This window comes from Hypomesus nipponensis, chromosome 10 (genome assembly GCF_054491055.1).
Source record: "Hypomesus nipponensis isolate SF chromosome 10, ASM5449105v1, whole genome shotgun sequence".
Classification (NCBI taxonomy): Eukaryota; Metazoa; Chordata; class Actinopteri; order Osmeriformes; family Osmeridae; genus Hypomesus; species Hypomesus nipponensis.
The window spans coordinates 10,263,950-10,408,128 of record NC_140370.1 but is presented as its reverse complement, the minus strand read 5'-3'; the positions used below and the strand labels follow the sequence as shown (position 1 = coordinate 10,408,128).

General features: G+C 42.6%; 4 protein-coding genes across 4 annotated transcripts in view; 2 read left to right on the top strand and 2 right to left on the bottom strand.

Annotated features, from left to right (window-relative positions):
- Window positions 1–22,995, bottom strand: part of LOC146271626 (netrin-G1-like) — a 26,211-nt gene extending 3,216 nt beyond the window's left edge. The window contains exons 1-5 of the mRNA XM_084708056.1: window positions 22,750–22,995; window positions 11,630–12,273; window positions 3,341–3,513; window positions 891–917; window positions 148–192 (exon numbers count right to left, since the gene is read on the bottom strand). Coding sequence (XP_084564182.1) covers window positions 148–192; window positions 891–917; window positions 3,341–3,513; window positions 11,630–12,273; window positions 22,750–22,995 — 1,135 coding nt within the window. The remainder of the gene's footprint in view (window positions 1–147; window positions 193–890; window positions 918–3,340; window positions 3,514–11,629; window positions 12,274–22,749) is intronic.
- Window positions 22,996–66,439: 43,444 nt separating this feature from the next.
- Window positions 66,440–69,489, bottom strand: LOC146271625 (alpha-amylase-like). Its single transcript, XM_084706650.1, has 10 exons — window positions 69,309–69,489; window positions 69,002–69,148; window positions 68,669–68,866; window positions 67,885–68,115; window positions 67,619–67,752; window positions 67,414–67,536; window positions 67,233–67,332; window positions 66,998–67,119; window positions 66,797–66,922; window positions 66,440–66,677 (listed from the first exon to the last, which is right to left on the bottom strand). Exons 1-10 carry the CDS (start codon window positions 69,474–69,476, stop codon window positions 66,488–66,490), a joined length of 1,539 nt encoding a protein of 512 aa, XP_084562776.1. The 5' UTR covers window positions 69,477–69,489; the 3' UTR covers window positions 66,440–66,487.
- A 10,099-nt stretch (window positions 69,490–79,588) lies between these two features.
- On the top strand, window positions 79,589–133,267 carry col11a1b (collagen, type XI, alpha 1b). Its single transcript, XM_084706749.1, has 66 exons — window positions 79,589–79,933; window positions 85,803–85,967; window positions 87,083–87,296; window positions 88,197–88,359; window positions 95,774–95,899; window positions 98,271–98,372; window positions 98,749–98,850; window positions 100,076–100,375; window positions 101,499–101,564; window positions 102,134–102,175; window positions 102,461–102,523; window positions 104,341–104,415; window positions 104,948–105,031; window positions 105,539–105,595; window positions 106,104–106,157; window positions 106,259–106,312; window positions 106,650–106,703; window positions 106,824–106,877; window positions 107,547–107,600; window positions 107,716–107,760; window positions 108,507–108,560; window positions 108,646–108,690; window positions 109,468–109,521; window positions 110,167–110,211; window positions 110,570–110,623; window positions 110,858–110,902; window positions 111,012–111,065; window positions 111,154–111,198; window positions 112,455–112,508; window positions 112,619–112,726; window positions 113,064–113,117; window positions 115,003–115,056; window positions 115,631–115,675; window positions 115,799–115,852; window positions 115,981–116,025; window positions 116,186–116,239; window positions 116,356–116,409; window positions 116,566–116,727; window positions 117,404–117,493; window positions 118,890–118,943; window positions 120,494–120,601; window positions 120,760–120,867; window positions 121,365–121,418; window positions 121,670–121,723; window positions 122,752–122,859; window positions 124,974–125,027; window positions 125,209–125,262; window positions 125,346–125,399; window positions 125,514–125,567; window positions 126,424–126,531; window positions 126,654–126,707; window positions 126,999–127,052; window positions 127,381–127,434; window positions 128,706–128,759; window positions 129,196–129,303; window positions 129,430–129,483; window positions 129,590–129,643; window positions 130,175–130,282; window positions 130,393–130,446; window positions 130,540–130,575; window positions 130,685–130,738; window positions 130,865–131,120; window positions 131,269–131,381; window positions 131,495–131,563; window positions 131,769–132,002; window positions 132,755–133,267. Exons 1-66 carry the CDS (start codon window positions 79,819–79,821, stop codon window positions 132,899–132,901), a joined length of 5,472 nt encoding a protein of 1,823 aa, XP_084562875.1. The 5' UTR covers window positions 79,589–79,818; the 3' UTR covers window positions 132,902–133,267.
- A 3,266-nt stretch (window positions 133,268–136,533) lies between these two features.
- On the top strand, window positions 136,534–142,523 carry LOC146271623 (noelin-3-like). Its single transcript, XM_084707595.1, has 6 exons — window positions 136,534–136,602; window positions 139,100–139,243; window positions 140,391–140,546; window positions 140,675–140,894; window positions 141,200–141,306; window positions 141,426–142,523. Exons 1-6 carry the CDS (start codon window positions 136,534–136,536, stop codon window positions 142,101–142,103), a joined length of 1,374 nt encoding a protein of 457 aa, XP_084563721.1. The 3' UTR covers window positions 142,104–142,523.
- The last annotated feature ends 1,656 nt before the right edge of the window (window positions 142,524–144,179 follow it).

Below are 144,179 nucleotides of genomic sequence, written 5' to 3'. Positions count from 1 at the left end.
TTAGTGTGTGTGTGTACGTGTGTCTTTTCTATGGATAAAAGACACTGTGTATCAGGTGCAGTCCTAGAACAATGACATTTCCTGCTCTGTTTTATTTTATAATTTCTTGGTGGTGACGTTTGATGTGGCAAACCTTCCACAGCCTACCTTGATTACGATTTGCAACACCAAGAGATGAAGCATTTGCTCGATCTGTGTAAAGATGGGAGAGGTCATAAGTTACAGTGAGTTGTTTAATAAAGCTGTGATGGATTGAATGCACACAGACAGCATGCACACATGATCACTATGACCCCCTGTTTTAGATACTATTGAGACGGAGCACATGTCTTTAAGGGCACAATCAGAAAAAAGTAGATGCACTATATTTTGCATGCAACACACATGTTTACTGTTTTGAAAACTAGACATGGCTCAGAGATGTGCCATGGGAGTACCATATATGGCATGTTTTTGCTGAAACAACGAAGCAACTTGTTCTCATGCTGCACACAGGGACCACCGGCATGCTGTCCTGTCTCTGGCTGTGTGCTCATAGTAATGGGATATGAATGCTGTGAGGAAGTGAACAGTTCGTGTTGTGCAGCGGCCTATCCAAGCCGCTGAATGACAGCTGGATTACGCAACCCAATCAAAAATCCCCACTCGGTTGTCAATTGTCCCACGATGCATGGTGGGAAATGTCTTCACGGAAACAAATGAGATTTGTGTCCGTTTGGCAGGACAACACATGTTAGGAGTCGAGTTTTCTGCTGACTCGTAGAAGGAAGACACTGCTGTTGTTTCTGACATCCTGAGACTCCACAACCAAATGTGTGTAAAAAATAAATAAAGATGCTCGTCATCTGTTCACTGCTAGCATGCCAGTTTCTGAAATTGTATGTACTTACGCACTGGTCCATGACTGCTAGGTATACCTGTGAGGAGAAAGGGAAAATTAATCAAGGAAGTGTGGATAAAGCTCAACCTAACCAAGAAAAGACAATAACAACTCAATCCATTAACAGCATTACATGAAACCATTGAAGAATCAAACACCATTCCAAAATTGCACACAATGTTTTTCGTTGTGATCATTAGAATTGAGCTTATATAATGGACATGTCATTGCCAAGACATTATTCATTGACTGGGTGTTTGAGAGGCCTCTCTAGCCACATAACGTCCCACCCATGAACAGCCTGGTGAATTGTGGACACCGAGAAAGACACCAAAAACTCTTACCAATGATAATCATGGTCTTGTAATTGCAAAATGTACGCAGAATAAATTTAAACAAGGCAATGCTCTTGAATAAAATAACAAGTTTACTCTACAGACAAGTTTGCCCTTTTATCAATGGACCAGAACAGAAATCCCTGTACCTTTAAGCCTGTATGGTTAACTACTTGATATACTGCAGATCTCTCTCTAAAGATCTTGGAAGACAACAATTAAGTGAAAATTACTCTAAAATTGGATGTCGTAATTACAAAGTTCTGTGTCTGGGGAGGTCTCCGTGGGGTCCACCAAGGAGCCATGATTGGAGGTGGTTCTTACAGTACACATATCAGGATCGGGCTGCTCACCCTTCAGTTATTGTTCTGGGTTATTTTCATCAGGAGATAGGCTCCTCTTCTCCTACAATCAAAAGCATCTCCACGCCTGTTCAATAAGTCTCCATTGTTTTGGCTGCCTTTGAGTGAAAGTCTGCTACTGATTATATTTCATTAAGGCTTTCACCATCCTTGTGGTTCCATTCATCATCTAATCACTGGTTGATGCAGTCACAACAACCACTCATAATTACACACCATGGCAGATTAACTGTATTTGTATTTTCCACATGCTTCAATCTCTCCTATCCCAAAACGAAACACATCACTGTAAATCTACAAATACTGTTTGAGGAGTTAGGGAGATGAACAGTGGGCAGAAATAGTATCTGGTGCCCAAACCCATTCCAGTGGTTCCACCAAGCTCCAACACCAGGCTTCCTCAGCCTCTGGATCTGTTTCGCAACACAAGGTGACTAGATGTTCCCTCCAAAGTAGACTGTTAACTTAATTCCAAAACTGATCCCTCTTCCTCGCTCCAGCCAACTTCCAGCCATTCTTTAAGCATACGGAAAGGAAGCTTGGCTTTGACACGGAACAGCTCTCTCATCCCTGCTCCCACTGTCAGCTTTGGCCCATAGCAACAGGGGGACTCGATTTCCCACTGCTAGATTAGATGGAGGGTCACGTAGCTCCATAGATCTCCATGTGCAGAGTCCTGAATATGTAATGTCCCCTGTCTCTATCTCAGAGATAAATTACCATCGTGATTAAAGAGGACGATCTGATGACAGATGAAAGCTATTAAACCATAATTAAATTTTGCACTTTCAGCAAATTTGTCTTCATATGACTGCCTTATGTTTAATATCCTCCAAGGAAATATGTTGAGAGTTGAGCAAAAAAACATGTTGGGAGGCTGGGTTCTAGTTATGTGAAAAAAAATGGGATTCAAGACAAAAGGGTATTAACTTTATCCCTTAGGGATTAATACTATTACGTCAGTGTAATATGCAACAGTATTGCATTTTTATGTTTCTGCCAACAAGTCTTAATATTGCTTTTGATATGGCTAGACCTCAGTTTCATCAGTTCAGTGCAGATGCGTCCTAGTGTTGGACTTTTTAATAATGGTCTGTCAATCTGAGAACCAGCTTCACTGCAGGGAGACTCATAACACAGGAGATGTACAGAGGGAAATCAAGCCATATGTCCTTAGAGTGTGCTCACACACGCAGTAGCGCACACACACACACATTCAATCACACTCAGTAGCGCACACACACACACATACACACTCAATCTGATCACACGACCAATAGGTCAATACATTGCCAACTCCATCCTTGTCCCACCAGTCAGGCTCCATCATGATCTGTATAGGGGGGAATGTGGGCTGTGTTTCCCAGTCATAGTGGCTCTCTCCTGGGGTAGAGCTCAGACTGGAGATCACAGTGCCTGTTTCTCACCATCTGGTCAGGGCTGGGCCGGATAGGCACCTTGTCCCTGGTGTGGTAGTAGTGCCTGTATTAGATTAATTAGAGCAATGAGCCCCCTGCCAAAGGGAACATGGAAAGAACACCTCCTGCTTTTAACAGGCCATGTGAACTGGGAAAGACATTTCCAGACAATATTCCCTAACCCGTGCTTATTGCCCTGGCATTTAAAAAAGGCTTATATTTGTGGACCACTGCATAGTGATGTCATTTCAATGCCCTTTGATGTACCGCAGACTACTAGATTAGAACATCAATGAGTAGTTATGATGCAAACACTTGGACAGCGAAGTGGCAGATTGTACTTACATATGTTTGCTGTTCCTTTGGGAATGGGCAGGTAGGAACCTACACTCCAGGCCCGGCCGTGGTAGTGTCTCTTACAGCGGCCGCAGTCTGGTCCTGTTGTGTTGTGCTCACACTCACAGCCCAGCTTCCCCTTGTCAAACACACAGCTGTTGGCATGGAGATTGCATTTACACCTAAGAGGGAAAAAGACCATATCAAATAAATACATCAACGGAATCCTGTAATACCTAGGGACACGACTGTAATGCCATTCTCCTTTCTTTTGTGGATAATTGCACCTTTCTTATTTTTTTTAAGAGGTTACATAGAATTCCTGCTGGGCACATTCTACTTTGATTGTACCACATTTGAGGGAGAACAAGCTTCATTATCCTCCTTTTAAGGCGAGGGCTCATTTGCAACCTCCCCTGTGGAGAGAAGCAGGCGGCAAATAAGGTCACATCAACTCTACAGCTAAATGGAAAGGCACCCTGTAACTGCTCGCAAAGTTGAGTTGACATAGAATGAAAGTTTGGATAGATGCCAGAGAAATGACAGAGAAACGTTTCTCTGATGTATGAGGGAAAACCTAGAGACGGGAAGCTTGGTCGTTGGTGTTTGTTAAGTTCTCTGCATACACTGAGGAAAGGAGACACATTCGCTCAGATGATTGTATTTACTGTCACATGAGACAAAGTGGTTTCATATTCCACATACCTACATCCAAATATAACCCTCATTATCTGATTTTGGCTCCCGAGGAGGTAAAAGGTTACAACTGGCGACCGACCTCTGTGTCTCGTGGCAATCCTGATAGTTAATTGTGAGACTATCGAGTGAATCTGACATCGTAGCCCTCTCATGGGGGTTGGTCGGCTCACGATTTCATATCATGGCTTATGTTTGTTGTTACAGAGTGCTTCCGAGGAAAGATTTCTCCCGTTTGAGGTCTAAGTGGTACGGATATGCTGCCAACCTCGACGGTGAACATGAGACAGAGAAATTACTGAAACAGTCAGAAATACATCCATTCTAATTGACTTCCTGCCCTCTGTGACATCTCTCTCATGAATGATAAATAATGGCGGGAAAGAGGGAAAACTACACCGTGATTCTCTCCGAGGCTGTATGAGTGGGAAGTCACTGTGTATTAAGGAGATGATGCTAAGCTAATGTTGTGTAGCATACAGTACGCATTTCAGTAGCTTAACAAGCAATAAAGTTTCATTTCACAGACCCTCCTCTGGGGCCTCTGTGTGTTTCCGTACTGTACTCACTGTCATAGCATGTGATGGGGCTGAGATTTTGTAAATGTTCATCAAAATCTCGGCAAGCTTTCCCTATAGCCCTAAACTTTTAATCAATTAAATGATCACCATAATGAATGCCTGGGTGGACCTCCTCTGCTGTGCAGAAAGCACCAGCTCCCTGAAGTAAAGAGCAGTGAGGTTTGACCTTCTGCTTAATAATTAAAAACCAGCAAAATCTGGATCATCAGGCCCAGGCCATGCAGCTAGATAGCAGAAGATAGCCAGGGACACAGGGGAACTTCTCATGGAGGACACTATGCTTTTGCCGTGGGCATTGTCATATTGAAATCAAAGAGCAAGCCACTCTCATTTTGTGCCGGTCACAAGAGGAAAATCTCCATGCAGCCAGCCCTTGAACTGGCACCATTACAAAACACATTTCATAAAGTTTTAATGACCTTTTATCCTCCTAGATGGCCCCACTGCAACTGGTATTATCCATTATCTAAACAAGTGAGTATCCCTGAAGAGTCCTCTAGCTTTCCTCTCCTCCCCTTCCTTCTTTTTATCTCCACAAAAAAAAAATTGTAACAAACATTCATTTGTAAGCCTACAGTGTAACCAAGATCAAGAGGTAAGGAGTTGTCATACACTGTGATCAAACTAGCACAAAAACACAGAAAGACATTCATGTGCCATATGATTCCTAAAGTTGCCCACCAGAATAACCATCTCACTAAATAAAGCCCTTTCATTAGCACAAAGATTCATCCATGTTAAGAAAGAAGTCATACCGTACATCAAGATTCCTGTGTGCAATGTGGATTTCTACGTGAGTTGTTGAGTTGTTATGGAATAAGGTCACACTATGTTGTAGCGTACTTTATGTATAATCAGATGTTGATGCTTTTAAATACAGTCAGAGTTTTGATGCATCCCGTACTGTATATAATACACAACATATGGAGCTGTTTGTAAGGAGTTCATAAAAGCTCAGTGTTTACCCACTCACACATCCGTTTATATCTCTCTCAGCATATTATGCAGTGAGAAACGTTCACAAAGAAAAAGGGCTGTATTACGCGTTGGGAGCCTCTAATTGGCAGCCATGCCTGTTCCTCACACTGTCTTCTGCATATTTCCGTGGGCTGCCTCACAGCTGACAGCCTCCACACACCCTAGATCTGACTGTGGAGATTCTTCATTCCTGTGACAGCTCCGAAAACCCATGATTCCAGACATCATACACTGCTGTCTCCAAAAGGGAGTATAGACATTGTTAAACAAGGACCTACAATAATGATTACAAATGTAAGAACAAAAAAATTGAACTTGGCAAAATGGCATCAGAACTTCAGATGCCCTTGTGATGAGACAAGATGATAATTGAGGAGGTTTCAGAGCAGCGGTTCATTGAAATAGAAAGATCCTTCACCAAAGTGATACTGTTGTTTCATATGTACAGCAGCTTAGCGTAAACATAACAGAATGTACAGTGCATTAGTTAAATAATAGCGACATTAGGCCAGCCTATGAACATCCCTGGGGAATTGCATGTCCTCTATGTATGGACCTCTGAGACAACAGATGGAGCTATGTATGGGCCCATTACATCAGATTTGACTCAGTGAATACACACCACTAAAGACGTAACAGTGAGTATTGGGATCCATGTTAACAACTCTTCTTGTCTTTTGAACCTCCAGCCAAGACCACTCTAAGATCCAGAAGTCCCCCTTAAGGCCTTACAGTTCCTCATAGGGAGCCAGCCTACAGTACCCTCGTCTAGGTTCTGGAGCTGGAACACAGATCCATCCTGCATAAATGAACTCAGACAGCTCTTCAGAAACGTTCTGACAGACAGACAGACAGTTGTCACAGACAGACAGTTGTGGAGTGACAAAGCAGCTAAGTGTAAACTTTTGCCCGACTGAAGTTTCAGATCACTGTCTGTGTGCTTTCGGGTTGACCTGAACGACCCCCTGCAGTACCTTACAGGAAAGAGGGCTTCCTTTGATGTCTTGCACATGAGAGGAAGAGGCACAGGGATGCATGTAAACTGCAGGTGCAGAGAGAGTACAGAGTCCTATCAAAAGCCGAGGAACTCTGTCCTGCTGTCATGCTGTTTACTGGGGGCAAGATCCGTGTGGAGCAAACAATATTGCCGGTTTATATTCACCACTGAGTGAAATGTGGTAGGAGATAGATTTTGTGAGTGGAGGTTATTCCTCCATTGTTATGTGTATTATTGTGTCTCTAATGGTTCAACGACTAGCTACCAAACCACCCAACAGTGCTCTGAATAGTGATGAATGAATATTTGTATCGTACAAGATTGACAGGGGCATTCTTTTCAGCCATGAAACAAAGCTATTCCAGATGCTTTGTACTGTACGTATAAGATATTTTTCATTCAAAATATAGAACAAAGTACAACCCCATCATTCCTTCAACCCCCATCTGAAACTATTTTGATAAGCTAATTTCACAAGGTGACATTATGAAAATCGATGTGTAAATCGAGAGTCTGTAAAAAATATAAAATTCCCATCTAGTCAGAATGAGAAAATTAGACATAGCACAGTTATAATATAACCATGTCAGTCAAGGCCAGAGGAGTCACAGGCAGACGGAAAGAGCTGGATCAGAGACATGGAGAAAAAAGGGCCATGTAACGTGCAATAATGTACCTCACATCACAAAAAGCATTGATGTTGGCAGGTCTGAAATGCTGTGTCTTGGGGATCTTTCTCGACACGTCTGTGTTGTGAGATGTTCTGACCATAATGGGGGTGAAAGCATATGATATTCTAATTTTTATGCATGGGTTAGGATGCACTGTGAGACTGTGGTAGCATGTACATCCTACTGTTCACTTGGTGGCCAAATATAGTATGAAGAGGCTAAGGTCACTCAAATCAAACAAAGCTAAAAGGCAGTCCCAGGTTTCAGTCAGATGCCAACACATGATAGCATGAAGGCAGCCATGGAAGAACATCACCTGTACCTCTAAAGGGCTACGCTTTAGTGGTGGCAATAGCCAATAGTAAGACTAGATATTGACTCTTTTTTTACATCTTGGCTGTAATGAAACTTTCTATAAGGACACTTGTCAGACTTCACCTCATTATGGTATGTTGTGTCACCGTGAAATTGAAGAGTCCGATTAGGTTCTGTGTTCTTGCTTTATTTTGTCATTCCTCTGGGTGTAATGTGTTACATCTCTGGCAAATTGTTTGTGTCTCACCCTGCCATATAAAGTAGGCCCGCCAGGGCTTCCCAAATTGTCCGAGAAATATTAGGAATGCATCACAAGTTAATTCCCCCTGCTCCAATTTTCTGGTGAAGCAAATCAAATTTGAATTTATGTGGCCTGGGCAGGCACCACTGGAAGCCATGCCTGTGATTTGTTTCAATGACAGGGCCTATTATGAAGGTGGTGCTTGATGTAGGCATACAGTATGGTAATGTGTGGAGGGCCTCCTCAGCCTCACACTCAAAGGCTCAAAGACAAGCAGGAAGCAGTGAAGGGAGCAATTCTGGGAAGATGCATTAATATGGAAATAAGAGGGCGGGTGCCAGATTTTGCAATTGTGTGTGCGTGTGTTTATGTGTGTGCTTATGTGTGATATCAACCTCCTCCCGTCCCATGTTGGGGTGAGATGAAACTTTAAAATGTGACATGGGGAGAAAAAGCATAATTAGCTGTGTTTACAGATTTACCAACACCATCCCACTAACTACAATAGGGAAACACCACAGTGAGATAAGACATGAGGCCTATAGCTTGTACAGCCTGGGTAAAGCCTGATTGTCCGTGTATTCATGTCTATAACTGTGCCTTTGGGAAAAGTTTATGTTGATGTGCTTTTTCTGGCTCTCATTTATAATTGAAAAAAAGAAAGGAAAGCCTCTAATGAGGGCTGATTAAAAATTGTAACGAGGGAAATGATTGGCAGAGAACATTGCAACATGTGACACACATCTGGTCGGTGACAAAGGAACGCTGAGAGAGCCAGACCTGGACTGACAGTGGCACCACAGAGTATTACCGTCAGGAATTAGGAACAGTTGCAAAGGTTTGTTAAAAGTTGATATTTTTAAAATCACATTCTTGGTGTCATGTTTGAATAACTAAACTACAGAACAATTTATACTGTAGATATTACACTTTTTATAGATAATAAAATATAAAAACATGGTTTGTAAATGTATTCATTATTAGTGTTGGTTATTATTTAGTAAATTAGAATATGTAATTACACAGAAGACATTTATTAACAGTGCATCATACACACATGCTTTATAAATGGCTTCTAAATGATAGTAATTAAACAGTGACTCTCATCAATCTTTTGGTATGCTGGAAAACAATGAAACCATTAAATGAATCCCTCTTAAAGAATTAATGGTTCATGAAATGATAACACAAATTATGAACATGGTCTAAAATCTACCAGCTAGGGGAAGGTGAGAATGTAAAGGTTGGTGAGCATTTGGCTTTGCACAAGAAGGCTAAACACAGCACACAACAGCAATAATTCAAACCTTTTAAACTAAGAGCCACAGAGAAGCCATGATGGCCTATGCAGTTTCATCCTGTCCCCAGGGTAAAAGAGAAGGGTACATCCACATCCACAAGGTAGTGATCTAGGATGGGCCCTCTGGAGAGTTATGTTTGATGTCACTGAGGAGCAATTATAACCTCAAATCTCTTAATGCAACCTTTGAAGTGTGAGATCCATCATTCAACAGGCACTCATGAGGAGGTCATGCAGGGTTTGCCTACAGCCAAGAAGAACTGGCAGTGTGTTTTATGTCCCATACCAAAAACAACCAAGATTTATGCGCAAACTAGCATTTAAATAATTCACCTTAATGTCTTAATTGACTATAGGCTTGAGAGTAATGTTGTAAGAACAGAGATAATCGAGAGAGAAAGAGAGAGAGAGAGAGAGAGAGAGAGAGAGAGAGAGGGAAAGAGAGAGAAAGAGAGACAAGAAAGAAGTAACACATTAGCACATATGGATTAGCTGCCTCTCATTCCCAGGCTCCAGCCCTGTAGATGGCTAGCCCTGACCGTGCAGTCAGACAGTAATGGCCGCTGTCTCTTAATTAACCACAAGGCATTGATCAATAAGTTAAGAAGAATGTAGAGCGAGACGTGAAAGGTGGGACAGCTGGAATGGTTCAAGGTTTTTGTTGCCAGTATTACATTAGAAATCAATACAACCTCTTATTGAATCTGATAATGTTTTATGACTAGGATATTGTGTTGGCACCCACATTGTAGCTTCCTCTTCACTGTGAATGGATGTTATTTATGGCTTGCATTAGTGAAATGGACAAGCAGACTGGTGTCACGAAGGCCTTGAAAAGACTTACATCTGGTGTAACAATATTGGTCAAAACATTACAGTAAGCTTACATTCCCTACCATGTAACCACATAGTAATGCCTATAGTAAAAACATTGTAGGTACATAGAAATGGCTCAGTAATTAAATTGTATGTTAGGGCAATAGGTTATTACAAAAACGTAAAAAGGCACATTATGGTAAAGGAATGTAAGGGGTAAGTGGAAGTTGGAAAGGAACAGGTAAAGTTTCTGTTACCAAAACAGATCAGTGTTCCCATCCACTTACCTCTGGAAAGCCCAATCTCCCCCATACCAGGTTTCACTGGTCTTATAAAGTTGTACAGCTAAACATTTCCTATATGACTACAATGTTGTTACTAAAAGTACTATGATGAACTATGATGGCAGTCAAGTGATGTAAAGTGTTGCCCAACATCGTTGACAGTGTTATACTGTATCAACCTTGACCTCAACAGGATATCTTTCAAAACACTTGACACAGCTGGTCAGAGGCAGGGGATGTATACAAGTTTCTGTATGTGGTAGAGGCCAGCACAGTCAACATTCTTTGACAGGACAGCCATTCTGTGGAAAGGCATTTCATGTCTGTATGTCGCCAGAAGGCTGCTGAGGCCAGAGAAACTCTAATCAGCCTCTCCGCCTACCTCCCTACTCTTTCAAGTGTGTTACTAAAACACCCCTGGTCAGAAATTGTATATTTATTTTCTTTTCTTTTTCACCACAAACTTTGGTGGAAAATTGAATTTGATACCTAAAGGCACGATGGAAAATTGGGGAAAATAACTTATTTCCCCATTCCCCCTCTGCTGCTCTATCTAATGAATGGTAAAATAAGATATCTGCAGGAGATTGTGCTGACATACTGGATAGGCCATCCTGCTATCTAGGGTCCATCAATTCATTTTACCTGCACTGTAAGTGTGACTGTGAAAAGACACATTGGCGGAGGAAAATTATTGTTGGTATTATAGTTATGTACAGTAGGAAGGAAATAGAGCAGGTGTAATGAATGCTGCTCAGAGCTGATTTACTGGTTTAACATTGAGATGTTAACACTTTTGACACTTAACCAATATTAAACCTATTCATTGAAAGACACAACATGTATGAAAGAATTAGAAAGTATACTGGAAAAACAGAATTCTCCTCATTATCACACATGCAGAGCCACAGTTGAAGGCAAGGCCTTGCTGTGTGACGTCTTCTGGTTTCTCTCCTTCAGTGATATGTCCCCAGTGGTTACTATTTAATCAGCTACAAATGCTCTTAATTACAAGATTAGTCTTCCACCAATCAGCCAGCACTCTACATTGTTCTAATCCTCCATTGAAGTGAACAGAATTCTAATTTGGAACTAACTGTTTAAATTCACCTGGGAACAATCAAAAGGGTTATTACAAACCTAGTTATCTTTACATAAACCAACTGTAGCAAGCCACGCTGGACCCATTTGGAGAACAGCTGTAGGCTATGGTAAGTTTGTATTATTATTTTAGATACTTGGATTGTTTTCATTCCTTCCAAACAGTTGAGACCATGAACTATCCAGTGAATTATCATACAAGCTGAGGTAACTATGATAAAACTTCTGTTTAGATCCCAACTACAACGTATGGAATGGATATGCACGTGAAAACACAACATACGGTTTGTACATTTTGTATAAAACTGAGTGTCCTACCTGCCCTGGACTTTGATGTCAGAGATGGCATAAAAGTATCTGGACAAGTTGTTTTCGTCCACCATGGTGGAACCCGTGGCGGGTTTTAGTAGCCGTATCCTCAGGTCGGTGATGGTGAAGAAGTCCCGCAGGTTCTTGGTGGTGTCCAGCTGGCCGTACAACGATGCTAGGTTGTGGAGGCGTGGCCCGGCAAAGAGGGCGAAGCGGTCTTTAATCTCGAAGCGCACTGTTTTGTCGTTTTTCCACACGTAGCCCCTGGAGTAGTCTTCAGTACAGATGATGTCTAGTAGGGTGCGCTGTGTCAGCTCGTTGACTGTCTTGGGCTCCATGGTAAAGGCATCCAGGCAGTCCGTAGCGTAGAACTGGTATGGTGTCCAGGTGCGGCCGTAGTCTAGCGATTTCTCCAGAAGCATTTGCTCCGGGCGTCCGGACTCAAAAGTTAGAACTATGTCGTCAGTCAGCTCAATGGTTTTGTTCCAGGACAAGGTGATGTTGACCTGGAGGGGCTTGGGGTATTTCTTCCAGGAACTGGACTGCCAGAAGGTTGTGGGGTTGCGACCCTCAAAGTCAAACATCAACTCCGTGGGATGGGCCAACTCCTCTGTGGTGGCGTCACATTCGTTGTTGCACATGTAAGGATTTTCCTATGGAACACAAAAACAAGAGGCTTGGTTTAATTCTTTTTTAGTCTCAGTCTTTTCTCCCTGTCAAGCTTTTTGACACCTTCAAATCGTCTCTGGGATCGTATTATATTTGTCAAAGGGAAAACGTTGAGTGAAATGAGAAAAAATGCTACGGAAATCTTTCACCCGTTTAAATTCTTCTGAATGTGAGACCATTCTATAACCCTTCAGCTAACAACACTCAGTATTGCAGGGTCACCAGGGGTCACTACTGGTGGAGCGAGGCAGTGTCAGAAGGCATCCACCTGCCATCCCCATTACACAGTGCTCTCCTACTACCACCACTCTGGTCCTCACTGACACCCAAATAGCAGATGTGATTGATATTCCTGCTGGTATTCCACTGGAGATGGGAGAGGCATCCTGATGAGCAGCTCTTATGAAACACACTGAGGGACATGCATTTTTCATGGCTTTGCGTCTGCCCTGCACCACCCAAGTCCCCACTAGGACTGTGTGTCTATAACACATTGTGTGTGTGCGTGCATCTCTCTGTGTGTGTGTGTGTGTGTGAGAGAGAGAGAGTTCCACAGTTCCATTGACATTCCTCTCACCTCTGTCCAATGGAACAATGAGGCTCACGGCCAATTATATTTTGATAAACTATAAAACTGATTTGATTATCTGTAATCATCAAATGTGAAATCATCTAAAAGGGAAAACCAGGAGTTATCACGGCGTGTCATGTCAATGTGGGGGTTGAGATACATTAAAGCCAAAAGTTCTCTTTGTTTTTTCCCCCCTCTCCTTCATTTGATCCTTTCATGGTCATCAGAGAGCAGAATACTGATATATCTACACCGTTGTTCTGCTACAGAGATACAGACACTGGGGCGCCTGCTGCTTTTCTTTCCTTGAGAGAGAATTGCTAAGTAATAATACGATGAATCTTTTATTTCACAATGATTCTTTATCCTTCGTTTTGTCCAAGGTACAATCACACCTGCTCAGAGATTCTCATCTAGTCAGTATGTTGTACTCCAGGGACTATGATTGTGATTCTGTGTGGAGATGGGGGGGATAGGGTATCTGAGAGGGTGCACCATGTCTGAGTGATGGTGGGTCACGAGGTATGGTTGATGCTGGGAACTTCTCCATTATCCAATTAGAAGAAAAAGAGCAATGTGGACAGATAGACAGACAGAGAGAGAGAGAGAGAGAGAGAGAGAGAGAGAGAGAGAGAGAGAGAGAGAGAGAGAGAGAGAGAGAGAGAGAGGGAGGGAGAGAGAGAGAGAGAGAGAGAGAGAGAGAGAGAGAGAGAGAGAGAAAGAGAGAGATAGGGGTTAAGGTAAAGAGGGAGAGAGAGAGAGAGAGGAAGAGAGTGCAAAGTAAGCCTTAATAGGTAGGACGTTGTCTCCTTGTGGCTCTGGGACTACGAATCGTAGTGGTGTCAGCCATTTACCTCATGGAGTGTGTTGATCTCTCATTATATTCCCTTCTTTCTTTTTACAACAGCCTTAGAGGTCTGCTCAAAGGGCGGCATTACACACAGAAAGACAGAGAGGGAAAGAATGATTGTGAAAAAGAAGGTGAGACAGAAGAGAGATTTCGTATCTGCCATTTGAGAGTGTGACGTTTCACTTATATTTCTGTTTCATCTGATGTCACGGTGACAACGTGGTTTTGTTGTGTTGGAAGGCAAAGTACTGTAGCTTGATTCCCTTAGAGTCGACTTATTCATTCATACACACAATGAAATACTTAAATGACTGTGTCCCTGGTTAGTAAAAAAAAACGATACCCCACTTAAGCACCAAGACAGAGAGGGAGAGCGAGAGAGAGAGAGAGGGAGAGAGAGCAAGAGGTAGAAAAAAAGAGACAGCACGAAGAGATCCTATCTAGTATAAGAGCCAGTCTAGCTGAAATTGGAGTAGAACATAAATTCTATCTATTATCCTTCTTGTGCTGCCAGCGGAAATTTCAGCCCTTCAGGACAGTAATTATTCAAGCCATGGAATATACTAGCTGAATGGACTGCCCTTCTCATAACTCACCAACTCATCATCTTCAATAACAGCGGAATTTAATGATATGAAAGCTCACTTCCAATCATACATATAGCATATATCTGTATTGATTTCCCTCTCGGTGGACCCACCACAGTGAAGCATCTCAATATTGCACGGTGGCAGAAGGATTGATGGTGACGAACATAAAGGTCAAGACCTTTCATTGGATTCCCGCAGCGGTTATTTAACAACAAAGCATTGCCTTATGAAGATCAATACACTCCGTGGTCAGTCAACAGCCAGGCCCCGCCGGTGCACTGTGGGCTGTTATTGAAAAACGATGAAGACTCTCTGTTTTAGCCTTTAGTGGTGATCATGGACTGGAGGAAGGAGGGTGACGGGGGGCGGGGGGGGGGAGGAAGAAGAGGGTTGAGGGGAGGAGGAGGGGGGTAATGGTTGCCCTCTGATTAGAAATGCTGACATCTCCATTGCCACCAGTGCCACTGTGTAATTGAGCCCAGCTGTTTTCTATCAATGCTATCTGATCCAGGGCAGTAGCTTAGTGCGGGTTACTTGAACAGAAAGGTTGTGGCAGATCCCAGTTAATGATGTCCTGATCTCTGAAAGCCATTGGGGTCAATCCAATATCAAGAGGTCACAGTGGGAGTGAGACAGGGATACGATGGAAGGAAGGAGTCACTATTGCTAGACTGGGATTGCACATCATAAAATCTGTCATCTAATGCCAGATGCTGCTGATGCTATGAAAGCTATTAGGCCATGATAATTAACTACCAAAGCTCAGTAGCTGGTACTAAAGTGAATCCGTGGAAATCAAAATAACCCCACCCACATATAAAATGATATTATAATAATGATTTGGTAGTACTGACTTAAACGCTAACACAGTCATGCATATACCCTGCCACATAGCCATACAAAATCAAATAAACACACACACACACACACACACACAAACTCATTCATACAAACCCACACACTTAGACAGGCACATCCCCACACCTGAGTGGGGTGTGAGATAAACAGATGTTAAAGTGAGTGACATATGACCTTTGAGACTGACAGGTGTAAGCTTAAGATGATGTGCTTCCTGACACAGTATGAGGCTGCGTGAGATAAATTCACTGGCCAATGACAGACCGGGTTGATGGATGGGAAAAGGCAATCCAACCAATCAGTTTGGTTGACAGATTCTCTGGACTTCTACCCCACATCCCAGTGAACAAGCATTTTACTGCATCCTTCAGTCCTCCTCTCCAACCATCCCTCCTTCGCCCTCCTTGTCCTTCTCATCACCTCATCTATCAGAACAGTTGTCTAATGCAATTCCAACAATTCCATCTATGTTAGCCAAATACCTTTCAAGAGACTCATTTTCTAGGTCACATACTTTCAGCTACATATTACGCTTGCACAATTTTAATGGACATTGGAAAGGATGCCCCAGGCTGGATTGTAATTCAAGGCAAAACACTACTGTTCCAGAGGTACCGTAGGCTTTAAGAAATTGCTGTGAATTTTGGCTAATCTGTTATATCTGCTTCTCTCTCTTCTATAGAAGAGGAGCACACCCTATTAAAATGCATCATCACGCACACCTCCCATTTCTCAACACTTTTCTACTGCAAGTCCTTACTCAATAAGACACGCAAATCTTTACTTCTCCTAATCCACACATGATGTTGGCTTGCATTCCTCCTGTGGAATAACACCAAGGGGAGAGGTGATTGAATACGCATTTACATGTGTCGCAAACACTGCACTCTCACTGACTGGGATGGTATGGCACTTCAAGTAAACTGTACCAGTACACATAGTTAACATAGTTAAAACAAACATACTTATTATTACATAAGTCGATTTAAATCAAAGTGTCTGCCAACTGACTAAAAGGTCAAATGTGAGAGAAAAGGCACATGGATGCTTGTTAGAGCACATGGCCTTTCTTGGTCACTGACAGTCTCAGCTCTGCTCCCACGGCCACCTACAGGGGGAGAGAGACATCTCTCCTCCTGGATTTGAGGTGTTGCTACTTTCATTAGTCCATCCTCCTGGTTGCTCTTACACCTCCTTGCCCACCGCCCGCCCGCCCTCCCCCCCACCCCCATTTCAGACCTTCACTTTCCCACACTTGCAAAGGAGTGGAGGTGCTTAACCCGGGATCAATGTGAATTGCCGACTCTGTGTACCACAATCACAGACACCTCCACATCTCCTGGTGAAGATTACACCCAGATCCTCTTAGAAGAGAGGTGCTTCGCCCGAGCGGCTCATCCTGTACCCTCGGCCTTAAGGTGCCGGGAGCCGAGAGAAGGCTCAGCTCTGGAGGAAGGAAGGTGTTGAGTCAGTAAGGGGAGCTGCCGTCTGTACCTGACAGTAGAGACAGCTCTCATGAGGCAGGGTGAGATATTGGGAGAGCGAGGGCTTTGGCAGAAACTCAATAGAGCTTTAATGACCTAGAGGGTCTAGAGGTGCCTTACAGCAGAGCTGGGGTTTATCGTGCTGACCTTCAGAGAAATAACAAAGGACAGCAGGCCAAAATCTTGTAAGTTCCCGGTTCCATCTCATATGGATCTGTGGGCTTCTATATAATCTACAGGTGCTGCGATTTGCTTAATAAATGCTGTTTTGTACCAATGTAAGTGTACATTAGTAAGCTCAAATATGACAGCCCACGAGGAGCTACGCTTGAGCAGGAAAAAAAAGATTTCATTTACTTTACATGATCAAAGTGGAGGACTCAGACCATTGTAATGGTACATCAAATTGTGCGATAGGACAAATGTGCATCATACAACAACATTTGAAATCAAACGTTGTCAGAAATGTCATTACATGTGCGTATCTCCACAGAGATAAATAATACAAACCTGATCAAAGTCCTGACGTGTCTAACCCTGTTAAGTATCAATGTTCAACTTACTCTTCCCATGAAACATAAAAGCCTACATAGTAGAAGACAAGATGTGACCACACAGCTGACAGTCCCAATGCCTACAGCAGGCTATTAAAACCAATTAAAACACAAACCAAACCGAAGCACAACTTCCTGTGTGTTTGTACGCTCTGTGCCAATGCCCGTTTTGAATAAGGACCACCCCAGCAGTCTCTTTGAGGATGGCTGCCTAGCCAGTCTGGCCTTTTGAAGTGCACTGCTTGGCAAATCAACTGCTGCATGTTCTATTGGTCAGGCTTAATTTGGATTCACAGAGTGCTTGCAGACGCATCGAGAACTCTGCATTCATTAACACCTGCCCTCATTATCTGTCCCATGTGGCCCCCGCCCCCATCTAGGGTACTCTTAACAGCACTTTATTATTAAGGGTGGAGGTGGTAGGGGTGAGGGGGGATGGGAGTGGAGGGGCTTGCTTAGGGTGGGAGTAGTGTGGCCTGAAATACTGTCCTGGGGAGGATCAGCTTCTCTCAAAAGACGTATATGAGACTCTGTCATGTGTGTTAATATGGGGCACACAGAAATCTGTTTCTCTGGTACAATGTTACATGGATGCATTGTCTGATCTAACCTGATCTGCCTGTCTTCATGTTTGTTTTTCGGGTGCAAATGACTTCTTATCTGGTGAATAAGGTATTCATGAAGTAACTGACAAAAGCCATGACAGAAAACCCATAGTACACTGTGTGAACTACTTTGAACCAGCCTTAGTCACAGAGACAGTCCTTGAGACTTCTTTCTGCTGTGCAGAGACATCTTCTAGGATTTAAGTGCCACTCATCAGCGACAGTACAGAAGTTTGTCATTTGCGTCTGAGGATCAGGTTGTTGGAATATTAATAATATAAAACATGAATGTGAATACCTTTACAGCCATAGAGGAAACTTATGACAAATCAAAAGGATTTGAAATGAAGCACCGCTTATTCATATCACATCTCATGCTAATCTTGTCATGATGGACAGGCCAGCCAGCCAGCCAAGGCCAGTGAACTCAGGACATGGCCAGGGGTGGTGGGAGACTCTCCTCTTGTGTATTGACAGAACTTACTGGCAGGAAGTATTGGCAGCCATGCAGGCATCTTCTGCCAAAAAAGCTGTTATTGATTTATATTTTGGGTTATGGAGAATATTCTGTCAAACAACATTATTGTCAAACAAAGTGAAATTCACTTTCAATTCTCTCAGTGTTCAAAGACACATACATTTTTTGGATCATGGTCTATTATTGATGAACAATGACTCTGCTTCACAACAAACACACAGAACACAGGAAGCTTGTAATGTCTGCCACTTGCTGTGACAGGACTTTAAATAACTACCTTATTGAGGTAAGACTACAGTAACAGCAGCCCTTTTGGGACATCACTGCCAGTGATGAGGCGCAAAAGAAAATACCACTGCAACATTCATTTTACCGCGCCTGAAAGAAACATACGAAAATCAGTTGACATAACAATCAGTTGACACAACCGTCTGAAGTGTAAGCTAGCCTTGGCTCAGCTGTGTAAACTGTCATGTAATGAGCTAAAAGTGTTTCCTTCAGACTTTGCTAATTCACATGTGAAGAGCTTTCATGATTCAATATGTGAACATAGTCAGCCATCATCGTCATCTAACTTTCCAGCCAGTCTGGACATAATTCACTTTGCATATATGCTTACATATACAGCTAGGAAGAGTTGGATGGTTCTCTCTCAGCAGTGATCTGTGCTTACTACAACACTAAGGTTGTACTAAGGTTACAGTGTGTTAAACACAGAATATGATGAGGATTATCAGCAGTATACTAGGAATATTCTATTTTAGATCATCTATATACAACAAACATCTCCTGACCTGCTGCTCTGTATAAAGAAGCTATAATCAATGCATGTTCACATCCTTATGCTTACGGCTCCATTGGAGGTATATTATAGTCAACATTCATGCATTCATTCTCAACATGGCTGTTCATACTAGACTGTTCCACCACAAAGCCATCAATTTATCTGTATGAATTATTCATCCCTCTGTGTATTTACATCCGCCAATGAATTAACCTGCATCAGATCCCAAGGAGTAATGTCAGCATATACATTTATCTGTCAACCACAACACGCCAACACGGACATTAGTGAAGCCGGCAATGTTCAAAGACTGCATGAATATTACACAGCAGTGGGTGACAGAAAACAAGGGACATGGAAATTAAAAAGGGAGGATACAAAAGGAGGTGGCAGGGAGAATAAATGATGAATTCTTCTGTTCTGTGGAGAGTCTAGGGACATGTTCCGTGTCATCTCAGTGTCTGAGAGAGCACTGGTGCACTGCTGACGTGCTGGGCAGGCCAGGTTAGTACAAAGTCAAGGGCACAGGGTGGCAGAGGAGCTAAATGTCCTCACCACTGCCTGTCTCCAAACAAATGTATGGATGAGTGAGTTTGGAGGAGGGAGGGAGGGAGGGAGGGAGGGAGGGAGGGAGGGAGGGAGGGAGGGAGGGAGGGAGGGAGGGAGGGAGGGAGGGAGGGAGGGAGGGAGGGAGGGAGGGAGGGAGGGAGGGAGGGAGGGAGGGAGGGAGGGAGGGAGGGAGGGAGGGAGGAATCAAAGCAACTGTGACAATCTCTCTATATGGCTTTAGAAGCTGCCTCCTAATCTTAGAATTTATAGCCTACGGTATCAGCGGAAAACAATTGCATGTTACATCCTGAACAATCAAGACTTTGTGTTGTGTTTTCAGAATGAAGGATGATGTGCTTAGGGTCGTTGTTTCAGACAAGGTTTAAATGAGATAGGGCTCCTGCGGACTAACCCTAACCCTGGATACTGAACAGACATGCATGCCACTGTGCTGGAACATACTTGCTGGGCCTTGGACTACACTGACTCATAATAATAATAATAATATTAATAATAATAATAATAATAATGACTCTCGTCATTTCGTACAAAAACAAGTCTGCTGCAGTGATGGTCAGTGGCAGACTGGTCTCAAAGCAGCTTAGCCAGAGCGCTCATCTTCTCTTCCTCTTGTAAGCTCCCCCAGACACCACATGGTGCACTGGCAACCCAAGTCCCTTTCATCCACACAGAGAGAGCAGAACAAAGTTCTGGAGAATCACAATAATCTTCAGTTAAGGTCCACTGTCTGACAAATGAAGTGCCATTTGTGCATTGGGTTTGTGTTGCTGTTAAGGAACTTGAAAATGTGTAAAATAATTATTAATAGTTTTAATACCAAAAAGTTTGTACTGTGTGACAATGTCAAAAGTAATGAAGGTCAATCAGTGGTGCTACATAACTCAAAATAGCTATTCAACTTTCGAACTGAGCAGTGCTCAGTATCAAAAACCTTTGTGTTAAATAATAATTTGAGCTAAGTTGTGTGCCTTCAAATAGGCCATTCAATTTCAGTAATTTGCGAAAACTTTTTCTCATTAATGCACAAAAAAGGTCCCATCATTGTTAAAAACCCTAATTAAATCGACAACAACTGAACCCATTCAAACAAGAGGAGGAAGAAGTGAGTAATTAAAAACATATTTAGGCTTCTTGTTCACGTCTGGACTGATAGTGTCCAAATTAACGTTGTTCACACTAGTAAGCATTACCAGTCATGGTTCTTTAGGTCCATGCGGTGGAACACTCTGATAATGGGTTCTCCTCTACACCGTTTCCATGGTTTTGATTGGATAATTTGTATCAATTAACAGGACAAATGTAACACTTATAGCATTAAAAATATATATATATATATATATATATATATATAATTACATTTAGTTAATTGCATACGCTGGTATGAAAAGTATGACACAATCAAGAAGTTTGACTTTTCAACCTGACAAAAGTAAACCTGAAATCAATTGGCCCTGAACCTTTTTGCTCAATAAATATATTTTATGACCGCCATAAGCAAGTATTTCAAATTGAGAGCAAGTCTCCAGTATCCTGCCAGACAATGCAACATTATACTCAGTAAATAATCCACATTGTTATGTGTTTACTCAATGTAAAGGTCACAAGAAAAGTAGAAGCAGTAACTACTATGTTTCCAGACCCTGAAGCTCCAGATCTAAAAATAAAAACAGGGCTAACTCCCTGATGCAGAACACCTGTCTCAGCCTCTGCCTGTCCTCCCACCAAAGAACAATACCGACTGAATAATAGTGTACAATAGTGTACAAGCAACAAATAAATATTCCTCCTGTGAGACTCTTCAGGTGCTCTATTGTGCCAAATCCTTCAATCTCATAGTTTAGCTAATTCCCTTGTGTATAGAGATTGTTTCAATAAGGGATAATCGTAACCTGAAACAGATGAAAACCCAATCTAAAAAAGAGAGGCAGGCCTGAGGGAACAAGAGGAGCAGAGAAATGGAAAAATAACCCCTTGAAATCTGAAAACCGTCCCTCCACAGATGAAATTCAAAAACTCGGGGGGGAAACGGATTAGCCAGCTTGGTTCAGACCAGCAGGGTGCATTGTGATTGGCTGGAAAGAGCTCATTTGCATGCACCCTGCATCTTTCAAGTAACTTTCGCAAGGCTTCAGTGGCTAAGGTCACAAGTGTCAGTCTGCCTGAGTGCCGGCAGAGAATGTAAACAGATGAAATAGAAAATAGGCTCAGAGTGTGGCCAGGATTTGCCCCTGTATTAACAGAGGTAATGATAACCGAGGAGCAAAATGTTCAGGCAAGGTTGAGGCAAGGTTGAGCCATGATGGGAGGATACGTTGTGGATGAGGTACAGTTTGAGGCTCATGACTAAACACAGTATCCTGTTTGGCCACTGAAAAGTCCTTGTTGCTCCTGTGGTCCTGTAACTAAACTAACCAAACTGTAATCAGGCTGATCCTGCCTAGGAATTATACAGTCAACCTGTCATTGTACAAATGGGAATTTTCACTTTCTTTTTCTTTCTCTATCTCTTCCTGCATCCCCACATCTCTTTTTCCTCTTTTTCCTCTTCCTCCCTCTTCACCATTTTTATTTCCCATACTGCTGTGTTCTACGTGCTTATACTGGGATTTATCTACAGGGCTGTTGAATCTTTTAAGAGTTTGTTTTGATAGAATACTGAACAGAACAGTGCACACGACCGGAGACGTGCTCCTGTTTCATCCTGCAGTGCCACTAAATGTCTCCCTGCCATCTGGAGTTTTAGAGTAAAACTCATCTCAGGAGGCCCTTTTTAATTGGTAAATATTTACTTCGCATTCTGCAGGCACATGCAACGGCTAATACTTTAGGTGTGTCAAAGAATTGCTTCTATAACTTGAGAACTTTACAGTCAAACTAAAGGTACTAAGGGTTTAAGTAGAGGCCACCACTGTTCCGTACTGTATGTATATTGATGAGATATTCTCTTCTTTTTATCACTCCGTGTGCCTGTGCTGTATGTATGTTCCCTATGGTATGCAGCACAGCATCCATTCATCTTAGTGTGTGCTCGACTACAGTGGTTCTCAACAGTGCTGAAGGCCAGCTCAGTCCCACCCCATCCGTCATCCAGAGAGACAGCCCAGGCAGAGACTCACCAAAGCGCAGTAGGTCTCCGGTGGATCCCCACACGTGATGTTGGGCGGGTCAAGGGTCACCCTCAGGTACTTGGTCATGTCGGTGGCCTCTGGCTGACAGGCCATGTAGTCCCAGGCCAGGCCCTCCTCTGTGTAGATCTGAGACTTACACACATCGTAGTGTCCCCACGCTGCTGGGTAGTGCTGCATGCCGTGACACACAGCCACATACACAGCTGGCAACGCAAACAAGACAAGCCAGTGCATCGCAGCTCTGCTTTTGTGTATCCTGTGTGATAAAGTTCCTGGTTTTTTTTTGTTTTTTTTTACTGTCGATGTACACCCGAACAAAGACAATGTGTCACTGAATCTTCTTGAGTAGCCTTAACTTCAAAAGGCTGGAGTTTCTGGCAGCGCTGGCAGCATGCTAGCTTTGTGTTAGCCTCTTCAGGCTACTGGTACAGCCTTCAATCAGTGGTTTTCATGTGAGTGGACTCCAGTCTGGAAGGTCCTAAATGGGTCAGGAACAGCTTTTAGGGGTGGGGCCAGTGTGTAGGTTCTCGCTCTTCATTGGCCAATGGGTGTTGCATGTCTCAGGTTGATTTTGATCGTCATTCTCACCAGAAGCAGGGCTCTGTATGGAGGGAGGAGAAAAGGTCAAAGACAGAATCGAAGGTCATCATCGTTACACACACACACAGACACACAATTATAGACTTTTACATTTCCAGCAGGTTTCCTTGTTCTCATGCGGGGTGCAATCTTCATGTGACTTTCATACAAATTATTCCACAGGTATAATTGAGTTCCATTCAGTCTTTGTGTGTTTGTGTGTGTGTGTCTTGGGGTGGTGGGTGGCAGTCATTTGGAGTGGTATTTGTAGAGTCCAACAACAAACAAAAAATGCATTTCTACTGTAGCAGATGACAATATTGAAGGACAATTGGTCTGTTTGATGGTTAGGTAACTCTCTCAGCTATCACATGCCATCAGTCAGATAGTGCCCCTGGTCCTATAATAGTGTGTGGACCCCCACAATCTCTATCAGATACAGCTGTCCTGAAAAACTGAGAAACTGATGGCTGCTGTTACCTGCCGACCTCACACAGAGTAAATAAGATAAGTCTGAATGATAGCTGAATGAAACATTTGTAACATGTCCTACAGTACCTCACTCATGGCCGTAAAACACACCTCTAAACCATGTTGTTCTGAACATTCTATAAAATGGCTCCATGTGTGTACTATACCGATGAGTATTACTAATTCAACATGTTCATCAGTGGCTTTGACTGAGACAAGTCGCTTTGATTCATGTGATTTAAATGTCTTATACACTTGCATTCAGTACCAACTCTAATGGCAAAGGCCTCGGCACGATTGTGATATAGCTATCAGCACAAACACTTTGTATAAGAATATCAGGCAATTACTTCACCCATTATAACAAAATAATGCAACGTTTAAAATGACTTGGGGGCCAGAATTTCATAAACACATTTAAGAGAAGTTTATTGCACTAAGGATGTTGTATTTTATCCTGTCATGTCCTTCAAATGGAGCCCTGTGATGAAGTGATGAACGACAGCCTTGGTTAGTTATTGGCCTACCTCCCTGAGAGGGAAAGGAGGCGAGTTGCTGGATGGAGGTAAACGTTCGAGGGGTGACTATGACATGCTAAATCTGCGGATGTCAATCAGGGAGACTTCTAACAAGAAGCTAATTTCAAGTTTGACAGAAATGGGATATTTGATGTGATGAATAAGGCTTTTTCTTAATGGAAATATAGTATGCACCATGTTTAATAGATATAGACATCATTCCCTAGCCACAGAAGCATTTAACCAAAGCCTGTCGATCGTAAAGAGAGATAGAGACTGAAAAAAGGAAAAAGGTGAATCGGTGAGAGGTTTCAGGAGCTGATAAGAAACATGGCCAAGATCACATATAGACCACAGTGCTATCATACGCACATTTGAGATAAAAGTGCTCTCTCATTATCTAGTGCTTGAGTTTCATTACTGGAGTGGTCAGATTACATTTCACATTTGCCTCTGATCATTTCAGCGGCACTTTCTTATCTGTCTGCACAAAAAGGGAAATTCAAAGCTTTGTGATCATAAGTGTGACTGACCATATGCAGATTGCTTTGCATTCATGACAAAAGTGAAAAGTCAAAATGTCGTCCAACAAGATGGTGAACTGGTAAATTTTGAGATAACTGTAATCATGTGGGGGCTCCCATTCCCCATTCATCTATTCACCGCCTACACGCTTATGCAGTCCACCATACCGTCACTCATTGCACATGTAGGTGAAGGAGTTTATTTAAATAAAATACCCGTTTTTCTCTCAGTGGCCTACTGAACGTTCCAAACACGACCGGGATTCTTTTTTACGGGGTCAGGATTCCAACCACAGAAGAAGATGTGGGATGCGCATTCTATATTAAAAATCATAAATATTTAACTTGGTTCTGTATGGACAGGGAAAGAGAAAGAGACGGTCGTGCAAAGCTTCTAACCCCCCCCCCCCCCGCTCCCCTTCCTCTACCTCTCCTGTTGTTTTTGAAACCTCTGAAACACCCCCTTGTGTCCGCTTGTGTTCCATCCCCTGGGCCGCTCAAGCATGGCAGAGTGTTTTAGAAGTCAGTAGGCAGCCTGCCCTGTGGCTTATATTGGTTACAACCTCCTGAGTAGACTCTTAAAAGTGTGTGGGTTTATTCCATTCATTTTATAGTCACCCTTTCTAACCATCAGACTCTCTCTCTCTCTCTCTCTCTCTCTCCCTCTTACTTTCTCTCTTTCTTTCTTTCTTTCTTTCTTTCTCTCTCTAACAGTTCTCATTCTCTCCTTTCCCCTTTTCAGCCTTGAGTCAAGCAGTGAAGGGAGCTGTCCAGGTGCTGAAATACAGCCCGACAGATCCTTGCCTCCTTGCCACTCAGCTTTCTCCCTCTTTCCCTCTCTCTCTCTCTCTCTCTCTCTCTCTCTCTCTCTCTCTCTCTCTCTTTGTCTACCAAGCCTTGGAGCGGCTAATCAATACATAGCTTAGGATTACTTTAGTAACTTGTTATGCATTTGATGGAAATTCTTTGTAGCTGGCCAAACAGATAGTAGTTTGGTGCCTAAATTCAATCCATGTTTAATTGGCCATTCACCAAGTCCTTTTATATACGCTACAGTGAAATTGACTCTCAAAGCACATTGAGCTGACACCACTAACAGCATGACACCCTCTTGTTCAAAACACTGTCTGGCTATGGCCACATTAAATTAATGTCGGAGAAGGTAACTTTTAATCCTGGCCTGGGTTGAGTGGCAGAGACATTGTCTAGTTTTACCACATGAGCTGGTTTTTTCCTCATCGCTTGTGTCTGGTCCTTGGGAGGAAGTGTCTGGGAGAGGCTCTACAGTACTGCCAGGCAGCTGTCACAGCCACAGCCACATGTGAGAGTCTTCATACATTATTGATAGCTATTTTTCTTGAAAGGCTAACATATGCTAAAACACTGGACCAGCAACATGGTCCTGAGAGAGTTCTTCGTGCAGGCACAACCATGAGAGGAAAGGCACATTTGCCTGTAATTCCTTTAAGCTTTCACCATGCTTACAGTACAGCAGTTGCCCATACAATCCACAAAAACATGATCTCGTCGTCAATTTCGAAAATAAATTAATTATGTTTTAAGATACCATTTAGCGCTACGCTGGTTGTAATCAAATACATTTTTACCAACCTGCGCAACAGGTCAAAACTACAATCATTCATTTTATATTAAATATACTTTCATAAATATTACAAGACATTTGCACTGACTAAAAAGTATGGACGCAACCCAACAATTTCACGAGGAGCCAATGGGCCACTGAACCAATTACAATAACATTATAACAAACTGTAATTATCTATAATTATAAATGGTCTTTACAAGTGAGGTGGTGCACCTGGGCACCTCGGTTTATCCGATTATGCAGAAACATTGCATCATTGGACAGCGATAAATACATTCTTTACAACAACAAAAAACCCGTGCTCATTATGCCGGGAACAATAACATTATTCCCTTAGTATTATTCCCTTAGTACTCACTGTTTTAGAGACGCTGAGGCAATGAGAGGCCATTCAACAAGTTCAGTATGGTCTCACGAACTGCGGGCTCGTGTCGTTCCCCAGCTCCGTGCCATAACAAACAGCAGACACTTCTATAGTGTAATGCGCGCGTTGAAAAGGCATCAAACAGGGATATATTATTTTCCCTGCAACAATGGCATGTCAGCAACTTTTCCTTATAACTTCGGGTTTGGTTTTCGCTCCGCTTGCACGCAGGCATGCAATCTTTATTGGGTCGCCACCTAGTACTTATAATCTAAAAGCTCCACTAAATGGAGTGCAAAGTCAAACAACCAAGAGTAGGCTACCTTTAGACGTCTACAACTAAAATTACAGTGGATCAAGGAATTAGCCTACCCCGTGAGGACAGGAAACAAGTTATCCTCTATCATCTGCGTCCTTTACGCAGCGCAGTCCTCCACGCAGTGTTCGAGGGAACGCGCCTGCCTGTTCTTCTATACCCGTTCACCACCGACACTTACTGGAGCTCGAAAGATAAACCGATCTCATAGGCTATATCTTTACTCACCTTATATGGAGTTTATTTGGGGCATCCACACCGTATAGCATTTTGGATAGCTGTTGCAACGTTATGGTTTAAGCTTGTTGTAGCCAAACAGAAAGACTCAAAAAGGGCATTATATCCCCAAAACAGCTGAACATAACAAAATCTAGTGTATTCTAGTTCGACATTTCGTTGCTCCGCTGGGTCCTAGAGATAGGATAACCTTGATATGAGATGAGAACGATATCAAATCAGCCAAACATTTCGATTGGAGGAAATGTTCTTCAAATGCAAGTGCTAGGCATAACTCTAAAGGCCAAGGCTTACAACAACTTGAGTATTGTAACCAATATACAGGGTAAATGCCAAAAGTTTTGGTTAAATATAGTTTCGAATTCATTTAGATATTAAAAAGAGATATCTCACTGATAATAACCTTACACCAATGGGTGTAATGTGTGTAGGCTAGAAACATTTAGACTTCCCTATTTGTAGCCCTTTTTTGCAAGTATTTTTATATTCCTTAACTTCGAAAGAGATAACCAAAAACGTACTTACCTTCCGTTCGTATGGTTCGTCGTTTAAGTACATGCAAACATTTTTCTTTATATTGTCAGTAAAACTTTTGTGCCAGGTGAATGGAAAGATGAGCTACAATAGATGCACGGCTCGATCCCGCGGCAAGGAGTCATCGATGTCACACTCGGCACTACAGGGCGCCGAACATCGTTGCAAACAAGTGTCGTGACAGGTCGATTTGAACAAGCAGCCTAATTTTGGTCTATGGCCAATGTTGGGCGATGGCAGGATAAACGCATCACCGTGTCTATACATTCCTCTGATAGGTTTAAACTACATTCCAGTAGCCATATATCGCACGATTAGGCCTATTGGTAAAAGCACTCCAGTCAACTGCCCTTTTGAAATCACAATCTGGGCGTGAAAGAGTTAGTGTGAAATGTGTGAGATAGAGGGTTGGCACAACATAGCCTATACGTCGGTCGACTAGTTCCAAGATGGGTTTAGAAAAAAATCGTAATTCGTGGTTGGCCCTGCAATACGCGATGCATGATTGTGAAGTAGCCTAGATACTAATATCTAGTTATCAAAGTGGTCTAGGCGGCAACAGAACCATTATCTCATCTCAGATTTGTATTACGTAGCTACAAGCAGTTGTCCAGATCATATGGACTAAGGCTATAGAACGAGTGGAAATTTGAGTGACTTTACCGCAGGTTAAAAGTTACGTAAACATCAACCGACTCAAATCAAACCCTCAGTACTGAATACCGACCCATTGGGGAATTGATCGGTTACATCTGAATGTGAACATTTTATGGCGTACAAGAGGAATTTTCGTCGGCAGTACTGAGCAGGCCTAGATATAAATGATTTTCATGCATGGCGTGTTTGCACCTTGAGGCCATGTAGCTGCTTTATCCAGAGCCAAAAGGCAGAATTTAGAAGATACTGCACTACACAAACTGTTCAACATTTTTTTCATCTGATGGTGCATTTGAGGACTTTGAAGAGTAAACTTTCACCGTTATTGTACACCTTGCTTGAATGGTAAGCTGTAGGCTATTGTATGGGAGTATCAATATTCAGCATGTTTATATGCAATGACAGACTTGTAATCTCATAAAAAATGTGCATGCTATTTCCATTCTGATAAAGGAGGATTTTGGAGCAGTCCAGCCCTGAATGACAAGCAGCTTCTCATTTGACTGAGGTAAATGATTCCAAATGTGTCTGAAGGTTCAGCCCTTGCTTGGAGCTACTACTGCTCTTGACATTTCCAAAGAATCTTAGGTCTTGGAATGTACATTCCTGCTTTTCCAGATACTGTTGGCTACGCAACATGGTGAATTAGATCCAACCCACACCTGATGATATTAAAATAATATTCACATTTAATATTAATTATATAATATTTACTGCTGTGGCACAACAAATGGTAATTTGTTATGGCTGTCGTGTGTAACTAGAAAGGACATTCAGTGGGTAATAATATTTGTAATGATGTCCCAGGTGAAGTAGCTACATTATGTCATGCCTCCTATTTCAGTAGCATTTTGGGCTGCATGAATAAGACTTGTGGCAGATCCTCTTTCTTGATCATTAGAGCATAAGGTATCTCGCATGAACAAACAAAGACCTCATGAAATCACATCAGAGAGCATTGTTTCACTGCTCCAGATTTCTCCCTGATTCATCAGAGGTGGACAGAGGTGAACCTGTACCTCTAACCCCTCGCACATCCTCTCTGAAGGTTTCACACACACTCGCCTGACCAAGATAAAGTGCCTGTTGTTTGATTCCGGTATCAGGGGATCTACTCATAACTTCAAAGGGGAAGTCCACCTGCCAATGCTTTAATCATCTGTGACCCTACGCCAAATAAAGACAGCAGGGACAGGGGCAAGGGGTAGAGTGTGTAGAAAGTGCATGTGTCTGTGTGTTTGTGTATGTGTACAGTATGTGTGTGCGAGTAGGTACTGTTAGTTCTCAACATTCTATCATTGAGATCTTGTGTGGGCTGAAATACCCTCAATGGGTGTGTTGGTTTCTGGAATTAAACAGTTTTGATTCCATCAGGCTTGAGGCTTTTACTTTCATGAAACATTTCTATCTGTTTAATCTAGATTCTAAATGTATTTAATCAGGTTTGCCTCCTAGGGAGAAAGGGAATGAATCAGCTTACTTTGCATCAACACAACTTGTGCTTACAACATTAAATTAATGTATTCCAAAATCTCTTTTTAAAGCAAATGTTGTAATTATGGCATGCAATTAGGAGGGGTATTAATATTAGATCATTCCAAAAATCCCAGTGAAGTTTGATGTTATTTTCAAGCGTTGATCATTTACATAAAATTGAAATCTCATAATTGTGAGGTTTTAACGACTGAAAATGGGGTTGATTGAGGCGGATGGGTGGCACGTCAACCAACTTTACAACAATGTCCTGTTTAACTTAGCCATCGCCCCTGGAGGCACACGGTCATGTCCACAGGATGTGCAGTGTGAGAAGCACAGTTTGAAGCCTGCACACAGGGCTTTTATGGGCAGCAGCCAGACACGTGAATAAGATATCAGGAGGCTGTGAGCAGAGGCAGCATTCCTGTAAACAAACAGGACATAACGGGGAGGAAGACACTTGGAGAGTCAGGAAACAAGGAAGAGCTCATGGGCATTTTGTGGGCATGTGTGTTAACGATGTCCGTGTGTGTAGCTTTGTTAAGTATGTGTGCATTTTGGCGTGTGTTGCACAAAAGCAAGTGTGTCTCATTTGAGTGGGTGGCACTCTTTTTTTGCCAGCAACAGTAGCAAGCTGAGTGTCTTCAGCAGTGCTGAAATCAGGGCATATAAGCAGCTGGAGCTCAGAGTCTCCAAGTAGACAGAAGTGGGCCTCATGCCAACCTCTCAGGGAGTCGTGCTACATTTCACCACATGATGGATGACGTGAGTCATTTTTAACCTTAACAACACATCAGTTCATCAACAGCTCTCATTGCTCTTTGAGAAGATATTGTGCCGATGGAAGGATTTTTATTAGACTAAGTGTTCTCTGTCTAATTCCTTTTGATGACAGAAGTGATAAACGGTATACTTGGCTCATCAAGTACAGTCAGCCGAAGACACATCAATCAAACTTCCAATAACAAGAAGAGATCATACTTTCATTTCCTTGTGTTGCCTTTATTCTGACTTGTTCAAATGATCAGGAGTGTCTGATCATGGATGTACATGTTGTACATGAAGGCATGTGAAAATGGAGTCAGAACACTCAGATGGGAAGAAGAATTGAAGATTGACAAGGGTAGAAAGGAGCAATCAGTATGTCATGAGATGAAAGGTATCCCTTTGGCCCTGAAAGGTATTCCTTCAACTATTTACTGAAACAGCTTCTGTTCGGTCAGCCATTGATGTGGTACAATAAATGCATATTACAATTTATATATTAGTTGTACTTAGCCTGGCTGCCAGCCCAACTTATCCCCGCCCACAAAAAAATTTGGTCCGGAAGTTGGGTCTGGTTACTAAGTTTTACTATTTGTTATTTAAAAATTTACTTATTTTAAAGGCAATACAAACCTGCAAGGTTGTGTCGCTGCTTTAACACTTGTCCGCCTGGTATTTAGTGAGAGTAGAAGGTTGATTACTGGTAGTCATTCTGAGAACAATATTGTTAGAAAAAATAACATTTATTAAATCAAATCTCTTTACCGCAGGATTGCATGTAACAATTAGGCCCCACATTGGGGCCTAATTGTACTTGTATGTGTGGAACTGCAGTCTGGCTGTGAGGCTGTGTCCTGGCTCAATCAACCAGTCATCAAACTGTTCAATAATTACGGTCACTTCCCAGAAGCTCACATGCCAACTATGGAATTCATTCCAGAATCAATTATGTTGCAGGAGGATTGTATTGTATTACTGTGATACACCCTGTGAATATATGACAACCAGACACACTGGAGAATATCAAGCAACAGAGAAGCCCATAGACCTACACCGTCAGCATGTTAACATAGTTTATCAGACACAAACGGTCCTCCCCTCATTAATTACAATTCTTGTTGGCTTTCCATTATTCATTGTTCATCAAGACTGTATTCCATGTGATGGAAAATGCCTGGGTTGTCTACCAAAACGTAGGACTGTTAATTGATTGGACTCTCTCACTGTTCAGATTTATTAATCACGACCAATACCAATTATATCTTTGGAATCTGTGCTAATCGTGTCAGCCTAATACATCATTCTATTTATGCCTGCTGAAAACTGGGAGGTTCATTATTTCCTATTCGAACAAGTCTTGGACTTAGGCATCACCCTTATGTCATTGACCTCTGCCTAATGTTCCTTGGAATGAGAGCAACATCTTATCAGATAGAAATCACTTGGAGTCTTGTTGCAAATGTTGCAAATAATACAAATGAGCAATGACTATTTACAATATGTTTACAATATTATTTACAGCTCATTCACATTACAGACATTTATATTATATACATTATTATTACATAGATGAGAAGTGCACTTGTGCATTTATATATTTGTAGTTATGAATTCAGTCCAAAATATATGCTTTCACACATTTTTCTTATACTTGGTAACTTTTTGGTAACTATCAAACACTGTATTTCATTTGGAGCAAATGCTTGGAGCAGCCACTGTGTTGTTAATAGTGAAACATCTCTGACTAGGGAATTACATCAGAAATACAGTACAGCAAAAAATGATTTTGGTTTGTTCCATGTGAGACATAAGAGTCGGGAACCTTTTGTGGATAACTGACATCTAGCTTTTGTCTGCCAATCTCTATCTCTTATTCCTGAAGAATACATCATGCTCTTTGAAGAAAAGAGATCTATACAGTTTCACATACACATAGGCAAACACACACACAGGCAAAGGCACACACACAGGTAAATGCACGGACACAGATAAACGCACAGGCAAACACACACGCACACACATACAGACACAAACCAATGTACTCTTCTCCTACGTCTCCTGCTGTTTTCTCATTCATTCTCCTTTTCTGAGCTCCTTGAAGTAACCTTTCTCATTTGAGAATCTGCAGTGCAGGCTTTCTTCATTTAGGTGAGTGTTGGGTGGGCAGGGTGGGGACTGCATTATTTATTATGAGGCAAACCAGCCCCTAGTGACAGGCAGAGATAGACACGAGACAGCCCATCATGCCAGAATGAAGCAATCAGCTGTGGTCTTGTTGCATTTAGCACTGCCTCAAGATACCTCCGTTCACCTCTGTTTACAAAGCTGTGCATGTTTCCATAGTGAGACTGGGAAGTCAACAAGGATCTGGGGCTTCTGAACTGGAGGTCGTCAAGAGACTGAGCGTTACCAATACTGTTCAGGACAGTGAAACTCTAGTGGGTTGTTTGTCTGTTGGGAAGCAAGGTAGAATCATGATAGACAGACAAACAGGGACAGCTCCATCTTCATTCCCTATTGGAAAAACAATCCTTGGACAAACAATTATTTTCTCTAAAGAATGCTTTAGTAGTATACGTTTACGTAATGTTTCATATACAGACCTCAACCACACTGATTGTACTTCTTTTGGCAAATATCTCAAAAATCATCACTATCAAATCAGGCCATACAAGGATTTCAGCTTAGAATCTCTGAAGAATTAACTAATGGACAGAGAGACATCTGTGATGTCATGTTGTAAGTAAAACATGTGTGACCCCGGGAGTCATATAAATGTATATGTGTCAGTAGTAAATCATTTGAATAATTGAAGAGACATATAGAATAATATACAGTGTCCATAGGCTCTATAAAATCCAAATCCTTTTCATATTTGGGCCCTGGTAAGGTGTAGCCAGCTTTGTGAAGTGGGAGCAGGGGAAGATGCCAGGGTGAGAAGGAAGCTGAACGATTCACAGGCCAGATCCTCTGAGGACTCTCATTTTCATAGGTATGCCAGACAGACTCCAGGATCCAGCCAAACCTCTCAAATATTAAAGGCCTACCACCTGCAGTTTCTTCACACCCTTTTCAATAATGGATGGACACTCGTGGAATGCCTGATGTTTTTGTGTGCGTATGAGGATGTTGCGACGACATCTATCTGAAATTCACTGTCATAAAACCCAAACTCATTTTGTTTACAGATTCACAGATCAGATGTTTTGGATCCTTGGGTCTTACATATTGAGATCATTCTGTGGGTTTGCTTCATCATCATCTTCTCCTTTCTCGGATAGATTTTAATCCTGGAAATGGGTTCCTGCAGCGAATTGGATGAGACTAAATGTCGGCTTCATTTTCCAGATCAAAAAAGTTCCCTCCTCCTGGCTGGGATGGATCTGGGATTAAACCGGTATCTTTGATGATTCACTTAACCAAATTACAATTCTGTCCTTGAAGATTACCCAGGCCAATGTTTTATAAGGACAGTCAATCAGAGAATTTAAGTCTATCTTTAGATGTTCCGAACAAAAGGGAAAGTTTTGATCTTGGCATGCAGCCTAATCTGATTTCATGAGTGAAGTGAGGATTACAATTAGCTATCAGCAGACAGATACAGTACTGTGTGGAGAGAAAATATCTGTATTTTGTAATTTTTTTGGGTCATGCCAAATGTATTTCATACTGTAAAATGTATGCCACGTCATTTTATGTGTTAAATAGTCATGTGCTGCAAGTTTAAAAAAACAGGACACATTAAGATTGAGAATATGCAACTATCCCTGACAAGGGAGGGATATTTTCATTCCCCTTTAAGATTTTGTACAAGATTGTGAATCACAGTGGGGATTCTCACACATTCCGAATTGACAAGACAATGCATTTTCTCTCAGATTGGCAAGACCTTTCAATTATTTCAGTTTCTAAGGATGGAATAATTCAGGTATTCCTTATGGGTCTATGTCTTTGTCTTCCCCAAGAGTTTAAGAGAGATGTGAGAAAAGATAGGTCCTGGTGGATTTGACAAGGTTAGAATAGTCTGAATGTCAAATACCTCAGCGGGTACGTCCATACCCCTAGCGGAACTTTAGACAATGAATCATGGCTCTAAACACAGCCGACTGAATGCAAGCACAGGGAGGGAACACCTAACAAATGGAAATGAAGTCTCTTCAAGCTTTATCCCTTTCACTGCATCAATGTGGGTAGTCTGGAATCAGTAAGTGGTCTGGGAGCCATTGGGAATATCATTCTTAACAAAGAAGCAATGCCTCTAAGCACAGTGCGTCCAAAGGTTTCTGTAAACCTTTTTCAATTAAGCTGAATTGAAAGATGGTCCCAAAACCTCACAGGTCAAGGCAAAGCATTCCCCCCTAACAATGTGTTTGCTGTATTCAGAAGGTCTGCTTTTTAGCTGTAGCACTGATGTGTTAACATAAAAATTATGTTTTGCCCTCACATTTGAATACAATCTACAACAAGTGAGGTTTCCAGCCTCTCATTCACACAGTTTTTTGTTGTTGATATAAAATAGAATAGCTGTCTGTACAGCGTCACTATTTGAGAGCATGAATTCACTTGGGGAAAATATAAAACAATTCATCGTGTTTGTATAGTGCAAAAGAAAGCAGCTGATATTCACAGCAAAATCCACTTTTATTAAGCTATGTATAAATCTAGATAGAGATGGAGAAATTACTGAGCCCAAGTTATTGTCAAAATAGAAGAATGTCAGTATGAAGCTGAACCAACCAAACATGGCATGTAAACTCTTTTGTGTATTCCTGAAGAAGCTGTTTGGTGTAAAGTACTCCGTTTAAATCCACAAGACTTTGACAATAAATTGGATCCCCATTTAGGCCCAATCGCCATTGAAAACCCCATTACCTGTTCCACCAGCACATATCCTTAGTGAAAGAAGACCCAACAATATACCCTCTAATGGATAAGTCTATCTATTTGCCTGCTCAACTGTATCAACTCAGATCTGTCCTTTAAAACGAATCCCTTTCAAAAAAGACCAATTCCAAATGCGCCACCACACAACCGATGGGCCAGAAACCCTCTTGTGGGTTTGACTTGATAGTGGTAACAGGTCTGAACAGGCGCTATTAGGCTGTGTTTCGTATGCCGCCTCTATGTCACCATGTTGGCTGACAGCTGTGACTGGCAGAGACAGAGAGGTCATAACATCCAGATCTCATCCCCTGGCTGATGGGGAACAACTCAGACTCCGTCTGTCTCTGTCTGTCAAGGCAATCCAGAGCTGCACTGACAGATTACTGATACCTGGGCTTTAAAAGAAATGAGAAAGAGAGCAGAGGAGGGCATCATAATCCCTCTGGAAAGGTTTTCTATCTGTCACAAACGCTGGTGACCAGCCCGGGTAATTTCCCCATAGGATTTACAGAGAACATTAAAAAAGGGAGCTGTGTTATATCCCCCCATCCAAGACAGAGAAGCAGACAGGTAAAGAAGGATATGAAGATCCACCCTTTTCATTACACTTGGAAAGAAAGCCCACACACAGTGTGTTTGTGTGTTTGTGTGTGTGTGTGTGTGTGTGTGTGTGTGCGGACAGATATGGGTCACAACAAATAGCAACATGTTTGTGACATGTAGGGATTTATCACATTCATTTAACCACACATAGAGTATGAGCATTGGTGTTTTTATGGACTTTTTGTGTTTAATGCTTTTTTGGGTGTCTTTCATGGGTGTCTGTTTTATGCAGTTTGTGAGTCCTTAAGAAAACGTTCTATCATTATGTGATAGACAATGACGTTTTCAAATTGAATTTTCTTTGAGACCGGTCTTAAAGGTTGTGTGACAGATAGAAACTTTGTATTAAACTTTATCATTAGCATCCTTTATGTAATTACATACCATGATTTCTTCTTATTTGTTTCACAATGTCATACTCTCTACTACCAAATAGTATGATGACTGAGCCTTGTTTCAGTAGGAAACTTGAATCATAGAACCAGAGCAACACCATGACATTTGACTTTGACTCACTAAATAAACCCACAGAATGGCTCCATGCATTTACCAATCTTGTTGATATTTTATACCTGTTAACAAACTTTGTAGTAGGCATTCAATTGTTTTATAAATGGTTTACAAAACAGTTAAAACATGTAAGAATAAAACATCCTTGGTGCTACCCAGAATTATAATGAGGATAACAGTGCAAGGCCTTGGAATTAGGCTTGTGATGTTTGCCCTTGATCTGTTCAGTGCTGAATTAAAGCAGCATAAAAACATCTACACTCTGACTTGGTGAATAGATACAACACAATAAAGCCCTCAGCTGGAAATCTCCTGCTGCTGAAGGCTTGACTCAAAGTATCATCAAAACCTTGTCGTGCATCATGCACTGTTTGAGTTTATACTCCATAATCAGATGAGAAGACTTGAAACAGACGGAAATTTATGTTTAACCGAGCCTGTGAAATATGAGTACATCTGGTTGCTGTTCAGTGTGCCTTGATGTTTGTTGATAATTGAGTTATATTTTGCTTGTTATAATATCTTCATGGCCATCTTTCCTGAGACATTAGGAGGAATTGCGAAGAGGGGTAAGAGGGGGAATCATTCATGAAATTATGCAGAAAAATCTGGATACATAGGATTTACTTTATGGTGCAAGCAATTCCTGTGAGGCCTCTGCGCCACGTCAGTGGTCCATCTGAATCTGCCTGTCCTCCATATTTAGTGACCACAGCGTGTGCAATGTAGTGAATCATTAACTTTGAAAATGATACCGCATGGTTATTTTATGTAATGTTTTTCTCAATAGTGCAAGATGCAGTAGGATCACTTCAAGCTTTGGGGAAAGGTTTTAATTGCACTGTTATGACCACAGGGTTCAATCCCCTGGAACATACAACTCTTTGAGATACTAGTGCCTGTTATTGGAGGGTTGACCTGGTTAACTGGTTAACTCTAATCCCATGTCATACACTAATACTGAACTACAATTAAAACCTAATTGTTTAATCCCACACCAGTCTATGTTGAAATAGTGAGTCATGCACGCTAGGGAATGATACAGGACTGTCTATGCAGTCATGTCCCTCCATTTCACAGAAACGGTGCATGGAGTGGGTCGTGGACTTACTGAACCACTGGGCTGTCACAATGAACATGGAGGCAGTGGAGTGAGAGTACCACAGAAGAGATGTGGAGAAGGGGTGGAGGATCCGGGCTAAGTGTTCTATGGAGGGAGATGGTGACCTCGAGGAAAGGTACACACCATCCCAGTTCATGAATTGGTTCCAGATGGGAACTGGCAAGTGGGAAACGCGGAAGAAAATTGTATTGACAAGCTGTGCTGGGCCGGGCCCCTGAGCAAGGCCATTAGCCATGCTGCAGAGTCACCAGGGAAGGCTCTGTCACTCCTAGATTTCACCTCACCTCTCTGTTGATTTGAGCTCTCAAGCCAGCCTGAGAGACACAGCAATAGGAATTCTAAACAAGGCACTGAAGAGAAAGCTCCCAGATTGTAAAGTAATGAATATATTTACCCTGAAGAGTCGTTGAAGATCACAATTCTCACCATCCATTTCTAATGTGCTTTTTAATGACATTATTACCAAGTTCCATTACCCAAATAGGCAGTCCTGACCCATGTTCACTTTGAATAGTAAACGCTATCTTTCGTTATCTCAAAGTTTAACTAGGAGCAAATCCGGAAAGTTCCCAACATTACTGATATAATGTTATCACTACCAGATGTGACTGAATACATTCCAGGGCAAAAACAGTAGCACATCATCATCTCTTACCATAGAATTTAGACCTACCTAATCATGTAACATTATATAATGATTTTCAATGGAAAAATTTAAATCGGATCCCAGTTTCCTAAATTGTGGCGCAAGAAAGCTTTGTATAAATAGTACAGTATAAATATGTTTACATCATATATGTTTATGTACAGTATTTCATGCATTACATAGCTCTAACTTCAAGCAGAAATGATTTCAACATCAACTGATTTGATTTTCTATTCTTTTGTTTGGAAGAATTTGAACACTTTTCAAGTGCTTACCAGGTGCTTACCCAAAAAAGTTTTTCGTTGGCAAAAAGCCCCATCTGGGGAAAGCCACAGACATTCTCTTGAGAGTTTAACATGATGCCACAGACCATCGCCATGTTGCAAATTGAGCATTGAACTGCAGTCTCCACTTTCTGACAATGGTGACAGACTGTGATGTGTTCCCCAGCAGCGCTGAGAGAACTGTCTATTCTGATCTCCTCTGCTTGGAGCAGGATATAAGCAGTGAACACTGTCAAAACCCTCCATGGTCCACATCTCAGCAGGAGACAGTCTGTGTACATGAGACAAGAGCAGTCCCTTCCAGCACATGGACTGGGGTGGGGGCATATGCAGAAGCATGTGAATGGGAATAGACTTTACAGTATGAGGACTGTTCTGGTTTTACTACAGTCTGTGGTAGAGTAGGTAAAAATGAATCATACTTTTGTAAAATGAAATATGTGAAATATCAAGCTAAAATGTTATTTTCAGAAGTCAAAAAGGGCTTTAGCATAGTAATGGACTTGACTGATAGAAGTAGCATGAATGTCCTCTGCTGTTGGGGTACCTGACTATTATACAGTCATCCATCTATGTCATCAAATCACATTCTGTATTTTTATACACTATTGTACAGTGTATAGGTAATGGATGACATATAATGTGAGGTGTGACAGAATGCATGAAACACAATCGTCTGACTGGAATATATTTCTGTCTGATTATTCATTGTAGTTTATTTATCTTACTGTGGATGTTTGTCTTTGTTAAGTTGTATGTGTGTGTGTGTGTGTGTGTGTGTGTGTGTGTGTGTGTGTGTGTGTTTGCGAGTGAGTGAGAATGTCTGGGAAATTCTTCACCAAGGATGGCAAGGGAGTTGGCTGAGAGTGGTCGCCTTGGTTTCTAGCTGAACATCCAGCATACCATCTGTACAATGCAAAACAGGAAGACGGTCTGTCCTTACTTATCTAACAAGTATTCAGTTTGCAGCTCACCTCCTGTCCAAAAAATGTAACATATCGTACCCCGGTTCATCTGATATTACTGTCACATACTCTTGGGAAAATGTTGTTTGGTGTTCTTCCCATGCTTCTACGGTATGTCTTTAAACAGTAATCCAGCCTAAAAGTGTGACTCTGTGTCATGTTAGTCAGCAGCCATGGTGACAGAACATTACAATGTTCTTGTTTATGTGGAAAACAGTGGCCCAGTCCCAGTTCAGACTTTCTTCTTGGCTGATGGATTGGGGCACATATAGGCACATGGTCCTTGGGAACTTCTAAATGAATTACAGAAGCCTGTGCTGGTCCATTTTTAGCCCTGTGCTCTGAAAGCACACCACACCATTCAGCTGAAAGCCCCCAGTATGATGCTGTGCTTTCTTATGATTGGTTAGCAGCTATCACATGTCCAAGGAGATGGTGTAAAAAAGAGGGAGGAGGACCTAAGTAATTCTATTGATTGAATTAGTGGGCAACTCTTGTTCGGATCCAGTTGCACTTGTGTAATAAAACAAAGTGCATATTATGTTGGAAAATTAGTAAAAAATGAGTTAAGAGCTTTGGATCCTAGAAACATGAGCTACTGCGTTCCCTCTTTACATTGTGGCACCTCAATGAAAGCTCTCTCTCCCCCAAAGCTCTGGCACAGACACAGAGGCACCAGTAGACATATTTATTCCCCAGAGATTCATGTCTTCCATTAATATTTGAGTTTGTTTATGTTTTGTGTTGTTACCTTGTACTGTACTGCACTATTCATCAATGCACATACTATACATCAATAATCAGGAGGCTTGAGGCTCCAGGGAAGGTATTTCTAGTAATCTCTGATCGTGTTTCTCCATTCATAATGCATCCTTAGGCCAATCCATGTCATTCATACAGGTTATGCTTTATATCTACTGCTCTACATTGTGAATGATTGTTATGTGTGCAATAACTTAAGCAGAACAGCCATACCTATCTTGGCCATGAATATGATATCAACTTGGTATTAAGTTAACTAAGCCTAAACTTACCCACTGTCTAAGCAGGTGAAAGTATGCAAAAGTATCTTACCTATATTACAGTTACCTATATTACAGTTCATACCTTAAAGCTGGCTATTACAGCTTTTTCCCAATGAAGTCTCTCATGTTCAATGTAACATTATAGATTATTTGCATTATGAGTGCAGTTCGGTTCACCCATCTCTCCAGGTGTTGCAAAAGATGAGCAGTTCTTTGAAGTCATAGGAGTGGAGGAGGCAGTGGATATAGGTCATGGAAACAGATAAGGTCAGATGTGTTTCCGGAGATGTCTCAGATAGCAGTCCAGTAGTCTCCTGGGGACAAACTACAGAACAGAACATTAGCATTGGTGTACAGGTGCGTTTTCCAAAGACATGGAAATCAAGTACATTCCGGTGTTTCCCAAGTCAGATGAATTTGAACTCAGCAAAAAAAAAATAGCCTTGTTTTCATTTGAACTCATTTAATACTGTCTATTAACTGAGGGCTCCACCTCGCACGCTAAAAACTGGACTTGCTTTTGCTTGAAGGTCCTCACACCTCATTGTGTGTCTTACTGTTACATTGGTAGTCATGTCATGTCGATGAGTAGGGAGTCAAGATGTGGTCTGATCCAAGGGGCAAAGTTTTGGTTATTTGGCCAATATTAAACTACATTTTATGGAAAGAGATTCACTCAGGACAGATGGTTTAAATCAAATCAAATCAAATGTATTTGTATAGCCCTTTTTTACACGCAAGCATGTCACAGAGGGCTTCACATACGCCCATAGAACTCCCCTCAACCAACCTAAACCCTCAAGGAAGACAAGGAAAACCCCCCAGAAAAACTCCCAACGGGAGAAAAATGGAAGAAACCTCGGGAGGAGCAATTCAGAGAGGGATCCCCTCCTCCAGAGACGGTTGGTTAGAGAGAGGAGCAGAACACAAGCTTAACACAGTCATACATAGTCATAGGTTTAAAAGGATGGTTGTAACCATTTTTGGTCATAAAGACACCTTTATGCATTTAGTTATATTGATATTTTTCCTGGAATTTTACTTGATTGAAAAAAGCCCTAAGGTGCCTCAATAAAACACATTTTGAAGTGCTGTTTTGTGCTGTCCGAATGTTCTGGAATGACAATACGTATTACAGTAACTGTCTGCTGATTCTGAGTTGGGGTATAGAGACATAACTCAATTAACATTGGATCTGCATTTTGGTGCTTCCTTTGAGATTACATTTATGAAATTATTTTTCTTCTCCAATGGGATGTAATACGGAAATCTCATGCTCATACCATCGGCAGCTTTCCTATCATCCAACCTTCCATCCAATTGACTTCCACATGATCGGGCCATTACTCTATCTCAGGTAGCGTCTATCTCACCATCACTTCTTCCCTTTTAGGCACAGATACAGCATGTGAATATCCCTCTTCTCCATCTTCTCACAGTTTCCTCAAGTACCACTTAGGCACTGGAGGAAACGTTCAAGAGCAGTTTTAAGAGCACATTAAAGTCTTATAAAGTCTTGTCAGTAGCCTGATAAGGGGGCTGCAGAGAGAGGATAACAATCTGGATTTATTGAGCACTCCTTTGTGCAGGAACTGATACTGCAGCAGTTTGTGGAAAGGGACAGGAGCGGACAGTTGAGAAAGGGAGAGAAATATTTCCTGTTTGGATCTAGTCAGAAAGCATTGTACTTCATGCTGTGTGAAAATTTTACTGACAGGTTGCTCTGTTTTCTTATGACAAAGAATTCATAGACTTTATGTCATATTGGAAAGAGATTTTGACCTAGAAAATTATTTAGCATTTGACACTCTTTTACTTTTTATGTTGATGATAGGAACATTAAATGACAGGGAAGGAGTTTGAAGTTAAGCCTTGCCAAATGACCACTGCTTCTTCGAAGGTAATCCTTAATGTGGGAGTTAAAATTGTCTTAGAAATACACAAATATCAGTGAGTCTTTTTTCTTGGTTAAAAAAAGGTTTGAAAATAAATAAAGTTTCACAAAAACGAATTGCATGAAATTCACCCACACCCCTACTATGTACTGGGCATGCTGTTTAATTTTAAAGTACTAATCATGTACTTACACCATAACAATGTACTTGACTGGTGTACAGCTAATAGGACAACTCCCCTCATTACTTGAATCATCACAGGAGATGGTCTAATGGCTGCATAATTGTTTATGTGGCCGATTAGTTTCTGTGTTAGAGATCCTAATACACAGACTTGGCTGTCAAACAATTAATTACATGTTTGGCTAAATGGATAGTCTGTTCTGCTTGATTGTGGATAGATTAGAAGGGAGTGAGTATGGGTGAAAGTGAAGCACGCTGTTATGTAATGTGTTGTCAGGGTCAATTGATAGCAATCCAGAAGTTATGTCATCAACATACAGTACTCTGTCATATATTCAAATACAAATGAGGACAAATTAATATGACATCTAACTCCCTTCCCTAATAAATGTGTGCTCTTACAATATGTATACTGTATATATACTGTATACTGTATATATGCACAATATTGTGTATTGATATACTGATCAGTTGATTGCCAAGTAAGTTGAAACTGAAGCGAAACCTGTGAAACGTGTTTTTGATTGAGAATTCTGATTGTTCTGTGGTAGTTTCTTGACAAAGCACATTACTTAAATAAGTAGGTTTTTTTGTAACTAATTTTGTAATTATTCATTTAATACACAAACATCATCACACAAAGAATCCACATTGAAGTATATGAATGTATCATTGCATATAATTCATTAAATTGCTGATTCAGTTTTGGCTGGTACATGGTACCACATTTCTGCGGGAGTGATGTGAACCTTCCATTCGGTTCTACAAGTGAAGTCTTCATCAGTGAAGCATCAGACAGCCGAAGACTGTGTCAAACTCAAATCTCCAAGCAACAGAGCTTGAATGATTTATGCATTTGTCACCTCTTATTTGTTGAAACAAGGTGTCTACGTTTTTGTTCTGTTACACTAGTCAAACCTGCAGAGACAGTGAGAGCCTTCAGCAATTGCCCTTGGACACAATAGCAAAGTCAACCAGGCAGTGGTCTGTTAGTCCATAACAATGCCTGCAACCACACCTCCCTGTTGTGCAGTGCAGTGCTTTTAGTCAGCACTGAATATAGGTCTTAATAAACCTGAGAATAAAGCCCCTCAAAGTAGGATAATTCAACAATTAATCTAGCAGAGTTATTATAAAATATTGACTGAGAAATGCATGTCAACAAAAAGGAGTAATAAAATGTTGTTTGATTAGTAGACACGACTCCAGATGTCTCAGCTGTTGACTCCAGCTCAATGAAGATGCATATTGTTTTGTGATCCCTTTGATGAATCAGCTAGGCATAACTCCCTCTCTGTCTGAACTGTAAGGATACTGTAACAAATTATTTTACTAGAATGTTGAGGAAAGACTTATTGAATAATTGCAGTTGGAGTCATTTGTAATATATTAAAGAATGCAGTTTCCGCTCAATCTTTCATTGCTCCCAGTCTAGTGTTACTACACATTGACTTAGAGAGGACCTGAGTCAATGTTTGAAACACTTTGAACATACACACATATGCACTCTATGCACCCTTCATAGTCAAACTCAAAGTTCCTGTTTGTATTGTACATATGAACGTGAGCACACACATACTCCCAGAGCAGTAAAAAGAGACAGTTTGGGTGAGCTTGGCCTCATCCTGTCAGTGCAGTAGCTGAGAGACAAGCAGGGTGTCTCTGCTGTGCGTGTCAAAGGAAGTGGTCCAGGAGAGACCCAGGGGATTCACCAACTGAACTGGGAAAGGAGATAGAGAGGGTGTGTGTGTGTGTATGTGTGTGAGAGAGAGAGAGAGAGAGAGAGAGAGAGAGAGAGAGAGAGAGAGAGAGAGAGAGAGAGATAGAGAGGGTGTGTGTGTGTGTATGTGTGTGAGAGAGAGAGAGAGAGAGAGAGAGAGAGAGAGAGAGAGAGAGAGAGAGTGTGTGTGTGAGAGGGGGGGTGGGGGAGAGGCGCCTCAGGCTAAGCAACCTGTAAGGGTGGCAGGGGGAGAAAGCTCCCTGCTGCCGGGAAACGAGACAAAAACAACAAACTCAAACGTACACACTTCAACACTCCATCCTGTAAGTACAGAAACACTAGGCCCTTCCCCTTAAACACTCTGTCACCTGTTTACTCACTTGCATGCAGGGCCGGCCCAAGCCTTTATGGGACCTTAAGCAAAATTGATTTGGGGGCCCCTCGGCGTCGCTTATTTATGCCGGGAAAAAAAAGAATGTATATATTTTTACATAATACATTAAACTGTAATTTCATTTTCTCTTGATGGCCCTCTGGTAGCCACAGGGGCCGTAGGCAGACGCTTAGTTTGCTTATGCCTTGGGCCGGCCCTGCTTGCATGTTTCTAATGTTCGAGGTGACATTTTGCGGAATAAACACGTTAAATCTGATTACTATTACAGGTTGTTACATGTACACATGTTGGTATATGAATATTGAATTCACAGTCAGGAAGTAGATGCATCAAATCTGTCACATAGATTCATCACATGGAGAAAAAATGACAAAAACACCTGAAATCAGTGCAGTTTAGGTAGGACAGAAGGACTCCAGCAGGTTCACCTCTCCAGGTTCAATTACTGCTGATGAAACGGACGTTTAATCTGTCTGACATCAGACAGGGATTAGGGAGAGAGATTTAACCAATACTCTTGGGACGAAGGAACAAAGTCTGCTGTAATCTTCTAAGGTTTTGGATGGACCCACTATTTCCTCCACCAATGAATTTAGCATAAAACAAAGAACCATATAATCTTAAATGTGAGAAAATGACTTGGGTGGTTACTTGTATGCTGTCAAGAGGAACTACTGTACTGTTTGAACAACAGTAACAACATCCAAAATGTTAATTCTATTTCACTGTATTTTTAGTCATTTAAAAATGTGTGTGGTGGGGATTATTGAAGAATAATTAAACAGTTTCAAGCATGACTAATAATAAGCAACAATTCAAACAGGCCTTTGTGCAGATAGTTGTAAGAAGCTGACAGAAAGCCTCTTTAGATTAATTAACTAATTACACAGGAAAGCTATGCTAAAATAACACTGTGATTATTCAATTCATTTGTGTAGCTTGAGCAAGGGTAGTTGTGTTGCATAAAACACAGCCATGCAATTAAAAAACTGTTTACATTTCTAATTTGTGTTTTTTTTAATGTACTAATAGATACAAGAAGATTCATATCTGAATGTTTAGGATTATGTAACAGCACAGGCATCTGGTATTTGTCCAATACACCAACTAATGTATTTGATCCATTTTTGAGCCAGGTTTCCATGAGACTGTTTAAAAGCTTTACTATAAGAAAGGACAATGTGTTTTAAATATAAAAACATACTTGAGTCATGTGGTGAGGAAGATATGTAATACTGGTCCTAATAAAAATAATGTTGTCATACAGTTAATGGAGACTAGATATATTTTTTTACAAGAAGATGTGTGTTTTGGACCTGCAGATTAAGACATAGCTTGAATATGAAAAGGTTATAGACATCTGTGGAAGCCTGCTGATATCAGGGGAATTGTGGCTGCCTGAGGGTTGCACCAAGTAAAATGTCTTTCAAAGCACTCTTGTGACAGGGCTTCACCAAAAAAAGAAAACAAATACATTATTTCATTCTCACAGGAGTCTAAGCAGGGATATTTCCCTTCAGTGAAGGTGGTAAACCAGAGATGTTCTGTGGGTTTTGAGATCTTGATCTGTGTATTAATCTCCAGCTGATTACCATCTGCAGTGTATGGTTCAGCCTGTCAGCCTGGACTGGCACTGGTCTGGAAGGTATATTTTGGTCAGGGCAGGGCACTGCTGCCTGCCAGGCACACCACACCAGGGTGGCTGTGTCTGCCCTTTAACACAGGAATGCCTTGATCTTTCATGTAATATCACGGATATCTGAGGTAAAACTTGAATGGTGACCTTAAATGACTCTTGGCCAGGGTCGGACTGGCCGTAAGGAGAGTCGGAGATTGCCCAAATGGTTGGTCAAACGGCCGCGGCATAATGCAAAAAAAAAAAAATATATATAATAATAATCTACAGTTGTGGGCTGGTCTGCGTTTTAAAGTACCGGGCCGTTTTTCCGTCCCAGTCCAGAACTGCTCTTGGCGCATGATAAAACATTTTTTTATGAAAACACTTTAGATTCAGGTACTTGCAATTAGCGTCAGTAAAAAGGTAATAATTACTTAAGTAGTATTTGGTATTAATACTAATATTAGTGTATATGTACAACAAATTAATAAGTTGGTAAATGTTGTGAACATGTTAATGATAAGGGCATTAGTACCTATTAGACTATAACCTATCTCTAAACTTAGCCCCAACCCTAACTCATATTTATTATAAGATAATAATGTTAATAAGCATCCAAAAAGGGCCTGATTACCCATTGACTAACGCTTATTACATGCACCTAAATCTAAAGTGCGACCAAAGCAACATTTGAATAAGTAAATAAGATTAAATAAATAACAACCAAAAAGTATACAAGGCCGTATAACAAGGCCCAAATACTGTATGAAAGACGGCAGCACAATTTATTGGTACAGTCGCATACTCTATGCTTGAATTACTTGATTAGTGGCATCATGAGAAATAATTTAAATCTAAGGTTTGAAAGTACGATTCCAACACCCAGATCACCATAACAAAAATGGTTAAAGTGTTTAAATGATCATAAAACACAAAGATCAATCATGTTTAGAGCGGACATACAGTATGTTGTGAGTAAAAGTAAAGTGGATTACACTTTAATCTCCTCACTGGATTAAGATGCCAGAGGCAGAGTTTGGACAAATCCATGCTCCTCTATTCACATAGCTGTGCTGGCCTCTGAAGACGCTTCATCTGTTTTGTATTCCCGGGCAGGTCCTGCGCTTTTCGTTTAGATGCTCATGGCTTTTTTGCCCATCTGATGAATTCTAATGGGAGATTTGAATTTAAAGACTGATGTCTCAGATCGTGAGGTGGGGAACAATGGGTTGTGTTGGCTGAGGCTTCACACACTGATGAGAGTATATCCTGCTGAGGCATACCGCAAAACAGCCTCATTTACAGGGAAATGTGGCTCAATTCTTTTAGTTTTCATGCATTCACTTTTTTTTTTTACATGGCGTTTGTTACAATAAAGACTCAAGGCTGGAAGTTTAAAATGTAACATTCAACCTCCTTGATGGCTTTGGTTCAAATGAAATGAAAATAAAATGCGTTTGTGTAGATGTATTATTCACTTTCATCATTCTGACTCCATCATTTGCACAAACAACCCTATTCACATGCATGCTTACACTTAACAAAATAAGAACATTCTATACAGGAAAAATCAATCTCATGATGCATTCCGTAGTCAATCATAATTACTTTCCTCAATATATGTATACTAACACACTGTAGAGTTAATTTATACAAAACAGAATCATTATTTTGGTGGAAACCAGACTCACGATAGCCTAAATGTCAAGGACCAAACTCTTTCTTTCCAGGGCACCATGGGCAAGCTTTGATTGACGGAGTTATATTACAATGGCTTATCCTGAACCTCTTCACAATAATCCACTCTCAGTGTCAGCCACAATTTGATTTGTATGAGGATTTACCAAGCTTGTAATGTATGCAAGAGAGCAATGGAAGGTCGCTAATGCATTCATCAGGTGTTTCATTAGTGAAGACGTCCTATTGTGGTCTGTCTTTTCTAACTCACCGGAGGACATAGAGGAAAGAGGAGGAGTTCAACACAAGCCACTAAACACTGATCAAACAAACACTGATGAGTTATTCAGCAATAACTAATTATTTAAACTTTGTGTAGGAACAGATAACTGCCTCATACTGCAAGTGGAAGGGTGATCTGTGTTTCATAAGCTGTGTGTCAACTGAGTGCTTTGTATTTCAAATGAGATGGGTTGTACACTGGTACTCCTGTAATTGTACTGTGTAGTGAGTCTATAGGGGCTGACTGTTGTGGCACGGTGCAATTTGTCATAGTTCAAATCATGGTAATCAGCAGCAGAGTAGTATTGTCAAATATCAGTTCTGATACAGTATGACTGATGAATCCAGCTGAATGATTGATGATGTTTAATTGTATTCCACACCAAATTATTCAGTAACCAGCAGTGGCATTTCCAAATCTTCAAGCTTAGCTTCAGACAGAATTATTGAAGTTCTAGCACTCAAGTGGGTTTTTTGGCTGTAGCAAGCAGTTAGAGGACAACAGCTTAACTATCATTACAGGTAAGGTGGTGGAAGGCCAGCAGGCCCCCTGATGCTGGGAGAAGGGCTGGCTAGGCTCACAGCAGGGTGGCTCTCTCGGTTCTTGGCCTATCAGCATCACAATCCAATGCTCTTCGCTTTCTTTCAGTCCTGCTGATTTGCTATTATGTTGTCTCTTTTCTCCCAGTTGACCATCACCCTCACCCTAATATTGCCCAGCTTTCTACACCACACTACATGCTCTCTATTATCTGAGACAGCTCTACTGCATATTCCACATGTCTTGTTAGAACATCTTACACTCTGTCCGCCAACTAGGACTGAACACTAAACCCCCCAAAGGATTTCACCAAACTGTGGTAAATTGCATAAATAGTGAGATACATTATGTATGTGAATGTTTGTAAGAGGAACCAAGACAAAACAGAACAGAAAAAAGAACAGGGCAGTATTAATACTTGTTAAAAGAACCTAACCACATCAATGCTGTTAAGATTCATAAGATGACTAGGCATTATGGAAAATTACGACTGGGCACTAGGGTGCCACTTGGAGTATAACAAAAGCTTTTATTTCCCTTAAATCGTTTGGTTTTCTCAGGTCAAAGGAAGTATTAATCAGGTGAATTCAAATGTTATTCATCAGGCAGGGAAGAGATGCTGATCACTCTGTCTTATTCAGACAGGCATGCCCAAGTGTCAGAGGACCTGTGTATGTTCATGTCAGACTTGAATCTGGATAAATAAAACAGAGATCCAACTCACAGAGGACAGTGCTTTTAACTGCCATTCTTCTTGGTATTGTCCTCTGTCTGGGACACATCGGTTGGTAGAACACAATCGGGGGTGTTTTCCAAGAAAAAGCAAACCCTTTCTGAATCAGATGCTTTAAACAGTATACTGTTTATTACATGTAAGTACTTGTAATTCTAATACATTACCATTTTGTATGAAATACCGTCATAAGTCATCGACACTGACAATAATTTCATAATCATAATAATTTCAGTGTATTTTAAATTTGTAATTCATCTATATTAGTTATTCATCTTCGTATACTAGCTCACGGCTGGATTTTCATGATTGATTCAACCTTGCCTGAAAAACATTTACACTGATGATTGATATCAGAATCATCCTGTATGTTTACTGCTTAATTCTCTCTCTCTCTCTCTCTCTCTCTCTCTCTCTCTCTCTCTCTCTCTCTCTCTCTCTCTCTCTCTCTCTCTCTCTCTCTCTCTCTCTCTCTCTCTCTCTCTCTGTCTCTCTCTCTCTTTCTCTATCTCTCTATCTCTCTCTCTCTCTCTGTCCCTGTCCCTCTCCCTTTAGAAAACCATACGGTCCATACACTCTTTGAAAAGACTGTCGATTGAACTCCTCTTATGTTTTGAAAAGTTAGGGTTAGGGTTACCCTAGGGTTACCCTATTTAACCTTATTTCCAACAGACTTTACTGAAGTTCCGAATCTGGAGAACCACTTTTGTGGAGAGCATATTTCTGCTTCAATGCTGAGAATATTCTTTCTGCTTGCTTCTGTGACCTATATCATGTGAATTTGTGACCGTGTAAACTGAAGGGGGCCTTACTCCCACCGGTGAGTCATCGGAACTTGTAGGGAATCTGTTTAAGCCTTGTTAAAGTAGATAAGGTTTCTTTGTGTGAGAACACACATTCAACTGTTTTGTTGTGATGTTGCATGTGGCTACAGGATGGGCAGAGATGGGATTGAAGGTTGCATCAGTGTTACTCAGTTGAGTTAGAAACCTCAATAATTAATTTAAAACTGCTTTTAGTGCCATGGTTCAGGAAAGCTGCCATGGAATGAATGAACTTAAACTACATCACACATCAAGCAAATCAAATGCTGCAAAGTTGGATAAGAGTGTGTTGAGGTACTTGCTGCACTTGTTGGTTAGTTGTAACTTCTTGTGCTTGCTGTGAATTAGATTACTGATGCTTGCTTTCCTCCAGGTACACTCTAACACTTTTTAGGTTAATGTTGTTTGATTGCAATTTGTTTAACTACATGCTCTTCTGATTCTTCCCATTCTTCCCATTTGCTTTTCACAATGTATGCTTCATGTTTTGAATACCCACAATGTTTTGGGGGCTATCTTGTTGTTTAGGATCATTGACCTGTGCACTCTTTGTAAAGCTCTGTCTTGGAAGTCGCTTTGGATAAAAGCTTCTGCTAAATGAATACATGTAAATGTCAGTGTGAGGATTTGGGCTCCCTTTGGTGTGAACGCTGTGTGCTGTATGATACGGAAGTACTGTCTAGTAAGCTGAACCCTACTATATCCATAACCATCTGAGTGAAATGCCAAAGTCGTATCACAAGACATTGCCAACCCTAACCATAGGGACTGCTAAAGTTGAACTGGAACCAAGATATGCCTGCAGTTTTGTACACTTGGTAACTCATTTATTGGTGTAATTTATTTATTTTCACTGGCAAATGTTATTTCATTAGGAAATAGCAGAAGAAACTGTTCTGTGTTGGTTAATTTTACAGATTTAAGATCCAACACAGTTACTCTGTGTGGAAAGTATACACACATACAGTATACATACAGAGGTCTTCTCATTATTGAAATGCCAATAACAGAAGATGACTGGAAGCAATAGTGGTGTGCTATCTGCTTGGTGTCATAAGAATTAATTGGCATCAACAGTTACAAACACCCACCCATAAGGATGAGTTCATAAAGGTTTTCATTTTCATCAACAACAAGATGAAGAAACGAACATTTTTGGTAATCATTTTCCAGCTGCTCACTGTGGGATACTTTGTCTAGATAACTATCATCCTGACAGATGTCGAGCAATCAGAAAACTTGTTGAATACCATCATTTTACCCACTGTAATCCAGATAAAATGACAGATGCATGTTTAGAAAAGTTGCCAGTTAAGGACTTGCTTAGATGTCAACTCGCTCTGGATAAGAGCGTCTGCTAAATGACTAAATGTAACTCAGGAAAGGCAATGACAGCAGGAGGCAGCTGGAGGTATGGTGGTGCAGTCCCTTGCACTGCCTCGTCACAACAACAATATCTTGGGTTTGATTTCCTCATGAGGCACCGTTCAGTGCTCTGGTGGATTATGTCATTGGCTATCTCAACCCCAAGAAGGTGGGGTCAAACCCTTGGTGGGGTCAAGTATGGCCTACTTCTGCCATTGATGGAAGAACAGCAAGTTGTTCAATTTCTTCTGTGGACACTGGCTGCATGTGTGTGTTTCCTGGCATGTCTGCTTCCTGTACATGGTAGGCTATGTGTCATTGCATGTAAGATCGATAAATCTTTCTTCTTTTTCTAAGACTATGGGGATGAGGATGAAAGAGATTGAGTATATAAAGAGGCAGGAGGTACACAGACCTTCAGCAAACATACATCCATGGGAAATTATACGCTTCGATTGGGGAGAATGTGAAATATTGGAAAATAAAGCCTGCTGACCATAACTGATTATCTCAAAGACAACAAATGGTTTAACCCCATCAAAGTCATAACCCAGTGTGAGATTGCTCTGTAATTGCAGAAGTAGCTTTCCGGTGTGATGCCACAGAGTCCTAAGATTGCAATCAATTTCCAAACACAGGGCAGCCAATCGACAACATAATTGATTCACTGATTAATGTCTCGCCCTCCCTCTGGCATTCAAGCCAGGAGACATAATTTTCCTGTTTGCATGATCAATAGCTGCATCAAAATGACTGAATGCTGTTGTCAGATAAATGTGTCTTGTTCAGCCAGGACACTGGCCAATGGGGACTGCTAGACTGAGATGGAGCTTGATTATGAATATGTGTATTTAGAGCTCAGAAAAAGTGTTTTGTAAGAAAGCGTTACTGTTTACGTTTGTAGTTGTTCTTGATAAACTTGTATGATATAATAATAGGGAGTTATTGAAGGCTTGTCATTGCTTTGAAATGAAATAACACATTAGAGAACTACCTTCAGTGCTGGACTGCTGACCCCTCACTCTCAATGTGACGAGCAGATATAAAATATGTATAGCCTAATCTAAATATAGCCACATCCTCCCTCATCACTTTCAAACTTTTGTGCTTAAAAATATACTCAATTAAGATCATCAAGGAAATGACTATATCCACAGCATGTCAGTGATCATACCATACCATCCTTCAAATCAGCACACCATTTTTGTATCAGACACGCATACACAGTATGTCTGTCATTTAAATAATTCAAAACAATGTAAAATATTAAAAACCCATGTCTTCTGAAGTTTTTAAACCAAAAGACAAGGAGCGTTTGTATGTGAGGTCGTCTGGTTCTGGGCTTAGAGGTGAGCTCTGGTGCTGATGACTTTGAGAGAATAATTAAAGTGTGGGCTAAGTGTTGCCCTGGGATGTTTGACATGCAGTAGGAGGACAAGGGCTGGGCTGGGGATATTGATTACTGCTGGGATCGCAGCACCACAAGCATATCCCCCAGTCCAAAGATGTAATCATCAGCCTTCTACTTGTGATGCTCAGGTCGCCACAGTCTCACCAGGGGAGAGAGGGGAAGAGGGGAAGAGCAAGAGAGAGAACAGATGTTTTAAGCTTAAAGTTTTATTTTCCAATGTCCTTCAACACATAAATATTTTCTTGCTGGGAAGAAAACAAATTCAAAGGCACCAAAGAGCTATTTGCACAGTCTATTAATGGAATGTATTTCGTCTTCAACATTATTGTGTTCTTTTTGATACTTGTTCCGGTGAGATATTTTTTTAACAGTTAAAGCTAACTTCCATTCCATTCCTTACAGTTATAGAATTTAAGTAAAACACTGATATCAGTATTGTAATTCCAATACACACCACAGAATGTTTAGTGCATACAATACTTTGTACTTGGTTTAAATGTGTCTTTACTTTGAAGAGAAAGTAGAGAAATGCCCTTGAAGTGGTCAAGGATTTGGGGAGTTATTTGAGGCACTGTAGCCTGGGGCTATCCCTTGAAACCTCCCATCTGAGCGCAGAAGCAACAACAGGAGAAGAGAGCAGGTGTCACTAAGATGCAGTCTACCTCCACTGTCATCACCTTGCCACAACTTCCACAACGGAAGTGTTCTTTTCCATGACTTCCTGATAAGTGTGAGAGATTTCACGTTACAGTTAGAGGAGCTTGGCTGTAACTGTAAACAGGTTGTTGGTTAGGGATGGGATGCAGTCCCCTGTTGTTCATCTGTGCCTGTTCAATAGTGGTATCTCTGATTGGCCATTGTTTTGCTTCCATTGTTTTCACACTGACCCATCATCTCGAGGATTTGGAGCTGAGTGAGTGAACGACATGTATTAGATCCTTACAATTTAGGCGGGAAAGAAGCCTTAGATATTGTTTCAAAAGACCAGTTGTCTACAGTTGTCTCTGTGTTCAGCTTCCTGTCAACTATTGCGCTGAGGTACTTTCTCAATCTCCCATTCAGTTTCTTGGGCTTGGTATCTGCCTTTGTTGTCAAAGGATAAAGCCTTGGTAAGCGATCAACTCAGGGAAGGTATGTTCACAACCGTGTCCAATTTGTTAACTGGGATGAGTGATGAGGGAAGCCCCTTTGACTTTGCTGGTAAAAAGGGCTGTGCAAATACAATTTAATTTGATTTGATTTGCATTTACAGTCACTTGTCCAGTACAAAGTGTCACTGAATGTTTGATGAAGGTCATCTCCTGGCATGTGCTCCACAGTCACTGGTGTAAAGGGAGATCAAGACATGGAAGACAGAGCCCTGGGGTGACCCTCTTGATATGTACACGTTTGACGCTACGGCTTTTCCACTATAATTGGTGCTTTGTTTGCAAGCATTATCATAAAAAAACTAAAACATAAATGTGGATAACTCACTGAGCATAGCAAAACTAATTAAGGATCAATAACCTTGTGAAAAGATATGCCCATTGCATTCAAGGAGATATAAACTAAACCCTCCAGATCAGCTTGCTGGAACCTTGACCACTAGGCAGCACCAGCCAGCAGATCAATCGTCAGAGAAGGGAGCCGGATGCTCGATGCTGTCAATACTCAATCAGGATGTGCCTAGTAGTGGTGCTGGTCAGGTCCGGGACCTGATCCTAGATAATGATGATCTTCAGCGTCAAGAGGGAGACACAGTGGGGCTTCATTCCCTGGGGGAGCTGGAATTGGCAGGGTTGTAGATAACCATCCTCTGTGTGGCTGAAGTCTTCCACTGACTAGGCCCATAAAACACAGAGAGGGGGGGGGGGGGGGGGGAGGGGCAGAGGGGCAGAGGACTGGCTGCAGTATAATACATAGACAGCCCATGGTTTCATATTATAGAACTGGGCAAAACACAGCAGAGGGAATCAGAGCTGAATAAATCAGCCGAAAGGAAGAATCTGATCTGAATAAAATGAATCCCAAATGTTCTTCCTATGTGTTTGAATTGTTGCTAGAAAACAAGGACAGTTGGCAAAAGGCAGACTGGACAAACTCAGCTGTTCAAACCCCTAGATGGGCTTTCCTGCATCATGGAACTGGCCTGCATTTATCTTGAATAGAATACAGATCCACATTTTGGTATTGCCATTGTTAGTTATTATGACCCTACATTAAGGGAATCTTGATTGTGTGGAACATCAAAATACAATTTTGAAAGGAGATGATTCAAATGTTTTTTTTTTTTACACTTGACTATCCATCAGCCCCTTGGCAGGCTGGGAATTCCTGGGTTTAGGCAGAGCTGCGTCTTTGGGGGACTTTAGGGTGGCACTTATCGTGGAGGAGGGGAGAGAGATAACCTCAGGGCCAGGAGATAAGTGAATCTTAACACCTCAATAAAACTGGAGGAGCCAATGGAGAAGGGAGAGAGAGAGACACAGAGAGAGAAAGAAGAGGAGAGCAGAAGGTAGGTATTAGTCCATCCATCATCTCCCCCACTGGCCACATGAGAAACCAAAGAAATTCATCTCCTTCAGTCCGTTTAGCTTTTTTCCCCTCAATCTTGGTCATTGGTAGATAGATACCCACCATAGACAGGCAATTAAGCCTTCTGCTGTGCTGTCAATGAAACTATTGAAACAATTAGGGTATATTGATCCCAATTGATCTTTCGTATATATTTTCACCACAGTAAGATACAAATGTCTGTCTCCTAAATTCATGCCTGATGAAAAAGAATCCCCTAAAAAGCCCACACAGTCTGACATCGCATTAATGGAATTCTTGCAGAGCCTCAGTAACCAGATCGATAGGGAATTACCTTTTGTCACATCCTACGCTACATTTAAAGTCTTACTTTAAGGTCAGACAGAAAGAACCATGTCTTTCCTGCCCCCTTTGATCTTTATGGGGTGATTTGACGAGGGGCACTAAAAAAGGTCATTTACTTTATGTCCAGATTTGCCACATCTTCAGCCAGATAATGTTGGTCTCACTAAAACTCAAGACAGAGGTCGACACTTGCAAATGAATTACATCGAGAGAGAGGCCTTGTTCCTGGAAAACATATTGATTGAGGGTGTTGAATATGTAAAACATCCATCCTGAAAAGACATACCCTGAGTGGACTACCTCCACAGAATAGAAAGTATTTTCCAAACAGCATTTAAAGCTAAATTGTCTGTAGTCTGTTTTACCAGGTATTTTGCACAAGTCTTAGTACAGTATGTCCATTAAGTTTGACTGAAGATCTCCCCATAGTTGTGGTAAAGTTATATTAATCATAGCAATGGAAAGGTTATTGTTTTGACATTGTGTTGAAAGACACCAGATTTCCTCATGTGTTTGCTTAGTCTCACGTAGAAGTCTGAATCTGAAAGCCAGTTAGATTCTCCAGCCGTCTTCTGAGATGCTATTACTTTGAGAAATATGACCATGACTCACCTGCTTTAGATGAGGGAGCATTTGCTCTCCCTCTCTCTCTCTCTCTCTCTCTCTCTCTCTCTCTCTCTCTCTCTCTCTCTCTCTCTCTCTCTCTCTCTCTCTCTCTCTCTTCCAAGATGACATTAACTAAGTGCTAAGTCATGTAAATAAATATATTTGTAGTGTGTTTGTTTGTTCACGATGAATCTTGGTTCTGGCGACACCTACTGGTGTGCATCTTTTGTGGAAACATTTGTGGAAGACATTTTAAGCTGATGTGGAGGGCCTCAATGTAATTTGTAGTGAGTTTACCCCCCCCCCCCCTCCACACACACACACTGTATTACATAAAGTCTTATTTAGCTCTATCCCAAATTATGGACCATGCTCCAACGCAGTATATAACAGGAATGGAGATGCAGAGTTAATCTGAAATTCCTTACATCTCAGCTTGAAAGGCTTCATGCACTTGTGTTTGTCTGCAGTCGTCTCTGGCCTGCTGCTGACACTCCCTCTGTGACTGGGAGGACTGTGCTTGTGATTACCCAGGCATGGATGCAGGGAGACCGTGGGGCAGGCCTAATGTTTCCCCAAACTGATGGATTACAAATACAACCAACATCAGCTAGTACCAGTGAAAATGTTCTTGGTTCGAACGCAGATGAGACTTCTGAGGTTAGACTGATAGTCCCTTAACTGGATTTAGCTGTCGTGTTAGTATTCTGCAGTACAGTTTCACCAATTGTGAGCACAAAATATCCATTATTACAACCTTCTCAAAATGTGTCAACAATTCAGTGCTTGCTTTGCGGTCCAGACTTTGCTGAACTGTATTGAGTCTTCAAGTGTCTTCAGTCTCTATACATAGAGCACAGGTTAGTGTTAATGAGAAGATAAAACCAGCGGAAAGTAGCTCATTACTCCTTTAGTCAACCTCTGTCTGAATCAAAGGTCTGTTGAGCAGACAGTGCTAACCACCATCAAGATGAGATAGTCAGAGTGCTCTCAGTTACAAGCCTTTGAGAATCCTCATTACCAACATACAATTTGAACTAGGATGTTAAGTGCTTGAAACAAACTCAAAGTTTAAAAGTACAGAACCTCATAAAACGCTCTCTCTCTCTCTCTCTCTCTCTCTCTCTCTCTCTCTCTCTCTCTCTCTCTCTCTCTCTCTCTCTCTCTCTCTCTCTCTCTCTCTCACACACATACACACATACACACACACTGTAAACATACACACAGTTTAACAGATGTTACATATTGATTGATGCAGAATAGAGAAAAACACAGTCTGGATTTAAACACGGAAGGTGTAAACTGTCTGTCAACCACAGCTTTGTTTTATTGTGTCTGCCGACCGGTGGTACTCTCTATGTCATTGTGATGCTATGCTAAGTTGCTGCGTGATACCTCACAACAAGTCTTCAGCTAGCATTCTTGCCGTGCAACAGTTCAATCACAGTTTAGACTAACAGACCCACAAAAAAGGCTGGGAAGATCCGTGCCCCCTGAGTGAACAAACGGTGGCACACCAGAGGGCCAGTCAGGTGCTGCGTTTATAAAGCTGCTGAGACAGATATACATCATTTAAAGACGACTAAGAGGCACAAATTGACTGAAGAGACTGAAAGCATGACAAGGCCCAGCAACAGGAAGGCCTAATAGGCCCCTAGTGCTTCGATTGGTCTAAGAGGGTGATAAGGTGCATTGCCCTCACACACACACACACACACACACGCATATATACACACACCCCACACACCCCGACCTCCACCCCCAAAGCTTGTGATTACACGGTGTTTGTCAGAGCTTGACCTTGAGCTCTCATTCCTCCAGCCATATCATGTAAATTCAGCCAGCATGTGAAATAACTATGCATGGAAATGACTAATCCTGGGCTGGTGTGAGAATATGATATTTTTCGAGACTGAATAGTCCAGTTTTGTGTGTTTCTGGCAGCAGGTCAAGAACGGATGTATTCCATAAGAACCTTAATACAGTGGCAGAACAGCAGACCATTTCTATGTAAAATGAACAGTAGGTCATTATAGCTGCTTTGTAGACATTGTGACCAGTGGTTAATCACATTAGAATGCAATGACACTACAAAGGCAGGAGTCCCATGCTGGGAGGACTCAGCAGGAGTGAATCACTCTGTGTCATTTTGGCATGTGGCTGGTGACCGACTGCCCTCCCCACAGGCACATGGAGTCTGAGTCATACATCTACCTTGCAGCCGTGAGTCAGACTCACCCGCTACCTGCCAGGTGCCCAATGCCGGGCAACTGCAGTAGCCTCAACCTGCTCTGCAATAGTCACACTATAGTCTCTAATCTAATCTTCAAATAAGACAAATGCTTGTCTGAACAACAATTGTAAATGCGGTGTCTGTTTTGGGACGTGTCTGGCAGATCCTTACTGAGCAGGATTCAGCCACAGTTCAGGCCATGTGCTCTAACTGCTAGAAAGAAGTGAATGATCAATAATATGCACCAGTGGGGCAAGACTAATAAGTTAGTCAACAAAAACTATTTCAATTCCTCCTAGTTTGTGCTATGGAGCTGAATTGGAATTGAAGTTTTGTCAAAGGAAAGGCTCACAAGACTCCTTTAAAGACCCATGTGCTTTAACAAGGTCTCGCCACATCTCTCGTACCCCCCATCCACAGTGAGTGGATGAATGCAGGTGTTCCTAAGCGCCTGATTCTCATTAAAAAACCTGAGCTACCTCCCCCACCCCCCCCCCTCGGTGTCTTCCTGCTGAAACCATATGGACCCCATACTGACACTCATTATACAGAAACTGAATTCATTTTCAGAAAGAAACAGAAGTGCTGCCTGTGTATGGCACGGCAGATTCATAATCAGATCTCAATCGGAGGGAAAGAGGGTCATGTTGTGCTGCCTCATTATATCAAAGCTTACACTGTGGATGATGCTGCTCGCTGCAGACTGCCACGTACAGTACATTGTATTGGGGCAGGATAATAGTCTAGTGCTCTCATTTTTGATTATTTCTGAAATGCCATGACAACATTCTTTTTCAAAGAGAGGAGGTTTAACAGAATGAAGACATACAGTTTGCAGTATGTACAGTACTATACTCAATGACTCAATGACAATGAAAAACTGCACAGATCCATATGTATAAAAGTCTGAGAATGAAGCTTTTGCATGTTTACAAATGTATTATACGGAAGAATATCGACTTACATAAAATGTTATGGGCAAGGCGTTTGCTCTACTCTGATTTCTCACAATGGTATATAGGTAGTTTCACATTTGCCAAAGCTGTGGCTTATGCTTACGTTGAGAAACTCTCATCAGACTTGATAGGGAGAATATCATTCAACTGTTAACACTGCCCTCGTAACTTTCCTATTAGACACCTGAAAGATGCATTTCTTAGTACAGGGAAGAGAATCCAATACTGGTGTCAGAGTCATTAGCTATCAGCCTATCTGCTGACATGTCAGACTGAATGACTCCATAATCAGATGACAAGTGATGGAAGGAAATTAAGCAAAGCGAGAGAAGGAAGAGGAGGAGGTGTGGACAACTTGCCGAGAAGGTGGGACGTGGCAGCCTATCAGGAAATTGGGTCGTCAGCTTCCTGTCGGGGAGCATTGACCTAACACCGCTAGTTTGCTGGACAGCTGTCGGTGACACATCAGTCTGGCCAAAGCCAATCAATCAGGGTGACAGAGTGGGCTGGTGAAGAGCAGCCCTCAGCAGGGGGAAGCGACTCCAGAAGACTGCCACCTCCATGTTGTCTTTGCTTTAGCTTTCAATCTACAGCACACGCCATTACAGACACAACGGTGCTTTGACCAATTTCAAATGAGATATATTTAGAGTTTTAGTTTGAAAATGGCAAGCCACGTTCACAGGTGCTGATGCATCTGAACTGCCCGAGTTATGAAAAGTTTGTCGATGCAAACATATGGCAAAAGCACAAATAAGTAATCGTACACAACTCTTCAGATCACTTTACATATACATTATTTTCACATTGCTTACAGTGACACACTTACTTTGTGAAAGGGTTCGGAATGAGGGAAAGCATTGGCAGAGGAGAAGGTGTGGTGTTGTAATGTTCAGGCGGAGCACGTTACTGCCCCTCCACAGCAGACCACATCTCCACCTCTGCCCCCCCCCCCCACACACACACACACACTCCTCAGCTTTCTGGGGCATGGCAGCAGGATTTTACGATGCAGGAAGAGAAGGAAGGAAAAGAGGAGTATGGTTGAGGACATAAATATCATAACACCTGTGTTTCAATTTGTGGACATGGTAGTGGCCTATTCACATGTACATCAAAATAGGCAAATCTCATGAATACCATGCAACAAGACTCTCTATCTAGATCTTCATTAGGCAGTTGTAGTAAGTGTTTCTGATGATGGTAAATAAAGAACTAAATAAGAACTAAACAAAATAAAGAACCATTTATTTGATGATGATTTGATAACCCTCATCCTGTTTGCGTGTTAGTGTTATGGTGTTAGTGTTATGGAACGTGCATGCATGCAAATGAAGTTGTGTGCCAGCTTGAGCACTGGGATGAATGGGTCACAAAAACAGGTTTTTACACACTCTAAACCTACTGGACCAAGCCATGCAATTTTAATAGTATGTGTTGCCTTAGGGTGTCATGTATAATTAAGACACCTCTGTGGGCTTTCCCTCTGCGGAAGGGGGCGAGCACACTGGGAACAGGGTGGGAAAAAGGGTTTTGAATCAGTCAGCTTGGTAAAAAATTATGTACTCTGACATTAGAAAATATACCACATTATAGAATGGACTTCAATGATTTTCAACTTGATGTTTTTAATAGACAGAAAAGGGAGTGATATCAATTGTGTTTTTTTCCAGATCCATGCACATTTTGATCCATGCCTGAACATATTGTAAGCTAACAAGACTGATACATACAGTATTTCTGAGCGGTATTTCTGTCAATTAAACCAACTTGTTTTAATGACTTATCAAGCATTTTAATTAAAAAGTTAATACCCTAATGTGGGATCACCAAGCTATTCCTTTGTGGTGCAATTCCTTTGGTTTCAGTTTCATCAACACATCATCATCGTATAAGACACTAGGAAATAAACAAAATTAACCAGTCAGTTGTTTATTGGTTTGGAAGCTTTTCTGAAAGTGAGCTCTTTCCTGGGAAGTCCCGTTCTTCGTATACAGTATTTATACAGTATGCAATGTTTTTCTTATTTTGTAAAAGCTTTAGCTGCAGTATAGTTTGAGAAGTTTAGTAAAGCATTAAAATAGAAGGGCTGATCAGTTCCTCACTTGGTATGAAGTATACAAACATATAATACATAGTTTGTTTCTCATTCTGTGAGTGCCCTAGCTACAGTATAGTATAGTTTGAGAACTTAATTTAAAAGTCAAGCCCTGCAGAGTGCAGGATAAGGTACCTTACATTAAAGTGTGTCAAAGTACTTCTGACCTTGGTGAAATGCCACTCTGCAGAATCTAGTGATGGGAGCATTCCACCACATCAATTATGAGAAACGTTTGTTGAGGTAATGTGCAGCACGCAAGGTAATGGGAGGGGGCGGCTGGCCAGGAGCCTGCTGCTGCAGTATTCATGTCACCATCTGGTCCCCCTCGTCACGTCTGGCCCAACTCTGGCCTGCGCTGCGCTGCTCTGCTCCGCTCTGCAGGCATGGAAGCTCTGGAGCCAGGGCCCAAGGTCCAACTCCAGCACCACTGGCAGCCGCAAGCAGAAACATCTGATTTAAATCAGCTAGCGAAGTCGCCCAATCTCTGGTGTCATCTCAGCTGCTGTGGGTCCACACATACAGAGCCAGACAGAGCACCTGGTCAAATGGATTCCAAAGGCATGGGCCCTGGCCAGGACTTTTCTAACATCAAAGGAATAGATGGAAAGGACTGAGGGCAGTAACGTACGGGTGGAACCGAAAGAGCGCAAGGTCGATGAACAGGTCAACTTAGAGGACCCAGAAGTCATTGCTTGAGTCAATTGTACACATGAGGCCAATTGGTTTGTTTGTATATTTTCCTCCATGACTAACATAAGCTTGTTTGTACAATAAGTCAATAATCTGCAGCTGTTTTCACCTGACGCCATTACTCAGGCTTCTCTTTACCCAGTGGTCTTTTTGTCCTTAAAGTAATTATGACTTCACAATCAGCCAATTAAAACCATAAGGTTTGTTCTTCCCACAGGAAATCAATGATCTGATGAAATCCAATACCCACAGTATTTTATCTGAGAGGCAGTTTACTCTGATGGAAGCATCTTATCAATATGCAAATTGAACTGCTCACTTTGCAAATTATTCTAAATGAGCCATGACTGAAGTTTGTCTTCATTATTTCTAAGTTGTGTACTGTACTTTAAGTGTTTGGGGCTTGAATGAGAGAAAGAAGACGACAATGAAATGAAATTTCTCACTTACTTGTTTCAGCACAAGGGCAATACTCAACATTCAAGTTGGTTAACACGCATGCATGCACACACAGTTCCAGATATGACAGGTCGGACACCCCAAGTCAAAGAGAAGGTCCTGTGGCAGGCAGGTGGAGAGTAAAGGACCGGTCTGACCTGCACAGAGGCCCAGAACGTGTTGAGACAGTCAATTCAGGTTGTTTTTTACATGACTGTGTGCGTGTGAATTGCAAATCAAAGCCCTTTCCACTGTATATTTTTCATGATGATCAGTCCTTATTTAGATGGCTACAGAGACCACAGATGACATTTAGCATGCTAACAAAGTACATCTGCCCTCTTTGGCTGTTTAAATTATTAACAGATGAATAGTCAAAGTGAATCATTACTTCTGAAAGTCATTACTCATTACTACAAGTCATTACTTTTGAAAATGTGGGATCTTTGGGCTTTGAGGCTTACATTAAGGTTACATTAACTACCATGTAACTGTATGGCATAATTAATAGTAAAAACATGATAGGTACACAGGAATTGCTTTATATCAAGTTCTAGTATTACAAGTTATTACAAAAGCATACAAAAAAGCACAGTATCGGGGAGGAGTTTAAGGGGTCAGTGGATGTTGGGCAGGGCATTGATGTTTTTGTTACCAAAGCAAGACCAATGTTAACTTCCACATACCGCTGAAAATCCCAAACTCCTTCTTTCCAAGTTTCATTCATAATTTGTACTGCTAAATCGTGACAAAGTGTAACTCTGCAGCAATGTGTATGTCACTGGAATGTTGTCTCTATAGGTGTTGCTTTGAAGTTACTTCAAGTTCAAATATGACAGTTTTGAAATCATTGTTTGAAAAAAGATTCGCCAAGAAAGATTTTGACGATTATGAATACTTTTTGTCTTTGTACAATGAGCGTGAAGCATCTAGTACTGTAAATTGATTTCAATCATTGTAATCCTGAGCTCTGCCAATGAGGTTGATGTCCAGCAGATTTAGCTAGCTAGCTTTGGTGTGATGAGGACAAGCCCCACAGTCACTTTCCTAATATTGATATATAGATAATAGCTGTACACATACACATACACATACACACACACACACACACACACACCTTCTGAGCAGAGTTTCCTGACTGTAAACAACTTTTAGCTCTGCATGATGATGACCATGTCATCAATCTCCTTGGCACTTTACGTTGCATGTTTTCTTGTTTCAATACTGCCCCCATGTGATGGACATATGAATGTTCCACTAATGAGAAAGAGCTGGGGAAAAAGTACTTGGTTTGTCACCCAGTCTGTCTGCACGCCCAGTCTGTGTGTGTAGTCATGAAAAGAAAACACATTTTAGCAGATTGATACTCTAGAAGACCATTGTCTTACCTCTTCTATTTGAAGGAACCTTTTTTTTACTTCACATCCATGTTTTCATGTTTAGAATTAGCAACACTTTTATTATTTGACATATCTAGTGCAAAAGTGCTGGGATCAGGGGTGACGTGATTCAAACTTAGTTTATTTTTCTGACTTGGTGACTGACTTTTTCACTGGAAGAGGTGAGGTGACAGGCAGGTTCCCACTGTGCTGCAGTATGAAATATGAAACAAGATGGGGACACTGTTGACAGCCATGTCATAAATCATCAGTGAGGATGACAGGCCCAGAGACCCTGACCTGCCACGCTGACATTTCTGCTTCTAATCGTAAGGTACAGGCCTCACAGCTGCTGGACCAAAAGATGGAGATAGGGTCAATAATTTAACAAGTGCAATATGTTAATCCATTGCAACCTCTCTCTCTCTCTCTCTCTCTCTCTGATGCCCTCAACTTCGGTATATGGTAATTCTCTCTCTCTCCCTCTCTCTCTCTCTCTCTCTCTCTCTTTTTCTCCTTGGACGGAATCACAAAGATAACTTTTGAAAGACTGTAGCACATTTAACAATTAAGGGTAAACTTACAGCCTGTATTATTTTCTTCTTCCTATTTGTCTAACTCATTGTATACCCCTTTGGATGAGTGTTTTGCCTTTGTAGTGTGTTGCCATGACAACAAAGTGAACAGAATATGTCACCTTCACTTTCTCACCTCTTTGTGTCTGGCACTGGTGACTTCAGACTCGGTGATGGGGATGCAGGGCAGGAGGGGGAGAGGACAGAAGGAAGAGGAGGTGGTGGTGGTGGTGGTGGGGGAGGGAGGGTGGAGGAGGAGGAGGAGGAGGGGGCATTGAGGACCCCTGGGCCCCTCGACTGCCCTAATGGTGGATGCCAGCGCTGCACTCAGGTGAAACTGATGTGGCCTCTCTGTGATGGCGAAGAGCTGTCCCAAAAGATCAGAGAGGAATACTAAATGTGGTAGGTGTTGGGCTTGAGACATTGGCTCTGGAGCTGTTCGTCTCACACCTGCTTTGTTTGCCCTAGACTGCACTCTACAGGCTCAAACACACAGCCCATGTTGTGATTAAAACACAGAAGCTTGTGTGACATTGTTATGCTACAGTACCCTTTATTTACTGTTCCAGTGCCTAGTTACATGTGCCATTAAAGTCCAGTGATTTCTATTGAATGCATTTCATTCATGCAGAGAAAGAAAAAAAGGGTATTTTGGCATGGGGAGTGGTGTTAGAATTCATCACATCATGTAACTTGGCTTGGTGTGGTATCCCTGTGTAAGGGCAGTGTTCTTGTTCTTGACTGGACATTACTGGGCATCATGCTGTGTGACTGACCGTGATGTCAGCAGGTCAACTGTGGCAATCCTCATCCCCATTCAGTCCCTCGATTACCATATTATTTTGTATAAGGTGTAAATCACCCCAACTGCCTCGTCTGAAAGGATATCCTCTACAGAGATCAGGAGATGACGAAGGGTCCAGATCTCATGTTCAAGACGTTTTCAGTGACCACAAGGACCAGCGTTTGAACTTGCAGGCTATAACCAAGACTCGTTCAAGCACATTCCTAAGAGTTTCATGTTTAGGAAGGTCTCAGTGAGAAGATGGACCTGCTTATACTGCTGCATTGTCCTTGGAGCACTTAAAACAAACTAACCCAAGTTAGTGATGTTTTTTATTGTAAGCTTTGTTTTCAATGATCATTACATGAACATTTACAGCTTAGAGTCAGCATGAATAGCTACGAAGGGATCCTCATCTTGGTTACTGATCTTGAAGTGGGCACGGCCATCGGTCCCAACAGTGATCTGCTTCCCGGTGCACCTGCCTCCGTCCTTCTGACCAGAAATGACATCACAGTAGGTGCCACCTGGCATGCCAGTGTTCAGAGTGACATCCAAGTTCCTGAATGATTTGCAAAGGGAGAGCAGAAACTTCAGTATTTGGCTGAGATCACTTGCAACCTACTGTACTTTAGACTCTATGTATGATTTAAGATTTGTTCTGAATTCAGTTTTCCTCACCAGTCATCGTTGTTGAAGACGATGAATCCACGGTTGCCACGTCCGAAGGCGACCTGGTTGTTCTGGTTGTCCCACCAGTTGGAATGGGGCTGTCCATTGACCACATTACGGAAGATCACCATGTTCCTGGGGACATGACAAAGTATTAACAGCACAGCTGTATGTGATCCCGTTAAACGGTTTGGTGGTCTTAAGACTCACTTGATCTGACGCCATCTGTGCTCACACACCCATCCGTCTCCGCAGGTTTGGTCAGGATTGATGGGAACAGGTTTAGTGGATCCATCACTATGACTGGGGGGGCCCATCCAGTCATTTGTATCCTGAGGACCACCATCAATACAGATACTTTACAAGTACATGAGACCATCTATCAATTGATGTAACAAAATCATATTCATAGTTACTGTTTAGTTTTATTTTAGGAAATGGTCACCTTTCCGTTGACAATGTTACGGTTCCAGCGGAAGCTAGACATCACCCTGGTCACTCCATAGGGGTGGGCAAGCATGTAGGCAACAGCCATTTTGTGCATCCTAAAACGATTTAATATATACAACATTTAAATTCATGAGGTCTTTTTAGGAAGTGACTGAACACAGGAGGCTTGAATTTACCTGGGATCCCAGAAGGTAACAATGGCAGCCCCACCAGCTCCATGTCCCCTCTGGTTGTCATGGTTGTCAACAAACACAAGAGCTTTATCATTTGGCATGAAGCCCCAGCCCTCACCCCAGTTCCTGAGAAAAAGGCAGATTTTAGATATGTACACAAACAAAGTTGCAGAAGGACAAAACACAAAATTTGAAAGTAAACACATACTTTGTGTAACTCAGCTTCTCCCCATTCCATTTGCGTATGATCCCTCCCAGTTTTGCACCATACTTGAACTCAGTAACTCTGCCAAGATGGAAGTACTCGCTGGACTTTATGGGCTCACCACCTAGATCAATAACCTAAAAGCCAACAGTACAAATCTGTACTTTGTCACTATTCCAAGACATCATGTCTAGGCCTAACAGAGAGGACTCAGAATACTAATTAGAGTACAAGATAATGGATTAGGCGAGTAAACAGTCTGTGTTTACCTCCTGGAAGATGAAGGGCCTGGATCCTTGGGCAAACCACTTGGTGTTGAGGTTATGAAGGCGACCGTACACTGCGCTTAGGTCACCAGGCCACATGTGCTTGCATGCGTCCACTCTGAAGCCAGCCACTCCCATATCAGTGAGCTTATTCATGTAGTCGGCCACCTTGCCTCTCACATAGTCCTTCTCCAGAGCCAGGTCCAGCAGGCTCACCAAACGGCAGTCACGTACCTGTTGATACAGAGGACACTACATGTCTGGGTCCTGGGTACAAGCTGCTTCCGCACGTTATACAAATCCACTTTAGGGAGTAAGTCCCGTGTTCCAATTGTCCTATGTTCCCAGGATTCATATATGTTAAGGTTAAAGTAAACATTTTATACGTTTTATCTACAAAACCACCCAGTTTATACAAGATTCTTTGCCGGGCTAGATTTGACTTGGAACATCATTTTAAGAGACCTTCAAAATCACTGAAAATGATCATCACTGGTTCTGTTATGCTTATTCCGTTCTTTTGAAGTCTTGTTTCAATTAAAAGAACGTATAACATTTATGGAATATTTTTACTTGAAACGGGTCAAATTGAATCTTTGTTGACATAATATTAAAATGGAAACACAGGACCCTGGGAACATGGATACACTCCCCTATTTAGACTGTGGTGGTCAGTAAACTCAAAATGCTAACTTATTCAGAACATAATGATAACTACTGTTGGAAGTAAACATTCACACAGTATTTAACGACGTGTAAAGCAACTTGTAGAGTGTCTCTGACCTACCTGGTTAGGATCACCATAGTTCTCAATGTTTCCACTGCCGGTTTTACACTTGTTATCATTAAAGTCACGGTGGCTGTAAGGAACAGAGGGGAAGTCCTTTCTGCCGGCGCTAAAGTAGGTTCCACAGCTGGAATGAGTACCCTCTCCACCTCCAGAACCACACATGTGGTTGATGATCGCGTCCACATAGATGTGCACCTATACCAGCACAGCCAATACTGTCAATCCCTCACAGTCACATTTGGTAGAGGCTTGAATCTTGATTTTAATACATGCACTTAAGCTAAAATAGTGTAATAAAAGTATGATGATGTGGCTAGTTTTTCTGGTTACCCCAACATTGTTGCATCTGGTGATCATGTCCCTCAGCTCATTCTCAGTACCGGATCTTGAGCACAGGTTGTAGCTGATTGGCTGGTACCTCTCCCACCACGGCCTCCAGGGGTTGGTCACCACGATGCTCTCATGGGGGGGGGAGATCTGGAAAGTAGAGGGAACACAGCAGACGCAATCAAAAAATGTTGAGTTGGAATACAGTGGAAACATTTTGGATAATGACTCAGCAGAACAAGAGAGCAGTTAATAAAAAATCACAAGTCACAGACTATAACAAAATTTCATCATCTACTGTTGTACTTACCTGAACACCACCGAAGCCGTTGGGAGCCAAGTAACGCTCACACTCTGCAGCAATATCGGCCCATCGCCACTCAAACAGATGAACGATGCTAGTCCTGCCATACTTGGTGTTTGGGTTGTGCTGGGCAAGGCTGAGCCCGAAGAGTGCCACCAGTATGAGCAGCTTCATGTTTCCTCTGGGTGAGAAGACAGGCAGATGTCGAACTGCTACTTCCCCGCCACTATATATACACAGACATCACACACACACTGACCAATGGCAGACTTATGGAGTATCTAGCAGCATGATAAGCTCAAGCCTAACAGGTGTGTGTTATCAGTCTTTCTCACCGCTACTGTCAAAAATATTAGCTTTTTTCCAACTTTTTGAAAAAATAAATGCACTTGAGGGGGGCTTGGTCTGTGACCAACTTATTAACTTAGTTATCCCAGAAGGCAATGTGTTTACCCAAGGCCTTTGATAACAAGAGCCACCTTGTTGACCGTGGAATATGCTCTCTAGGGGTATATTTTGGGCTGGTGTACGTGACCTCTCCTCCCTCTTGGACCTGGGAGAGGATGGCTGCAAGACCCCGCTCAGAAGCATCTGTGTGCACTAATAAAGCCATGTTAAAATTGGGGGTGACTAACAGTAAGAACGTATTCATTTATCAGATGCTTGTATCCCAAAGTACTTTTCATATTGTACAGGCGGTGATTTTTACCTGCAACCTCTTGATCTGCAGTATACCCATAGACCTGCCCATAGATACAGTGCTTGCCTCAGTGTGGTGAAAGGAGGCCTCCTCTGCTGCCTCAGCACAGTCGATGAGCCTGGGAAGGCTCTATCTTGGGAGATCATGTAGGGGGCACGCTTGGGTGGCGAAGCATGTGAGGGTGTGAAACGTTGGTATTATCCCACCAAGTCCAGGAATGATTTGACCTGTTTTTGTCTTTGGCCTTGGCCACTGGAGGGTGGACTTGGCCTGTACTTTCTTTGCAGAAAAGGACGTTTTCTCCCTGGCATGGGTGGTGAGTGGGACCTGCCAGTACCCCTTGGGGAAGTTGAGGGTGGAGATGAACTGGGCCATAGACACCATCACTTCCGGAAGCCTTTGCAGAATTTGATGGACCCATTCAGCTTGGGGATGGGTCTGGACCAGACATTGTGGTTTTCTAAGACCACTGTGTGCTGTGAGTCTTCTGCCACAGTGAAACAATGTGTTATTTTTTGCCTCATTGCCAAACCTTCCAAATCAGCTTACATGGCAGTGCACCCTGTGATTCATTTGTATGTATGTGCCCATGCCTGTGCTTAGGTGAGACGTTCATTTTAGCAACAGACAGATCAAATTCCACAGGAACTTAGATGGACCCAGTCAAAATGGAAATATACAGTTTGCAATTCAAAACAGCTGAGCGGTCTGTGTACTCTCAAAATGCTCTCAAAGGTTGTTATACTCTTTTTAATACTCTTTTTAGCTGAAATATGGCAGAGAGTTCGAGTCTTTGCAGGATATTTTTCTCAGCTTGTATCTCCAGTGGCACAGACAGACATCTGTCTGGCACATTCCTGGGCTGTACTATACACATTCACCTCTTACATCTGGATAAAATTCATAGCCCTGTTTCTGTTTGGTGGCCAATTAAAATTCTAATGCTTCCCTCCGCCTCAATGTCTGAATTGAGGTGATTGGAGATGTGATTCCAGCTGAGAGTATTTCCACAAATAACTTCTTGTAGTAGTCTCTTGTAGAACTTCTAAAAGAGAATAGCGACAATTATTGCAGTACAAATTGACAGCATGCTGCAGGGGATATTCGAGAATTCTTCACATTCACAACAGTAGGTTGAGGACAGACTCCAGCATGTGTTTGCTAGAGGTGCTGTGTTATAGGGAAGGTGCCTGACTTGTTTCTCTCTCTCCTGCTTAGGTATCTGTCTCTCTCTCGCCCCTCTCTCTCTCTCTCTCTCTCTCTCTCTCTCTCTCTCTCTCTCTCTCTCTCTCTCTCTCTCTCTCTCTCTCTCTCTCTCTCTCTCTCTCTCTCTCTCTCTCTCTCTGACTCCCGCCTCTCTCTGTCTCTCACTCTCTCTCTCTGACCCCCCCTCTCTTTCTGTCTCTCATTCTCTCTATCTCTGACTCCCCCCCCCCCCCTCTCTGTCTCTCTCACTCACTCTCTGGAAAGAATTGACTCCACAGCCAAAGTTAAATCATGGAAAAAGACTGTGTTCTGTGGAGACTTAGACAGGTGTGGGAAAGCGACAAAGGAAAAGGTTTCTCATGGTTCTTTTTAGTGAGGAAGTTCGATTGAGGCAAAATCAGGTTCTGTGTACGGTACCTCAACAGATTGCACATTCACTGCTTCATTGTAGCTAAATAATAACAAGTATTTAATTACAGTAATGAGAGAATACCGTCTCAAAATGTTAATAGGAGTCCATGGGTGCTTGAGAACATTGCACAAAGTCAAATGTTGCACTTATTGTGACAATGAAAGCAAAGCGTTGATTTCCTGCTGACTACAGTGGAAGAAAATCTTAAAATGGACTCCATCTGTATATTTTCTATTAACTTTCCAGCATCAATGGTAATGTGGTATTCCTCATATTATGAAGTCAGTTTAGCTCACTTATGGCAAAAGCTTTTCAGTTTTCAGTTCTCTGCGTCAGGGTGCATGATTCTGTATTCATAATGATAAAATAGCAGTGATGGTACGGTCATCTCAAATCACCTACATTATATACTGTAAATTATGGTACACCATGGGTCAGGGAAACAGTATGTTTCATAAAATATATAAATACACAATATACAGTGTATACAGTTTATACACACACATAGTATATATGAGCATGTGCAACAATATGATCATTTCTGTGTATGTGTGTGTGCATGGGTGTGCATGTGTGTTTGTTTTAGACTATGGGATCTTTCCCAACGGACTGGATTCACTGACGCTATTCTTCACAGTGAGAACGACAACTTTCCTCAACATCTGTAAAACATATCACGTTGGCACATGAAAGATCTAGACTGAAACCTTCTATTTAGAAGGTCTAAAGAGTTCCTTTTACCAGTCAACTTGATTGCTGTATGCTGCACTGTGTGCATAATTGCCCATTTCAGTTTCATTAATAATTTAATATGGTAACATTCCCCAGGTAGGTTAAATGTTTTTATTTACATGAATTTACTTTAAAGTCGTTTTAAAAAGAAAGCACAAAATCAGGTGAATATTAATGAGTTGGCCTAAGTTGAGAATACTTGCTACTATGCTTTCCTCTTTCTCTTTGCCTGTGACTTATTGAGGTAATTTCAATGTACACAGTGCTGTGTCCTGTCTGTACACCCACATGTCCACATCATGAACTAGTTGGTTAGGGCAGTAGCTGTACTTGTGAGACCAACAGAGGTAATCACTAACTTCTTTAGCTTATGTGGTTCGCCTTCTCTCTCTCTCTCTCTCTCTCTCTCTCTCTCTCTCTCTCTCTCTCTAACCCTAACCCTCTCTCTCTGAACACTTTCATAGCAATCCTTCAAGTATGTGCTTTCAAACAGAAACTTAGAGCATTCAGTCTGACTGACATACATTTGTGATACATACTTCCTCAATACCATGGAAGGGAATTGTTACACTAAGACTATAATTTTGCAAGTTCTTTGAGTGTCGAAGTGTTTTGAAAAAAATCGTGTTTTTGAGATTTGAGATAGACATTGTAAAGAATACAGGAAAAGTGTGATCTATATTTGTGTTTCAACATATACTAAAATACTGTAGATTCATGATCTTACTCAATTTTTGATCTAGACTTTCCTAATAGCCTAAGAACTGGCATTGGGAAATACAACATAAACATAGAACAAAATTCAGTTCCCACACGGTCGTACTACCAAAATTCTTGCAAGTACAAGAGTAATTTATGTCCGGCATTGGGTAAATCTTCAACTATAAATCTTCAGACATTCGCCAACATACACTGACTTGACTCTGCTCCAAACACATGGAGTATTAATTAGGTTTTAGGGAACAAAGCTCCCATTCTCCTGCAGATAGAGGGAGAGAGAGAGAGAGAGAGAGATAAAGAGAGAGAGAGAGAGAGAGAGAGAGAGAGAGAGAGAGAGAGAGAGAGAGAGAGAGAGAGAGAGAGAGAGAAGTACCACATACCGTAGTTGAGGGCATCCCATTAAACTGCATTGGAGAAGATTATTAGGTTAAATATGTGCTGCACAATGCTTGGTCCAAATATAACATACAATTATTTCATCACCATCAAGTAGATACAACTCTACAGTACTGGTTATAGTTCAACGTAGTCCCTGGAATATGAGGGAAGTGTATGTTGGAGGACTTCCACATAGCATTTTAGAAAGTTCAACTTTTCCAAATCAAATCAGAACTGTGAAAGGGTACAAAATGTAAAACTTGCAACAATCTGCAAGTCATGTTCCAAACAGCCCCATGGGTCTGTATCATGAAGTTTGAGAGAAGCAACTCAAAAGCTAGAGGTACTAAATCATAGTGGCTAAATGGCAGTTGAACAGATGCATACCACCAGTGTGCCACTAGGGGGATACAATCACTTCAATGGAGCAATACTGTGCAGAAAGCAACAATCAGTGAAAGCTTGATTTCAAATTGGATTTACAGTGTCCAGATGGGGGGAGGGGGAGAAACCAATTTGTACTCAGTCTCTCCACTGCTGCAGTCTGGATGTGGTCAAACAGTTTGTTGAGTTTCTAAACTCAGGAGATGGAAAGATTTTTGGCTGTGAGCTCTGTGGTTAGTACCTGTGTGGCACCATTACAGACCCACTCACAGACCCACTCACAGACCCACTCACAGACCCACTCACAGACCCACTCACAGACCCACTCATAGACCCACTCACAGACCCACTCACCAACTCACCATCCTCCTATTGAGAGCATGAGCAACCACCAAAAGTATATTCTTGACATTCCGTGAAGTTCTTTAGAATATAATCAGATCATGCCAAAGTTCTGGAGCCAAAAGCAAGCTCAGTCTGTTATTAAGTGTGTGTTACACATATTTGAAGCAAATCTGATAAAACCACATAGCTTTGGAGAGAGCAACAGCGGTTTGCTAGCTGAAGCTATACAGGAGCCAGTGACATCATGCCTCGGATTACAGTGATGTGATAGCAACTGACTGGACCCTTCATCACCTTTACAGGAGTAAGCTTTTTACTAAACAACAACAATGTCTTTTTAATATGGTATTTTTTTATTGACAACTCAATCCACCATTTTGTACACTTGTATTAAAAGTAGATGATTCATATTTGTTTGGATCTTAATCATCATTCTGTACAGTAGGTCCTGCATTTATCGTAAGGGAGTGGTTAATTATTTTCTATACTTTTAACCATACTAAATAAGCTCACCAACATACAGTACACACCTGAATCCAAGAAAAAAACCTCAATTTAAATCTAGAAACTTTGTTGTGTATGCACATATGTGATTATGTGTTATATTTGCCTAAAACAACCTCTTTGGTGAACCATGCTAGTCCCCTGGGTAGTAATAAACATCTATTCTAAGGCCGCACTTTGACCAGCAACTATGTGATTGCCAGGGTAACCACTGGGTGAGCCCTATGCATGATAGTCATTTCATGAAGGAAACTTCCTTTGTTTGGAATGTTTCCTATTTTGGAAGACAATTATGCTTGTTAAAATAACTAGTTCTATTTATTGAAACGATGAACTTTTCATAGCTTGAAAAACTGATTTCAGAGTAATGTTGCACTTTTCATGCAGTGATCTAGCTCACTTCTCACATTGCAGCTGCTTTGGTTTCCCATTGGTGCTGCTCTGTTCTTAAAGATCTGAGTAACTGAGTGGAAAAATGAAGAAAAAAAAAACATTACCTGAATCACAGTGAAAACTGTGCTGTCTTTGGAAACAATGATACTGCTTTGGGGGAAACGATTCCACTCACAGGAATGTGTTCCCCCTTGTTAAATGATTCCAGACATTGTTCCTTTATCTGCACACACTTACACTAACACACAGGCACACATAAAGGCACAACACAGTCAGTCAGTCAGTCCGTCAGTCATGTCCATGATATGAAGAGGATTTTTGGAGTCTTTGTAACATCACAGAGACTTCTTTCTCAGAGGCATGTCATCATTGCATGATGACGGCTAACTACATAGATTACCCAGACTCTTCTGTCCTCTTCTTAAATCTTAATAGAAGGACAACAAAAAGACAATTCATTTCATACAATTTTATGGAAAAATGAAAAGAGCAGTCGCTTGTATTCTTACAGTTCAACAAAATAAATCTATTTCACAGTCATCTTTTCATTCAGATATTAATTTTAGTTCACTGAAGAGATTCACACAGGTGATAGATTTGAACAAAAAACAGCTATAGTTTAAACAATCACACACAATTAATTCACTGATATAAAGGATGTTTGCATCTTTGGTATGTAGCATGAGTGGCTTGTATCTGTGACAACCAGTAAGTTCTTCAGCTTTGAGATAGCACAGTGGAAAATATTTTTTGGAGTTTGAGTCTACTAATGGAAAACCATGTGGGGTTTTTTCTCCTTGACTTTCCGTCCTTGCAAAAGTGATTCCTGGTGACTGCTTTGCTGGAGAACTCTTATGGAGGGACGTGTAGGCACTAAAGTTTTAACTGGTATGGAAAAAAAACATTTGAGTCAACTGTTAAAGAGTTAAAACCACCATCTTGGAAAGGAGACCATCACTGTGCATTGGTTGAGCTAAATGTGTTTTTCTGTCAAAGTGTTCAATTGCTTTTTCCTTTGTTTAATTTGAGAAATAATTGTCCACAGTTACAGAGAGCAAATATTTCAATATTTATATTCCATTTGCTTTTAGAACTACCAGTCTAGAACATTATATCCTAATCTAGTTATCATAAATCTTATGCGTTACAGACCCATATTAAATGTGGCAGTATTATTGTGTTGTTGGTGGAAGATACAGTGTGCAGAACTGAGGTTCTTTACTGTGAGTGGAACATAAAGGCCCATTCATATTCTCCATACTGAGGGTGAGATGATTGCAGTCCCTCTTAATCTACTTCATGTGTTTTTCCGATCCTCTGGCCAGAGCTGTCTCTTTGGTCTTTCAGCTCGAGTGTTCAGACGCAATCGAGGAATCAAGCCAATGTGGTTTCCACTCTTTTGCTTGGAGGTCTGGTGACATCTTCCACGGTCCAACAGGCCCCTCCCACTCACACAAGTTGCTTTGATTTCTTCTTGTCCTCATACATCACTTTGATTGTTCCAATGAAATATAAGCATTCATTTACCTTTTCAGTGTAGGAAATCCTTTAAAGTCAAGATAAAGTTAAGGTCTTTAAAGTGTTTGAAGATGTTAATCGTCGATGTATTGTGGTGTGCTAAACTCTACAGACCCTATTGACAGTGCACTTTACCTTCTCTGTGACACAGAATAAAGATTTAAACAGATTCGTGGTTTACATTTCTGATATGGAACATTACATCGGTCACTTGATTCCGTCACCTCAGTGCCAGGCCAGACATGATAGTTTACAGCCCAGTCCAAGTAGGCAGCTAGAGTAACAGGCCTTCTTGGGTTTCCTGTTTAGTCTATGGATTTCCCTTGGGTAACGGTAGGAGCAGGAAGGGGGTCAAGTGTCAGTTCAATATATGTTCCAGAACCTCAACTACAGTATATGAACGAGGTGGGGAACACCTTAAAACCTAAGAATGTTTCGTTTATCTTGAAAGAGTAGCAATGCCCCCAGCTAAATTTCCCAGCAATGTGTTGTCTTACCTAAACGTTCACAGACATTCAACCTCAAAATTAACAAAGATAACAGTTTCAAGAGAGATTTACACTATAAGAAACATCCAGTCCTGCAGTTGAAGAATGATTAAATTACCTTCAACTGCCTTAAATGTGAGCAACAAAAACAAACTCTCAAGCTCTGTAACTCTGTATGCTCCCCATGAACACATCTCAACACATTTCCAATTGATTAAGCCTGAAGGTTAAAATGTTTCAGTAAACCTTCTTTCTTTGTTGAGCAGCTATGTTTTAATGTATCAAAAATATGCAGGTTTGGTTTTGTCTCAAATTAATGTCCACAGTAATGTAGCTTTCAGAAATGTGTGTAACCACCAGACTAAAAAATGATCACTCTACAAATAAAGTGACCTTATAAAAGTGAGTGTACTCCTCCTTGCCTCTTTCAAGTTGTATTAGGTAGGGCTGCTGGGTGCTACTCACAGCTGTAATAAGCATGCCCAGACAAACACACATTCCATTCTGTAGTTTTGTGGTCTTCCGTGTCTAGTATGTATCCCCCCATGACCAAACACACACTGCTCTAACTGGATAAAATCCCTCAACACAGGACCTTTAGAGGTACAGTAATGTCTGCTTGTGATCGAAGTTGATGGTTTTCTGAGTAATATCTTAATGTACGGCTGCTATCCATTTAGTTTTACAACTCTCGTCTGCCAGATATGATCTTGACAATACTTAATTTTTATTAAAAAAAGGAGATATACAATGTAGTGACTTGTCCATTAACTTGAGTTTTTGTGAGGACAATCAATGGATTTCAACAGGTCCTGTGAAACGAAATATTACTCTTTCCAAAGGCATTAAAGATTTAGGGTGGTGTTACTTCACATTCAACATGGGACTTGGGAAGGGTTCCATCCATTCTAAAAGAGAGTATGAATGCACATGAACAACTACTGTGGACATATACTACTTCATCATTTACAGTACATCAATTGTGTGCTTGGCAAGAAGTAAATTGTATATTTTGAAGAAAGGACTCAAATTAAAGTTGGCTCATGTAGCAAAATTGGACTGTGAACAATGTTTTCAATACATTTATGTTAATATAGCAATTCTGGTTTGATCCTTGTTTAGTATGGATACTTATTATAGAATAATTACAATTTATTGTAGAGTCTTTTGGTACATGTTGGCAGTAAATACCTTGGGTACAATCATGTGGTTTCAACTACAGATAAATGTGCCAGAATTCAGTCTTGCCGAAAATGTTGACCACTTCTGAAAAAGGGGATTTACTGTACTAGAAGCCCTCAGATCATTCAAACATTGTTGGAAGTCAAACAGTTTCATTATGTCTACAGAGCTAAAAGCACATCACCAGAGGGAGGTGAGTTTCTGCAGTACTAGCGTATAGATGTTCTCTTCCCACCCAAGAAGGCTCCACAAATTAAACAACAGTGCAGCAAACAGCATGAGCAAGGTTTGACATATGCTGCCAACCAAATTAGATGAAGAATGAAAGCTTTAAATATCAGAAGTTAAAACACCAGATTGAATGTAACTGTATTGCTGAGCAAGCAAGATGCAACTGCTCAGAGTCAGAAAAATACAACATTATCAATAAATAAAGAAATTCCCAGAACTCTGTCACATCAATCAGGGTATTTTCCTATTCATGTTAATTTGAGGTACAGATATTTCAGTTACTACAATATAGTGCAGGAAGTAAGTGTATTGGTTCAGACACATGGCATCTGTTTGAGACAGACCTAGATGAAAACGTAGCATCCAGTATTCTTACACTGCGACTGTGATTGAAAATCACTATCTGGTTTTCATTTTAATAAAACTGATTGCCATTACACTATCAACAGACAGTCTTTCAACATCATTCTAAGAAAAATGGCAGGGCCTATCCCTAGCTGCCACCTGTGCCTTCACTCTTTGTTCCAGTGATCTTAACATTAATTGTTTTCAGATTTCCTCACAAAAGTGCTTCCACCCAAAAAATATTTCAGGAAACTATTCAGATCTGGAAAGCATTTAATCTTGGCCAATAAAGCATTCATATTACAGTATGGACGAATTGTATACTAGTAGTCAATCCCTTTTTTCCATAGTGCTCGTGAATTCAGGATATTTCTGAAATAGCTGCTCCACACCTCCAATCATGCTGCATAGGTGCCAGGCCCTTTAGATTCAGCTCCATCTTTTGCAAGATGATGTTGGTTAAAGCAAAACAATAAAGGAAGCATTTGTTTCCAAAAAGCTTTTTTAAGTTTATAAAAAAAAAAAAAAACTGGAATCTGCATTTGAACATCTTTTAGCCTATATCTAACATCAGATGAGAACGGATGCCGTAACTAAGGACCTTCAGTGATTTATCTTACAGGGGATAATGGGCGGGCCCTGACCACTTTCAAGCACGGTGATTTGCTGAACGAAGGATTTTCCGGTGTCTGTTTCCTCTAGTCGCGGTTCAAGTTCGAGACGCATGCCCAGCCTCCCGACGGCGCACGGCTCGCGGGGAATCGAATGGTCTCCGCTTATTCATGAAAGCCCATACAACTTCAGTCTGAGGGCTGGGCTTAGGGGGAGCGGATCAGAAGGGCCCAGTTTGACTGTACGAAGAAATCAATACTATATCACTTATGGCTCTCTAGTACAAATTTATCACATATTTTTGTGGATTGTGGAAAGGACAGCATTTTGTATAAAGTCCGTTTTGTACAACTGTGGGCGTTCACGATGGAAATGCAAAGGTGGTCCACAAGGTGGAAAACGAAAAGGTGGCTTTGGAACTCCAGTCTAACCACTTTCGTCACTCTATCTTTAATTCTACAGACCGCCAATGTCAGAGCAGGTAAGAAGTGTCAGGGAAGGACACATTTCTGCGCCGCATCATCCACCTTGAGTGCATCCTTATCATATACAGGAATATCATAGGTATAATAGGTAGAATATCATATTCTACATATCAAGTCACGTTATTGCATTTATACAACCACAATTACATCACTCACTGACAGCCAACATGGTAACATGATTACGTTTAATTTTAAGTTGAATTAAGTTTCTAAAATGTGAACTTTTTAGCTGGGACAATCAAAAAATCTTCCCATACCTTGTTTAATTGGTTATGGGAAAGTATTTGAACATAGACAAGTGAAGTTGTATTCCATTTTGAAGATAAAACCTTTTCCAAAAGGGAGGAATGCCCATTTTCAAACACATGATGCACCCTCTCAGTAGCCTAGTACTTCTGTTGTAGGCACCCATTCAGGTGCAGTCATCTCCAATTGAGCGAGCTCACAGCGTGACTCGCGGTACGTGGCAGATTGATGTGATGGGGCAGAAATAAAACTGCGCCCAGAGCTCTCTCGGGCGAGAGTTTTAAAGGGTTTTGCCGAACAAATATTCTTTGTTTGCGCTTGGTGGTCCGGTAGGTGTGTGTGTGTGGATGGGCATTGAAAGAGGGATTTCATTGGGTCAAGATACCTGTTACACATCAGGCTACCGCAGAATTCTGTAGCCAATAAAGTTGAGTAGCCACTTACAGATAACAATCTGCTATCTGTTTTCTTTGCACAATCCATCGAATATAGATCGTTTTACGTATCAGTATTGGCTGTCTTCTTGACTCTATGAAACTTTTGTTGAAACTCTTTCCTTGAAACGTATGGGCTTTCTGATTTGTTATTTGAAAACGGTATTGCTTTAAAACTGCCTGTTTGTTTACCCTTTTGATATTTGTAATGACTTGGCTGTAAATTATGGTGGTGCTTGCCATTTGCGGACTTCTGCACTAAACTGACAGCTGTCAACACTTCGATGTCAGATAACACTCCATGCTCTACATTCACAATTTGACTATCTAAATGTATTTGCAGTAATCTGGTGATGTGGTATAATCCACATGACATACAGTACAAGATAATGCGACATACGACAAGGAAGCATGGACGTTATCTTCTGGAAGTGAAGTACATATACTGTCCTGAACGATCACCGTTTCTCCACACTATCCTGGTTCCCACTAAGTCCAATAAGGGGCGTTGATGGAAAAAAAATCTCTTGTGTATTTCCCCCTACTTTTAAGTTGCCTATACTTACAATATGTAGGTCAGACAAGCTGCTTCTTTCTAGTGACTACAGATCCTTTTGAGAATAAATAAATTGCATTTATTTATACTAATATATTTATTTTGTTAGGCTGTTTATCAGACAAAACACAAGAGAACTAAAATGATCTGAAATATATATATATATCAATGCTCATTTTGGATTTACTATAGACTTTAAGGTTATATACATGATATTGCTCTGGCAACCCAGAATATTGTCTTCAGTTATTCTTGCCGGTTCATAGGTTGAATTACTTAATGTATACTAATGAGCACACTGTATATTACAAAGCTGTTACCATGTTACATACAGTGGATTGCCATCTTTGACTATGTGCCATAACCTGCTACCATGATGCAATTCCCTCTGGATAGTAACACTTCCACCACCATCCCACAAGTTAATTTAAAATGAATGCATCATGTATTTGTTCATTATCAGTACTATCAGTATTGAAAATTGATTATTGACGAGAAACAATCCAAAATGAACGAAACACCACAGTGGCATGGCTTGCCTAGTGCCCTCGTACTTTTCTGCATCTGATATTTAAAATAACCATAATTGCATGATGTGCAAGCAAACATTTACAGGCTTTCCAGTGTACTGTAATTGCTACTTATGCTGCCAACTCTCAGTAGATGGCAGTGACAACAAATGTCCCAGAGAGACAGATGTCTCAAGGAGTCAGGCAAAACCTTATCAGTAGTGCCTACCAAAAAATGATAAACTCAGATGACTACTACATGGATGCTGAACTTATCTTCAAAAGATCTGTGTAGCTATTTGAGGGTGAAAAGCTTCAAGTTTAAAATGCCAGAATGTTTAGTTAACTGGCCCTTTCTTGTCTTGTTTAGAGGTAGTCTAAGTTCTTTTGCTTCCTTGGGAATGCCTTTCCTCAGATGGTTTGAACAGAAGTGTCACGTGTCAGTATGTGCAGTGCTCCGTCAGAGGAAGTATGCTCCTCGGCTGTGTTTGTGGCTTGTTAACATGGCAGGATATATATCACTGTCTCCGAGAACAGTCATGCTCAAGTGTCACTGAAAAGCGCTATTGTGAGGTGCGGGATTGTTGAAGTTTACTTCTCAAACATGCTGGTGGAGACAGCATAACTACTGAGGGACTCAGTATTTGGACGATTGAAGTTATTTAAGCTTCGAAAGTGGGTACAGCCTTTACTATTAGAATAGTGTAGGGAGGGAGAGAGAGAAAACGGAAGGAGAAGCATTATAAAGATGTCGAGAACAGTCATATAACTCTACCTCTTGAAGATGAAATGCTTTTAATACGCTTTGCATGCTCATTTAGAGTCTTTAATGGTTTTTGGATAACGCCTGCTTTTGGAGTGCTTCTGTGAGGAGGTGGTTGGGATGGAAGAGGGGAGTGGAGGAGGTGGGGAGGGGTGGTGGTAGTGAAGGGGAGGGGGGGCAATTCCTGGCCAATTCAGCACATCTGGAATATATGAGGCCTTGAGGTATGCAGTAATGCAGAAAGGCATTCTGAAACTCACAAAGAGACCTTTAGTTCAGACTCTTTTTTGAGGAACCAGTAGCTCTGTATTCTGGACAGTGTACAGAAGAGCTACTGCCCTCGTTATGGGGCATTTAGAGATACATTTTGCCCAACATTTGCAGTTGCCTCTACCCAGCACGTACACTAGAAACGCTAAATCCACTGCTGTCCACAGGACAAAATAAGACAGACAAATCATCCTTTCTAAATGTATCATCAGGGATCACAAAACATTAGATCCTGTGTTTGTACATTGTGTACAATTTAAAATGATATGCAATTACTCAAGTAGCACTGGTTTATCACAGCTACTTTTGCTAAATGTCTTTCTCGAGAGTCTTTTTATATATTCAAATGTATATTTTATTTACATAAAAATATGTATATTTGGGAATCACTAAAATCAGTTGCCGCTGTCCATTGCTAATAACGTGAAAATCCAACCCATTCTAATGAAAATAAAAAATAATAATTAAATAGACCCACATTCAAGAAAATCTTGTTGAACAAAGGGTGCTGGATGAATCATTCAAGTGTTGTTTGGTCACGTGTGAACTGTGAAGATTTGGACATTCTTGGTTTGGCCCCATGTGTTTTTAAGTGGAGGGGTGCCGGTACCATAATGTGTTCAACATGCTAACTGACTCCGCCTCTTAGACCCCCACCTGGCGACAGAAATGGAACAGGAACTGTCGGATCAGCACTTCCTGGCTTCACAAACCAGATGTTTGGAAAATAGTTAAACTATATCAGTTAAATATTTACTATAAAAGCTTTTTAAAAGAACAAAAAAAACATTGCATGTGACATTAATTGAACTGATATCAGGTTAAAGTCAATTTAAAGTAGATATGTACTGTATGCAAAGCTTCTGCAGTGTTTAATACAATGTTAGCCTTCTCTAATCGGTTCCATTTCTGTTCCCTATGCAGTCTTTGTTGGAGCCAAACTCATTTTTTTGGGGTATAAGAGGAAAGACCGAGGCTTACTGTGTCATGGACCATAAAGAGGCTTCATTATGGCTCGTTTTAAAGGATGTCAGGAGTGTAAATTAAGAGTGAGATCAAAAAAGATTTCCACCGTTTGGTGATCAGGGAGATTCGACAATAAATCCAGATCTCATCTTTTCTGCAAAATAGTTCCCAGTGGGTCGATGAGAAGACTGTTGAGCCATTGTTTGTTGTCACTGAGTCTTTGAAGAATCTGCATCCTGTCTCGTGACTCAGGGATGGAAGGGATGTCCAGACAAGATGATCTTAGCCTTTATGTTGTTGGGTATTGTTCGGACAGAATATTGCAGTGCATGATCTTATGCCGCATGTGAGAAAGCTTTCTGAAACTGAGATAGATTGATGGTTGTTTGATGGGACATCTGAGACAATTGCCATGTGTGTGTTTCTTTGGCTTCATTTGTTAGATTGTTTTATAGCTGTGCTGTTGTAGTGGATCGTAAAACCAAACAGGGCTGCTGATGTTACAATCAAACAAGTTAAGCAAAGCTAAGTCTGAAAGAGGAATGCAGTCAGAAAGGATGCTTAGTTTGTATTCTGCTAAGTGTTTATATATTTTGTATGACATGTATCTCTGTCCTCTGAATATCATGCCCAATTTCGTAATGGAGTTTAATGTATTTCTCATCACCCCAGTTCAAGTGCGGCTGCTTTATATTCTACACATTACATGTTACCAATAAAAATGAAACCTATCCATGTAGTTGAACAATAATAGTCAGTTATATGTATTGCTGATTGTCGTAAACAACAACTCCAAACACCTAAAGATATTTCTTGAAAACATCGGCTGCAGTATTCAAACGTGGCTCCCAAGGAACTATTAGTCATGGTTAAAGGATGGTTACGTGTAGCAGATATGTTGTTCAGATGTTAACTTTAAACAGATTGACACTGATTGATAGGGATGGCAGTGGTGTTCATAGGCACGGTGCAAGAACTAACTGCCACTGTCAAAGAACAGACTTAGCTTCAAAGGATTTTTTTCAAACCCCAACTTTAAATGGAAATCTTAAATGCTCTACATCCCTGTACTTTAAGTATTATCTATAGCTGCAGTCATGACCTTCTAAAAAATAGCACACTGTCCCTCTTTGCTATTTTAACGACTGTAAAGGTGAATGCAAGACGGCGCTACATAAATCAGTGGGTAACTGGGATGTTGTCATGTTAGTTAAGACCCTGTGTGTGTACCCTCCTTTTAAACGTATCCTATTAGGCTTCCTTAAATTCCCCATAATCACACCGTAAATCTACTTGTGCTAGAGGGTGAAGGGCCGAAAGATACAAAGAGAGAAAAAACGAGAGCGGAAAGAAAGAGGGAGCGAGAATAACCGAGACGAGAGTGACAGTTTAACAGCTCAAGAGAAGGAGAGAGTAGAAAAAGAGATTGAACATATTCTCTTGTGGAACTGGATGCGAGAACTGAACTGTAGTGTTCCAGTTTCTGTTCCATTATGAGCCTGGCTGCAGAGTTAAACTGCCTGTAAAAGTCACCCCCCACTGTGTTTGCCTCTCTACCAAAGGCCCATTGAGCAGCACCACAGGGTTTATCACGGGACCCTGGAGCTTTGTAGATAGAACCAGGACAAGGGGCCCGATGACGGCTCCTATACTTTTACTGCGACACTGCTCAAGTTTCTAATAAAAACCTGATTGGATGAATTGACAGATTTGGCAAACTGGCAGTAGCTACGGAATGGGTGTGGTAAAAATATCAATACATATTACAATCTTAGTGTTTGTTCTGCTTTTCGAATTGAGACTATTGTGTATTGTGTTTTGTATGTTCTCTGCAGTGTCAGTCAATGGATAATAGAAAATAAAACTGTTTCTGTAGAGTGTAGTGCCTTGCTCAAGGACACAATGTCCTGGCTGTGCCAAATGGTCAAGGCACTTCACCCTACTTGCCTCAGGGAGAATGTCCCTGTACTTACTGTAAGTCGCTCTGGATAAGAGTGTCTGCTAAATGACTAAATGTAAATGTTTCTTTTAAGACAACTTTGCTTTACTGTTCCTCCTCCTGGTTGTTACCACAACATTTACAGGGAAACCCCTTCAGTACTTATATGTTTTCTCTTACAGCTGACCCTGTGGATGTACTCAAGGCTCTGGACTTTCACAGCTCTCCTGAGGGCGTCGAGAAAACAGCAGGATTCTGTACAGTCCGGAGAGGGTCCAAACCCGACGTAGCCTTCCGAGTGAGGAAGCAGGCACAGATCAGCGCTCCCACCAAGCAGCTCTTCCCAGGTAACATCTCACCTTGCCATCATGTCATCACCATGGAAGGCTGCCGATTTTACGCTTTTATCAAGACTGACATTTGTAGGTGGATCCTGCCTGCAGCGATATTTTGTGACTACTGTACACACATCGTCATCTATTTGCCAAGGTTTTCATTGAGTTGGCTACTGGTTCAAACTGTACTTTGTGATCCAATAATGTGACAATGATAAATTACAGAGGTGAAGCGATCATGACTCGAGCAAACAATCTAGCTGTGTAACTTGGACACATATCAATTCATTCCCTGTGTTCAGACATGTATCCTGTTGTCATTTCTGAAAGAAATGTTCCCAGTAGAATGGTCGTAGGTTATGAATGAATGGGGAAAGAGGACTTCATTGAATGTAAATTTGTGTCTGCATCTTTTATTGTTGGAAAGGCAGGTATGGCAGAGAACGTTGCCCACTTGGCCTATAAAATATGAATACTGTATACACATTTACTGGGAACAGGGTCTCGTTAAATAAATGTTCCCAGTCTGTGTGCGCTGGTCATCTTCCAAACTGGCTCAATTACAAAGAAAAAAAGGCACAACATTTAAGAGTTGAAATTAACAATTAGATTTCTGTGATTTTTGGCAAAAAATCTTGCTAGTAAACCATATGCTTTTAGGACTGGAAAACAAGTTGTCATAGTGTTCTCAGTCTGAAAAGTGCAATTCGTCTTATAAATCATCTGTAGCCTATTATTTTATCAGTGAAGCTTATTAATGCTTACATGATTACATTTGTAAAATTGATCTTTTTCACACACCTAGTAAATGTAATGATGCCTTAATTTCTCACTTTCAATTCTTTTCAGGTTAAACCAAGGTTATTTTAAAACAAAATACTTTCTTAAACTGTACACAAACTGTGGTTAAGTTTCAGTATGCCTCATCAAAGACTGGTCTTGAGCTGAAATTGGATCATTGTTATATGACACTATTTCTCTCACTTATAAATAGAACACTTTACCATGAATATTTATAAATTATGCAGTGCTTGTATGAGCCATCTACTGTATTAGCTCTTGGGTCTATGACTGCAGATCTTACCAGAGACCTATCTGACTTCAACTGTACTGTTTCCCTGGACCAGGAGGAGTATTCCCTGAGGATTTCTCTATCCTGTTCACCATCAAGCCCAAGGCTGGCATCCAGTCCTTCCTGCTGTCTGTGTACAACCAGCAGGGCATCCAGCAGCTGGGTGTGGAAGTGGGCCGTGCACCTGTCTTCCTGTATGAGGACCAGCATGGCAAACCTGCACCCGAGGAGTACCCCCTTTTCCGCACAATCAACCTCGCAGACGGAAAGTAAGTGATGATAATGTGGTGGCGGATGATATTGGTGATCACTTCATCGGTGTTCTTTGGTGTCTGATATGTACATGTGAACTAACTGTATTAGACTGTTTTAGACATTTAAACCACTGAATGTTAAACAGACATGTTTTACGGTAACTTCTGAAGAGGGCGAAGTCGTGCTTACTTTATAATACAAGGACTTTGGCCTACAGTATTTCAGAGGTCAGAGTCAAGGAACAGTGTGCATTTACTCGGAGCATTGCAAAGTAACCACATCTCAGCTACCAGTTGTGGTGAAAAAAAAACAACACTGCGATGAACTATGATACTACAATAATACTACAGTGCAAATACTGTGCAATAGTTTCTTTACATACTTCAGTACTTGTGGAATAAAACAACGTTAATATTACACTAATATACCAACATATGTGTTATCGTATTTACATTGAAAACATTCAGCATTATCAGTCAAACAAACAATAATGTAGCTGAAAAACGTAATCAAATCATCAGTCTGTCCTCCCAAAATAGTCTGCGTAATAGTCCGTCTTTTCCTAAAATGATTCACAGTGTGGTTTTTGATTTGCAATAAAACTATGGGCTCAACCATAATAAATTGCATAACCATAAAATGACTATCCTGACAATGAGACAGTGGAGCTAATATGAAACACTTGGTTAAAACATGTCTGATGCTATTGTCTGAAGCAGAATTAAATGTGTTCCTCATGGGTGATAAAAAAAAAAAGATTTATAAATTTATAATTTATGTGCTTTGCTTGCGTAAATGAGAGTCAAGTACACTTCTTCCTATTAGTTTACCCATTGTTGATTAATGAGGTTTTTCCTCATCTTACAGCATACTGTGGATCTTCCTGATAATCTCTTATTGTTTGAACTATGTAGGTGGCATCGTGTAGCCATCAGTGTGGAGAAGAAAAGTGTGACCCTCATTGTGGACTGTAAGAAGAAGCTCACCAGGCCACTGGGCAGGAGTGACCGAGCTGTCATCAACACCGAGGGCATCACTGTCTTTGGAACCAGAATCCTTGATGAAGATGTCTTTGAGGTAAAGCCCTCTGTGGTTCCTCTTTCTCATTGATACTGCATATTTTTCCAATACTAGCCTCAGTTGAGAGTCTGGCTCACCCTAAGTCATTGTTCCTGCTTTAGTTCAGTTGATTCCGCAGATATTTTTCTTTGGAGGCTTTGAATTATGTGGAGTTGGTGTTTTATGAACATTCTTTAGTTTTTTTGGAATATGTTCATTGTTGGACGTCCCATAGTTATTTCATTATTGAATTGTCCGTTTATTTGGCAATTTTTGGGAAATCAAATAGGATATACACTGTCACTTTCAGCTACTGGTTGCACTATCAGTAACTTTGCACTACTGTACCTCACTGTACCTCGCCACCAGGCTCCTGTATGGTCATTGACATAGTCACTGATCTGCAAATTTGCACTATTGTACTGTACTCCACTTAGGTTAGAGTAGGTAATAGGGTTGAAACAGGTTTTTTGTGCATTTAGGGTTATTATAGTGTACTATTTATTGTTATCTGTAATTGAGGAAGTTTTAGTATTAGGGTTAGTATAGTCGATATTTATTGCTATCTGTATATTTAGGAAGTTTCTTATTTAAGCTCAGCATTGATGTAAATTGTTTTCTGTGTACTTTTATGTTATGTTATGCCAGGTGTTTGCGCTGTCTTGTCTTAAGAATTTCAGTGCCCAGTCTAACCTTGTGTTGTTCTGTGTACCTGACAAATAAAAGACTTGAACTTGAAGTTGAACTTGATATGAGACAAACGCCTAAATGGCTTGAAATATAAAGGATAACGAATTCCGTCAGTTGCGGATTATAATTTTTGTAAAGATCAAAATGGTTAAGACAGTTTTTTGAGCACTATGGAACATGTGAGCTGGATGTTCTCTAAAAAAGATAATGGCTCTAACTTTGATGTGTGCTCCTGGAATGCTTGCTAACAAGAACAGCCTGCTAAATACTTGCCTGCAGGTCAGAGATGTCTTTAAACAGTCGAGCCATTTGAAAAAGTATCCTTTACTTCCTCACTGGGTTTGTGGAGGTATTGTAATGCTACCCTGTAACTGAGAGGTCAGAGACCATTAACAGGGTTAACGACTCTTAATATCCAACATCAATTTTTTCTTGGTTTTCTACTGTTTGTGCACATTGTAGTGACTAAAATGGGATGAGAACCAAGGGTAAGCATGTAAAAGGCTTCACTTTTACTCAATTAGATTTGACCACAGATAGTTTTAATTCTGGTTTGAGGCCAATATTGGTCTTGTTTGGGTGTTCTGTGTTTGAACATAAATTAAGCCAAATGGAGTGGAATTACAAAGCAATTTGAGCATTTTCTCTGTTTAGAAACAAGGACAGGGGAAAATTATTTTGTTTGTCCCAGGGGTAGATGTGTTCGCACGTTTGTAGGTGGTTTCTGACAGAGCAAATCAGCCAGTGGTAGCTGTGGTGACCATAGTGCAGGCTGTGGAGCTATTTCTTAAACTGTAATTATTTCCACTTCAACTTTAATAGCCTTGGGTTTGTTGATTGCAATCTGGCTATTTGTAAGCAAACTACACACTAATGACCAACCCAGAAAAAAACTTGCATACACAGAATTCTCCACTAATATCTGGTTATAGTTGTGTAGAAGGATCTGAAATGTGTTAGTCATCCAGTCACTGTGGCCTGTCTTTTGCCAATGTCTTGCAGTCTCCATGATGTACTAAGTGCTTGCAAATGCAGATGTTGAGAGCAGCCAAATAGTAATCTTAATCCTTTAAGCACATTTTGAAGGTGGTCCAACAGCATGGATTAAATATGCTCTAGCTTTGTAAATCAATTAAGATGTTAGAAATGTTATATATTAAAACCAAGAATGTGTTATTGCTATTACGCAATCCATTAGTATTACAATTGTACAAATGTTACAATTGTGTAAACATACTTTGTATGAAAACATGTTACACGGTTGAAATTTCATGCATTATTGAAAGTGTTCAAGGTTTATCATTATTAATGAAAATGATTAATCTCTTGTCAAGTGAGGCCAGTCTCACTTTCTTTGGAACATTTGGCAAAACAGGTTGTGCTGGCAGATAATAAATAGTTCCTTGCTTCCCAATTGATACCAATTATCACTCCACATGAGACGTGTTAGACATTCTGTGGTGTGGCAATCAAAGATCACCCAGAACAGGCTATTATCAACTCACTGGAATCAGGGTATTGTCCTTGTGATGTATCTTTTAGGCAACAGAACATGAAAACGGATTTGATAAGATAAGTTGATGAGTATATAACATACATAAGATGATGACTTGGTTTTAACAGCCCTTGTGTGACAAACTCTGTTTAGGTGATGACATTGGCCCCTCGATAGGAACCCTACAGTATCTCGTTTTGTGTCTGTCAGCTTGTTACTTAGCTGATATTATGAAACTATCATGCACAGTTTTGTCAAATACAACAGAATTGTTTAGCTGATGAGAAATCAATAACAAATCACCGCTCATTGTAAAGGTGTTCATCAGATGAAAGGGGAAAGGAAACATGAGCAATAGAGCCTTGTAGGGTAAACTGTGAAAACATTGATTATACTTCCAGAATATACCTCTCTTTCCTTGTAGCTGTGGCCACGAGCATGTGGTTACCTTTCTGCTGCAGATTGCATAACCAGGTGTTAGGTCTGGAAGCAGAAGGAAGAGTGAAGGCTAGGGGAAAATAGGATCAGTGTGTGCTTTGTCTTGGCTCGATCCTCACAGCTGTTTAAAAGATATGGCCTCTGACTGGGCCCCTAAAATTTTTCCTCTTTCAGACCAAAGCCACAAAATGTGCAAGCTGAAATCATCCGTACCCATCTGTCTCGTTTTCTCTGTCCTTTAGTAGGGACAAAGGCTACTTCATTGTTGTAGGTCTAAAGTTGTTGATAGTAGAGACAGGGAAAGAGAGAAGGTTAGAGAGAGAAACAAAGAAATTGAGAAAGATGAAATAGAATGATGAGAAAGAAAGTTGAAAGTTGAGACAAAGACCAAGAGAGGGAATTAAAGGGAAGAAAGAAAAGAGAAAGAGAGTTTTCCTAGCAGGTGGACCAAAAGTTGTTGTCCTGGCAGGAACATCTTGTTCCATGGATTATGACAGCTCTCCCTGAGTTGTCACATTCCATGTCAGTGAGACTATTGGCATATGCACTTTGATGACATCCTTGTTGTAATTAGTATCACTGAATAAAGATTATATTTTTGTAGACAGACTGCATCCATGCCTCGAGGACGCTAAATTACCACTACATGTTCACTGTGGTTGCAATCAAGCTTCTTTATTTAACAAAGAGTTGTTTCACATGACTTGCAATCATCAACCTTGCTATCAAATCAATCAAATCAAGTGCAAGTTGAAAGTTAAAGTTTGGTGTATTGAATTATTTTGCATTTCTGCTCAGGTTCCCCCCACCCCCCCACCCCCCCCCCCTGCTCAGAGAGGAGAACCTCCTGTTGATCCCCAGCTAGATTACTGACCATTCATCATGCACCTGGACATGCCTCATAACATGTTACAGCCACCACCACCCCATTCCTCCCTCTGATGTACCGTCCTCCTGTCTCTAGATCTCAGCTCTGGCCGCCCCCCCCCCGGTACCTTGTGAGTCAGCCAAAGCGTCCCAGTGAGCATCCTCGTACACAGTGCTGAGGCTGCAGGTCGAGCTCTATGGTGCTCATGACTTCCTGCTGCTGATGGGAGAGAGCCTGTCAAATGTAAGGGTGGAGGTGGCCATCTACAAAAGTTCAAAACAGTAATTGGAAGGATGGTTTTTGTGAGCTACTACCCGGGAAAGGGCATGGATATGTAATCTGCACATGGCATCGGTCTGTTTCCAATACTTAAAAAAAAACTTTAAACCCAGCTTTAACCACAAAGGCTGCATTTGATGAAGGTTGGGAAAAATCTGGAGATTATTAGACTCCTTCTTTGTCTTTTTCTATTCCTTGGTCAACAGTTGTCCTTGCCTGTCTAGGGTTCTGATGGAGCTTGTTCACCTCCCAGGGAGCAGTCCGACTAGGTGTTTGGAACATTAAGTTCAGGGGTGGGTGGATGGTTAGGGGGGAAGGGAGAAGGGGAAGGACTGAGAGAGAAAACAGATGCATGTCCAAATGACTCAGGTGCTTGACTGCAGAAAAGAGAAGAAAAAAAGGGAAATGGCCATACTGTAGGTGTGCGGAAAGGGATAGATGTGTGTTAGAGGAGTGCGTGGATGTGTAACTTCTAAGTGCTGCCTCTGAACTGTCTAGCAGGCCCCATGTTGCTTGGGAAGAGAGTCACGGCCAGGTCAGGTAGATGACACGCCGAAGTACCTGGCACTCTTCTTGGGCCGTAATTACAGAGTTTGAGGTGTCTTGGTCAGGCCAGGTGAACAAATGTCACTCCTAACATGTCAATACAGAAAACTCAAGGATAAATTGAGTACGGGTGTTGTAAGGTAGTATTTATGTCAAATGAACTGATTTGTTTTGGGCAAACTCACCAAATCCACACCTCCTTTTTTAAGTGAATGTGCTTGTTTTTCCGTGGCCCATGATGCCTTGAGCATATTTCCAGACTTCACAGATGCTTTAATTTCACTACGTCTTCACTAAACTGTTTACCTTTACTTTTGCTATAATATGCACCTGGACCCCGAACCTACAGGCATGTACAGTATCTTGTACACTATCTTGCACAATTTCTTCTTAAAGTAGACAGTTCAGTAGACCTTTTTGGTAAAGCATTAAGAACCTTCTAACCTGTGGTAAAATGTTTCGTACTTATATCCATTGCAGTGGCATGAGATAGTTATGAATCTAAGACAAGCACACCAGATATCTGTGTTATCTGTTACTTCTAAATACCATTATTGTATGGCTGAATTGTTACAAAGTTACCTCCACAACTGAAAAACATAACAATAACTTGTTGACCTTTTGTTTGGCAGAGCAGTAGCAAACAGCTGTGGACCACAGTTGACTCCAGTTTGGGGTCAAGCTCTTGAAGGGGGGTGAGGAGGGTGGCTATGAGGTAATGCCGTCTGGTCAGCCTCTCTGCTGTTTGATCTCCCTCCACTCACTCAAAGTGCCCTTTTCTGAGCAGCGTTTGGGAGCCCACTTTTCATGTCATACTAGAAAGGTCGTGCCAGGGCGGGATTTCATGGTCTGCTGAGGCCTTTTAATATGTCCCACTTGTGGGTGACCAGCTGAGGTGGCAGATTGACAGATATGGGCTTTTCTTGTTCCCAGGGGATTTAAACAATGTTGCAATACTTTATAATGGATGAAAATGTCACTCAGTCGAGGGGAAACACTGCACCGACTTGCTGTGTTGTGAGTTTACACACGCTCTACACAGTGCTGGGACTAGCTACTGTAGATCTGACAGTCGATCCATCTGTCTGTGTATCTCTGCCAAGCCTCTGTCCAGTGCCAGGACAGCACCCCATATTTTCACTTGCATTCTTAGCCGTCTGGAGGAGGTGCCAGACAGATACATAACCCAGACAATTACAAGACAAACAGACAGGCAGAGTGACTGATAGACAGACAGATAGGCAGTGTGACTGATAGACAGACAGGTAGGCAGTGAGACTGACAGCCAGACAGACAGGCAGGCAGGCAGGCAGGCAGGCAGGCAGGCAGGCAGGCAGGCAGGCAGGCAGGCAGGCAGGCAGGCAGTGACAGACAAACACAGACTAACAGACAGACAGGCAGGCAGGCAGGCAGGCAGGCAGGCAGGCAGGCAGGCAGGCAGGCAGGCAGGCAGGCAGGCAGGCAGGCAGGCAGGCAGGCAGGCAGTGACAGACAAACACAGACTGACAGACAGACAGACAGACAGACAGGCTGGCAGGCAGACAGACACAGGAAGACAGAGAGACTGAGACGGGGGAGGGGATGAGGACAGACAGGCAGATGGAAAAGGAGATGCCTTGCCATCACAAATGAGATGCAGCTATCTCTCCGTAAGATTGATCGCTTTTTCCTTTCATACGAAAGACTTGTAAAGAACAGAGGTGTGGCGTTGGGCACAGGGACAGCTGCCGAGGGAGATTAGGTACAGTAGGAGCCGGTTTGGGTGTTTGTGACTCCATAGGTAGAGCATGTCCATAAACTTCATGTCTGTTTATGTGGACTGGCTGTCATTCAGGGGGTTGTCAAGCTACCCAAGGAAGCCTAGCTGTTGAAGTTTACTGGCCACGCATGATGGAAGCACAGGGTTGTGAATATATAATGTGTTCCAGAGGGTTAAGTCCATACAGATGGAGCCCCTGTAATTGAATGTAATCTGCATTGATGTGTTTCCTCTAAAGAGGCCACCCTGCTCGCCTGGGCATGGGCCCTCCTTTGACTGCATATCAGCCTGGCCTAGCCACTTAGAGTATTTACCTGATGGTTCATCCCCTTACTTATTAATACTATAACATGTGTTTGTCCAGAAACCCCTCAATACCCATGGCAGCAGGCCAGGTCAAGCTAGGTCAGTTGAGGTTCTCTGTGGTCTGGTCGGGTGATGGTAGTTAACATTCTCCGCAGCAGCCGCTAAGAAAGTTCCTGGTGGAGAAATTCCTTGGGATAAGATCATGCAACAAAGGGCCCTTGGCCTCCAGTAGGGTGGGAGTGGGGATCTAATTTCCTTTTCCAAATGCTCATGAAAAACAGGCGGCCTCAGATATTTTCACATAAGTACAGACTTGGTTATTTATCTTCCCATTCCTCGAGCAGTAAAGCAGGATGATGCTGTGAAACGGGACTCTCCCTTCCTAATGGCCAGGCGAGGGACTGGACAAGAGGCTTTTAGAAACGGTTGCAAACACCCGCCCTATTCAACATGTGCACACACCAGTCAGACACAATCTCCCCTCGCCCTTTCTTGTTTTCTTAGCTGAGCGCCCAGTCTGCATTCTTTCTTTCTTTCACTCAGTCTGTCAGAGAGAGTGTGAGTGGTCTCAGAGCAGGAGGAAAACCGCTGCTGGATATTCTGATGACAGCGCCCGGTTCAGTCTTAAGGGCCCATGAATGCATTTGATCTTCCCGGGCTACTGTGGCTGTTGTTCCACACATGGATCTCTAACTTATTCTGACAATTGCTTGTTTGTTTTCCACCCTTGTCAGAAAATGTGTGACGTTTCAGAATTTCCATACTGTATCGCGTGCATACATTTGGATGTTAGCAGTACGAGCCCTCTAGGTTCAAATGACCCACTTTCTTTGAATACTTTTCAAATGAAGGACCCTTCACCACCCTTAGCCAGTCGAGACCAGAGGCACATGTTGTCATCCTTTCATCTTCTCCTACCAGTACAGTAGAGCAGAGCTACTGAGGATCTATCCAGAGAAGAGCTGTGCTCAGCTCTCACCCCAGTAGCCTCAGAGCTCCTCAAGGTAACAGTGACCTGTGTTGACGTGCTTTCTTCCTCACGTTCCTCTAGGGTGACATCCAGCAGCTGCTTATTGTAGCGGACCCCAGGGCGGCGTATGACTACTGTGAACACTACAGCCCAGACTGTGAAACCCCCCACCAGGACATCCCACAGGCCCAGGAACCTGAGGATGAGGTCAGTGTCTGAGGGAGGGAGGGAGGGAGGGAGGGAGGGAGGGAGGGAGGGAGGGAGGGAGGGAGGGAGGGAGGGAGGGAGGGAGGGAGGGAGGGAGGGAGGGAGGGAGGGTAAAAGTGGGTTGTGGTGGGTTACAGAGGTCGTAAGGGGCAGTTGGGGGTTCTTTGGTCATGTGACTATTCACATAGTTCAGTGGCACAGGTCACAAGGCTACAAGGCTTGTTCTTTTGTCACTTTGCAAACACAGTATTAAACTCTTCTCAGTGTGTGGAGGCAGGTAACAGGGCTTATTTAGGGGATGTTTCAGGGACTGAAGGATTACGTCACATAGATCATCTCTTCCAAGTTCTCACAGAAAATGAATGTGTTCCACGTATTTGTTGCCATTTCTCAATCCAGTGAATCTGCTACTGGTACAAGATGCACTTGTATTTCAAAGCAAGCTTTGTGTTTTTACTCATCTGGCCAATTTAAGTTTTATGGTTAACTGTCTCCACTGGACCAATCATAGAATCTTAAAAAGACTCTTTAACCAATCCTTCTAACTCAAACTCAAGTCTGAGGTTTTTTATTCACCATTTCAATTCCTCTTTCTGCCTGACATTTTCCGACAGTATTTCACTAAATAACTGATGAGCTCACACTGGAAACTTTCCTTCTTCCCTGCCATGAAGTCTGAGCCTACTTTGGAGTGGTCCTGTGATTTATATCACTAATGAGTTCTCCAGGCTCTGCCTCCTCTCCCGGGGAAATATAAGCCTTCCCTTCCATAGTGAGAGTTCCCAATACCTGGAAAAGTAGAGTTATATCTTTGGGCAGCTTAAGGTACATTTCAATTACAAAACAATGGTAAATCAGGCAAAAAACACAGTTCTGTGTATGAACATATGTCCAAATATTGGTAGCTAGAAGCTTGTGGAAAGGTCATGTAAAATGATGCTTCATTGCTTATTCTCTGCTGAAATACAAGACACAAAACCAGACATGACTAAACCGACAATAATGAGTATGTTAGACAGTAATGCCAGTTGTATTTATCTCAAAACAAGTATTTCTGACCAGGGGTGATACAGGGACCATTCTGAAGAAAAGTCATGGAAATATGTTGAGCATGACTTTGACCCTGGCCTCAATCAAATATGCCCCTGACCCCTACCCCATAATCCTTTGCAGTAGACAGCCACATGTCGAGAGGAACAGTAGAGAAGAAGGGGGCGGGGCTTTTTATGAGCACACTTCAATATTTATGCCTTTCATCCAGCTCTCTCGTCTGTGGTGGCAACGGCCTCAGGCTTGGCCAAGCACTTCAGGTCCATAAATCTACTCTTGTCCACCCAACTCTCTCTCTCTCTCTCTCTCTCTCTCTCTCTCTCTCTCTCTCTCTCTCTTTCTCTCTTTCTCTCTTTCTCTGTCTCTCTCTCTGTCTCATGCTCTGTCTCTCTCTCTCTGTCTCTCTCTCTGTCTCTCTCTCTCTCTGTCTCTCTCTCTGTCTCTCTCTCTGTCTCATGCTCTGTCTTTGACTGGCCAGTTGTTCTCTCTGGCCTCTCTTCCACAGCCAGTGGAAGACAGCCAACCCATCAGGCCTTGGGTCTTTTATTATTTTTACGAGCTCAGCAGTTGTACTGGGACTAATATTTATCCCCCTCTGATAGACAGAGAGATATCAGGGGCTCGCCTGTTAACTTAATCTGCCTTGCCTTTGTTTTGACTGCCCTTGCCTTTTTTATGGAAGGAAATAAAGGTTAAAGAGACCTCAATGAGCAGTTGGACAACATTGGTTCATTCATTATGTTTTACAATCTGTGATGTTTGATCTGTTGTTTCATTCAACACACCTATGCTTAGATCAAAAGACAAGTTCAAAAATGTGGACTTTTCAGCATAATGCTCTTTAGCAACTTTTCATCTGTAAGTCAACACCTTAAATACAGTTCTACCCACAAAACACACGTGCGAGAGCCCATTAGAATGGGCCAGAGGCTATCATTTGTTGTACAAGAAATGGTGAAGGAGTATACATTTTCATTGGCACCACATTAACCCGCTAACATCCTGTTTTATGCAAACAGAGACTTTACTGCAATTCTCATGGTTACAGACATAAACCTCTCAAAAGGTTGTATAAAACAAAACGGGGTTAACCAGTTCATTTAATCCATTGTGTGAAATTTTCATTATGCTTTTTATTTCACTCATAATGGATTAAATGTTTTTTTTCTGTTTTTCTGTCAGTGACTTCAAGTTGACCTCCTTTAGCCATGTAAATGTTATGTCTGACTGACATAGTATACTCCTTTTTAGTTGAAAAATGACTTTATTTACATGTGTGAACTAACTCTTTGCTTGCTCTGACTCTTCCTTTCGTGTCTAGTACAATTCCTATGACTTAGAATACAATGAGTTCTATAACTACGCTGAGGGAGAGGTAGGCACTGAAACTGCCCCAACCGACGCAACTAAACCTGAAAAAGAGGTAAAATATACACCCACAGACGACCCCCACACACAAACACACACACACACTGTTTGGTCATGTGGTCTCTTCTTGTCATTGATGTCGACCCCTAGCCTGCCCCTGTCTCAGGCAGTGTGGCCATCTTTCATTGCTTTGTCTATCACAGCTCCTCCCATCATAGGCAGCCCGTCTCTTTTTCACTCCCCCCCCCCATCACCTTTCATCTTAAGCCTCCCAAACTCCTTTTTTCCCCAACCCACCTTCTCACCCTGTCAGCATTAGCACACCATTAGAGTTAGCATCTACGGAAAGTTTGTTTTTTACTAAGGGGAATGTCATTATTTGAGAAATTCTTAAAAACATATATCTTCTCTGTCTCTCACTCTCTCTCCAGGAAGCTATTGTAGATGAAGAGTACTATGGTGGTGAGTTACACTACGGAGCAGTGGACGGCAGTCAACCTGAGAACCCCACTGACACAGCCAGCCCAGCCGAGGTACTGTCTTCTCCCTAACACAACCACAAAATGCTCTGACCAAAAGGATGCAGTTCATATAAAATGACAAAATTAAAGCATATGCACTTGATAATTACAATAAAGTACACGTGGAAAAGGTTTGAACAAATATACTCTTGACATTTGCTTCCTTGGAGGTTGAACCAAAATAGCAGCTTACTGTTTAAACAAATAAGTCTTATCTTGATGATAATATAGATAAAAGAAAACTCGTGAACTGTGGCCAATGGAAAACGAGCAAGCGCATCTCTCATCTCCCATGTTGTCTCCTATCCAGAACTTGGCAGATCCTTTTCTAATTTGTGCTAAACCATCACATAAAACGTGGCATAATAAAGAACATCCGGGTTTAAACTGAAACAATATGCAGGCAGGAATCCGCCTGCCAAATGTCTGTGTTTCATCATATCCCTTTAGGGGGTAACATGTACCAGGACAAGCTGCTCATTAGACAAGCAGCAGGATTGTCTCGTGAAGACAAAGCACGGTCGGTCCATTGTGAAACACGTTTGTTCCCCCAGGTACAACTATGTACTGTAATGGAACAAAGCCTATAGTGATCGGAGCCTCACCTGTGTGAGCAGCCATGGTTCTGGTTCATCCCCCCTGGGTAGAGAGCTAGGAATGTTCGGAGGGAACACATCAGGGAGGCACATCTGACCTCCTAGAGGTTGTTGGGTCCATGCCAGGAGTGGGGTTTTGGCTAAAATGTCTACTGCTACAAGGGAACAAGAAAAATATCATGACGTGGATGTTCCCCTGCTAAACTCTTAGTCCTATCACCACCACATTACTCTTGAATTGTGTCTTTCAAACTTAATACAAACTTTTAATTAACCCATAAGTCCATGTTTGTTTTTAAACATGTATCATGTGCACCTTTTATTGATTTGAAATTACATTTCTAACTGCCCTCATAATGTTCCCATGTCACATTTGATATAAATATTGTTGTATTCATTATATTACTGGTTGCTTTCTTATTTACTATGAATCTCTATATTTTTGGACATAACATAGTGTTCAAAAATTCTCCTGAGGTCTAACTTTGACACAGCTGAAGCATCAGTATGACGCTGTGAAATCATGCTGTGAAGGGTTTAATCTGTTCACATGCTTTATGACTGCACTAACCCCCACCCTCCCCCCTCCATGTTCCCTCCCCTCATCCACCTGACGCCATGCTCGGCCTCTATTGGTTCAGAACTACGACGAGGAAATCGTAGACGATTATATCACCGGAGTGGAGCAGGTGGGGGTGGACCCAACCGTTGCTGTGGAAACGCCCGCACCAGGGAAACCTATAGATAGCGCGGACCCTGGCGTTGACTCGTATGATTTCAAGGAATACGAAGTGAAGGAGGAAGATGCCAAAGAGCTGGACAAGACTCAGTATGACTATGGTGCCTATGACGATTATGGGACCCCCAGTGAGACCAAACCTACCAGCGAGGATGAGTTTGGGCCCGGGGTCCCTGCTCAGACTGACATCACAGAGAGCAGTGTAAGTAGGGTTGTGGATGTGGTGGGCTGCTGAGGTGGCTCTGTGCTCAGAAAGGCCTCAGATTTTGCTTCCAAGGTTGGGAACACCTACAGTACTCTCCACTTGTTTTTGAATGGATTGCTCACTCTCAAAAAATAGTGTGATTCTCTCATGCTCTTTTTCTCTAACGTAGATGCCCTAGATACCTTCTCCATCTCATTTTACACACACGTTGACCTAGTGTTCAGCTTAGAAATGCACTTCCCACCCCTTGACTCCCTGGCCCGTGACTTCCTGTCAACCCCTTTTATTTCTCAATCTTATCCAGCATGTTTATCTGAAACTAAACACACAGATGACCGAGCAGTTTGTCAGCAGTTCTGTTTTGTCTCGAACACCACACCACAAGAGTGGACATTTCCCCCACAGCTCTTACCAGGGTGGTCAACTCTCTCCCTGTAGCGCTGCTGTCTCCGAGACAGGAAGTGACATGATCCCTGTCTGAACACAAGCTCAGTCTGTGTCTGCCCAGGCATTCATCTTGTATCTGGGCTCATATGGGTCCTTTCCACTGGACCAAGCTCCATTTTGTTTTTCTGGGTGTTCTGTTTTGCCGCTCCTGGATGGAGACAGTGCACATTCTCCAGGCCTTTAGTCACTAGGTGGTTTCTAAGTTCCTCTTGCATGAAGTCACTGTGTGAATAGTGTCAGGTAGCTCCCCTAACTTCATGTGGAGGGTTTATTTCTGTCTGTGGTTGAAAAAAGATTAATACATAGGAGTCAGACCAAAGCCCAAATTATAGAGCCTTACTCTACTTACCAATTATTGTGGTTAACTGTTCCTACTGATGGAACAAGTTAAAAGGAGAAACAGCTATTAAAACTACTTAATTCAACAGTAGCAGTACTCAGCATTCTGACAAGCTCTTTTTACATTTGAAATATGCTGTATGAGACATTGTCCCCTGTTAAAGTGAGGACACTCACCAGGTCCCTGGTTTATTAGTTTTAACGCAGAACTTTGGTGCCATTGTCAGTCTTTGATGTCACCTCAGAAGCTGCACCCGGGGCCTGCCTTTGTACTGGGGTAAACACAGGCTCATCACTTTCAGAGGAGTTCATCTTGTCTTTGTTGTGTTTGCAGGTGTCTGGCGGTACCAGCTATCTGGGAGAGAAGGGAGAGAAGGGCGAGCCAGCCGTCATTGAGCCGGTATGTGTACCCCCGCAGTCACTGCTGTCCTATTCATGCTATTTTTCTATATTCTTCCCCATTTTCTCTCTGTTGTGTGTAAACTCTCTCCCAATGGAATATTCATTTAGTCATATACTGTACATCTCCTTAGCAGCATCAAGCATTTCTCTATATGAGTCTGTTACAATATACAAGGATAGTGAATTCGATGTCAAGGGTCTAAAACAAAAAGATGGTCTTAGTCTGAGGGCCTTTTCCCAGTCTGCTAATTTCACAATATTTTCAAGTGGATTAAGTTATAGTTTTTACATACTGTATGCCTCTTACAAACTGTGTCATAGCTACCAGGGAAAAATCTCCAGATTCACTGAACTAACAGGGTGGCTACAGTGAAATTCTCCACTGTGTATTCCCCTATAGTTAAAAGAAAGTGACAACTCAGCTGGTTAGCTAGTGGAATAAACCCCTGGACATCTTCTTTGAGACTCTTCTCCTTGGAATCCCCTCTAGTTTCTTCAATACTGCACTGCCTGTAGGTTTACTGCCTGCATTAAAAGCTACTGTATCCATTTTTTTTCCTCATCCAGGGGATGCTTATAGAAGGACCCCAAGGAGTCCCCGGCCAGGCAGTGAGTATCACATTCTCCCTGTCTGCTTCCACACATGGAGAACCGTTAAAGCAGGGGAAAATGTCTGACTGGAAAAAACTTGAGTCCTGCTAGCCTGTAAAGAGAGAGCAGCAAGACAGTGGGAAGTGTGTGTGTGCATGTGTGTGTGTCTGTGTCTACGGTTGAAAGATTAAATGTGGTGGTAGTGCTGGTTCCTGTAGCTAGTCTGCAGTGGTAAGCTGGTGTGCTGTGGTTTGTGATATGTATGGCTTAAATGTGTGTGTGTGTGTGTGTGTGTCTTTCCAGGGTCTTCCTGGTACCCCAGGCTTGCAGGGTCCCCCAGGCCCCCATGGAGATCATGGTGAGAGGGTAAGTTGAGAGCTGCCGTCATGCAGGGATTCTAGAATGTTCCATATGCTCCAGAGGGAAACTCTTTTGGTTTGTCCATGGAAGTTACTGCATGCCACCTTAACTATCACGCCCTTCTAAACCACAAAGCAACAATTGCAGTAAATAATTAAAACAGCCAAGTGTGATCCAAATTGAGTTCATATTGGCTGAAAAATAAAACATTAAAAAACGTGTAAGAATTGGTAAAAAATAATAATTACCCATTCTGCCTTTGTTAAAAAAGAAAAAGAAAATAAAACATCAGCAAATAAACAGTAATACTACATTTTGTATTTGTTTTTGACTTTATTGCTCTTTTGGGTAGCTTGCTGTACAATCTTGTACAGGATGGGGGGGTGGGGGGATGGATAATTGGACACAGTTTTCTGCTGCAGAGGAAGCGAGTGAGGGGGAGTGGGGGTAGGGGAGTGGGCTAGGTGAGGAAGACACATGGGGATAGAGAAACCAGATATGCCTGTAAACCCAACTCTCATTATGCCCGGCATTTTGTGAGCGGTGAGACACATAGTTTTGTTGGTGGCTCGCATTGCAAAGCATTCTGGAGACACGTCTTGAAGTACATGAAGAGACGCTCCTCAGCGTGTCAACATCCTTTTCTCAGGACTGCGGGATCCGACCCATTATGTTGATTGATTGGTAGACAGAGTGTAAGTGGACGTCCCACTCTTGATCCCCACTTGTTTTCCCATATGTGGTGAACCCGCCCCCCCCCCCCCCCACACACACACACACACACACTCACTCACAAGCTAGAGGGGTTAACCCTTGGAATACCTCCTTGGAAAGAGTCAGACACACCCACCCCGGCGCTCACGTGACCTCCTTCGATACAAAAGTCTTTTTGTTTCGAAAGGTCAAAATAGTCAGAAAATATTTAGCTGATCCTCAATTCCCCTTCATTTCCTCCCCAGAGGAGGCTTCTCACTGAAAAGCTAGAGGGTGATTAAAAGTGACGCATCCATGTGGTATTGTAGGGGTTCGGAGAGCCGGGGTCCCCTAGATTCCATGTTTGATCAGCACATTTCTCAGCCCCCCCCCCCCATCATCCATCCCCACCATTCCAGCATTGCAGTGTCCCTGTGAACACTAGATGGCGCAGTGTTTTCTGTGAGCCATTGAGGAATGTGCTTTCCCCCTGGATGAGCAGAGGCAGTGGAGGCAGTCAGTCATTCACACATGGGAACGATTTGAAGCATCAGTCTCAAACTTGGGCGCGTGACGAGCCTGCTAAAGAGATCTGAGCTCTGGAAACTCCGTAGATGTTATTTATGACGACTCTCAACTGTAGCCTGCTTCTTTATTTGTTGGAAAAAACTGTATATAATCATTTCAGCATCTGGCCTATTTGATCTCACCACCAGCAAAGTATACCATAGCCAATCTGATGTTTGTATGTAAACAACAGGGTGGGTGTTTAAAGTTGGGATATTTTATAGAATGTGTTCAGGTTGACTCTTTAGTCATGTGATAAAGTTGGACAATGATAGATCAACATTGGTGGTTTATTGACCCACTGTAAAAGCTTATCACGCTGACCAGCCTCAATGCTTATTGTCACAGGACAGACAAATACACCAAATGAGTGTACTCTGTTCATTGTCACAAAGCAAATGTTTTTTGGTATTCATCCCATGTATAACCATTATCTTTTCTGTCTCCCTCTCTCTCTTTCTCTCTCTTTCTGTCTCCCTCTCTCTCTTTCTCTCTCTTTCTGTCTCCCTCTCTCTCTCTTTCTCTTTCTGTCTCCTCCTCTCCTTCTCTCCTCTATTGTCCAGGGTCCACCTGGGCGTGCAGGAATTCCTGGTTCGGATGGTGTTCCTGGTCCTCCAGGTACCATTCTGATGCTGCCTGTAAGTCCCGCCCACCGGTCACACGACCACCTAATCCTCCTTCTCATACATGACAGTCTCTAACCTGTGTGGTTCCTGCAGTATCAGGGCTGTAAACTCCAGTCATTTAACAGTACACCTCATTGCATCACCATTAGCTCAAAGTATTTCAACCAACATCCAGTCACAAATCACTTATCTTGTAAATGTCACGGAGTGTAATGGAGTAGAACCAGTGACTGAGTCCCTGGGCTGCTCAATGGCAGAGCCCCAGTCTGTCTGTGTGGCAGAGTTTGACAGCTTTACAGGTACCGCTCAACACACACACGACGGGGAGACCCATTAGCGGGCCGACTGTGTAAAAGAAGACATCTCCTTTCATGAATGTGTGTTTGCGCTCTCTCTCTCTCTCTCTCTCTCTCTCTCTCTCTCTCTCTCTCTCTCTCTCTCTCTCTCTCTCTCTCTCTCTCTCTCTCTCTCTCTCTCTCTCTCTCTCTCTCTCTCTCTCTCGCTCCCTCTCTCGCTCTTTGTCTCTCCCCCATCTCTCTGACAGTTCCGTGCTGGAGGTGAGGCCCAGAAGGGACCTGTGGTTTCAGCACAGGAGGCTCAGGCCCAGGCCATCCTAGCCCAAGCCAGGGTGAGTGCCACTGAGCAATACATGGAGAGTTTGCTGTATTACGAGGTAACGACTGCTGGGTATTCTTTGCGAACCGTTAGCAAGAGTGTCCCACCTGTATTCTAAACATTCATACGGCTATGGAACTCTTGGCCCTTGGTCATTCCTGGTTTTACAAGCTTCGATGATGTCGTGAAAACAGGGCCAGAGTGAACGCTCACACCCTCTGGGGCCTGGGGAAGTGTGGTGAAAACAGGTCACGCTCAGCAAGGTGTGTTATATGGACACATGGAGCACATTTAGACTGTACATCACACAAGCCCAGTACAGAATGCTGAGCAGAGTCTATGGAGTAGCAGGTGCAACGTTTTGTAGAGAAAGCACTTATCACCTCTCTGTAACTGGCTGTTTCTAATAATGTTCACATCTGCAGCTTTTACTGCGGCCCAAATTCACCCGGCTGATTAGCAGGACATGCAAAAGCTTTGTCCTGATTGTTTTTCGTCCCTGATTTGGTTTGATCCACAGTTGACCATGAGAGGATCTCCAGGGCCAATGGGCATGTCAGGAAGATCCGGCCCAGTGGTGAGTCACCTCTCGTACACATCCTTCTCGTACACATCCTTCTCGTACACATCCATACAAACAAACACGCACACATGCTGAGACACACCAGCACACCTGCACACACACTGTTGTAAACATACATTCCCTCATTCCTCACCCGGCAGAAAAATAGGCTGATGAAAGCACTTTCCTTTAACCTGCCACAAACTATCGACTATACAGTAACTCACGCACACACAAATTCTCACACACATACACACACAGTATTATTTAATACCAGTTGAATCCCTAAGACTCATTTTGGCAGCTGCATGTCCTCATTACCACTAATGTCTTTATATAGCGCCACCGTAGAATAAAAAGTGTGCACTGTAATTTAGGTTATGTTCAAAAGAGCAGAAGAGTATTTAATCAGGATGATGTATTTCTCCAGTTTAGTTTAACATCAAACTGAAATTTATCACAGAAATAAAGGCAACCAGTAATGGTGTGTGTGTGTGTGTGTGTGTGTTTGTGTGTCGCATAGGGTGGACCTGGATCTCCTGGACATAAGGGTGAAAGTGGCGACTCTGGACCTCAGGTTACATCTTCCTCCTCACTCTGCTTTCAATGGTCTCTTGACCAGTACTGTATGTTTTCCTTTGATAACAACAAACATTAACAGCTCTGTGATGTCTTCAGGGCCCTAGGGGTCTTCAGGGTCCTACCGGTCCACCAGGGAAAGGAGGAAAGCGGGTAAGAATGACTGTCCCTCTTGGTAAACCCTGCCAGTATGTGTTTTTTACTATAATAGTATTTCATGTTTTTCCTAGCCAACATCCATTTGGCAGCGTGGCCTGTCTTTGCAGGGAATATTCTGAGTGTTTGTAGTTAAGAGGATCGCACTGTGTTCTCCTTGGCTAGGATAAACCAGCAACCTTCCATTCAATTATTTACTGTCTGTGCAACTTAAATAGCTACAATGTGACAATGGTGTCCTAAAAACATGAAGTTCTCAATTATTTGTACAGATGTTCTTTTTAATGTAACTAGTTTGGACCCTGACATGTGTGTGTGTGTGCCTGACCCACAGGGCCGTAATGGAGCTGATGGTGCCAGAGGAATGCCAGGGGAGGCTGGAGGCAAGGTAAATACTGGAGATCTCTTCTCTCACAACCCCCAAGTCATTGCACATGGCGCAATCTGTGATCTACGGCAAGAAGTCCAACTCTTGTCAACCTGTGTGTTCTTGTATCTACTATCACAGGGTGACCGTGGTTTCGATGGCCTGCCTGGTCTCCCTGGAGAGAAAGGACACAGGGTAAGAAGGGTCCTCGGACACACCTCGTGTCCATTATCTCCCTGTCCATTATCGTTGGTGGCATGGACTCGCCAAGCCACATCAGACTTAGGCCTAAACTGAGCCTTAAAATACTCTCAGAGAAAAAACAAGTCAAGCTACCAATCAGTTTAGTCTATTCTCCCCAGGCGCAGTGCGTTTTGCCCTCGGGGGCCAGGCGACATGCACCCTCAACCATTAGGCCTCGTTAGAACAGGGACCCAATTACAGTGGGCCGCTCTTTTCCTCCAGAAGCACTCAGCTGCCTTTGAACCGGGCCTGTGGAGGAGAACGCCTTAGCAGAACTCTGCTGAGTTTGGAGTTTGTGGAATGCTCTGCTGATTTTGGAACTAAAGGGCCAACGATCACAGAGGGTGTATTTGTAGACCCAGCACTGGGCTCTTATTCCTAATCCTGTCCCAGGTAATTACAGGGCACCCAGAGGCAGCCCTGCCGGCCTATAGGCCTCCCAGAACTCTCTCTATATATAGTGGAAACAATGTGAGGGTGTTGGCCATACTTGTGATTCTGATTTGTTTCTATATTCTTTTTTGGCTCTTTTTCTCTTGCTTTTTCTCTCTCTCTCTCTCTCTCTCTCTCTCTCTCTCTCTCTCTCTCTCTCTCTCTCTCTCTCTCTCTCTCTCTCTCTAGGGAGAGCATGGTTCCACCGGCCCCCCAGGACCACCAGGAGAGGATGGCCCCAGAGTAAGTGACCCCCGACCCGCAAACCATCCTACCCTAACGGCTTCTCGGCCCCATACCTTTTCTCCCTCTACCCTGTGTTCCTCCCTGACCCACTTCTCCTTCTCTGTCTCTCCAGGGAGAAGATGGAGAGATCGGGCAGAGGGGCGTGGCCGGAGAGAGCGTAAGCCCACATGCCCTAAAGTTGCGGTCAGACCGACTAACAGAGCACCAGCTCCCGAAACCACAGCGTAGTGATGACTAGCTTACCTTCACGCCTCCATCTCTGTCCTCAGAACAACATTGGTTCCAGGCCACATGCCTGCATCCTCCCCTCCACATCTATTAGAGACAATGACTTCAGCAGAGGAGCCCCTCCTCCTCCCCACTCCCCACTCCCTGTTACATTCCTGTCTGTTAGAGCCATCCTATCAGACATGGAAACTCTGTCCATGCAGACTAGGGGAGGGTCATGCTGTCAGGAAGGAGAATTAGCTGTTCTCACATTACCCATGAGAAAAGGCTACATTCTCCTTGCCTTCAGGACATGGACCATGGCGTTGTGTGAGAAAATACCTTGGTTGCTGCTCCGTGCATCTTGTTAAGGCTCACTCAACCCATATACTTGCACACCATTATTTCCACAAAATGACAATTGAAGGTTGTAGATATAGAACATAGTGGTTCAGTTTTTCCCTCTGTCTACCCTACTTACTACCATCTGTAGTTACCATATTTGACCACCAGAGTTCAGTATTTCATGTACCTAATCACTAAAAAGCCACAGCGGTTGCTAATGGCTTCAGTGAGGTGTCTAGTAACTGCCACCATCATCTATAGTCAATAACGTTTCAAGAATAACACTTATCTATCTTACTTAGTACATATGGATCTGTATTTGGTGTAACTCTTCTTTCCGTGGCTCTGTAGGGTCCTAGAGGGCTGCTGGGTCCCAGAGGATCTGCTGGACCTTCAGGACAGCGTGTATGTTCTCCTCGCATCAACCTCACACTACTACCATTGAAAGACACAGCTCTGTCACCATACTAACAAGTTGTCGTATGTATAGGGTCTACCTGGACTTGATGGCCAATCAGGACCTAAAGGGAATATGGTGAGTGTTTAGTAACTAAGTTGGAAATATACACTAGAATAGTTAGGTGAACATCTAGTGAACTGTTCATACAGATTGTACTGTGCCTGCAGATAAGATAAAGATGATGCTAAAGAAAGAAAAAACTCCCAAAAGAAACTCCCTCACACATGGACTTCTTGCCTCATTTCCAGCAAGCCTAGAACCCCCTCACCCATAGTCACTGAAACGTTATTATAAGCCCAGTGAATCATCCAGGTTGGGGATCTGCCTTTTACAGCTGTACACACAGTCGCTCCCAGAGGCCTTGTAACAGTTGTGTTTAAAGGCTGTGACACAATAAGTCTGTGTGAGCCGTCAGCAGGGATGTGAAACAACACATCGCTTCCAGTCAGTGCTATTATTTTGAACCCACAACCAGATGGATGTGCTGCCACACACAGAGAAAACCATTGCACAAGGTTATAACTCAGAGTGAAAGCCATCTCGTGTAGGGGTCTGCTCAGTCAAACATAGGATCAGAGCATGGCATGGGTAGGATAAAAACAATTTTCACACTGAGGGCAGTGAGACAGTGGGTTTGAATTACTGTCTCTTTGATTCACACAGTTGAAATACTTTTACCGAAGAAATCCCACTCACTTATTAATAATGTAACTGTAGATTTGTAAGATTAACTTCACTGCTGCCATGGTAGCACATACAGAATGTGGATGAATTCAATAATCTATAGGAAAGGTTTGAGTACATTGAAACAACGTTGTTAAAGAGACACGGATTTCCTCTCTCTTTCCTCAGGGTCCACAAGGAGAAGGAGGCCCTCCTGGCCAGCAAGGTATCCCCGGACCACAAGTAAGTATTCTCTCTCTCTCTCTCTCTCTCTCTCTCTCTCTCTCTCTCTCTCTCTCTCTCTCTCTCTCTCTCTCTCTCTCTCTCTCTCTCTCTCTCTCTCTCTCTCTCTGTCCTCTTCAAGCCTCTCAGCTATATCTATGGCACGGCGGGGAGTACCTTGACCTTGGATGGTCACACTCATGTTTTTTTAATCACTCAGATCTTCCTGTGTTTGACTTTCCCTCGCCCCTCCCTCGCCCCTCACTCCCTTACTCCTCGTTTCTTGAACGTAGGGCACGCTGTGGAATATCTCTCAGGACTTCCAGGCTTTGTTAGCTACTCAGAACAGTTGGCTGTCATCTTTAGAATGTGTTCTGTTAGTATAAGTAATGGACACACATCTTGGATGGATTTGCTGCTGTCTGCCCCATGTCACTGTCAACTTGACAGCTCATTGGAGGAAATTCGATTTTGGATATCTAACATGAAACAGCTTGCCTCATGGTAGTAGTGTATCAAGTATCCATAGCCATAGAGATCATCACAAAGTCTGTCCTGATTTCCAAACCTAGCTGTAAGACAAGTTACTTCAGCTTTTTAGTTCAGGTATGTGACTATGAAACAACAGGTCGCTAAAATGTCGTGTCATTTCCTGTTGTCTTTCAGGGTCTGGTCGGACCTCAAGGCCCTATTGGTCCTCCTGGTGAAAAAGTGAGTCTGAAAGCATCCAGTCGATCCCACACTCCTCCTGCTCTTATGTTAGAGATAGGTTTCATAAGTGATCCAACAGAGTCTTAGCTCTCTGGCCCTATACTTCTCCAGGCTCTCTGCACACAAATAGGAAGAACACACATGAAAATACTTGGAACCGGCTCTTCCATATGCTGTACTGTACACTTAATATAGCTCACATACTCAAAACCATTTCATTAGGGGTATTGGTTAGCTATTTCATTGGGGAAACTCTTTTAGTTAAAACTGTGGGTTAGTTGTGTTTACCCATGGATGTCTCTATCCCTCTCGTCCTGTTCACCCCTTTGCCTTCCTCTCTCTGTTTTGCTACATGTAGGGACCTCAAGGTCGCCAGGGTCTGGCTGGCTTGGGCGGTGCTGACGGCCCTCCGGTGAGTACTTCTTCACTTCCTGTCGCAGTCTGTCACAACAATGCTTTCAAGTCAAAGCATTGGGTGAAAAGTGCTGTCTAGATCTAACAGATGTCCCTGTGTGTTACTTGCCACTGTTGCTTCCACCTGCACTTGCCACTACTGTGGGCTTGATCTTGATCCTCATACTTGAACTCTGAAGGGCTGAAGCTGATGCATTTTGTAACAGACTTTATCCCCAAATCTCTCTTTCAGGGTCACCCTGGGAAGGAGGGTCCTCCAGGAGAGAAAGGGGGGGTTGTAAGTGTCTTACTGTCTAAACCGGATCATTTGAAACAATTCCATCAAAACAATTCTATGGAGTGACAGTTGACTAAGCTGTGTTCACTCTCTCCTGCTGGGTTCTTAGGGTCATGCTGGGCCAATGGGCTCCATCGGCTACCCTGGGCCTCGTGGTGTGAAGGTACCATATAAGATCTTCTGTCTTGACCTTTGAACTCTGTTGATTGCCCCCTCTTCCTTCCTGTCTGACATGCTTTGTCTCTCCACAGGGTGCTGAGGGCATCAGAGGTCTTAAAGGTGGAAGAGGAGAGAAGGTAAGCGGGCCCCTCTGACCCCCCCCCCCCTCCCTCCCTGACAAGCTCATTACAAAACGCTGGTTCTTTTTTTTTCCACTTAAATTTTTATTTCAAAATTCACAGTTCACAATCAAAAATAATACGATAAACAAAAAACAAAACAGGAACCAAACAGAAAAATTTGGCTTGGGAGTTACATTTCTCGCAGTACTTCTTTTCTCTTCATGTCTTCATCTAAGTAATTTGTTTCTGTCCATATTCCTCGTCGCCGGTACAAAACGCTGGTTCTTAATGCATACGTAACATAACAGTCATTTAGTGGTGGATTAGCTCATTCATTTGTGTGTTTGACTGTTTGTGTGTATTTCCTGTGAGTGTGTGCTCGGGAAGGATTTATGTGTATAAGTGGACTGAAATACTATTTGTAGATATGCATCTTCCTGGTGGGTTTGAGCCATCCAATGATATTGGATTAAGTAGAAACCCCATTAAGAGCCTGTAAAGCTTGTTAGAAGCACACACCATTGAGGGGTAATGGAGTGCATCACATTCATCTGGAACGAGGTTGTTTTTACTGTGATCCAACTGCTGGGCTGATCTGGAGCCATTGTTTTCTGCTGGTCCATGTGGAAATGCTTTGAATATTTACCCCTCGCTCTGTTTATGAGATATTCCACTGAGTCAGCAAAATTGGACCCCTCTGGGTTTAGATTACAGTATGAATGTGGATTTGATTTAATAAATATTTTGATTGCATCGCTATTTCAGTCAGTGGTCATCTGTTACTTCCACAGAAGTGTGAACCGACACAGAGGCAATCCTAAAGCTGTGTAGTTCATCACCCTATCTCTGTGTATACATTTTTTTATAGAACATCGTTATTCCATTTTCACCATACTGTCTTATTTGACAGACAAAACACCACAAACATTGGTGAACTGCATTCTAATGTTTCACCAGCAGGTGTCAGAACTGCTTGCAAGCACCAGATCTAGACATTTTATTGTATTTTATTTTCATCATCACATTTTATTGTACTGTATATGTTCTCACCATACGTGAAAATAACACAAAAATACTACAAATAATTTGTATTCCCCAAACATGTATAGAAACGGCAAACAATTTGTTTTTAGAATGTAACTATTTTAAGTTTTGTGGCCAGCAGGTGTCAGTACTTATCTATAGAATTGTAAAGAACATGTTGTCAAGTGTACATGGTAGAACACAATTCAATTGATGGATCGACCAATATATCTATTCTCTTTCTATAGGGAGAAGATGGTTTTCCAGGCTTCAAAGGCGACATGGGGCTCAAGGGAGACAAGGTGACTGTTTGTAGTTAATGCTCAGGAAAATCACCCTCCCCATTGTCAGAGGAGAGAATAATATATACGTTTGTCTGTGTGTGTGTGTGTGTGTGTGTGTGTGTGTACAGGGTGAGGTGGGTGTGCTGGGCGTCCGAGGAGAGGATGGTCCTGAGGGCCCGAAGGGTCGATCTGGTCCCAACGGGGAAGCTGGACCAATCGGCTCTGCTGGAGAGAAGGTACCTGATCTGATGGGATCCACTCATTATTAGATCCAACTGAGCAAACATCAAAATTGTGTCTTGCTATGAAAATGAATAGTATAGTTATATATACAGTATGTGTGTCAAAAATATCATAATTGTCACGTTAACGCGATAATTAATTAAAATACTAAATACATAGAACACATGTTAGTGCCATAAAGTCTTGACACATAAAAAAAAAACACGTTTTCACAAGTTTGTTCAACAATTTTACAGTGCTTAAATGTTAATGTATTTTCAGTGCCAGCAAAGACAGTCCTCAAGCGAGCCGGAACTTCTTGTGATGTTGTTAATGTTATGTTCTTTTTAGGGCAAACTCGGAGTCCCGGGATTACCTGGCTACCCAGGAAGACAAGGCCCTAAGGTGCATAATCAAAACTGGATGTGTGTGTGTCTTGATGTACATCACTGGCCCATCCCCAGACACCTCCTCCTTCTCACCACTCGCATCAGCGTGCCCCCCTGGAGATGAGGTCATGTATCAGACTCAGCAGCTACTCCCAGCTTCTCATCTCTGCCGCTGGCCTAGATATAGATACAACACATGCGGTCTCACCCAGGTCCAGTCCCAGCCCCAGGTCCAAGCATGTAGAGGCTGTGAGGCTATAAGGAGGATGTGCTGTACCAGCTGTTTCTGTCCCTGCTCTGTCAGTTCAGGGAGCATTTCAGAGTGAAGGATCAGACACACACAGCCAAAGAAGCAGCCCTCACTTTCCCCCAGGGGGGGTTCTGTCTCACGGTTGTCACGGCACCCCAATGCTTCACAGTTAAACAGAGGCAAGGATTCAGAGTTTGGAGTTAATGATGACGCAAGAAAATCTTTGTGTGTGTAAGCGTGCTCAACTTTCCCCACTGTGACAATTCCACCAAGTGAACATGATAAGCAAATAGACTGGTGTGATGTATCTGCCTTTGTCAAAGGTGAGGGGAGACGGTTATGACATCAATGACAGTGCGGACCTACCTCCTCTCTTCAACCTCAGGAATGCATGAGGTCTCTCTCCCACTGTTCCTTGGCAGCCTCACTCTGGCGGCCTCGGTTAACAGTTTTCTCCCATGTTCGTTCTGGGAGCAGTTTGCTATTGCTCCGGCTGTCTTATCTCCGTGCTGCGATTCGGGCTTTTTCCACCGCCCTATCTCCTCAACATTCAGTTTAGCAGGACTGCAGTGTGTGTGTGGGGGGGGGGGGGGAACGGTTAAGTATCAAAGATCCCTCTCCTTGCTGTCTCCACTGTTTCTACTTTGCCTGGGATGAAGTTGTCCTTCATACCACCAGCCCATGCCACTGTACATTATAACCCATTCACACAAGCAGAATACACATCCTCACACAAAGATGAAGAGAGAAATACAGTGATTTGACCATTTATTAATAATAACTGATTACCAATTCTACCATTTATCGAATTTGTATATGCTTCTCTCCTCACAGCAATGATTGGCATGGTAGATATACCATGCCAGGCATATAGTCTAGCCATGTTTATAGAACATGGCCCTGGATTGTATGGTTCCAGTGCAATGAGCAAATCCTATTAGAAGGGTGTCTCATTGCTCTGCACTTGGCAAAATCGATCAGAAATAGAAAAGCATGTAGAGCAAACTCTTTTTTAAAAGGGTTCTTTGCTATTATTTTTTATGCTGCGTGAAGGAAGGCTGTGTTGGTAAGCTGCTTTATCTTACATTCTTCATACACGCGATGACTGTCATTCTGCTGTGTCTGGAGTTTCTGCCAGACTATCTGTTTGACTGGCACGGTAATCAGCCTTAGAGGACATCGTCTGTGATAGCACAGCAACTAAATTGCTGATGTCTTTCAAATAGGAGGTGGTGTTTTTCATCCCATTGTCTCTATTTGTTTTTTTACACACCTAATTTATCTTCCTAGTTTGTCCCCTAACTGTGCAAACAAGCTACCTTGCCTCCAGCTGCCAGGTAGCTTGTTGTGGGTGAGATGGGAAGTTTCTGTTGAGATCCTGGTCCCCTGGCCTTTTCAATGTCAACACCTATTGATAGCATACATAACCAGTAGATGCGTGATATTCCACTAGTCCAACAGTGTGATTTATGGACAGCCCCATACAGGATATAAAGTACATGACTGGTGTTAGCATATAATCTCATACTCTTCAGTTTAATTTCCTGTCCTGGGCCATTGAAGGACAAGCACTGGACGCCACTGGATGTTAAAGACTGGACATAGAGCATTCTTCTATGATCTCCAATTGTAACTTTCTATCTCTTCACAGGGCTCCAATGGCTTTGTTGGATTCCCTGGATCAAATGGAGAGAAAGGAGGGAGGGTAAGGAAATGGAATTATTTCACACTCTACTCCATAAGTGCATCCTATTTTTAGCCTACAAAGAAAATGAAGTTCAACCATAAGATACAACTTACCACCAACACAAAAGACATGGAAGTTGAGATGATGTCATCAAGATGGTTGAAGTACTCAAGGCCCCAGCACACAGGGATCCAGTAGAGAGGGGTATCAGGTGCAAGGAGTGATAAGCAGTGGAGGAGAGGAGGTGGGCTTTATGTTATTATCCTCTCTCAGACAGACAATCAAGAGTAGACACCTCAGGACCCAAAATGCCAGATCTGACAGATAGTTCAAGCTGTCAAGGGCCTCTGAGTATCTGATTACCACAGGGATTCAATTATTTATTTTGTAAAAAGATGTTCCGGAGGATTCTATTTCAACCAAGACTCAACCCCCTTTGCTTAACTGTCAGTTTTTGATAGGCTTTGCTGTGTTTAAATGTCTTCAGCTCACAACTTGGATAGGATTTTTACAAAATAAAATACAGCTGTGCTCTTTTACGATTCTGGAAAGTTCTGTTGATAGACTTTTGAATGTTTTTTTTCTTTCATAGGGTATCGCTGGCAAATCTGGTCCAAGAGGTCAACGTGGTCCTACGGTAGACATCTGTCTAACAATTCACCTGCAAATCAGAACTTACAAAAAAAGTTGCAACCATTCTAAACAAATGGCTTTGTGTGTGTGCTTGGGTGTGTTTGTGTGTGTATTGTCAAATATGTAGGGTCCCCGTGGTGGTCGTGGTGCTAGAGGCCCAACAGGAAAGCCGGGTGCTAAGGTTAGTGTAACTCTAACTGTAGCAGGTACCTACCTCTGCTTCCCATTGACTCAGCTGCCACAGTACTGCAATAATCCAGTCTTTAATCCTGTCTAAGTCTCAACTGTACCTCTGCTGTTTCTCCTCAGGGCACATCAGGAAACGATGGGCCCCCAGGTGGACCCGGAGAAAGAGTGAGTACCAGACCATGTTTTGGTTTGTATTCAATTTTCTTGAGACACAGTTTGTGGTCTTGTACTACTATGGTTTGTATTTTTTGGGAAGTTCCATGATGGTTTTGTATTGGTTGTTTTTGGAATCCGTATATTAATGTGGTGGTCACCTCTCTTTCAGGGGCCTCAAGGCCCTCAGGGTCCAGTTGGCTTCCCTGGACCTAAAGGCCCCAATGTAAGTACTGGAGTGGCCTATGGGTCATTCAGTTTTATATCTAACAAGCTATGGTTTAAGTATATTATTCAAGGCTTCTGGCCACCGTTGCTAACTAACTACTTGTTCACCATCAGGGACCACCTGGGAAAGATGGTCTTCCTGGACACCCTGGACAGAGAGGAGAGACTGTGAGTTCTCCAGAGGCTTTTGACTACGATTTGATCTAGACAAGGCTGTTAATACCTGTCATGGAATTAAGTTTGCCTAAAATATACTAAACAAACTAACAAGCTAACATGCTCGATTTGATGTTGAAACTGTTCTCAATGTGTTCTCCTCTCCAGGGTTTCCAAGGCAAGACTGGCCCTCCAGGCCCAGGAGGAGTCGTGGGCCCTCAGGGACCAACTGGCGAGACAGGCCCCATCGGAGAGAGAGGACACCCAGGTTCCCCTGGTCCCCCTGGAGAGCAAGGTCTTCCTGGATCTGCTGGGAAGGAGGGAGGGAAGGTAAACTAGCGTGTACATTCTGAACCAGACATCCCTGGGCTTCATCACATTGCATCACATTGGGGGTTGGTAGTCTACTACTGAGCTGCGAGGATAGGACATCTTTTTTTTTATTGTTGTCATGGAGAAATTTTGATTACGTCAGTGCACTGACGTCAATGCCTTAATCAGATTTAGCATTTACACGAACTACTTCTGAGCTTGTAAATATTGTAGTATCTTGATGAGGGTCTCTATCATTTTTATATTTGTGCAGGTGAAACAGACTTAGTAAGTGAGAGCTGGAGGTTTAGCTAGAATCTAGTAGGCTCATTCAAAGTCGCTGAATGTAAGCACAAACACTGCCTGGGATTTTAGGCAAAGAGCCAAACAGAAGGGAAAAGAAGGTCTTCTTGAATTGATTGGTGAAAGATCTCAAGTGATTACTTAAGTGAAAGTGAAAGTCAACAGGGCTTTAGAACATCAAGGGCAAGTCATCTTTTATTTGTTTGCAATTAAATGCATGCAACATTTTGCATCTCTCTCTCTCTCTCTCTCTCTCTCTCTCTCTCTCTCTCTCTCTCTCTCTCGCTCTCTCTCTCTCTCTCTCTCTCTCTCTCTCTCTCTCTCTCTCTCTCTCTCTCTCTCTCTCTCTCTCTCTCTCTCTCTCTCTCTCTCTCTATGTCTCTCTCTGTAGGGTGACCCAGGTCCCCAGGGGGGGCCTGGAAAAGTGGGCCCCGCAGGTCTGAGGGGCTTCTCAGGACAGAGAGGTCTTCCAGGGGCCATGGTAAGATCCAGCACCCCCTTCAAACAAACACCCAGCAATGTTCCTCCACAACACCTCCAACAGCCTTTGATAGGCTAAGTACCTGCTGTTCAATCAAACGCAGTGGTCTTGAGTCTTTTTGAAGAGAGAGTTTGTGAGGCTCACATACTAATATGGCCACTGTATTGTAGTGCTTCATCACCGTTTGTCCTTTTGCAACTGTAGTGATGAGTTGACCTTAGATGCATTTTCATTGAAATGAAATTAATTTGTGAGGGGCAATAACATTTAAAGTCATGCTCACTTTTCAAGCCATCGTCTCTCTTTAAGTTAATCACACTAAAGGACATGCAATGTAGTAAAATAATGACCGATTTTGATGTAGTTACGGTATGTTACATTAATCCTTCAAACACGTCTTCTTCTTCTTCTTTTGAGTAGAGAGGAAGTGTAGTTCAAGGTGACACTGATTGACTGGGGATTCAGTCTGAGGTTGCTGACCTGACTTTGTTCATGGCGGGTCATTAAAACAGCTCACAACACCACAGAGACTTATTACTGCAGTTATGTGTTTGCCCCTTGAGTTAGAGAGGGTTGACCTTCCTCTGTACCACTCAAACACACTGACACATACACACTTCCACATAGACACACATAGATACACCCACACACGCACACATACACTCTTCCATATGCACGCAGACACATCCACAAACGGACACAGATCGACAAACAAGCACATTGCACAGACACACACACACACACTCACATACAGTAGGAGCAATATATGAGCCAATAAATAACTTTTGGTGCCAGGCAAGTGTGCTACTTCCAGGTTTCTAATACTCTGTGGTAACATGGGGAGCTGAAGAGATGAAGGCTGGGGGAAGGCTTCTGGCAGGTTTAGGACCCCCTGGCTTGGTTTGAAGCTCTGTGTGCGCCTGTAAATTAGTCATTATAATGAAAGCCTTTACTGCCTCTGGCAAGCAGCATTTACCATATGCCACCTTAGCTTGTGGTGCTATGATTCAGCACCAGCACCATAATGGGCAGTCTGGGCATGGATGACAGGAGGCCAGAGATAGATCGACTGCAGGCAAGCATCTGGCCACTAGGGCGTCCCATTCTTTTAAACCTCAGTTGGACTATTAATGATGAATTATTCACAGAGTTATTGTCGCTTTAGCACTCCTAGATTCAACCTGTCCATTGTTACTATACTGTAGATTAATCAATGTAGCACCCAGTCTTATGTAGATTCAGTATTTACGATTGCATATTCTTTGTATAAACAATAAAACACTCATACGCACAGTTTGAAAACCCATTTGACAGCTGTGTTTACTGTGCCAAGATGGAGCTGTCCCCTGCCTAGCGGTCAGTTTGATAGAAATGTCCTCCTCTCCTGTCGTTTCAGGGTCCAGGTGGCTTGAAGGGAGGTGAAGGTCCACAGGGTCCACCTGGTCCTATCGTAAGTACCCTGTCACCATGACCACCTCCCCACTTTCTTCCACAGGAGCAGAAGAAAAAAGAATTGTTCTGAGACAGACAACCACTGTTGTGGTTCTCAAAAACTGAACCCAAGCAGGTGGTGGTCTTGAAATAATGTTTTTGTGTTTCAGATGGGCAAAAGTCGAGAGCCTTCGAATGATTTCAGTCAGGAGAAATCTATTGATTGCTGCAGGCTTGGGCTCTTTTTTTCCATTGTGGACCTGCCTTTCAATATCACTTTTGGGGCTTCTAAGCACAGGCAGTCCTCATTTCTTTCTTTAGGGGGAGAGTTTACAGTAAGGGCATGAGGATTTTTAACAATGCAGCGTTTGTCTCAGACATTTTGAGCTTGAAATCTCAGCCATTGGTGCCTGTTGTGACAAAAGCTGCAGAGTTGCAGGGAATGCATGAATCTGTTTAAGTTTGACTGACAGGCAGCTTTGAACTGTCTGACATTTTATTCAGGCGATAAACACAAGCTCCCTTTAATTGCTGCGCCTCAGCAGTGACAGAGCAGTACTAGATTAGACCAGGGAGGACAGACAGTGCACGGAATGCATAATATCGAGAATGTTGCCTCAGTACCTCATCCCAGTGCTATGGGAGATAGTTGTCTGAAGTGGGAGAGATTGGTTTCGAAGTGGGGTATTTACTGAGAACACGTGACTGTTTTGTAGAGCATGATTTCAGAAAAGCCCCTTGAAAAGAGCAAGGTCTGACTCGGTGTCGTGCCCACGCACACCAGCTATCTGCTATTCCCCTCAATCGATTTCCTGCCAGAGAATGAGTCAAGTTGAGCAGCTTACCAGAGTATGTGTTGCCCATAGTCGTTGTCGGAAAGTTAGTGTTTGTTTAGTCAGGCTGGCTGTGTGTCAGGAGATGTTTGCTATGAAACACACCAGGCCCCAGGGTGCCAGGTGGCTGCTCAAATGTTCAGCTCAATCACTATGTGTGTGTTTTTTGTGTATGTGTGTTGTGTTTGTGTGAAGTGGAAGTTTGTGTGTGCGTGTATGTGTGTGCATGGCTGCATGCATGTGCAGCTGTGTGTATCTTAACAGTATATTTCTGCCTTACATGTAGTACCTTCATGACTCTTAGAGTTGATCCAGAGGTGCTTATTGATAGCAGAATTGTTTTGCTTTGGCAAACCCAGCTTCACTCCGTCCTTGTTTGGTTCAGTATTTGGGGATAATGCACCAGGTCCCAATGAGTGTTTGTAAAAGCTCTTAGTTTCAGTTGAGTGACCCTCTGAATGCAGGCTCAGAGCAGCTGAGTGCTGTCTCTTCCATGGTAGACCTTCAGTGAATGAAAATGTGTCTTTAATGGACCATGATTGACAGATGTTTTCATTCTGTCCCCATATATAAAGCACAGGCTAGCTGGCCTACATATGAGAGTATGAATGGTGATTGAAAGAGTCCTTCACGAGGTTGGCTTTGAAATTTGAACAGATTGGATAAAGGAAGGGAAGTTCTCGCTGAAGGTGTTATAAGATTGAGTCTAATGGGGTGGTGTGTTGGGGTATGACAGGGGTCTCCAGGAGAGAGAGGTGCAGCCGGCCCTGGTGGTCCCATTGGTCTGACTGGACGCAACGGTCCTCAGGGACCCCCTGGCCCCGCAGGAGAGAAGGGAGGCCCGGTGAGTACACACACACACACACACAGACTCCTCCTGAGTACACTTCACATACAATACACACACATATGCTCACACACAATCTCACTGAGCTTGAAATGTAAGGACACTGTAAATAATGGTGTGCTGACAGCCAGTGTTTGCCATGTGATTAAACCCAGGGAGAGAAAGGTCCTATGGGCCCGGCAGGTCGCGACGGCATCCAGGGTCCGGTTGGTCTTCCTGGTCCTGCTGGACCCCAGGGCCCGCCGGGAGAGGATGGTGACAAGGTGCGTTAACCACCTCTGTTCCTGTAACTAAAATACATTGCATGTGAATTTAAACCATAAGTGTAAACATAAGGATTTTATTTTGGAAAAATGTAGTTTAAAACTCATAGTTTTTAACCCATGAAGACAGGACACCAATATGCACACCAGGAAGACACAGACAAGTTCAGATGAGTTATCTTCAGGCCGACTGAATGTCTAAAGCTAATACACTATTGTGGAGTGGTGACCATCAGACATCCCTGTCACGTCCTGTAGCACCTCCCTTTGTCAATGAGGGTGCCAGTTGTGGGAGCTAAGAGCCAAGTAATCAATTAATTCCAAACACCCTTGCAAGGTTTTTTGTTGGCCAATTAAATTAAAATCTCCGGAATAATATTTACCACGCAATCAGGGGAAAGGTGACATTTGTAGAAGATGAGACTAGACTGAACAAGGCGTAGAGACTTTTTGGAAGATGAAAAAGATGTGAGATGATGGTGAGACTTGTTTTCCAGGGAGAAGTGGGTGAACCAGGACAAAAAGGAAGCAAGGCCGACAAGGGGGAGCAAGTGAGTCCATGTCTTCTTTCCTTCGACTACTCTTTCACATTCCTCTTAAATTTACAAGCTTACATTCATAAACAGTATAAGAACTGTTCCCCCCAGGAAAGAACAGCATTCAGACCCTGCTCTGACATGGTGCCTGTGGTTCTCATCAGCATATACTGTCTGTCTGCGAGTAGCATCCTGTTTTAATTGCGGACGGTGTGTCTGTGTGTCCCTGCTGACTGTGTCCTTGTCGTCCGTTTGTCCTTCTTCAGGGTCCTCCCGGTCCTGCTGGGATCCAGGGTGTGGTGGGAGCTCCAGGTCCAGCCGTGAGTCTCACTTCCAATCTTTGGGCACCTTGTGCCCTTAAGCTTAAAGTCATACCATTGTGGCTTTAACACACAGAGCTGACGTACCACAGTATTAAGCAGCTCAGGACAAAATACTGTAACATGCTCTCCTCAACACCTGCAAAAAATTCAGACCTTGATCCACAGTCTATGGAATTTCTCATGGCCTGAGGCCATGTCCCTGCTCAGTGCTAGCAGGGCTCTGGGACTAGCTTCTCTGGCAGGGCTCTGTTTCACCATCTGCAGGGCTCCAATCAAGCTCTGACCTACCTAGTAGGAGACATGGTTACTGCTAGATGGCGCACATAGGCTGACTATAACACATGACTAAAGCTAGCTGTTGGCATATGTGCCTTCTGTCTTTATTGCCTCTGTTTGGTAATGTAGCCAAAACAACTCCAGTATCTGTGGAACCTGTAGAGAGGAGTGGAAATCACTCTTTTGTTGAGCTGTAAGAAAAGCACAACATGGTCCTTGAAGGCACGGGGCTTTTAGATTCTGACTTTGTTGTTAAAGTGGAACCACGGAGGGTGTTTTTCTGTATAAAACAACAACTTTACATATTCCCTCAAGCCTGGATATGTTTTCATTTTATTTTAGATCTCTGAATATATTCAAATTATTACATGCGATTTATCCTCACCCAAAACTTTACCTGCCCTCCAAACTCCCTGGTATCAGAACGGTCCCAGGGCACAACTTGACAACCCTAGAGCACTTTCAAGTGCTGACATGTGCCATGCGTTTGAACTGAGAACCCCCTATTTGTCAGCACTTCAAACTCCCTGCAGCCTACATCTCTCCATTCCTCTTTCCATCACTTCCCAGTGCTGCACCTCTGCTTCTCAGGGAGAGATTACTTCAGCAAATTTCTCAAGCTCCCTCTCCATCAGGCCTCGGGCTACAGAATGATACCCCTCACTGGCCTTACTGAGGAACTCAGTGGAGGGCTACTGGAATTCAGTGTTTGTGACCTGTGTCTGTGACCTCTGACCTCTTCAACACAGGGCAGTGATGGTGAGGCAGGACCCAGGGGACAGCAGGGCATGTTTGGCCAGAAGGGAGATGAAGGCTCCAGAGGATTCCCTGGCCTACCTGGACCTATCGGACTGCAGGTGAGTTAAAGGCAATGTTCACTGTGCTCCTAGATAGACCAGATACACACAACCACTCACCTACAGTATGGAAAACTGTTACACCCCAGAACACTGCTCTACTACATTTGATCTGTCCAGCATTATGTGGATTAGACTCAAACAGAAACATTCCCATTTCATGGATGCCAACCCAGCTTCATTGTTGATCTGATTTAGCCCAAAGCTACAAAATAAATCCCTAAAGCACTCCTTCACCCTCTACTCGACCAAAGCAGGAAATGCAGGAAATCCATCTACATTGGATTTTTCCCTCTTTTACGAATGGAAGGAAACCCATCATTGGTTTTCTAGTCATCTTTTATCATGATCATACCCCACCTAAGGCTTTCCCAGATCTAGACATTATCTCAGCTGCCATGGCAGACCTCATCAGGTGTTCAGGAGCATGCAGCCTAACAGATAAAGACCAACAGCACAGACAGCCAGGAGAGACGGAAATAAACTGTAGGACCAGTTTGGACTAGGACCATGACCAGTCTTGGAGGGCCAGTTCACTTGAATGAATGATTAACTGTCAGAGGTCCATGTAGTCCAGCTAAACTCTGTTTTCCCATTTGAGGCACATTTATCTCTCTAAGATCGATTTAGATAATTACCTTGATTAATGATAATATTTAAGAGCACCTGTTAAGAGTCCCACTGGTTATGATCATAGATCAATCTAGATTTAAACATAGTGAAAGAGACAAAAGTAAAACATCACTATTCAGCATGACGTTCAATTATCCAAGACTGAGTAAGGAGGAAATTTGAGTGAGTCTCATCAGTTCAATGAGACCAGATAGTGTTATTTAGTGGAATTGGCTTTAAATTGGGCAAATGCACTTCATCTGAACTGTTTTAATTATGTTTGGCTAAGCTGTCCTTTCGATACATGGCAGCAGACACTGTGAGCTCAGCCTTTCAGTCCAATTATCTGTTGCAGTAATGCTTTTTTTGACTGACTTGATCACTTCAAAGGTTGGAGTTATTACAGTGTAATATTAAAATTCCACCCAACCGGATGTATGCCTCATATTGAGGTTTCAGGGACAGCAGAAAGTAAATATCAGACCCGATTGCTCATGGAATGTCATCATATTTAATGTACAATGCTGGAAGTGTAAGTAAATGCCAACATCTAAGTAAATATTGGTTCATGATTTAGTCCTCACAAGGATTGTAAACACAAAATAAATCACCTTATGGAGATGTTTTTGGGGTTCCACAACTTCAAGTGTTACTTTTGAGGGGTTTGGGGTAAAAAATAGTTCAATTAGTGTTACAATGACTTGAAGGGTTAGGGGTTGGGGATCACACCATTTTGAATGAAAGTGAAATGTTGGTCCTCACTAAGATTGTAAAACAAACCTGACTGTGTGTTTGTGTGTCATATCCTACACATTATATACTACATACTATGACTGTAACTGATGTTTCAGTCTCTAAATTAGCCTTCTGTCCAGCAGACATAAATCAAGAAAATGGCTTAAAAGTCCTTATGGATTATCCCAGTGACTGATATTCCTGTCAGTTTTGTTTTATGGTAACTTCTTATTACAGCTGCACATGCCCAATTATTGATCAGGCATGCTCCACTCCCTGGATCAACAGAGTACCCATAACACAGACAATAACAGCAATTATTCCAGGGGATATTAACTCAGAGAACATACCTCATTCTCACAGGTACATTGTCAATCAAGCTGGAGAGACACGCCCATCACCACAGTAGTACACAGACTACTTTAGCCACACATAATTTCATCACAAGAACACAACTCTCTGCCCTAGCTGAGATACGCCCCTTATTTTTCATTTGCTTTTGACAATGATGGATGGAGCACAGTCAGTGATTTACTCACGCCCAGGCCTCCTGTAGCCAACCCTTAATTATCTACCAGTTCACTTTGACTAATTGTGTGTTTTTACCTAGAAGTATTTGGGTCTACTAATGCTTTCAGCGCTATCGTGCTTTCAGGACCCCCACTCTCCATTCACAGCACATCCTCATTAGCAGGCTTTTTAATAGCTTTTTTTCAATGGAAATTTTTTTTGTTGATGAATCCTGAAGAGCTGACTCTCTCCACCAGGGATTGCCTGGACCCCCAGGTGAGAAGGGAGAGAACGGTGATGTCGGTCCAATGGTAAGCCAACTTATTTATACTTTTAAATAAGCAAATATATGTATATATGTATATTATAATCACCTAACACCGTTCCGGTCCACCTTATACACCTTACACTAATATTCCACCTCCGGATGAGTAATAGAGAAGCTACAGCTTTCCTTGATCTCGGTCTCACTGCTGTCTGCTCTGTCGCCAGGGTCCACCTGGTCCTCCTGGCCCCAGAGGTCCTCAGGGCTCTAGTGGAGCTGATGTAAGTGTCCCTATCATGGCAGGCCATAATGGCATGTGTGTTCCATGGAGAGGTAGATAACTGAGGGCCTGTCTTCTCTGCAGGGTGCACCTGGACCTCCTGGTGGAATAGGCTCCCAGGGAGGCAATGGAGAAAAGGTAAGAATGAACCGACTGTCCTTTCTGTCTGTCCTGTTACACTGTTGGTTTGTTGGGGGCCACTGGAGAACTTGGTCTGGTCTTCAGCGTGGTGATGTTTGTGTGTTTCTGTAGGGTGAGACTGGTGAGGCTGGCAATCCTGGACCACCTGGAGAGTCTGGTACTGGAGTAAGTACATCCATCTGGCACTATACATATTTAAGTTTGAGTTTGGTTGCATTAGTGTAGGTTGGGTTTTAGCAGTGTGAAAACAGATGACCAAGATGACAAAGTGTTCATGTAGGTATGTTTTGTGAGGCTTATTTGCGGGGGTGTTCATATCCAACAACACATCGCTCTGCTTCATGTAAATGGGACTTCCTAATGTGGTCGTACATTTGAGTGTGCAGTAAGTGCGGAGGTTTGTTTGCCATTTGTCACTTTTAGCAGTAGGGATGTTTACCCCTGACCGTGCCCCATCATATCTTGGATGATCCACAGTCCAGCCTGCAGTCTGGAGACTGAGAGATCATTAGAGCAGTTATCTTGGGACAGATTCAGTTTGAATCTGTTAATCAAACCAAGAGTGCTCCTTTGTAAGGGGGACCGTTGAATATCATTTTAGACATTTTGATTGAGCCACAAATTCTCACCTGCTCCTTCAATGGCTAAGCTGTTGTGTTATGATGTTCCACTTTCCCACTGAAATTGTATTAATATTTACATCATGTTCTTTCCAAAAGCCTGTTTATTAGACTGATTAGGAATGGTTTTTTTCTGTGGTACATTTGGCAATAAACACAAATTGATGACTGTGATGTGTAGTTTAATTATACAACTTTTTTGTGACCAAATTTTAATTCAGTTATTTCCAAAGCTGTTAATGTGTGCCAAAAACACAAAGCCACACATTTAGCACAGTCTAAAGAAACTGTAGTTCCAGATCCGTTGTCATAGCTGTGAATGCTCCGATCCCAGTGTGATGTTGACAGTGTTGTGGCAGGTCTGATGCCAGCATGATAACAGCTGTGTTGTCTGTCTCCAGGGCCCACGAGGAGAGACAGGGGAGAAGGGAGAGTCAGGCCCACCAGGAGCTGCAGGACCCGCTGGGGCCCGCGGACCCCCTGGAGACGATGGCCCCAAAGGCAACCCTGTACGTCAGAACCCCTCGACAGAAACTCACCTGATGCCATTATGAGTAGTGACACTTGTTTTAAAGCTCGAGTCTACTCGGTGTCAAGATCGAATTTGAACATGTGTTGTTTTCCTCTGCAGGGACCAGTCGGCTTCCCCGGAGACCCAGGACCCCCTGGAGAGCCAGGTGTCGGTGTAAGCGCTGCTTGACAATTTATCTGAATAAACCTTTTCATAAATCTGCAGAGCTGTAGCTCTGTGTGGATGTACCGTCCTGTAATCGGTCTTGGAGGCAGTATCAAATGCACTCATGAATATGTAAGAATCGGAGCTGAGAAGGTGGATGAATTCTGTATTGTCTGGAATGAAAGGTTCCAGGCCTCCCATCATCAGTAATATGTTTGAGACTTCCCACCAGTAGAAGTGTTTCCAGGTGAATCAGAGGGATGCTGTGACCTTGTGTTTGCATGTGTTGTGTTCTGTCAGGGTGTGGACGGCTTGGCAGGAGACAAAGGAGATGACGGGGAGGCTGGACAGCCGGTGAGTTCACTCTTATTCACAGTCTATGAATGTAGGACTAGATTCATGTGTAAACAGATGGAAAAATGTCACCAATCTCTTTCCACCCACACACACTGAAGGCGTTATACTGTACATACAGCAGTTGGTCATCGTTTATACATGCATGCATATATGCATGGCTTGTGTTTGGTGTTGAGCATAATCACTGTCTTTAATATTCATTAGCAGCTACGGTAAATGAACAAAGATGAGAAGAATACAATGTTTAAAGAGAGAATGGGCTGTATATGTTTGTAGCCATGTTATATAATCATGGCTTTGTCTGCCTCTACTTGTTCCTCTGTAGGGCCCATCTGGTCCTTCTGGAGAGGCCGGTCCACCTGGTCCTCCTGGAAAGAGGGTGAGTGCAGTACACATAGAGGATTTGTCTTTCTGTTATTATACTTGTTGCATTTGGTTGTATTTAGCTGTGGCACTTTAAGCTGTGGCACCATGCACTGGTCTTGTCGAATCAAACCAAGTCTGATTCTTTTGTCTTACCAATATAACATATTTATGACCTTCTTCACTTACATTACATTTTATGGCAAGCAATAAATGACTAAACCCACAGTACAATGAAAATGTTGGACAACATCAGTAATGAAGAGGATATTCCACCTCTAAATTCACTTCATTCATTCAGTCTTTTTGCATTCTTTGATATAAAAAAATGTCAGTTATACATAAGTAAATAAGCACATAAGCACATAAGTAAATACGTGTGCACTGATGAAGTCCAATTCCACTCATAGGTTTGACTCATTCCTCTGACTCAGAGTTGGCCAGTACGTGTGGAGCACAGACTGTTCAAAAGCTGCAGTCTTTACTTTCCGTCATGTTGACTCAGTAGATGAAGAATTTCTGAAAGGTACCAACTCCAAGAGCAGGAGTGGTATAGCTCTCTGATTGCCCGTAGCTTAGAATGCTCTAAAGCATTAGACTTATTAATCTTGCATGTCTGAGGCCATTCTGTGCTCTGACTGCAGAAATTAGGCATTTATGGGTTGGATGCATTTGAGGGAATGTTTCTGCCTGACAAGCATTTTTAACGGTAGGTTAATTCTGCACTGGTGGCACAGGCTACTGAACAAATTAGAATATACGTTCATGTGCTCTTAAAATGATTTTATTGACGGGATATTTTAGTTAATATCTTATCAGGGCAATTACCTAGACAGTCAAGTCGGTCTCTGTTCTAAATTGACTTTGGTCTGTGTTAATAAAGCATGGTGAGGCACCACACACATGGTCACATTGATATACAGAAGCCACATTCAAGACTAGTTTCTTTTGTTTGTTCCATTAGATGATGGTCCCAAGTGACAAAATGGTGCTTTTATGTCTTTCGCCAGGGGCCTTTTTCTTCAGCCTATCTGGTGGGTTTTAGCTACCGTGCAGTGTGTTAGGAATGTAGGTCCCCTTTACGCACATTGGTGTTGGGCTGTCCCTGTGGGACCCACTCTTCGTCAGAGTCAGGGGACCATCACCAGGTCAACAGGACTTCAGTGCTAGTTGGAGGCAGATAAATGTTGTTTGTACATTATGCTTGAGTAACACCCTGACATCCATTCAGCTTTTTCATCAGATCAACAGTCAAGGTAATCACATGACCTCCATGTCTTTTCCCAGGGTCCCGTCGGCCAAGCTGGTACTGAGGGTAGACAAGGAGAAAAGGGTTCCAAGGTGAGGCAATGTCTGTTTTCTAATACCGTTACTGCTCTATCTATATTCCCCATGCACGCTTCACTGCACCTTTTCAAACACACGCATGCCTATCCATTCAAAAGGGAGTCGAGGATTAGAGCTGATTTGACAGAGACAGACGAAGCCTCTCTTAGATCTTGGATTGTCAAAGCAAAGGCCTAATTGGACGTCAGAAAGGCTTAATCTTCAGTTTCTGTCAACGAAACTGACATGAAATCTATAGACCTTCCATAAGCGGTTAGCAGCTGCCTCTCCCTTCTCATAGACAACGGATGAGATTCTGAAACAAATCGGTCCATGCAGTGCTGATGACATCTCTTTTTAACATGTTCTGTATGAGGGGAATTACTTTGATTTGATACATTTCCTGGTGTGCTCTGTGTGACTATTAGTTGTTAATGTGGTGTGATTGCAGGGTGAGGGAGGAGCTGAGGGCCCTACTGGTAAGACTGGACCTGTTGGACCCCAGGGACCTTCAGGAAAGCCTGGACCTGATGGTCTTCGCGGAATACCTGGCCCTGTTGTGAGTTGAACTAAGTGGACCCAAGTTTATCTGCACCGCAAAATACAACTGTGATTAACTCATGGTACTGTAACTAACTCATTAGTATCTGTGATTAACTCATGGGATTTACTGTGTATGTTTTAGGGTGAACAAGGACTTCCAGGTGCGGCTGGTCGTGACGGCCCCCCTGGACCAATGGTAGGTGAAAGGAGCTCTCTCTTTCTTTTGACCAAATGACCACAGTCAGAGCATCGTTGATATTCAGAAGCGTTTTAGTTGACAAATTGTTTTTGTTTCTGTCTAGGGACCTCCTGGACTTCCTGGTTTGAAGGGAGACCCTGGCTCAAAGGGAGAGAAGGTACAGGACGTTTTTTATTCAAAGTTTTGTTAACAATGGAGTCAATGCACAATAGTGCCCAAACGGCTTTAACTGTGTCATTTAATATGTATACATATTAATATTATATCTGTTATGGTCACTGGATTATTTCCAGCCTGCAGTAGTCCAAAGAGAAAATGGAAGGCCATTACTATGTGTAGCAGGTGCTGTGACAGATCACCCTAGTAAAATATGACAGCCACTAACAATTATTTACTGGGAGATCAAAGACTAGTCCAGCCCTGTTGCCAGGGACTGTTCATAAACCTGCTGGTGGTTCCTGTATCGACTCTCCTTTGTATAACAGGACACTTCACAACATGCATTGTTAGATTAGCTCTGAGAAGATACACATGCAGATAGAAGTTTTACAAGATACTTAAATCCCGGAAATGACTCAAAATCCCAGTTACTGTCTCAAGTATTTTAAAGATGGTCGTGTGATTTCCATGATTGACCAAAATGAAATGTTTATCCGTCTTTGTGTCCCCCACCCCATCCACCCCTTAGGGTCATCCTGGTCTGATTGGTCTGATCGGACCCCCTGGTGAGCATGGCGAGAAGGGAGACCGAGGTCTGCCTGGACCACAGGGCACTGGTGGAGGCAAGGGTGATGCTGTAAGTACACAAAAACTGGTCTATGCTATTGGTTTAGAACATGTCAATCCTGCCTGTGACTAGTATTTTCATTGGCTGGACCTACTGTTTCATCTACTGTTTGTTCTCAGGGTGTCGGTGGTTCTAGTGGTCCTCTCGGCCCCCCTGGTCCTCCTGGAATCCCTGTAAGATCAACTCTTTAATCTACATGCATCCACTCAGCATCAGTATCAATACCATTGCTCACTTTATTTCCTATCTGTCTCCTCCTCAACCAGGGCCCTCAAGGATCCAAGGGCTCCAAGGGGTCATCTGTAAGTTCACATGTTCTCTTTGTTATCACATGTGATCCCGATCTGCCTGCCTGCCTGCTTTGTGTCTTCACTGTGTCCCTCACGGCTTCCTGTGTTTCGAACCTTCTAGGGTACCGTCGGACAGAAGGGAGACACCGGACTGATTGGACCTCCTGGTCCTCCTGTAAGCGAAAGTCTCCTTCTCCTTCTACAGCACAGATTTGACTGGAAAAGCACAAGTAGGATAGCCACAGCCCCACTGATGGATTTCGATTCCCAGTCTCATTGACCTCTCGCCTCTGTGACTCAGGGCCCCCCTGGTGACTTCATCCAGCCGCTGCCCATCCAGCAGGCAGCCAGGAAGACCAGACGGCAGACGGACGAGCAGGGAGACGAGCCCGTGGCTGATTATGGCATGGATGCCATGACGGGTATGGAGGATGTCTTCGGTTCCCTCAACAACCTGAAGCAGGACATTGAGCGTATGAAGTTCCCCATGGGCACCCAGGACAACCCAGCCAGAACCTGCAACGACCTCCACCTGAGCCAGCCCGACTTCCCTGACGGTGGGCGATGGGGTTCAAACAACAGACCTTAGTTAGACGGCAGACACAATTTCTATGTTATGTATGACACTGGGCCACAGGGCCCCGATGCAGGTTGTGTTTTTTAAACGACTAATGTTTCTTTTGTGTGTGTGTGTGTAATCCTCAGGTGAATACTGGATTGATCCCAACCAGGGCTGCACAGGAGACTCCTTCAAGGTCTTCTGTAACTTTACCGGAGGAGGAGAGACCTGTATCTACCCTGATAGCAGGTCTGTTGGTGTAAGTAACTGAAGTTATTCACTATAAAACCATTTATACAACTACATTCAAAATTACATATATTACATCAAGTCATATTACGTCAGGTTAAGGAAAATTGACTCTGGTTACAGGTTAGAATATCCAACTGGCCAAAGGAGACTCCCGGTTCATGGTTCAGTGAATTTAAACGTGGTAAAATCGTAAGTAGACCAACACATCCACTCTCAACTATTATGTCTTATTTCCACAGCATGATCCTTTCATAGAACAAAAGAATACAAGCAAACACATAGCAACTTCCCACTGATTAGATACTGTACCAAGCGTGTCACTAGTGCCGTACCAAAGCCCGCCTCCTGCCCCCATCCCTTCATCCCCACATCTCTTTTCATCTCTGTCCACCAGTTGAACTACGTGGATGTGGAGGAGAACTCCATCAACTCTGTCCAGATGACATTCCTCAAGCTGCTGAGCTCCTCTGCCAGGCAAAACTTCACCTACATCTGCCACCAGTCAGTGGCCTGGTACGATGCCAAGGCAGACAACTATGACAAGGCGCTGCGCTTCCTGGGCTCCAACGACGAGGAGATGTCCTACGACAACAACCCCTTCATCAAGACCCTGTCGGACGGCTGCTCGGTACAGTGCTAACCTAGATCCAGCAGTGCTAACCTAGACCCAGCTGTGCTAACCTAGACCCAGCAGTGCTAACCTAGACCCAGCAGTGCTAACCTAGACCCAGCAGTGCTAACCTAGACCCAGCAGTGCTAATCTAGACTCAGCTGTGCTAACCTAGACCCAGCAGTGCTAACCTAGACCCAGCAGTGCTAACCTAGACCCAGCACTGCTAATCTAGACTCAGCTGTGCTAACCTAGACCCAGCAGTGCTAACCTAGACCCAGCAGTGCTAATCTAGACTCAGCTGTGCTAACCTAGACTCAGCTGTGCTAACCTAGACCCAGCAGTGCTAACCTAGACCCAGCAGTGCTAACCTAGACTCAGCTAGTAATCAGAAGGTTGCCGGTTTGATTCTTGGCTGTGCAAAATACGTTGGGCAAGACACTTCACCCTCCTTGCCTCAGGGTAAATGTCCCTGTACTTACTGTAAGTCACTCTGGATAAGAGCGTCTGGTAAATGTCTAAATGTAAATGTAGACCCAGCAGTGCTAACCTAGACCCAGCTGGGGTGTTAGATCAGTTAGACCACAAGTAGTTTGGTCGATAGTGGGGTCGCTATTTGGTTCAGCGAATACATCATGATGATACAATGAGAATGGTTGACTCAGGGATTCCGGATTTAACAGTGTTCACTGCATTGTATTAAAACCTCTCTCTCTCTATCTCTCCACCCCACCCCCCTGCCCCCACATACACACACACACACACACCAGCTGAAGCAGGGCTACTCCAAGACCGTGATGGAGATCAACACTCCACGCATCGACCAAGTGCCCATCATTGATGTGATGCTGAATGACTTTGGAGATCCCGTCCAGAGGTTCGGGTTCGAGGTCGGCCCAGTCTGTTTCCTCGGCTAACCAAGCCCCCTCCCAGCTGAAGGACAGGGTCGCAGGGGGAACATGCATACCGAGACCTGACACCCCATCCTCTCGCCCCTTCTCTCCTCGCGCCAAACCTGTGTTTTATTTTTATCCATGAGATCAGCTTGAGCACGGAGAAGGTGTCCCACGCCCTGTCGTGTAAGCATTGTCCAGGGGATAATACTCCTCGCCCTTGTAGGGCCAGAATCACATGACTTTAACTTGTAATCCGAGTGACATCAGGAGAAAAAAAAAGGACATTTGATGCCGTGGCGGACAGAGGCGCACTTTCAGCAACAGAGGGAGGACTCCACTTACCCCCCAGTCCCCACCCTCCCTCCCTCCTCTCACCCCCAGCCCCACCTCCTTCCCTCCCCTCACCCCCTACCCCCCTACCTTCACCCGCCAGCCCCTCCTCCCTCCCTCGCCCCCCCAGCCCCCGTCCCTCGCTACTCTCATTCCAAAGCCCCCTCCATCCCTAGCCACCCTCACACTCCAGACACCCACCCTTCCTCGCCCACCCTGCCCCCAGCCCCAGCCCCCACCTCGCCCAGCCTGCCCCCAGCCCCAGTCCCCACCTCGCCCAGCCTGCCCCCAGCCCCAGACCCCACCTCGCCCAGCCTGCCCCCACCTCGCCCAGCCTGCCCCCAGCCCCAGCCCCAGCCCCCACCTCGCCCAGCCTGCCCCTAGTCCCCCTGTCTGAATGCTCCTGGTGCTGCTCCAAATAAAACCACAGAGGTGCTTTTGTGCAGAACACAAAACACCAAGGTGCTACAAAAGTGCATTTTGATCAACTGTAATTATTATTATTATTTTGTACAATACTGTTCTTTCTGAATCCACTTTCAAAACTTGCATGTGTACCAAGCTGGTAAGGTTTGAATAAATGTGTGGTAACATTATAGAAATAAATTTGCAATAAATATATTTGTTTGTTTTAAAGGTCTGTTGAGAACTACAGTGATTGCGAAGTAATATCAAGTTGTTTTTGAATGCAGTGTTAATATCAACAATTCGGTTTCAAATATCCCCTTAATTGTAATTATGAAGAGACCCTTTTTGTAAATATTGACCATTATGAGCACTTCATCCTTTTCCATTTCCACAAAAAATAAAAAGGTCACAAAACTGAACAAAACTACCTTTTCAAACTATGTTTACTCATTGTCATTTGAGAGTTTATCTAATATTATTTGTGTCCATTATCAAAGCCAGTATTAAATAAAGGGTAGTTTTGTAAAAATGTCTTAGTATTGCTTCAATGCAATATCAACACTCATGAGCTTATTCTACCAGATTGATTCTATTCCTCCCAATGGTATACCTCAATTGCTCTAGATAAATGTTGAGATGTTAGGCTATTAAGCCCTGTATATATCTTGACTATACAATTAAGTTTATATATTTGGGTAGGGAAAGGATAAAAACCTATTTGTGTACCTTTTTTGTCCAGTGCCTTGGTGAATGCACAAAACACCCCCTCGGTACCCTTTCTGTAAGAATAAAGAACATTTTTCAATGTACTTTGGACAGTTCATTCAAAATATTAAAACTGGATTCAGAACAATGTTTGACTGAACGGCTGTGTTGTTCCCTATTTTGGTGCAGATATCCACTTCCTGGTGATTCTGTTGTCTCTGCGACTGTTCCTGTCTTCAGAGTCTTTATCCTCTCATTCCCTTCAGATTGGTGTGATTATTGCTACAGTATGATGTGTCACAACTGAGCTGAACCACAAGTGGTCTGATCTCTCCAAGCCTCTCTCGCTCTCTCTCTTCATCTGACTCAGATGTGACTTGGATCATGGTCTGTCTACATCTCCATGTAATTAGCATCCACACTGTGTGGCTGACTGGAGTAGCATCAAGACAAGAGCTCTCTAACCTGTGTAACTGTGTTTACAATCTATGTAAGACTGAAATAAATGTTTGCTACCTTTCCAAATGCATATTGCAATAGTTTGCATTCACTTACGAAATACACTTTCCTGGCTACCATGCCATTCCACTTCCCAGACAATGAGGACAGTGAGGCTGGTTGTCTAAACATCAGGGGTTGCCACAAAGTCATGTTTACGCCACATTATTTACATTGAGGTTGGCTTCCATTGTGTCACCAGAGGATACATAGTAACAGTAGTATTGTTTTCTAAGGGGAACAGCACTGCTCGTACTCAACAGTCCTGTTCATAGTTTCAGTCACACAAGAAACAGTAACTTGCATGTGGTGAATTGATAAAGTTTGTAGTAAAAGCATTCTAATTATGATAAGTATATAGTTTTTCCGGATGCTTCTTACATAAAATCTTGGGATTATACCTTACATTCACCAGCCACCCAACACAAAAAAAATAATAATCTGTACCTGTAGAAAACTCTCTGGAGGCAAATCTGTTCTTCCTTAATAATAATTGATCTCGCTGCTCTAGGTATAACGATATGCTGCACAAATGTTAGTCTGTTCCTAATGAGGCACATTGATCAGTGTGGAGAGAAGACATTACAGCACAGAATCTCATATCTACTGAATGTGGATAAAACACGGAGGACAATAATCAGGATGTTCTTGTTTTGTAAAATAGTAATTGTTTACCTACGTGTTATTCACCTTTTTGTTCATATTGCATCAAGATCATTATTGTTATTGCAAGTAAAAGAGGGTTTGTCAGGTGAATGAGTTCATCTATTAGTAATCCATTTGTCTGACAATTTTTGTTTGCTATTTGACTGTTAAATTCAAGATAAATGTGCATGACAAATAAGATGGTGGATGAGAAGAAATGTCATTCAAGTGGCCTCCAGTCTCTTAGTAACAGCAGCAACATTTATCAAGTTCAAGTAGTCTACCTACGTTTTCCAGAGGAGCTCTGTACTATTCTGCCTCCTTGTCTGGAGAGGGTCGAAGAGACCGCTTGACTCCTGCCTTATTTCCTGGTCTGACCCTGCCTGATGGAAGACCTGCAGGCATTGATTGGAGTGCCAAGGTGTCGAGCCCTCCCACCAGGGTGAAGGTGACTCCTGCAGAGGAGACAGTCTCCCAGACAGTTCACACTCAGCACTTAGTGTTCTGCAGAGATAGGATGAATGTGTAAGTCTCATTTAAACAGTCAGAACTCTACTCTTCTACAAAGGGGTTTGATGAATACCAAAATCATTCACTTATATTTAATGATATTATATGCACACTTGCAAACATACACACATTGACTTACACTTTGAGTCTAATCTGCTTCCTTTCACGTTTTTGACTGCTTTTGTGTGTGTGCAAGAAAGAAAGAGAGAGAGAGAGAGAGTGACAGCAAAGGAAAGAAAAGGAGACAGGGGGACCGATGTCTTCAAAAGAACAACTTGATGATGTCATATCCGTTGTTAAGCAGGTCCTTCGCCCCGCAGTTTTTTTTACTGCTGCCACAAACTTTTCTCCCTCGCGGTCACTAGCGGTGCATTTCTCTCTGCCCACATGGCAATAGCGCGTAGAGAGGTGATGAGTGTGGATCTACCTTTGCTGCCTATTTCGTCAGAAACTAAACGCCCGGCATTTTTCCATTGTTTACTTTGCACCGCAGCGACTCTTACGAAACGACGTGCGTGAACATTTTGAGAATAGGTGGCAAATAGTTTGCTAATAGGATGCGGGCGCTGTCCGTGGTGCTGAATCCGCTGCTGTTTCTGCTCCTCTTCGGATACTGCCCTTCAGCGGTGAGTTTCAGTGCTCTTTTCATCGGTGGGAGCCTTCACTGCACTATGATGGTACAGATTAGAATAAAGAACTGCGTAATTATTTCACATGCATACACACATCACGGTGTCATTCAAGAGTTTGAAGTTCGTAAACGTGATGAGAAACCGTTTTTGGAAAGATGCACTGTTGCTTAGAAATAGAGGGGGTGTTTTCCAGAGAACATGCTGAAGAGCAAGTCAGCTACGAGAAGGGGTTTCGGATGAAATGTGAATTTCAAATATATATATATATATATATATTTATGTAATCAATGATAATTGTAACAAGAGTACTGTGTTGGGAATTATCATTATCTCTCTCTCTCTCTCTCTACCTTCATCTCTACCTCTCTCGCTCTATTTCACACACAGAAACACACAGATACACATGCACACAGACTGCCCTGCTTTTGCTCACATCAACTGTATTGGGCTGATATTGATCTGGGGAGGTTGCCAGGGAAGTAACTCACTTTTAATGGTGGCTTAAATCATTGTAAGAAACAATTACATTGACCCATTGGCCCTAAAATGCCAAAATGGAAATAAAGATCCAAATTCCCTTTCCAAATGATTTATGCACAATGTGAATGTGGCATATCCTGGCAAATCTGAACATTTAAAGCAAACATTGAAATATAACATTTTGCTTAAATATTTCACTTTAGACATAGTATCATGAAGTGCACCAAACAATAGATTTACTCTCCACTGAAAATCATCATGGAAAATGATCAAAACATTTGTACAAGAAGCTCCAATTGATTCAATGCATGCCTGCACTGTAAAATATTTGTGTGCAGTGTTTTAATGTTCATCTTAGCCCTAGCGGGGCAACTCTTTCCCATAATTGAATGTGCTGTAGAGAATTAATGTTTTTTTATGATTATTCATGATATGAGGCACTTGGAGGCCATATTACCATTTGGGTCTAAGAGTCTAAATTACTGTTGGAAACAAAGAAGGAGCAGCTGTCTCAACAATCTAATGAACAAAACTCTCCATTCCCAAAGCAGAGAGCTGGGAGAGAGCATCCGCCTTGGCCGGGTTACAGTGGAGGATGAATGTAGAGATTATAGTGTGGAGAGTTAGCAGGATGTGTGTCTAGGGGAGAAAAGAGAGACCATTTCACCACAATGCACCAGAAAACTGGCCCCGGTCACAAGCCTTTCAAACTCTAAGTATTGTGGGCGGGGGAGGGGGGGGGGTTCAAGCCCATTAAGACCTGCTGCCATGACAGAGACAGTGGTTTCAACAACAATGAAGCTGGCCCACTCTCGGGCCTCTGTCCGTTTGGGTGGACTCTTCACTCAGTGGTGTGAGCTCACAAAGAGCTTCAAGACGGACCAGGTCCTCCATTTGTTCTCCTGATCAGTAGCCTCCAAATCTCGTAACATGTTCTCATGCAAAATCTACAGCTTGAACACCGTGTAGATATTTAGTGCCAAGTGCATTCGTGCAGACCTGGTGCTCCAGTATTCCTGCTGCGAGGGAGGTGGCACACCTACCGACAGACACAGAGGAAAGGGTGTTTCTCTCGTTCCTAGTGCAGCTGGAGCACTCAGCCCAGAGCTTTCTTCCACTGAAGGCAGGACATCTCACTCCGCTCAGGGGGAACCTGCTCTTTCATGTCAGGATTCAAAATCTCTGTGAACTGTAAAAGCAGACAGAGAAAGAGGCTGGGAGAAAAGAAAGAAAGAGAAAACAGGAGATAGAAGTGAGGACAAATATGTTTTATTTACAATACGGCTACAATAAGCAGGCTGGAACATTGTTGTGAGGCAGAGCTCAAGAAGAACATTTAGATCAGATGATTATCCTTAAAGTAGAAAAGCTTGCTCAATTTATAGACATACATTTGAATAGATTGTGTTTGTGCCATAAGTTGGATTGTGTTACAGTATGTTGGTTGATTTTAAATGCAGCAATATTTCATTTTCAATGCTTCTGTTTTAAGGTTGCTAATTTGCCAGTGCTTTCATGTATGCCGTTTACTGCATATAATCTAAATCAAGCAGATACAAACTCACATCCAATAGACTTTCTATGAGGGATGCAAGGCTCTACTGAAGTCAAGTTATTCTTCATTCTGAGAAAGCAGTATTTATTGTTGGTGGGTAGAAAATCCACCATATGCCATTTTCTTTTAAGAGAAAGCACTTTGTTCCCCAAAGAGGAACCCTCAGAAACTTGGTGAAATTGGTTATGTCAATGTTAAGGCATCTTGTAGAATTTATGACCCATGAGAGCAAGAGTCTGGATGGAAGGGATATTTTTCAACAGTGTGTGTATGTGTGTGTGTGTGTGTGTGCGCGCGTGCATGCGTGCGTGAGTGTGTATGCGTGCGTGTGTGTGTGTGTGTGTATGCGTGCATGTGTGCGTGAGTGTGTATGTGTGTGTGTGTGTGTGTGCGCGCGTGCATGCGTGCGTGAGTGTGTATGCGTGCGTGTGTGTGTGTGTATGCGTGTGCATGTAGACCATCAGGCCGAAGGAGGGTTGGCAGGTGTACAGCTCAGCTCAGGATGCAGACGGCCGCTGTATCTGCACAGTGGTGGCGCCTGAACAGAATCTCTGCTCCAAAGACGCCAAGGGCAGACAGCTCCGCCAACTCCTGGAGAAGGTACGGACACTGCAAACACGCTCATCATGATATTGAAACGTGACCTTTCTACTTCAATCATTGATGCATACATGTGTATGGGATTAAATCTCTGGTTGGTAAGGGACTTCCTTATTGTTCAAATTGTCACTGCCAAGACAAGGGCCATAAAGGAGAAACATTTTAACAGGTTCATACAAAACGTCTGATACTCACACATACAGAATAAACACACTCTGAATGTCTTTTTCTAGAACTAATCCTCATACAGACTGAGTTTCATAACTCCAGACAGCCCTTCTTTGAACCTCCATTAAGAATGATCTTAAACCTTGAGGGTTTAGGTTGGTTGAGGGGCAGTTCTATGGGCGTATGTGAAGCCCTCTGTGACATGCTTGCGTGTAAAAGGGCTATACAAATAAATTTGATTTGATTTGATCTTAGTTGGATGGCCGTATAGATGGGCACAAATGATCTTCATTATACTGGGTCAGACCAACATAGCACGCATTTCCTCATCACACTTTGTGCTTATAGAATGTGTGAAGCCAGCATGGCCACTGCTGCTCATCTATCCATAGTGATTGTCTGTTTAAAAACATTAGCCTAGCCTACTTTTCAATGTATTCATCCCTACAGCATGCCATGGGGCGTTCTCGGTTATTCGCTAGGGTTTTAAGCTGACACTAATGTACTAAGTGGCCTGGGGGCTTCAGTAGAGCCAGTTAAGGTCACCTCCGCTAGACCCTGAGAGGCATGGGGAACACAAAGAGTGTATGTGATGCCACTTTGCTGGTAGAAAATGCAACAATGATGTGCATTAAAACAGCAGAGAGAGAGAGAGAGAGAGAGAGAGAGAGAGAGAGAGAGAGAGAGAGAGAGAGAGAGAGAGAGAGAGAGAGAGAGAGAGAGAGAGAGAGAGAGAGAGAGAGAGAGAGTGAGAGAGAGAGAGAGAGAGAGAGAGAAAGCGAGAGAGATAGAGAGAGAGAGAGAGAGGACATGAGATAGATTGATCCATTTTCACTGTGTGCCATTTCATAGTACACTTCATGGTGAGCTTCTGTGGAGACATATCTTGACTGTAATCTTGTTTATATAATTTTTTATTATCTTGTGTTCTATCTCATGGGAGACACTATCATTTATGTGGTCACTTTCTTTTGTGAAGGTACAGAACATGTCCCAGTCTATCGAGGTCCTTAACCTGCGAACACAAAGGGACTTCCAGTACATCATGAGGATGGAGAGTCAGATTAAAGGGCTGAGGTCAAAGTTCAGACAAATTGAATCGGACAGGAAACCTTTAGCAGACAAAAACTTTCAGGTGCAATTTTATTATTATTTGTTGTGTTTGCTATAACATTTGATTTGCCATATAAATAACAAAACATTGAGCCAATGAGTAATAAAGTGAGTTACTCTGCCTGTATTGTTCACCTGTGGACCGTGCAGGAGCTAAAGGGGAAGATGGAGGCTTTGCTGCCTCTGATCCCCGTTCTAGAGCAGTACAAGATGGACACCAGACTTGTCTCCCAGTTTAAAGAGGAGATCAGGAACCTGTCAGAGGTGCTGACCACTATCCAGGAGGAGATGGGGGCCTACGACTATGAGGAGCTCCAGAAGAGGGTGTTGAGTCTGGAGGGCAGGCTCCGCAACTGCATGGGCAAGCTCAGTATGTCCCCCAAGGCCATCTACCAGAACCACTGTTAAGTCTGACGCATAGTGTGTGGAGCCTTCCGCTGGCTAGCTCTGTTTACTGAACGGTGTCCATCTTAACTGGGTGCTGTTTTTTTGGAAACAGGGATCCTTATTTAGCATGTTTGGAGTGTTCTTTTCTGTGGTATACAAAAAATGATACAGGGTATGTCAATTCTATCTGATCAGCTGATCTGGGATCAGCCCCAGTATCAGAGTCAGGGAAGGGGCTGCTGGAATGTAGGAATGGAAGCATATCTAATCAGTCTCTTGTGTCCCCAGCCTGTGGCAAGCTGATGAAGATCTCGGGGCCTGTGACAGTGAAGACATCGGGGACCAGGTTCGGAGCCTGGATGACTGATCCACTGGCCTCTCCTACTAACAACAGGGTGTGTGGAGCCGGAGTGGCATTTTTGACATTGCATTTGTGTGGCAATAGAAGCAGAGAGCCAAGCAGTCCCATCTTCTATCTGATCTGTTTTTGTCTCACATCCTGTATTTCCCTCAGGTTTGGTGCATGGACAGCTACACCAACAACCGTATTGTTAAGGAGTACAAGTCCATATCAGACTTTGTTGCCGGGGCTGAGTCACGAACATACAACCTGCCGTTCAAATGGGCCGGTACTAACCACGTGGTGTACAACGGCTCATTGTACTACAACAAGTTCCAGAGCAACATCATGGTCCGCTACAGCTTTGAGACCGGACGCGTGGCTACCCAGAGGGCCTTGGAATCGGCTGGCTTTCACAACGTTTACCCCTACACGTGGGGCGGCTTCTCCGACATCGACCTCATGGCGGACGAGCTGGGACTGTGGGCCGTGTATGCCACCAATCAGAACGCAGGCAACATCGTCATCAGCCAGCTGAACCCGGACACCCTGCAGGTTCTCGGCACCTGGAACACGGAGTACTCCAAGAGGAACGCCGGGGAGTCCTTCATGATCTGTGGAACCCTCTACATCACCAACTCCCACTTGACGGGGGCCAAGGTGTACTACGCCTACTCCACTAAGACCTCCAGCTATGAGTACACGGACATCCCCTTCCACAACCTGTACTTCCACATGTCCATGCTGGACTACAACGCCCGTGAGCGCGCCCTGTACGGCTGGAACAACGGCCACCAGGTGCTCTTCAACGTCACGCTGTTCCACATCCTTAGGACGGACGACGACTCCTGAGGAGAAACGCTCTCTATGTTCGCCTTTGTGGTGGAGTGTAATATTTGGTGTGTTTCTTTTCTACAACTGTTTTCTTGTCGTCGCTGACTGTCTTTTCCCCTTTTTCTTGTTTTGGACTTTAACTTGTCAGAGACAATGAGGGATGGCGGTGACATGTACTTGCACAGTACCTTGGCTTTTGCATCCATGGCTGCAGATAAGAAAGAGTATGCCTTATTCATTGCAGTGTATTCTGTAAGCCCAAGGGAAACAGCTCTTGTGCATGAATGTATGTCTATCCTGATAGCATTTCTACTGTAACTCTGTATCCGTGTCTTTTGTATTGGCAACCGTCGAATTTCTCTTAAATATAGCATAATTTATTACCCTACAAAACATAGTTCTAAAATCCATAACATAAAATGTATCTATTTATCATAAATGATCAATATACACTTGAATAAATAAACTTATTATTGTTTTGATTAAGTCATGTGTACAGTCTTGGTTTATTCCTGATGGTAATTTCCATAAGAACTGGCCTAAGACATTCCATATGTGTGTGAGGTTTGACCCGAGAATGATTAACCACGAGGCAGGCAAGAGATACAGCTGCACACTGCCTGGCAGGGTTCTCATTAAACAGAGTTCCTGAGAAACTAGTGATAGCAAACAACTGTGTGCCTGTGTGCGCATGTGTGTGTGTGTATGTGTGTGTGCATTTGTGTGCATCTGAGTAAAAGACTTCCAGCTGTTTAGTCATCCCACGCTACATCCTTGGGGCCTGTTAGCCGAGAGCACCCTGAGAGGAGGCCGGCCCACAGATAAACACACTACACCGCAGGGTACCTGGCCAGCCCACAGCTGGTCCAATCACAGACAGGTCTCGTGATGACACACTCCGTTCACACTTCCCTCCTCCAGTTTACAGTGTCGTCGATTGATGCTGGTCCATAGGTCACCTACCCCTACCTCAAATCAGACACTGAGGGCATCTCTGTTTTCATGGACATCTTGAGTCATTTGTATCCGATGGCTCCGTTTCACTAAATAACAACAAAGTCTGAACAAATCCTGAAAAAGAGAAAACATTTCGTACGTTAACAACTGCACAACTTTCTCTGCTAATCCTCCTGGAAAATATAGCATGACTGAATGCTATATTTGAATGGTATGACTTAATCCTTCAACAAGGAGATCAAAGACTGTTGTATATATTAAAATAGTCTTCTACACTTCACACAACAAGATTATGAAAACATTTAAAAAAAATTAAAAGCCTTCAACTCACAGTCAAGGGATGCTTTACCAAATCAACATGCAGTTTGTGTTCAAAGACGAGTAGCCCATTTTTAATCCCTAAAGACAGGTGCTCCCAAACAAGTGATATGTCAGGAATGTGTTAGCAGAGAGACTTGATGCAGACCACCGTAGAGAACTGTGGTCTACATTCATTCTGTGTTATTGATTTTTTTTTCTTAAGACTAATAATCATGGAAATTGAAGTTTAATTCTAGGCTTCTGGGTTTGGTCTTGCTGTGTGGACAATGTTAATGACTGCAAGACCACAGTGAAAGGTCTCGTAATATTGAACAAGTGCATTCAAGTAGATGATGACAGTGCTTTTAGAGGATAGTAGCGATCACATGAGTACATATCCTTTCATGCTGCTAATGAGGTGTTTTTTAGTCTTCCCTTTGCTCAGATGGAAGAGCACATCATTTACCAACTCTTCCTCCTCCTCTCATCTCCAAACATCACTTCATAATCCCTCTGTCAGCACTTATTGACAAAAGTAATGTAGCAATTAATGAACTGTGGAAATGTCACCAAGTTACCAGCCAGGATCAGACACAGTTTGACTGTCTCTGTCTGTCTGCCGGACAATTTCCAAGCTGAATGCATTTTTATTTATTTTTTATTAGCGGTCCTAAAGAGTGTCAGTGTGACTAAACCTAGGCCGTTCATTCTGTCTGTCTGTCTGTCTGTCTGTCTGTCTGTCTGTCTGTCTGTCTGTCTGTATGTCTGTCTGTCTGTCTGTCTGTCTGTCTGTCTGTCTGTGTGTCTGTCTGTCTGTCTGTCTGTCTGTCTGTCTGT

Coding starts and splice junctions, on each gene's coding strand:
- LOC146271625 (XM_084706650.1), bottom strand. CDS start 69,476: ATGAAGCTGCTCATACTGGTGGCACTCTTCGGGCTCAGCCTTGCCCAG. Junction 69,149..69,308: donor ACGGCTTCGGTGGTGTTCAG/GTAAGTACAACA, acceptor TCTACTTTCCAG/ATCTCCCCCCCCCATGAGAG. Junction 66,923..66,997: donor CACAGATGGCGTCAGATCAA/GTGAGTCTTAAG, acceptor TCATGTCCCCAG/GAACATGGTGATCTTCCGTA.
- col11a1b (XM_084706749.1), top strand. CDS start 79,819: ATGGAAATGCAAAGGTGGTCCACAAGGTGGAAAACGAAAAGGTGGCTT. Junction 130,283..130,392: donor GTGGAGGCAAGGGTGATGCT/GTAAGTACACAA, acceptor GTTTGTTCTCAG/GGTGTCGGTGGTTCTAGTGG. Junction 130,739..130,864: donor TTGGACCTCCTGGTCCTCCT/GTAAGCGAAAGT, acceptor TCTGTGACTCAG/GGCCCCCCTGGTGACTTCAT.
- LOC146271623 (XM_084707595.1), top strand. CDS start 136,534: ATGCGGGCGCTGTCCGTGGTGCTGAATCCGCTGCTGTTTCTGCTCCTC. Junction 140,895..141,199: donor CAACTGCATGGGCAAGCTCA/GTATGTCCCCCA, acceptor TTGTGTCCCCAG/CCTGTGGCAAGCTGATGAAG. Junction 141,307..141,425: donor CCTCTCCTACTAACAACAGG/GTGTGTGGAGCC, acceptor TATTTCCCTCAG/GTTTGGTGCATGGACAGCTA.